The sequence below is a fragment of the Eucyclogobius newberryi genome, unplaced genomic scaffold (assembly GCF_026437365.1).
Source record: "Eucyclogobius newberryi isolate DKJ021-1_F unplaced genomic scaffold, fEucNew1.0.hap1 SCAF_9, whole genome shotgun sequence".
In the NCBI taxonomy this organism is placed as follows: Eukaryota; Metazoa; Chordata; class Actinopteri; order Gobiiformes; family Gobiidae; genus Eucyclogobius; species Eucyclogobius newberryi.
Window position 1 is genome coordinate 20,331,044 of NW_027316532.1, and position 144,179 is coordinate 20,475,222.

A 144,179-nucleotide genomic window follows, 5' to 3' on the forward strand; every position below is an offset into this window, starting at 1 on the left:
GATCATTTCTGTACAGGTCTGACACAAAATGGCCACCGTGTGACGCCGTCATGTCACATTAAAGAAAGGACCGTGTGGTTTTGTTCTCCAACATTAAATGTTACACAGAACAAGATGGACATCACTGTCCAAGCATCGGTCGTCATAGCGACGACTTTAATTTACACAATCAACACAAAATAAAGTCTATTTTCATCAACAGCCACAGCTTGGTTTTTGCCATGAAGCGCTCCTTCAGAGGCTTCGTCCTTCAGAGGCTGCGTCCTGCCACACTCTAACTTTCATTCAATCACAGAAGAAGTTTCCGCGGTGACAGTGCGGCCTGTCGCAGACCTGACTCAGCCTCTGCAGTGCATTCAACAGCAAAATGTTCTTTATCTATAAACTATTCAAAGGACATGGAGGAAGGAACAGCCTCAGTTCTGTGTGCAGCCTTCAAACCAGAACAAAACCAAATATAAACTATCTTTTATTATTATTGTGACTCAAAAATATATTTCTAACCAATCAACAAACCAAGAGAATTTCACATTATTCACATTTGTGTCCACTTTGGTTCACATCATTGTTTAGTAAGTCAATTCTATTATAAATTTAATTATTATTTAAGCTTTGAATGTCTTTAGAAATCTATAGTTTTCATTATAAAATCTACTATTTAAGTAGATTTTAGTCATTGCACGTAATCATAACAAGGCAATTAGTCATATTAGTATTACATTCACATTTTTAGTCTTTTTAACAGTTAATGTTAAAAAGAATGATAATATCCTTTCCTAATTGCACGTAATCGTTTGCCAGATTGCTGACGTGATTGTTCCGTGCGCGAATGCCGTGTAAACAATGCATTCTTTGCGTACGTGCGATGCTAACTCGCCTCGCACGCGTCGCTCGTCCTTGCTCCTCCCTCGCGTCGTCGTCATGGCAGCAGCGCTCACATTTGGCACGAGCACAAACAGGTAAAGCCGCGACGTTCGGGCTCAGCGTTTGGTCACGACAGCAGCGTTTACCACAAGCAAAACACTTATTTCAATATATCACGTCACTTTTTTCACTTATTTTACTTTATTTTACGTTGAATGTGTATTGTATTTTCCGGACTATAAGTTGCACCTTTTTTCATAGTTTTGGCCGGGGTGCGACTTTTACTTATATTTATACTTATATACTCCTACTCCGGAGCGACTTATATGTGATATTATTTGTTATTTCCACACTTGCAAAAGCATTTCATACTCCAGTGTGAGTATGAAGTGTTTTTTTCTTCTCTATTATGCATTTTTTGGCTGGTGCGACTTATACTCCAGTACGACTTATAGTCCGGAAAATACGGTATACGTCTAAAAAGAGATCTTAATTATTTGCTTTGGATCAACGTAAAATAATTATGCAGTAAAAGACGACATTATATATATTTAAATACAGTTTTAATTAACGTAAACTGGGTAAAACCTCAGTTAAAATGACACAAATTCAGAATAATCACCTGTATTTGAGAGTAGTTTTGACTAGATTGACTCGTTAATGTGACGTCGAATTAATTTAGCTTGATTAATTTAAGAAAAAATGGTTGCCAGTTGAGTCATTTCCGTACGTAATTTGGATTCGAGTCGTTTTAACTTCCTCGATCTTGTGTCTTTGTGGAAAACGCTGCTTTACAGAGATTTGGCACGACGTCATGGCACGGGCTCAAGTACAGTACAGCTTTGTGTGTGCGACTGGTGCAATGCATGATGGGAGCTGGAGTCGGTGTCGCTATGGCACTGCGGGACGAGGCTCAGCTCAAAGCCGCGTTTCAAAACCAGTCTGTGAAAGTCGCTTTACGGAAACCGCCCGGAGCTGAAACATGAGCCGTATTTGAACTTTAGTTGTATTATTTAGTGATATTATAAGTATTACACTCAATTAAAAAAAAAAACATATTATCCAATGTGATTTTCAACACAAAATGCACTCGTTCTGGACTGTGCAAGGGTTAAAATGTGTCTTATTTGTGTAATTTACAGACTTTTGCCTCCAATTACACAAGGTTATTGAAGAAACTAATTGCTCTTTGTCTTTCTAACGTTTTATGCTAAATTGCTTTTTTTTTTTGCTTTTAACCTCGTCAAAAAAATCTGGACGTCCTCTTAACGCCCTGTTTTTAAAGGTGCCATAACATGCTTTTTTTCGCGTTTCGTAGTCTATCCTAAGTGTATAATTGATAATAATAAGGGTTGTACAACACCCTTAACATAATAGTTAAGAAATATCACCCAGACCTTGGACCCCCTCATCAACCCGGAAATGCAGACGGCTTGGTTTGATATTCGCCCCCACCCTTGCGAAGAGCGATCTGGCTCTCCCGCCCACCCGTGACGTAGTCTCAGAGCGCGTGTGTGCCCCGCCCACCCGTGACGTAGCCCCACAGCTGTCTGCGCCGCTCCGCCCCGCGCGAGTGAGTGAGAAACGATAGAACTTCAGATCAACACTACTTTGAGACTAAATAAATCTGGTGTTTATTCTACAGCGGGCGCAGAACACATATCTATAGATATATATATATATATATATATATATATATATATATATATATGTCTTATTTGTGCAATTTACAGACGTTTGCCTCCAATTACACGAGATTATTAAAGAAAAAAATCGCTCTTAGTCTTTCTAACGGACATATTTTATAATATTTTATTTAGCTTTTAACATCGTCAAAAAAGTACACAGAGTTGTTTTTCGCTTCGTTCGCGAGGTCATCTTACTCTGAGCCTCAGAAAAAACTTGGTTCAAAACGTTCAGCTTTGTGGCGTCAAAAGTAGAGACCTGGACGTCCTCTTTACGCCCTGTTTTTAAGCCGTAAATCATCGCCAGACTGAGCATTTTACGTTCGTTATAACAGCGTGCTTGCGTTTGCCTGTCGGGGCAAGCTAACTTTCGTGTAATTCCCTCCGCTGCCAGTTGACGGAGCGCTAAAAGGCATGTGTGAAACCTCTATAATTTCAGATTTTGAGATAAAAACCCTCCTGACGACGATGCCTTTCACAGACTGGGTGGGAAATGCAGTTTTGTGGGCCGTGTTTGTGGTAAAACCCTGTGTATTGCTTTAGCCTAAAATCAAACGCGGCATCGACACGAGAAAAATCTATACAGAAAGGGTGTGGCTCATGTCGTCCCTGTGCATTGTTCATAGGTGAAAAGGAATAAAACTTTTGAACGTTTAAAATCCCCGCTGTGGAGTCCCGGCCCGGCGCGTCTCTTTATACAGGATATGTACAAAAGTCCCAGCGGCGAGGACGGTAACAGGGGAGGATTGTGGGTAAAAAGGCCGGACTCTACGGTAAACCAAACGCAGGAAGCGGAACCTGGAGTGTCCTCGGTCCAAACGCACAGAATGCAGCGGGACTTTGGGGTTTGGCGCAGCGGCCGTGGAAGTGGATTCTGTGCGTCAAACGTGTCGAATCAGGAACGTGAAATGTGCCGTAACGACATACGGAAAATGAAGATGATCATGTTTGCTCTCGACTTTAAAATTGACACATTTTTACCAATTTTGGACCAATTTGGAGTTTGAATGTCTTCTTTTTTTTTTTTTTCTCATGTTTTTCTCTCATGTTTTTCTCTCATCTATCATTATTTCTTTCTTTATAAAATGTTTTTACATTTAAAGATAAATAAATAATAATAATTTAAATAATAAAAAAATTGAAAAAAAGAAAAACTTATCAAATTAATTGTGCCATACAAGGGAGTATATATAGTATTGTGTCTGCACGTTGTGAAAAGCACTTTGAGGTGAGTAATTGGGATACATTTAGCAAAAAGTTTCCCAATCTATTTATGTTCAATGGCAAAAAAAAACATGAGAATTTAACTTCCAGAACTTAAAGTACCCGTGACAGGTTTTTACGATTTTTAAATTTGGACTTTATCTGGTGTATTTGTACCTGCTGTACGTATAAAGTATAGTTTTACACCAATCGAGCAGGTATTTGTGGAGAAAAAGCTAAAAAATCTGTAGAAAATGACAGGAAGTGACTCACTCCAGTCAAGGTTTATGCATAAATTACACAAAGAAATAACTTTTTTGACTCTGCAAACATTAAAGAAAATGAAATTCGCTCTCATGTATTTTTATTTGTCAAATAAAAAAAAAATTGTGACATTAGATGAGTTTTCGCCCAGTGTGATGTCACTTCCTGTCATTTTCCCACACATTTTTCAACATTTTCTCTACGAATACCTGCTCGATTGGTGTAAAACTATAATGTATACGTACAACAGGAACAAATACACCAAATAAAGACAAAATGAGAAAATCATAAAAACATGTCATGGGCCCTTTAATGAGGGAGAACATGCAAACTCCTTGACTTGAATCCACTCCGACACAGCTGCTGCGACAAGCCCGAGCGTCCGAAAGTAACCACGAGAAACAACCAAAGTGAAAGCGCTCAGAGAAGACCCCGTAAAACCTGCCTGAAGACCCCGGTGTCAAAAATGATATGTGTTTCCGTTTTTTTTGGCACTACAGCGTCGCCTTTGATCCAGCAGAAGGCAAACGCAGCGGTAGAAAAGCGCGCGTCGGTTTTTGTATTTCCCCGGGGGGTGGTGGTGGTGGTGGCGGCGGCGGTGGGGGAAGCGTCGGGGCGTTGGCGACGAGCAGCGGAGAAGAACGAGCCTCGAGCGGAGTGGAATATAAAAGTGATCCTAGTGTGAGCCGCCGCTGCTGCTGCCGCCGCCGCCGCTGCTGTCCCGCTGGAGCACCAGGTCCACCGTCCTCCGGAAACTCTTCAGCAGCGAAACGGCCACGTCGTGCTCCATGTTTACAAAACTATGTCCGTTGGCCTGTAACGAAAGCACAGCGGGCGGTCAGAGCGACGAAGGAGAGGGTGGAGATGTTGTTCACCGCACCATTTTGAGGACCTCTGAACAGTCAATTGATATACAGTATTTTCCGGAGTAAAAGTTGCCAAAAAAATGCATAATAGAGAAGAAAAAACATATATAAGTCGCACTGAAGTATAAGTCGCATTTTTGGGGGAAATGTATTTGCTAAAATCCAAGACCAAGAACAGACATTTGATCTTGAAATGCAGTTTAAAAATAATAACAGATTAGAGAACATGGTGAATAGGTGTACGTATGCTAACGCTAACACCTTCAGCTACATGACGCACAGACAGAACTGTGGTAAGTGTCTGGTATGTTAACGTTACATATTAACAGTTATTCAGATAACTATAGCATAAAGAACATGCTAACAAGTTTACCAAAGCATCAGTATTACCCCAAATCACTAAATCCACTGAATTCTTCTTCCTCTGTGTCACTTCTAAACAACTCCACAAACTCCAGAGGTAGAGGAAGTGCAGATTCTTCTTCTGCGTCGCTTAGAGCCTAGAGCGCCATCTTGTGGTTGTCAGTGTGAAAATAACAAATAATATCACATATAAGTCGCAACCCAGCCAAAACTATGAAAAAAGTTGTGACTTATAGTCCAGAAAATACGGTAATTGAAAAAGGGGTGGGCGTAACAAAAAAAAAAAAAAAAGAAAATAGAATGTCTGAAGATAATTCTGTTGGAAAAGTGTGACACCTTTTTTCATGTCAAAGTGCCCATTATTCACAGGGAGATTCTAACTGTTGGAGAAACTGTGGTTGGAGGGAAGCAGACCTTCTCCTGGTGTTTTGGGACCGTCCAGTTACTCAGTTGATCAACAAAGATCTGTTGACTGTATTTGACATGTTGCATTTGATTTCAGACTTATGTATTCGGGCTTTAGGGCTCCTGCCACAGACACAGCCGATGGATACATTTGGAGCTAACATTTGGTGACAGGAAAAAAAATGGTGTGTGCCTTTATTTTGTTTTCTGTTTATGTCCCGTGCTACTTATGTTTTTTTAAATGTATTTATTTTTATATTGCTCTCTAGTCGTGTTCTTGTGTGTTTTATACATTATTTTTAAAAATGTTGGAAAAAATAAATAAAAAGAAGAAAAAGGCTTGCGTGATATTTGAAGATGCATATCTATTCAGTCGATATTTTAATAATAGCAAGGCATCAAAACGTGAATGAACCGTGAAATCAACCGCAAAAGTGCAGAAACATCACTTTCTACCTTGTTTTGGGAGTTTATACAAGACATTTCACTCATTTTTAAGGTAATTTCTCTATCATTTTCAATCTAAACGGCGTTCAACCTTCTAATTTCCTCCAAAAACACAATTGCTGATGTTTCGCACGTGTCGCGACATCTCTCTCGTGTAATTGCGTGTAATCCCGAGGCCGTTACCTGCAGTATTTTGTCTCCCGGTTGCAGGACGGAGGCAGCGGGCCCGTCATGCTGTACCCTAGTAACAAAGATACCCTATAAGTCAAAATGATACACCGTTAGGACAACACAGGGACACGATGGTTTAGAATCTTTGCCTTTCTTCCAAAAACCTTCTCGTTTTAGTGGCATGCCGCGGTTCGATCCGACCCACGTTTTATATACGGGAATTTATATTTACAGAGGAAATGTGGCGATTCCAATTGGAAGAGTCGGACCGGGAAGCAGCGCGTCGGCAGTGGAAAGGAGCAGAGGGAGTTAAAAGCCTCTAGTGACATTTTAAAATCATTTTCCAGTATTATTTTGATTGAAAAAAAGCCCCGTCAGACATATTTATGGAGCATATTTACAGGAAAATTATGTTTCTCATCAAAAACACGAAATCCTCACGTTTCCTTGGAGTAATTATTTGCTTTGTCTGAGTAATAAACCTCTTCTCTCCACACGAGGCGCACGTTTTGAAGCCTCGTACAGAGCGGATTGAATATTTGATGACTAAACTAGTTAAAGTAGTTAGTAATTTAGTAGTTTCAACTAATGCATGAAGTTGTTTCAGCCGTAAATTGGTTTGACGTCATATAAATTACAAATAAAACTGCATCTCGCTTTAACAGAGTCGTCTGGCAGCCTCTAGTGGCAGAACAGCAGAATGCAAACGAGAAGACTGCTTACAAACCGAGATGTAATTATTCTAATTTCAAATACAATACAAAACGATGTATTTGTTTAAAGTTGTTTCTTTCATTTTTCCCTATGGTCTGACACTAATTTGCTTTTTAAGTTATCTAAACTTATCCAGGAAAAGTCTAATTTAGTCTTATTTTGTAGATTGAGAATTGACGCTTCAACTGAGGCTCTAGTTTCCGTAGTAAATTTAGCATAAATAAGTGTAATCTGTGTAGGATTTTCCCTCTACATATGATTACTGTGAATATAATGTACTTATATGTATGGAATGTATGTAATGTACAGCTCACCAGTTTGTCGTTATCGCAGAGCAGAGGTGTCAAAACTATGTGGCCCTCAGCCTCAGTTTTGTCGTCAATCATGTTTCTTCTGAATATAAATTGGCCCAAATAAAGCAGTACTTTATATGACAGGTTTTTAAGATGTAAACTTTAATTAAACAAAACAAAGTCGCTCTCATATATTTTGATTTGTCAGATAAAAAAATATGGTGACATTAGATGAGTGTTGTCCCAGTGTTTGCTGGATAATTTCCTTGTGTGATGTCATCAATTGGCATTTAAAAAAATATATATTATTATTGTTATTATTCATCTAAAAATGGCAAAATTATAAATATATTCATCTTAACTGCATTTTAGTTCAATGAGTGGTCCGACCTGTAGGGGGCACTTTAAACACAAGTAAGTACCACTATGCTTGGTGGCTCTTGGTGAAAAGGAGGAATAACTAGCACAAGTAACAGCAGTAGTAGTACTTGTAGTAGTAGTAGTAGTAGTACTAGTAGAGACAGCACCTCCCTTTACAAACTACTTTAGCCGCAGTAAAGAAGGCGTGGCGCTTAATCGCCGCTCCACTCCGTTTCACTGCCAGCGCTACGAGAGATAAGGCGTGGTCTGAACACTCCTCCCGCTTTAACCCAAGGCAGAGATTGTAAAGTCACCGACATCTTTTCACTCGGAGCTGAAAGATGTTTGTTTTTGGGACACATAGAAAATCGTGACGGAGACGATTCGAACACAAAAACGGGATAGAGACAAAAATAACAGCGGTCGGTCGGAGGTTGACAGGTAAAAAACATAAAACACAGATAGAAAAAGCCGGTTGGTCAGCGGTGGCGGCGTGGCACGGTGAGCGCCGTAAACGAACGGTTATTCAGGTTTGAATCGTTCTTTTATGGCGCTCAGTGATTGGCCAAAGCACAGGGTTAGCGGCTGAAACGTTAGCGAAGCGTTAGTGACGACAAGCGACGTTTTACAGATACCGAACGCGGAGATCTGTGATGGAAGTAAAGACGTGATCATAAAAACAACAGAAGCGTCAAAGCATTTGACGTAAGATGGACAGTATTTTGTCGAGCGGGTCGTTGAGAAGTGCACTCGCCGTCTGTTACGAGCTCTCCGACCCACTGTCAAATTACTGAGCAATCCCTCAAAGGTGCAGTACGTAACTTGTCCAGTTGGGGGGTCTATCTTCCACCGTCCGTAGACATTCGTAAATGTATAATACAGTTTTCAAAAATATATTTATGGCCTTGACATTAACTTGACATGTGAAAGAGGATGTTTAGTGCCACTAGCTTCTTCCCAGAAGCAGAAATCTAAACTAACGTCAGTTAGCCTTTAGCTTACATGCAAGATTCTTTTGCACGCTAAAATAAAACACCAAAAGGTTTAAGCGCTCAACAATAACTTTGCATTCACATACATTGTTTGATGTGTTGGTTCCAGCTCACATTCTCTAATTTAGCTTATTCATAGTTTACAATAGTTGACGGCTAATGCTACGCTAACGGCTACAGGAGAAAACTTGCGTGATTTGTTTTTTTTCTAATGCCGTTGACCAGGTTATGAGCTGACTCCGAAGTCGTTGCTAAGCGATATATACTGCACGTCACGAGCATGGAACGCCGCGTCTACTGACAGTGTCTACGGCGCCACCAGGCCGAGTTACAAGTCACATCTGGGACGAGGCAAGTCAGTTTTTTTTTTTTTAGCAATAAAAGTGAATAAATGCAAGATTTGAGTGCGTTAAAGTGAGTTGAATGCTATACTGTGGAACATTCCAGGCAAAGCAATAACCCAGTGAATAGTTATATAGTGCACCTTTGATGAGATTACGAGAAAATATTTATAATATCAAAACGTGAGCTAAAAACAACACCAACAACAATAACAACAACAACATCTCTCTAGATCGTCCAACAGCTTTATAAAGTTTACCATCTGCAAAATTCACATTTTAGCGCTGGTTTATTTGCATTTCACTCCTGAACTGTCGCGACAAATTAACTATTTGAATAATGAACCTGCGACTACGCCTGTTTATAGCGTGCCGACCAATAGAGGGCGCATGACGGGACATTTCCTCTTCAACTGTAGCTCGTATAGTTCAAAAGGTTTTCAAAAAATAAGTGTGTTTTGAGTTTTTTTCCATCCATTCTAAGGCGACTCGCACCGCTCGATTATGGGAAAACAAAAATTACAATCAGGAATATTTGGGTCATAATTCAACTGTATGTAGTGTCATGCAATTAATGGTTATATCATAAGTAATATATTTAATACATGTTTTAGAAGAAGGGCTGCAACTACGATTGTTTTAGGCGTCGACTAGTCAGCAATACTTTATTTCTATAATTATTATGGTGATTGAAGGCTTCTAGATAGAGAATAATCACCAAATAACGTGCATTATTGGTGAATAACAGATTTTTTCTGGGGCATTTTGACGCAATAATGCCGCTACCGTTGTTATAAAACGTTCTGCACAGTCCAGATAACGATTACGACAATCAAAACACAACAGCATTTTTTTTTTTTAATCGCGGACCAGTCTCGATAAGCTGTTTAGTTGTTGCAGCCCTTTTTAAACTCAACGCAGATTTGATGTATATAATGAGATATATTTACGAATTGAGAGTCAGACTGATGCAGCTATTTCAATCAAAACACAATTTAATGAATGAATAATTGTTGTTTTTCCATGAAGCCGTTTTCGTAGCCAATCGCCGCCGCCCTAGAGGTGCCGCCGGGCAGTGCGCGTGCCGCTCGGAGGCCGGGTCGGAGGCCAGGTCGGAGGCCGGGTCGGAGGCCGGGTCGGGAGGGGTTACGGCGAATGGGCTCGAATGGAACTTGCCTGGATGGGTTTTGCGCATGCCGCCCGCACGTTTTTGGGCCGTTTCATACCTGATTGATATCATTCCTTTGGCTATAATTTGTAGTCTTCTGTCGGAACTGGTGGAAGGACGAAAAATGTGCTCAAATTAACGAGTCAGAAAGCACCACATCGTCCCAAATGAAAGACCCGGAAAAGCACTGCCGTTTCTGGGACGGAAAACACGTGCAGCGGCCGCACTTTCGGGGGGAATCTAGCAAACAGGAAGACTAAACTGACTCTGACTAACTGCAGCGAGGCACGTTCTCGATCGTGACACTTTAAAATATGCCGTGAAACCATGTTAAAGGGGCACCGTGTAACTTTTCTGGCGGGGAGACGGCCTTCTGCTCGTCTCTATGGAGATGAGGTCGCTTTGTCCGGACAGTTGTACAAAAGGGCATCAAATGGTCAGGGTAACGGTGTTTCTCGAGGTTCTTTTTGAGGAATAAAACAATGCTGTGACATAGATAGGTTTAAAACAGAAAAGGTTTTGCACTGACATAATTTTCAACCGCGACGTCGCTCAACGTTCAAATTGAGCGGCAGGATTATGGGCTTTTTGGAGGTTTTGTTTTGCTCAAAATGAACTGTATACAGCAAAATTAAAGCTCTCCGATTGCAGAGCTTAGCTAGCTTGTTTGATAACTGCGGGGGCGATAAAGGACACTACAATTCGCCCACAACACTTAATTAAGCTAATTTCTTTAACAAACGGATGCGAGTGTAGCTGCAGTGTTCCTGTTGTTTGTCTAGTTTCCCACAACTTTTACTTGTTTTTTTATTCTCAGATGTCAGGTGCAAACTCAATATTTGTGACGAGTTGTAAACGTTTATATGTTGGACTGTTCTATATAAGACTGTAGCAGCTTTTTACAAATTCTAGTTGCGTTTTTAGCTCTTACAGGAGGAAATTTTGTTGCTCACCACTGACTCTCTAAATTCTGCCACTCGCTGCTAAAATTGTAACTGCACCGATGTCATCTGCATAAGCGCTATACCGCGGGACATTCCAGGCAATGTGATCTCCGCGGAGACGAGCAGACGGAGTGGAACGTTCAGCAGAAAAGTCGCACGGCGCATCCTTTCGGCCTTACGCTTTCTGCAACTGCAAAACCTCACTTAGCAAATACCATACACAGTTCCGGGGGACATAGTGAGAAAGATGCAACACTGCAGCAACCGGCCGCAGTTTCCATGGCAACCCTTTAGCAGAGCTGCGCCGGCCGCCACTGGCTGCCGCGGTCCGGGGCGGGTCGTACCATATCAGAGGGTTTGAAGGGGTTCCCCTGACCACTGATGCCTCCAGAGATACTGAAGCCCAGGCCGGGGTTTTTCTCTATCCGCACACACAGCTGCTGGAGAGAGGACAGTTATGGGTCAGACATCAGTCAAAAGTTTGTGTTCTATGTCCGTAAAGCGGTGTGAGTGTGTGAAGTACGAGCTGTTATAATCCTGTGTCATAAATCTAATACAACATGAAGTGATGAGTAAACTGACCAAGCTAAAACGAAGATAAGGAATGACCACTGCAAGATCACTTTAAACAATGCAATATGTGGAATGGAATATGTCTTCAAGTATCTTTTTAAGGGTTTGTACCATGTGACCGCAGCTTTGGCCTTTCATTGGACAAACAGCAGCTGAAATATGGACTTTGTTAGATGAATTGAAGACATATCAGGCCACGGAGACATAACATAATATATCAGTGGGTTTGTCTATTTTTTTAATCAATTTTGGGCCTTGATATTAAAGGTAATACCGCATTTTCCATACTATAAAGCGCACTGTCAATGAATGGTCTATTTTCCAACCATTTTTCATATATAAGGCGCACTGGATTATAAGGCGCATCAAGCGAAACAAAACGTGTACCACACAAAATCACTTCGAGGTCAGTGAGCACATTGTAACTTCAAAAAGGCTGTTTCTTGAGAATGTACTTTTCCCACACATGGACCAAAAATGTGACTTTCACACACCTTCACACACCAAACTTTAGACGGATCGTTCTAGACCTGGTTTATTAAAGTCTGTGTATTAATAATCAACTATGAGGTCAAAGTTTGACCGTAAACGACTCTATGAGTGAAATAGCGCTGCTGAAAGTGGCACCTGCTCCTGGAAGCCGTCCGTGCTCTTCTGGCCCTTGGTCTGCAGGAGGCAGCGAGCGCTCTGGGGCCGCGGGTTGGTGTGGGTCGACGTCACCACCTGGTTGCTGTGCATGACCACCTGGTTGCCGTGCATGACGTTCTGGTTGGCGTGGCTCATACCCTGGTTGGCGTGGTACTGGGGGTTGGTGGCGGGCAGTGCGGGCTGGTGGGAGGGGAACTGGGGCTGGTTCCCCGAAGGCGACAAGGCCATGGACATGCCCGAGCCAGAGTAAGTCTGTCCCGGCGCTGGGGGGGCTGTAATGGGCACATGGGCACAAGTTAAACCGGCTTTGACCTACGCTGGCTGTAACGGGACACAGGCACAAGTTAAACCGGCTTTGTCCTATGCTGGCTGTAACGGGACATGGGGCACAAATTATACCGGTTTTGTCCTTCGCTGGCTGTAACGGGACATAGGCACAAGTTAAAACGGCTTTGTCTTACTCTGGCTGTAACGGGACATGGGCACAAGTTAAACCGGCTTTGACCTACGCTGGCTGTAACGGGACATGGGGCACAAGTTAAACCGGCTTTGACCTACGCTGGCTGTAACGGGACATGGGGCACAAGTTAAACCGGCTTTGTCCTACGCTGGCTGTAACGGGACACGGGCACAAGTTTATCCGGCTTTGACCTACGCTGCTGCAAACTACTGCGTCAGAAGCACAAAGAATCAAACTAATCCCTAAGAACCTGACCCGGGACGAGGACGTAACGCTTTCACAAAGGTCACATCACAAACCTTTAAACAGATTAAGAATATTCACTTCTTCTTTGGTAGAATAGTTTTGCTGTTTCTTCTATGGGAGTGTCTACAGAGCCGTGCAGCACATTTCTGTAGCGATAGAGACTGGCAATATACTGGGAATCACGTGTGAACGAGGCGACGCGTTCACGTTAGTCCTGGGACGTTACCAGGGAAACGCCTGGATCGGGCACTTCAGTTCTGGCTTGAATCGGGGTCTAGACTTGCTCACATCCCGCGGTATCTCAGCACAAACCAAATCAAACACGAGGCACTTTACGTAGCTAGAAGTTAGATATTGACTGTTGCAACAAACATAAACAAGAACAGTTTGTCTGTGCGGCCGACAAACGCCAACGTGTTTTCATTCCGCTGCCTTATTAAAATGAATGGTGTGTTTACATTAGTACCAGACACTTCTTGCCTGACCAGCCGAGACCACACGCTTTGAAAATACTTTACAAAGACGATTTGGTCTGGAATCCAACCAAGTCGCTCCAATTTCCAAAGGGAGTGATTGACAGGGCGGGTTAACCAATCGGACAAACGCATTGTCCGTTCGTGTCTGAACAAACATGGCGGCCTACGAGGGGAAAATTAAAATAACACAGACTGAGAAACGTTGCCGACTTCTGAAGAATCAATGAGCGACACACTAATCTCTGTCCGAAAGCCCATCGTTTGTGATGATTCTGTTAGCACTTAGTCTAGATTAGCTAACATAGCACTTAGCCTAGATTAGCTAACATAACATTTAGCCTTGATTAGTTTACATAGCATTTAGCCTACATGAGCTAACATAGCACTTAGCCTAGATTATTTTAAATAGCATTTAGCCTAGATTATTTTACATAGCACTTAGCCCTGATTGGCTAACATAGCACTTAGCCAATATTATCTTACATAGCATTTAGCCTAGATTAGCTAACATAGCACTTAGCCTAGATTAGCTAACATAGCATTTAGCCTAGATTAACTAACATAGCACTGAGAAACGTTGCCGACTTTTGCCAAGTCAACGAGCAACTCACTAAACTCTGAGGTAAATGAAGTTAAATATTTTCCCGAAAATATTTGAGAGACGTCTTGCGCATTTGAGAGACACGTGACATAAATTAGCGGCGGTGGTTGGACCGGTTCAGGCTTGGAGAGTTTTTTGACACATCCCATCGGTCCGATTCCAGACTATTCTGCATTTGAACAGAAAGTAGGAGGGACTGGCTGGTCAGGCAAAGACACTTCCAGGAGTGACACTGGTTCAAAGAGACGAGAGATTACGCCTAGCGATGATTGACAGTTGAAAACGTCCCCACACCGTCGCTGTCTCCGCCCTGTAACTGCGGGGGTGCGGGTTTACCTTGCTGCATGGAGCTCTGGTACTGCCCCGCCGGCACCACAGACAGCGGCATCCCAGGCTGGTACTGCCCCGCCTTGTTCATCATGTTGTCGTAGCCCTGCTGCCCGCCCCCGCGATGCGAGATGGTGGAGGAGGAGGTGGTGACGATCATGGCGTTGTGCGTTTGGTGGGAGGGGTTATGGGCGTGGCCACCCTGTTGGGACAGAAATGCTCTGGTTGAAGCGGCAAATCGAACGCTTAACTCATGAACTCAGCCGTTTACCATCGGGTACACATTAAAGATGGGCAAATTATCCAAAAATGTGTAGACAATTGTGTATATCTTTTACAATAAAATTCCTGCAAAAAAGCGGATTAAGCAGATGTTTAAATTCTAAATAAGGGCATAAAGTTTCTACACATTTGTGGTTAATTTTACAGTCGTTTCACATTCAAGCGATACTTAAACCTTGACTAATACATTAAAGACACATTTCTGTTGGATTGACCTCGGGAACTCGGGAAAAGTTTGAAAAATGCACACGAAGAACACGCAAACACCCAACTTCCACACTTGTCGCCCCCTGCTGGACCAAAATCTGCTTATTTGTGATTTAATCTTCAACATTTTGATTAAACGTTACCGTCAGTTGACCATATCAGAGACGACAGATCTGAGCAAGAACGACCCAACACTGCTGTTAATTAACGTTTCGCTTTTGAGAAGGCCAAAAACAACAAATATTACTGGTTAGTTCTATTAAATGACCATTAAGCGACGTCAAAACTCTGACTTTCTGAGATAAAAGCGTGTAACGTAACCCGAGCGGCCGAGGACCACCACATGACCTCTCACCTTGTTCATGAGGTTGTCCGGTGGCACGTCCCGCCGTCCCAGCGAGTACGGCACCCACTGGTTTCCCGCCGGCCCGCCTTCCTGGTCGTTATCCAATATGGCCGACTGCTGCGAGGGCGTCTGAGGGCGACACAGACGGGAACGCGGCACGTGAGACGGCGGTAACGCGCTCAACCTTCACAACGACAGTAACACGCTCGACCTTCACAACGACAGTAACACGCTCGACCTTCACGACAGTAACACGCTCGACCTTCACATCAGGCCGACAGCTTTTACACGTCAATGAATGAGAAAGTTATTCAGCTGTGATTGTGTCGGTTTAGTTGTGAGAGGTGGAAATAGCACCTCCTCTGGCCTGTGTCGGTACTGCGCTCGGGCTGTCCACAAGAGCCGTACATTTATATATCGTCTTTAGGTTTAAATCTAAAAGTATGTGCATCTTAGAATTATAAGGTTCTGAGATATGTATTCATTAGTGTTGTAAAAAGTATTGAAAATAATGTACTAATTGATACAAAAACTAGAGTCAGTATCGATCCTAAAGAAATCACATAAACCACATTGACTCTTCTAAGAGGAAACATATTTGCTTTTTGGGTTTTTATCTTCATATACTATTGTATTTTATTCTCTTAAAGATCAAAATTAAGGCAAATGTATCTAACAAGGCTTTTTCAACTGGATGCAACCAAAGACCTGCAGAATGTAGAAAACACGTTTGTCAAAAGTATCAAAAAACAGATATCAATCGATACTAAAACTGGTGTAAAAACTAGAAAAACAAATCACGTCAACAGGACAAATGTGAACAGTTTTAGAATGCTTGAGCTTGATTAGAGCAAGTCTAAGACCACGTGGTGTAAGAAAGAAGCGCTTTTATTTTGTGTTGAAAATGCATTTATCGTTTCCTTTAGTATGCAAAGTGAGCTTTAGCATCGTAACAGCACATGTAGAATAATGAAACGCGGTTGGTAATGTCGCCTTGTACAACCGTTGCCATGCCTGTTTTGCAGCTGTACATTTTTGTAAAAACACTGTAGTACGCTAACCCGGTCTGAAACGCAGTCACTTGAACAGACGCAGAACAATGCAGCGCAGTATGAGTGCGAGTAACAGTGATAAGTGGGAGGAACATGGCGGATACTCACAGCGTTGGCGTTCGGAGGCGGAGGCAGTGGCAGCCAGCGGCCAGCAGGGGGCTCATGCTTATTGTTATTGTAAAGGTTAAAGTGCCCCCCGCCCTGACAGAGCATGCCCAGCGTGAGCGTGTTGTGCTTTAGGACACCACTCTGATTGGAGGAGACAACATCACATGACATGGGTGAATGGGAGGGGCTGCAGCGTGGTGACGTCACACTGTGAGCTCCACAAACAACAACAATAAAACACTTATAAACAACAACAACAAGAGCAACAAGAGCAGTGCAGAGGAGCTGAAAGCACAGAGAGCGTTAGCCGTGGCTCGTCACAGAACGTGTCCGGAAGCCTGTCGTTTGTGTTGAACTGTTAGCACTTAGCTTTTGATTAGCTAACATAGCATTTAGCCTAGATTAGCTAACATAGCATTTAGCCTAGATTACCTAACATTTAGCCTAGATTATTTTAAATAGCATTTAGCCTAGATTAGCTAACATAGCACTTAGCCTAGATGAGCTAACATAACACTTAGCCTAGATTAGCTTACATAGCATTTAGCCTTGATTAGCTAACATAGCATTTAGCCTTGATTAGCTAACATAGCACTTAGCCTAGATTAGCTAACATAGCACGTATCTTTGGATGAGCTAACATAGCACTTAGCCTAGATTAGCTAACATAGCACGTATCTTTAGATGAGCTAACATAGCACTTAGCGTAGATTAGCTAACATTTATCAGTCATTCATGTCTGTGCCGATCAGTCAAGTCGATTCTGATGGTTTAGAATTCAGAGAAAGGGATAAACTTTTTGGGCCGATTTGTAGAGTTGTTTATGACTATTTTCCCCAAATATATAACAACAAACCCATCCACAGCCCTGTTTTATGGCACTAAACTGGATAAGAGATTAGAGTAGTTTGTGCACAAGTGTATTCTTTGTGTGTTCTTTAGGCAGTTGGTCGGACCAGATTAAAAACCGGCCTCTACTGGACATTTACTAATTACAATTACAATTAAATGCCGGCAGTATGGTTTTTCTGCTTTCACAACATACTCTAAGGGGCTAAACCATTAAAAATAACAATAATTCTCATATATAGGAATAAAAGTCAGCTTTAAGTCAGTGGTGACATTTGCAAATACTGATATTAGTTTAAGCTGTAGTCGACAGTAATCTTTGGGTCTTGATGGAGCTACTGTTGCATTGTGGGTGTGTTTGGGGCGCGGCCGACGGCAACAGTGAAGAGGACATGCATCTGGACAAAACTCAGACGAAAACACACAGTCAGGGCAGTGAGATGCATGGAACGACTCTACAACGTCTAATTATTAGGTGATATTTTGTGATTTCTTATCGGAATTCAAGGTTTTGTGTCGATAACGTTTAACGCGTCTGAAAGTTAAGGAGATGCTAATATTTTTTGGAAACATCTAGCGTGCTTTGCGATGACTTGAATTCAAAATTTAAGTCAGTTTTATTTGCACATTTGTCCTCCTTTGGGTACGTTCTCGGTTAGAATGAAGAAAGCGCAATATTGGAAATGCTTGCAATATTATTCTTAAGTACTGCAATATTTATATTATTGTGGTGTATACAATTTTTTGACACAAATAACAAGACAGTTATTTTACCGTATTTTCCGGACTATAAATCATAGTCATTTTTCATAGTTTTAGCCGGGGTGCGACTTATATGTGATATTATTCGTTATTTTCACACTGACAACCACAAGAGGGCGCTCTAGGCTCTAAGCGACGCAGAAGAAGAATCTGCACTTCCTCTACCTCTGGAGTTTGTGGAGTTGTTTAGAAGTGACACAGAGGAAGAAGAATTCAGTGGATTTAGTGATTTGGGGTAATACTGATGCTTTGGTAAACTTGTTAGCATGTTCTTTATGCTATAGTTATCTGAATAACTGTTAATATGTTACGTTAACATACCAGACACTTACCACAGTTCTGTCTGTGCGTCATGTAGCTGAAGGTGTTAGCGTTAGCATACGTGCACCTATTCACCATGTTCTCTCATCTGTTATTATTTTAAACTGCATTTCAGGATAAAATGTCATTTCTTGGTCTTGGATTTTAGCAAATACATTTCCTCCAAAAATGCGACTCATACTCCAGTGCGACTCGTATGAGTTTTTTATTCCCTATTATGCATTCTTTGGCATAATAGTCCAGAAACTACGGTAATTTCAACATTGGAAATTCAAAAAAGTTGCATTATGTTTGTTCAAAATTCCCCAAAAAATGATTAGCAATTTTTATTTCATGTCAGTTAATGATCGAGAATGAATTATGGCGTTTCACTTTGGCCCCCGATGCATAATTTGGAACATTCCGACAGCACGTTAAAGGGTCACTAAATGAAGTGCAAAGGCGTGTCCCGCGGCGATGGCTCCTGGCCCTCACCCTGTCCAGTCGCTTGGCCTCGATGTGCCGGAGCAGCTGCTGTCTCCAGTCGGGGGGCATCTTGGACGTGATGTCTTCGGGCTTCTGGGGGACGACCGGGCGCACTTTGATGGTGTCCTCCGACGCCTTCTCGGGACACGTGGCCAGGGTGTAGTCGGGGGGCATCTTCTCCAAAAGGGCAGCCATGGTCGGGCGGGCGGAGACGGGGCGCGCCTGTGGGCAAAACGAGCGCACGGCGTGTTGTGCAATGAATGTAAACGTGATAAAAGCGCTCGGACGAACAGCGACATGCAGCCAAAACCAGGCAAAAGGAGGAGGGGCTTGTATATTGTCTTCAAGATCATTTGTACACTGAGGTGTACACTGAGGTGTACATATCATGCATGTTTTTGACATTTGTGTGGCTGTTTTGAAGGCTGTGTGCGTGTTTTGATGTTTGTGTGCATGTTTTTGAATTTTGTGTGCATGTTTTTGAATTTATGTGTGTTTTTTAATTTGTGTGCATGTTTTTGAAGTTTGTGTGCATGTTTTTGACATTTGTGTGCATGTTTTTGAAGTTTGTGTGCATGTTTTGAAGTTTGTGTGTGACTTGACCTTCAGGGCCACTGTACAAGATTCCAAAGTCAAATTGTCTAGAGAAATGTCATTGCATTTTATAGAAAACTTACTCAGACTAATGTAGCACTTGTATTACTTTGTATTGAATCAAAACACATTGCACTAGTACTTCCCATCACTAGCAAAAATACACAGCTTAAAACAAACTTTAAACTATGGTAATACTTCTACAGTTTTTGGCTTATTTTTACAGTTGCACTTTTTGATTTAAAATGTGTAGCAAAATGTGTGCCTTGAATTTTCTGAAAGACAGAAAAATCCCATGACTTTCTGCTTTGTTGAAAGTAAATATTAAAAACAATTTCAGCATGATGTATCACAAATAAAATCACAATTATATATTTTTTCTTTATATTGACCAACTCTAATACATCCTAAATAATCTTCTTATTGCAATACTCTATCTAGTAAAATGTGTCTTTTTTTTTTACACTTTTTGAGTTACAATGTGGAGCAAAATGTTTGTCTTGAATTTTCTTAAAGACAAAAAAATGTCATGGCTTTCTGCCTTATTAAAGGAAAACAATTGTACAAAACAATTTCAGAATAAACTGTGATTTTTTTTTCTCTAAATTGAGCTGCTCTAATTAATCCTAAATAATCTTAATTGTTGTCACTACAGTAGTCCATCTTATTGCATTACTCCATCTAGTAAAATTTGTTTATTTTTTACACTTTTTGAGTTAAAATATAGCGCAAAATTTGTGTCTTGAATTTTCTTTAACTGAAGAATTTTTTTTAATTTGTTTTTTAACAATTTCAGCATACATTAAATAAAAATGCAATTGAATTGTTTGCCCTAAATAATCTTCATTGTTGTCACTACAGTAGTCTGGCTTATTGCATTACTCTATCCACTAAAATCTACCCATAACAAGCTTCTTGAATGCCTGTTCGTTAAAACGGTTCAGACAAACTCGCTTTAGAAAGAACAGACTGTGATGCTGACACTTATGCTCTAAAAATAACCAGGTGCATCTTATAATCCCGGAGATAGAGCTTCGAGGGTCTATTTTTAGAAAACCTGTCTCGGCCGACAGAAAGATGGATTATAGGCCAGGGAAGACTCGGAGTGAGGACAGAGGACGTGGAGAGGACGCTCGACTGAATCCTCTGCGCTTTCCTCCTCCTGCGACACAATTTAACCGGCCCAAGAAGAAGAAGAGCTCATTAAAACAGCTGGGAAACACCCGCTCCTACACGCTAACGCACGCTAAAACACGCTAACGCACGTTAACGCACGCTAATGCACACTAACGCACTCTAACTCACGCTAATACACGCTAACGCATGGGAATGCACGGTAACGCACGCTAATACACGCTAAAGCACACTAACGCACGCTAATACACGCTAACACATGTAGCAATACCCATAGTACAAACGTTTTGGAATAGTTTTACGCAGGTTTTGTGTCATGTTACTAACATTTGAAAGTGGATTTTAACACAGAGGAAAAAGCTTGATATTTATTTCACTATTACAAAGTTCAAATGAAGCCAATATTTTGTTTATTGACTGATACGGTGATATAGTAATTATTGTTGCAAGACTGGGCTTTCAGTAACTTCGTGGAACTTACAGAAGTGACTTATTTTTATTGTGTCTTAAATTTCTGTGAAGCTAAAAAACAAAACAACAAAAAACTCTAGATTTGCTGAATGCTAATGCTAAATGTGTAATAGGCAAGCTAACAGACATGTTTACACTGGAGAGTCCACAATGTTGCTTTTTGTTTGTTAGAAATGAAAGAAAAAAAAAATATTATATTTGGATTTGATGCCAATTAAACTATGAAAGTCACGTTTGCTTCACGATTGCGTAAGTTGGAACATTCCGATGATGCAGTCAAATAATTTTGAAGTTTGGGCAAATAAATAAAAAAAACTAATGACATTTGTGAATTAACAGTAATAGTTTCATAGAGTTTAGAGTAATAGAGACCAAGGAAAATACTCACTACTTAATATTTGTCAGTATTAATACCTGTTTAAACGAGTATCTAGTTACGATATTGTTCTTCTATTATTTATTAAATGTTGAGTTTGATACAGTAATTATTGTGACGGGAGAGAACAGGTTTTCAGTAACTTCAAGGAACATTTGGTCATTTATCTGCTCTTTTACAAACCTTAATGAGGACGATAAGTGCGGTGACTCTATTTAATCCAAGGTTTTCCATCAGTTAAATGGTGTGGTTTTAGCCTACATGCAGATCCACAGAGAAACCCACAGTGACACAGGTAGAACATGCAACAACAGCTACAAGACAACTTCACAATAGTGGAAAAGTGAAAATATTGCAGTAAAAATCAATTGTATTATCTTTACGATGGGTTAAAATATATACAAATCGATACTTTCTCACTATTAGGGCTGGGACAATATGCATTTTATACTTTTATTTATAATTGTATTCATTTATTTTAAGTATTGCTGTGTTTTGAGTAGTTTTGAGTTCGTAGTCAGTTGCAGAGTACTTTCCTTCTGGCATTTAAACACATGTTGTAACGTATTCAGTCGCATGGGCCAATCAGAGCACTGTTTTCTGAATACTTGGAATACTTTCATTTCGAGTTGCATTAAATCGCACCGTAAAAAACGGATTAAACCCGTTGGTAAGAGGTGGTGGTGGTTTTATCTTTCTTTCTGATAAACATGCAGTATCAATCCTAAAACGTAAAATAAAGTACTGCGACATATTCCAGGAAAGTAACTGTATTCCTACACGTTCTTGTATTGAGTAACTTCCAGCACTGTTTATACTGTAAGTGCACTGCTGCTTTCTACTGTCCATGCAGATTCCCTGACCTCATTTCTGACCCATTTGTGGCTCTGAAAGACGAGCGGGACCGCAGTCTGAGTCCGGTCAGGAGCGAGAGGATAAAAAGACAGGTCCGATACGCGGTAGAGACTATTTTCCCAGACCTAATGCAGTAATTTGAAGTCTGAAATGGATTCACCTTTCCACCGTTTATCGTTCCCGTTCCTGCGAAAACCTGTCGCAAAAAGAGGCCGAGACTGGTCCAGGGACCAAACACCCAACATCCAAGTCAAAACCAACACCAGAGAGACCACCAAACACAGAAACACGGACCCGGGAGTGTCTCAAATGTGCACGGTAACCACGGCAACAGGACCGGCAAACACAGCACGACCCCGACTGGTTCTGCACCGGAACACACCGCCTCGTTCACCCACTTACACTTTTCTCTGCCTGTAACACTTGTGAGGAATATGAGCCGCTCATATTCGACCCAGCGTTTAGACCGCTCCAATCCCGACTTTGCATCTAAAAAATCAGATCACAATCATTTTATTATTCATGTATTTAAAGGGCACATATTATGCATTACTTATGTTGTCGGCTTTTAAACGTCTTTAGTTTGGCATCTCATGTTTTAGAACTTACAATAATGGATCTACTGAAAGCGTATCCATGAAGCGTTCCCTCATCAGAATGTGTGTTAGCCGTGCTGGCCAGCAGAGAAAATTACCATGGGAAAGTAAAGAGAAGCTAGCTTGCCCCGGCATGCTAATACAAGCACGTGGTAGAAATGAACATAGTTAGTGTTAATGGCAGAAATGCTCAGAACGAGTCTGGTGATGATGTATGGACCTAAAAACAGCACACGTCTGAAACTGACATTTTGAAACTGAGTATTTTCTGAGGCTCAAAGGCAGAGGATTTACGACACAAAATTCATCAAACAAGTGTGAATAAAGCTAAACAACGCCAGGCATGTTTCTGATGAGGGAACAATGCTTGAAAAAAGTCAATTTTGCATAATATTTGTCCTTTAACAGATGCTAAATACATGAATAAATAATCAACTGTGAAAAAAAGAATATGCGTTTTCCCGTTGTCTCCTTTTTTTTGTTTTTTACCTGTGAGGCGCCGTACGTCTCGGTGCTGTAACTCCGGGCAGACAGGGGGCGCCGCTGCGTCAGGCTCTTGGTGGGGTAACCGATCATGGGCTTCTTCTGGTCCTGGTACGCGCTGTAGTCGTCGTCGTAGCGCCCGTTCCGCTTGCTGTGCAGCATCTGGGTCTGGGCGTCGGCCATGTTGGAGAGGGCGGACTGGTCCATGATGGTGGAGTAGGCCAGAGCTCGCCCGTAAAGAGGAGGCTCCATCTGCTGGTTCGCAACAGCTAACGTCATTCACAGTATTTACGTTTGACGGTGTACGTAAAATGAGTGACGTAATGGCGTGAGTGGCTGTTTCTCAGGGTGATGAGGGTGATGGAAGTATATTAAAGGTCCAATAATATGCATTAGTCAGGCAATTAAAACAGATATGAAAGTATTTCTTTGTGTATTGTGTATTGTGATATAAGTACCCTGTGTTGTTGCCATGTCTTATTGGATTTAAAGGGACAGTATGTACGATGTTCAAAGCTGAAATCCAGTGTGTTTGAAGCTCTCTCTGATCCTAATGGTCACTACCTGAAGACCAGTGGAGAAGGAGCTGAACGAGGAGCCCTGAGAAGGAGACAACCCAGGCGGCAGGTTTGATTGAGGAATGGTTTAAAATGTGCCGGCTACACACTGTTCCTTTAAATACTGTAATTAATGAACCGTATTTTCCGGATTATAAGTCGTAGCTTTTTACATAGTAGTTTTGGCCGGGGTGCGGGTGATATTCGTTATTTTCACATTGGTAACCGCATTTCATGTGTTGATTATTTTCACCCTGGCAACCACAAGATGGCGCTCTAGGCTCTAAGCGACACAGAAGAAGAATCTGCACTTCCTCTACCTCTGGAGTTTGTGGAGTTGTTTAGAAGTGACACAGAGGAAGAAGAATTCAATGGATTTAGTGATTTGGGGTAAAACTGATGCTTTGGTAAACTTGTTAGCATGTTCTTTATGCTATAGTTATCTGAATAACTGTTCATATGCATAACAGTTATTCAGATAACATGTGCAATTACTGTCGTGATCACATGCAATGGTATTTATGTATTTATTTATTTGTCTATGGGAGTTTTTATTTTATTTATTTATAGGAGATCTTCTACTGAAAGTGTTTTTCAGACTTCCTATAAGTGATCTGTTCTTCTGTATCTACCTCTGTATCTACCTGCGTTGCACCAATGAAATTTCCCCATGTGGGACAATAAAGGATTATCTTATCTTATCTTATCTAATCTTATCTTATCTTAATATGTTACGTTAACATACCAGACACTTACCACAGTTCTGTCTGTGCGTCATGTAGCTGAAGGTGTTAGCGTTAGCATACGTACACCTGTTCACCATGTTCTCTAATCTGTTATTATTTTAAACTGCATCTCAAGATGAAATGTCTGTTCTTGGTCTTGGATTTTATCAAATGTCCCCAAAAAATGTGACTTATACTCCAGTGTGACTTATATATGTTTTTTTTTTCTCTATTTTGCATTTTTTGGCTGGAGCGACTTATACTTCGGAAAATACGGTATGTGTGGAATCTTGCCTCCGTCTAACCAGATCCTTTAGCTCTAATTTATCCCAAGAGAAGCTCCGGAATGCATACAAGGTAAACCCCCCTCACTTATGAAATGTCAGCGTAACGTCAGCAGAGGGCGCAAGAAGTCCATAGTTGTTGGTCGTCTGCTGTTGAGTGAAGGACCTGGAGCTAAGATAAAAAAAAAAAAATGCAGCGGCGGAACACGAGCGGCGCGAGCACTACATGATCAGAATGAGTCATGGGACATAGAAAAAACACATAAAAGTTGGTGAATTACCACAAGCTGACGTAAACCAGTGGGGGACAGGCGTTTTGAGAGCTGAGGAGGGAGACGGACGAGGATTACTCAAAACGTGGGTGAAGGGGAACAACAAAACACAGGTCCAGGTACGTTTGGGATGGAACGTCTTAACACCGTTTGAGCGCAGCACGGGACCTTTAAGTCACGGCTCACTTTGGCGTCAACCAGAGCTGCAACTAACGGCTACTTTTAGTCATCAAGTCGTGAGAGATTTGTATTTTTTGATGAGTCAACTAGTCAAACGATCATTTCTTGCACTCTGAAACTTTCAAAAATGATTATTGTCTGAATAAATGTTACTTTTTGACATTTTAATGGTTTGTTTTTGTGGTAAAAGATCTTTTCCCGTGTGTTTTAGAGTCTGTAGAATCCAATCACAATCAATTACTCGTTGCAGCTCTAATATCTTCCATTGTTTCCCATTCATAAAAAATATGAAAGAAAGTCATATTTTGTCGCTTATTGCTTTATCCATAACAAGTAAAGTTAAAATTATACTATGTGATCAAAAGGATTGTATAGAGACCAAATAAAAGACAATATGTAACATGTATAACTACAAAGCTAACAACAATCTTTCATAGATGTTTGTATTTTTTTGTGAGAAGACAAGACAGAAGTGACCCTGACATGTTTCTATTAAACCTACGGCGAAACAAACTATGAAAGTTATTCGAATTTTACTCAAGAAAATACAAATACATCACAGGAAGACATTATCAAATTTGTCTTTCATCCTTGTTTTTGAATAACAACGCTCTATTTTAAAGTATTCTGTTTAGTATTATTTCGTGTAGTTTTACATACAGACACAAGCCATACCTGCTGCCTGTACTGCTCCTGCAGCGCCTCCTGCTGGGCTTCCTGGACTCTGCGGAAAAGCGCCAGTTCCGTGGAGCTGACCAACGAGTCGGCCCGCCTGAGGAAGCCCGGTCTGGATCTCTGCGAGGGAAGGGGCTGTTGCGTCTGGGGCCCGTCCTGCGTCTGCGGCGGCTGGGGGAAGGAGAACATCTCGATGGGCGGGTAGTCTCGGTACCGCGGGCTCACCAGGTCCTTGGTCAGGGTCTTGGTGGGCTGGTTCAGGTACTCGATGGCCTTGGATGAGTGGTTCACGTAGTCGGGTGTGTTGGGGAATGGGGGAGGCACGCGCCGGTCGAGGGTTATCTGGAGAAAGACGTCAAATTGAATATTAAAATCAGATGTTTAGAAGTAAGATGGTGCAATGACTTTGATTTGAATCAAGTCAACAATCAGCTTGTGGCTTTTTAACCGTCCGTAAAGCCTGTGGTTTGGACTAATTGAAAGTCTTTCTTGTTTATATCTGTGAAATGAAGATATTTAATAGGAAAAAAATCGAATCAAGCTGAGCTCATGTTCAACCATCATAATGGTGATCTGGACTATAATACAGACTCTGAAAAAATCTAAATTGTCTTATTTTCATCAATTATACACACACAAAGCCTGCAGTTACCATAGTCATTCACCCTTGATATTGTCTTTAAAAAATCTGTACAACAGAAATAAGTTTGACTTGTCGACTAATCATAAATACATATAACAAATAATTGTTAGTTGCAGCCCTAATGATCAATATGAGGCCGGACTCTTTCCACAGAAGTCTTGTATTTTAACAGTGAATATATAATATAATCTGATGATAGATCTAAAATAGGATATGGCCTGATACAAACCTGTTTACATGATAATATTGACCAAAATAATTTTATATTTATTATTATATTAAAAATGTATATTTTTGTAATAAAATCAATACAACTATCATGTTAAATAATATTATGCATTATTTGTATTGTTATCAGCCTTTCAACATGCTCTTGAGAACATTTAATTTAGCAGCTCATGGTTAACAACAAACAATGCAAATTTGGATATCTGCTGTTTCCCTGAGCCTACTGGCTGCAGAGGGAATTACACACAGTATACAGGCTGCGAAATAGACGGGGGCCCGGGGCCCGTGGCCCCTCAAATCGCCGGCGGGCACGGGGTTTAAATTTGGAGGGGGGGCCCCTGTAACCCTGTATCGAAATTCCTCGAAAAAAAAACAAGATTTAACTAGTAATTTGGTCATATTTGGGGTATTTTCATCATTTACATTTCATTTTGACAGACATGCCACTTCGCAGTATTCTCGCTTCTCATTGGCCGATCGGTGGCTGTGATCTAATTTCGATGAAAGCGGGCATCTGATTGGCCGCTGTGTTCGGGTCGCGTTCGGGTCGCGTTCGAATCGTGTTCGGGTGTACTCGGCAGTGTTGTGCCTGAACGCGTTCATTGAACAAAAGTTCATGAACGCGTTCATTCTGGTGTCTGTGAACGGCACGTTCATTCTTTTTAATTTCGTTCAATAAGGTGTCAGATTTCTAGAGACTTCCAGGCGAAAAACACACCGTTATGTTGCCCAATGTTGCCTATGGCTGGTTGTAGAGGCCGATAGCGCAGACAGAGAGAGAAGTGTCGCACCGCACTGCGCATGCGCATCAAAACAAAAAGCAGCATGGACGCGACAGCAACAGAACAGCAAGGAGTTGCCCTACGACCAGTTACGTGAGTTTTATGATAAGGTCGGTGAGGATGGGAACAATCTGCATTTCTGTGCTCAGTGTGAATGTAAATCCTGGGTAAGGATTCAAAATTGGATATGAAGATGAAATCTCACCCATAGTTTCAGCATTAAACTAATACAATAATTGCTGCCTGTGGTTGTATTTGGGCTTTGGAAATAATTTAGAAACATTATAGCATAATATTGAAAAAAATAACTGAACCAGTTAATTTTTTGGAGCTGTGAACTTAGTTAAAAAAATTGAATTATGAACTATGAACTGAACTAGTTCATGTAGAAAGTGAACTTTCCCAACACTGGTACTCGGAAATGCCTGGTCTAATTTTGCGCCAAAAGTGAAATCTAGGTTGGCGGGCGACAATCCACTCAGTCCACAACTATTCAGTCTTTTTAAAGTTTTTTGTAGTTTTGCACATTAGGGATGTCAATATGGAAGTATCTGGAAGGGGGAAAACCCCCACCACCAAAAAACCCAAAAAGTGACTGAGGAACAGAAAAAAGAAAAAAAAAATGATGATGAGAAGAATGATGGCACAGGCAGTATATGGAGGGGTGGGACAGGCCTTTCCCCTGCATCAGTCTGACAGGAGCAGGATTATTGTACTGCACCGTGTGTTTGGCCTTTCCTCAAAACTGATACAAGGCACAGGTATTTATTTGACAAGCTTTGGTATTTAACAGAACTCTTACAAGCTACTATTTTAACAATACTGATACTTGATTTGTTCCCTGACAAGAAGATTATGATTCAGAATATTTATTATAAAAAATATAAGATCTCCTTGCTGTGTCTGTACTCAGGTTATTTTGTAGGCTGTGATTGTATTTATTCCTGCTGCAGAACATATAAGATCTCCTTGTGTCAAATGTTGTATACAGTATTTATTTTGTATCTTAGAAACATTATTATATTAAATTAAACAGTATTGAAAGATCATGATCTCTGGTTTATAGGAATTCAGTATTTGTGCTCTTCCTTCATATCAAATAAAAGATAAAAGTACTTTAAATTGTTTTACATGCAAATAACGAGGGGGGCCACTAACTTTTTTAGACAGGGGGCCCCCTGGCCCCTAACTTTGAAAATATATTTCTCAGCCTGGTATAGAATAATTTTTTAAAATACATTTCAAGCTGGCCTCTCACTTCCTGGTCTCAGCACACAGTTGTACTGATCTTGACAAGTCTGGGGATAATTTATGAACTTTAAAAACAGAATAGAAGTTTCTCAGAGCTGCGTCACAGATCGAGAATGTGTCAGTTATCGAGAAGATTCAGAACGGAGTGTTTTTGATGCTCGGAAGACTTTCTAACCAGGATTCATCAAACTAGTGTGAATGAAGCTAAACGCTACTCCAGATATGTTTTTGATGAGAGAACAATGTTAGAACAAGGTTAAAAGCGCATAGAAGTACATTTTGCATAAGGTTTGAAAACTCAACTCACTCGTCACCCGTGACGGGTGAGTGTCTGACCTGTGGGTTGTAGTTCTGGTCGAAGTGATAAGCCTTATGTGGAATGGCAGGCTTCTGGTTCTGCCCTGACTGGTTTTGGTTCATCCCATGTCCCGGGAAAACCAGGTCGTCGTCCAACATGGGTGCGGACTGGGAGCGTGACATACTGGTCTGCTCCATAGACCCAGGCAGCTCGGACCTGTCCAAACTGGTCTGCTGCTCGATGGACGTGCTGTAGCTGTCCACTGGAATACTGAAGGGAAACACATTTGGAAAGGGTTCAATTTACAAACAACAACAGTGAGAACAGATCAAACAATGTTCATAGGGAAGAAGCAGTGTCCCAGCATCCCCTGTTCTTAGACAAATGTCCCAGCATCCCCTGTTCTTAGACAAATGTCCCAGCATCCCCTGTTCTTAGACAAATGTCCCAGCATCCCGTGTCCTTAGACCAGGCATGTCCAAACTACGGCCCGGGGGCCCTTAGACACATTTTTGTTGGCCCTCCAGCTTCCTGCTAAGTTGATCCAAACAACAAGAAGCTGTAGGTTTTACTGTAAAATTGGAAAGATTAAGCATTTTGATGTTATACCAACCTAATATTAATGTTCCAAGTCTTATTAAAGGTGTGGAGGCTCATCCAAACTATGTCAAATGCAACATTTTGAGTGAATCACTTTGTCATTCAACATATTCGATATTGTCGGGTTGTTTGTGGCCCTTTGCCCCGTTTAAGTTTCAAAATGCGGCCCTCAGTGAAAAAAGTTTGGACACCTCTGCCTTAGACAAATGTCCCAGCATCCTCTGTCCTTAGACAAATGTCCCAGCATCCCCTGTTCTTAGACAAATGTCCCAGCATCCCCTGTTCTTAGACAAATGTCCCAGCATCCTCTGTCCTTAGACAAATGTCCCAGCATCCTCTGTCCTTAGACAAATGTCCCAGTATCCCCTGTTCTTAGACAAATGTCCCAGCATCCCGTGTCCTTAGACAAATGTCCCAGCATCCCGTGTCCTTAGACAAATGTCCCAGCATCCCCTGTTCTTAGACAAATGTCCCAGCATCCCATGTCCTTAGACAACTGTCACAGCATCCTGTGTCCTTAGACAAATGTCCCAGCATCCTCTGTCCTTAGACAAATGTCCCAGCATCCTCTGTCCTTAGACAAATGTCCCAGCATCCCCTGTTCTTAGACAAATGTCCCAGCATCCCGTGTCCTTAGACAAATGTCCCAGCATCCCGTGTCCTTAGACTAATGTCCCAGCATCCCCTGTTCTTAGACAAATGTCCCAGCATCCCGTGTCCTTAGACAACTGTCACAGCATCCTGTGTCCTTAGACAAATGTCCCAGCATCCCCTGTTCTTAGACAAATGTCCCAGCATCCCGTGTCCTTAAACAAATGTCTCAGCATCCCTTGTCCTCATACAAATGTCCCAAGGTCCCCCATCTTTAGACCCTGCTTCTTGGCAATGAAAAACTCCTATACTAACATATTGTGTCATTACTGTTCGGCTTCACACTCGCTCTCACCTGTAGACTTTGTAGGAGCCAATATCAATCTCATCGATGCTTTGTGACTTCTTGAACTTTGACCTGGTTTCTCTCATCATGGGCGACAGACGGTCGGAGCTTTTGCTCATCACAACAGTGACCTTGTTGCCCCCGGAGACAGTGAGCTGGTCTTTCCTGGTCTGCTCATGTTGATTATAAGACCAGCTGCCGGGCAGGGGGCCTCCACTCTGGTCCGAGCGCCTTTGGGTGACAAACAGTGGTGTTATAATTATAAAATACTTACATCTGGACCATGCACAACTGTGGGGACTCACCGCGGGTCCAGGTCCTTGCGGTCGGGCTGTGGGCTGGAGCTGGGCGTCATGTCCAGTTTGGAGGGGAAGGCGGTGCGGTCTTCCAGTGGACTGGGGGTCCTGGTCCAATTTTGCCAAGGGTTCTGAGGGCCAGACTGGTCCTGGTCGGGGTTGGGCCTCTGGCTGCTGTGATACGGCAGCGTCTGGGCGTCCAGCTCCAGAGGGACCCCCACGATGCGCTCCTGCCTCAGCAGGGGTCTGCGGCCGTGAGCAGACTGGCTGCGGGGCTTGGAGCCCAGCGGAGGGTTTCCCTGACTGGAGGAGGACGGATCCAGAGCCGACTCTTCTGCGTCGAAGCCAGTGTTGTCGTAGTGAGGAGCGTCAGCCCAGTCAAATGGCTCGCTCAGCGGGCGTCGGTCCCCTCGCTGCTGCAGTGTCCCAGATGGTGGGGTTTCCCTCTGGGACAGCAGGGGCTTTGAGTCGATGGGTTTTGGGAAGGACTGTGCTAGTCTGCAGCAAGGAAATGTTCTATTAGACTTTTCACTGAAAGCATGAAGAAAACACAAGTGACCATCACTGATGCTGATGTGTCTGCTCTGCTCCTGCCTGGGCTAAAAACAGCCTTTTTTCAGGTACTGAGTCAGTGCTGTGAGCAACACTTCAGGCACCAAAATAACTTTATGTAAAACACAGAGGGTTCTTATCCTCCAGCAATGTTCCACATGAGGCGCATAAACCTGAATAATCATTTCTAACACTGCTGCAAACAGCAGTGGAAAATTCATTTAAGGAGAATCTTAGTGTCAAAAAATCTTAGAGCCAAAAATGTGCCATTATGCACCATATGTTTGTAAGTGGAGTGTCGGTCCTCTACAGAGTGTGAATGTAAAGAGGAAACTCTTTGATGGAGAGAGGATTGACTAAACCCCCGTGTGCAGCATCCTAATGAGCCTCTGACCTTCAGAGAAAAGCAGCAGGACAAGAATGAACTGATGTGTGAGCAGAGGACAGCAAACAAGACGGTGGAGCTGCCAGAGAGCTGACTTTAAACAGGCACCAGAAAACATTCAATTATACTTTTTTTTTGCTTTTGGTTTTGGCCAGTGATCTCTGGTTTGTCACAGTTTACAGAACTATGTGACCAACTATAAGAGTCGGCTAATCTACCACGCAAGAGCACTTCAAACACAACAGGGGTTATTAACCACCGGGCTCATTCTCCAAAGGGAAATGTGCGAGTTTATATTTGTCTTAGTACCACAATGTCCCTGTGAACTCAGTAAACATGAGTAATAAAACTATTTCTTTGGTTGTATGCATTTAGGCCGCGGTTATTTTATCACTTGGTTTACGGATCCGCCGCACTTAGATTATTGATTTCTAATTTATAAATAAAATAATGTATTATAATTGTTTTAATAAAGTACCGCCGACAACACAAAATAGCCTTAAATAAAATATAAATAGCAAGTCAAAAGATAAGAGCGCGTGAGGCAATTTTTCGCCAAAATCCTGCAGGAGTCATTTATTTTGGAAAGCATTGTACTGACGCTATGCATATTGCATGTTGGGTATTTAAAATGGCGACACCACAGTGACCAGCGCTCAGCGTGTGGTTTCGCATAACCGTACTTTCTGGAGGCCAGAAAAAATATGCAAGTGGAGATCGGGATGATACAGTTGGAGATATACTAAACAAACACCTGCCCGACAAAATATGTGACTGCGATGTCATGGAAATCACCTGCAGCAGCACCGATGGCAGCAAGCCTGTTTTATGAAGAAAAAATCTACTGAAATTGAAATTATATTTATATTTCGTCCGCCTGTTCAATTTATTTCATTTAAAAATCCGTAAACAAAGTAATAAAATAACTGCAGCCTTAGCGCTGTTGTTACCGCCACAGTTTACGGTTTAGATGTTTGTTTGTTCTTATGACAAGATATGTTAGTGATCACTGGACATTGTAAAGAGACAATATTATAATTTAAAATATATATATATATATATATATATATATATATATATATATATAATTATAATAATAAAATAAAAATCACACACACTGGCTACATTGTGTGCAGAAGGGTTCGTGGTCAGTCACCTGTTGGTCCAGTGGGTCTGTGGGGCCTGCTCTTTGGTGGGGGGCACCATGGTGGGCGGGTGTTGGTGCGCGTGGGGCAGGTTGTGTGCGTTGGGGGGGTTGGAGGAGCCGGAGGAGCCCTGAGAAGGAGAATAGTCTGAATATGTGGCCGAGGAGCCGCTGTGGTTCAGACAGTGCATTTTATCCACCTCGTCGTCTGTCGACTCTGTGGGAGAAACACACGTGACAGGTTTAGGAAACACTCAATGAACGCACCTGAGCAAATGTTGCATCAGGCGACAGAAGCGATTGCATCAGACCGGCTTTCTCTCTGAAAGAAACAAGTCACTTTTCTTATTTTGCCGGGAGAATGAGAGCCATTTAACTACAAAAGTACAGAATGAAAACTGAAAATCCCACAATGCCTTTTTTGTACAGCATATTTGGACATAATTTGACACGAACTGTGGCTTTTACTGTATGTGGCGTTACTGTGACAATCTTCAAATATGACATAATATCTGTGATGAGCTAAAACAGGCTATTTTCACAAAATGACATACAGCCATAATCTGTGTTTAAATCTAAGCTAAATACTGTATTGTTTAGCCGCGCCTATGACTGAAATACTTTTACATGGGTTTTAATATTTTAAATCCCACATTAATTTATTTTTATTATTCGTTATTTACTTTGACATACACTGTTTTATGTTCTTATAAACTACATTGTGTTTTTGTTTTACTTTTTAAACTGTGTCTTAACATTGTAAAGCACTTTGAATTGCGCTTTGTACGAATTGTGCTCTATAAATAAATTTGATTGATTGATTGATAATCTATGGACCCTTGGAATGATAAAAAATACCAAATAGTAAAAAAAAAAATCATTATATTTTATATTGTATTGTGCTACAAACAACGCTGCAGCCACCACCAGGGGGCCCCTCTACTGGAGCAGCCCTTAGTTTATCAGTCTTTCATTTATTAGATTAATACAGTTATTAAAGGTGATAAGATTAAGATAATATATTTATTCACCACTACATTTCTAATCTGCTTGCAGTAGAGACCTGCCACGCGGCGGGATCAGGTGGGTTTGACCAGGAGCCTGTAGATGAAGGGTCCTCTGGGTGAAGCTCTGCAGCCAGATGCCTCTCAAGTGTCCATTCATCATACAACTAAAGCAATATTCATTTTGTCCCTTGTAGTTTTACACATGGTAGTAGAAGTCACATTGTACACTGTTGAAGAGGACTTATTTGTAATTGTGATTTGCTGGTCGTCACTTGCAATACAGCGTCTTTGTAAAGCTCTGGTATCTTCAGCCAGAGAGCGAGAGCACTTCATATCTCACGCGGGGGTGATTAATGCAGGATAATGTACATAGCTCTGGGCTGATTGTAATAGTGTCCATGAATTAGTCACAGAGAAGGATTAATCTGAGCCGAGTCCATTTAAAACTGGACCCTGGTCTCCGTCTGCGCTTACACCTGAAGGCCAAGGAACATAATGAAGCCCCGGAGCGAGCGATTCCGCGCTTGTTCGAGTCGCTCTGACGGTGCACTGTGGGTTCCAAACACCCCGAGCTTCAGAACTGTAGCTCACGATGCGTTTTTACAGATGAGGTGAATTAGAACTAAAATACTGAGGGCCGAGAAGCTAAAGTATGTGCATTTATACAGTATTTTAAACCAGCAGGAGCATCAATGTTTGGGGTTATAGTCATTTCTTGGAGCCTGATCTTAACCTAAGCTCTTAATCCCTATTTCGTTAATCAAATCAGAACTTTATACTATGTTGTTGAGCTAATATTTACCTCATGGGGACCTGCGTTTGGCCCCCGCAATGAAAGCATGTTCCCACAAAGTGACTGTGTGCAAATGTTGTTCAGTCCCGACAATGTTACAGTCCAAGTAACCTCTTAAAACCAGCAAAAAGCAACAACATTTTGAAATTTTTTACCACCACGGGTCATAAAAAGCAGGTTAAACGGCTCATTTAAACCCCCAGAATGCTCTGATCAGAGAGAGGGATTGAAAAATGGCAAAAACAGATCCAGAGGCATCGTCTTTACTCTTTCCGATGTAATATTTTGAAACGCCAAATGCATTTTACTGCAATTAAAATATAATTCCATCCCTATTTGATTAAATCCACACAACATTATTCCCATTGATCATAACCGCAGAAGATGGGAACGAAAATAAAAATACGCTTTGCCTTTTTCCCCCCTCATTTTCCTCCATTTGTTTTTTAACTCTAACCAAATTCATAGCAAACGTGACTTCATTTTCTAAATCGAACGTCGCGTCTTGAGCCAGTAAACGCACCTTTCTTGTCCTTTCCGAGCAGTACCACCTTTGGCTTGTACATGGGAGGCTCCACCAGAGTGGGCCTCATGTCCGAGATGCGGATGTCGTTTGGTGAGCCCCCCATCGAGTCCTGGGGAGAATAATACACCTGCAAATCAAAACAACACAAAAAGGGGGTTACGTGAGTCAATTATAACCGTAACAAAAGACAGATACGAGACTTGTTTCTAGAGCGTAAATCTTATCGGTCTCGAATAAGGTACGTGGCGTTACCTCGGAGCTCTCTGTCAGGTCCTCCTTGTCTTTGCGCTTGGGGATGTCGATGCCCGAGTTGTGCATCGGCCCCTGGTCCATGAGCTGACTTTGAGAAAACTCCTGCATCTCTCGATCCGTCACCTGAGAGCGCCGGACACAGAAATAACAGACGGACAGTAAGTTAGTCAGTTTATGGCGTGTTTATGATCATGTTTCTGTCTGACTCGTTTGCAAATGAGGTTCCAAATCACGATGAAACAAACACAAATATTGCTAGGTTACTATTAGGGGAGGTCTTACGATTTACTCTTAGTCTAACACCGTTTGAGATCTATTTTAGTGCAAATCCCAACTCAACTCTACTGATATTAATATGTGTAGAAGAAGGAAAAAAGCAAATATAGTGTATTTGTTTTGCCAATTAAAACACTTTAGATATATTGTTATTAATGGACAATTTAGATATCTATGAGAATCCATCACAAATGGGCTGAAATGTGCCTGTACATGTCATGTTGAGGTTTTTAGCAGCATCAAAAGGCAGAAATATCAATCAACTTTTTTATCTATTTAACGTTTCTAATCTACCGTTTTGCAGCCCTTATATATTCGTTATATTAGATGATACGCTCAATGTTCTAAATGTGCATATCTCCAAAACAACAGTTAAACATATTGTGGTTCTTTTTGGTTTAAAGATAATAACTGGTGGAGCTGAAAACAGAATCTTTTATTTTCACAAGAACGACACGTGTGCAGCACTTACGTAAACTCTATCTTTATAAAATATGTTAAGATTTGGATAACTTTCCATTCTTTTCATCTCACCTCAGTTTAAAGGACACATATTAAGTATTATTTATATCATTTTTGGACTTTAAATGAGCTCTTGAGTAACTTCATGCTTTAGAACATAATATAACGTACACATCGAAAAATGCTTTCTACCAGTAAAGCGTTCCCTCATCATGATTAGTGTTAGCACTCCATCTACTGGCAGCAGAGAGAATTACAAAGGGGAAAAAACAGCAGCTAGTTTGACATGCAAATGGAGGCACGGTAGCTGCGGTAATGAACGCGTTTTACGGACAAAAACAGCTCAGGCGACCTCCAGATCTCCACCTACGACGTCTCTAGTACGGGAAGTGTTTTTCGTGGCTCGGATGGGAGACAACTTACTAAACAACGAGTCACCAAATGAGCGTAAACGAAGCTAAATGCTGCACAACAGCGTTTCTGACGAGGGAGCGGCGCGCTTTTAAGTCCGGCAGAAACGAAAGTGTGGCTGACCTCTTTGGGCGGCAGCGGCCAGGGCGGCTCGTACGGCTCTTTGCTCATGTGCGAGTGCTCCATGTTGGTTCCCGAGGTGACGCTGACGCCGCTCAGCTGGTGTTGGTGGTGCTGTTGGTGCTGTTGGTGCTGTTGATGCTGTTGATGCTGTTGATGCTGTTGATGCTGTTGGTGCTGTTGGTGCTGTTGATGTTGTTGATGTTGCGGGTGCTGTTGGTGTTGCGGGTGCTGTTGGTGCTGCGGGTGCTGTTGGTGGTGCTGATGCTGGAGCTGGTGCATGTGACCCGCGTGCACGCTCTTACCCACGAGGCTTTGCACCGACTTCACCATGTTCTTCAGGTCTTCGGGGTACGGAGTGGGGTAACGCTTCAGGTTTATCTCCACCTGAACGCAGAAAAAGTGCATCTTTAGTAAGGAACGACCCAGGCTTTATTACAAAACACACTTAGAATGAAAACAGGGATGACAATCTTTGTGTATTTGATGAACATGAATCATTCTGGCTTTAGTGGATTTGAATGGAGTTACAATACTTTGTCCCTGAATCGAGAACCTTTCTTTCAGATCAGAGAAGGAATAAGTTGGTTTTATGTCGGACTTGTTGGACCCTAACGGATTTTTCAGCCCGTGGACATTATAAGACAGGACAGCTGAGCGTGAAATGGGGATGAGCGAGCGGGGCAGGAAATGCAGTGAATTGTCAGAGCCTGGCATATGTGCATCCGCCTTAACCACCCCACCACCGGCAGCACGGACCCCGTACTTTTCAAATCATCCAAACATTAAAAACTCATGTATTTCTCACATCCTTCGATAGAATTTTGATCATTGCCATTGAAGACAAAGAAAGTCCTGTTTATTCGTTCAAAGTCAAATCCTTTTGCTGACAGAGGAGGCGCTGTGGAGCTCTCGTTCAATCACGGACAATGTCAAACCATTGTCTCGAAATTAGAATAATTGCACAGCCTTAGCTTGCTATTAGAACATGGAACAAGAACCGTTATACGATGAACTTTACCGATCTATATAATCCTGAAATTGCCTGTTATTTTAGTCATTTATAAAATCACAAGAATTTATGTGGAGCTCATTTTATCGCCTGAAGTTTATATAAAGGTTTCTTCTCTATAAAACTATTCTCTGCTTGTATTTTTTTATTTGACTGAAGCTTAATATTTCACTATAGTTTCACTGTATTCATCTGTTAAAGTAAAAATAGAAGACAGAAATAGATTAATACAACGATAGGATTGTATTGGGCTGCTCTGGGAGGCGAGTATGCGTATAAATATATATATACACACACACACACACACACACACACACAGTTATACAGTATGCAGACAGAGACACTGAACAGAGGTATAAATCTAACCTTGACCTTCCCAGAGTTGTCTTCGTCGTCCTTCTTGTCTTCAAAGTCGAACGCCACCGTCATCCTCTGCTGCCGCTGCTCCTCCCAGAGCGTCGGGTTGAAGCTGTCGCTGTCCGACTGATAATCTGCAAAAAAACACACACCTTCAGTTCAAAGCGGCGACAAAAACCCAGTAAACGACGGGCGCGAGAGGCGAGCAAGGGTGCTGTCCCGTGGCTGCGGGGGGCGCTGTACCTTCGTCGTGCCGGGGCTGCTGGGGGAACATGTAGTTGGTCAGGACCTTCTGTTTGGTTTCGGGATGGGCCTCGGTCTGCAGCGGGATGAGAGCCTTGGACTGCGGAGAGACATTCACATAATCCAGTCAAATTCCCGCAAAAAGCACAGACGCACACGAGGATATCTGGGGATATTTGGGGTCAAAGTTTGCCCCCGCTTTGTCATCGTTTTTACTCCACAATCGCGTCATTTTGAACCGTCGGTATTTTGAACGGTACAAGACTATGGGTAGAGTCAAATACATTTAAAGCAGACGTCTCCATGGAGATGGGAACGTTTAATTAAGGATGTTTTATCGGTTTGCAGTTATCAGAAGATATTGGTTCTGCTCGTGTGGTCGTATTTGTCTTTTTAAACAAAGCAATGAGTAAAAATGCTTGTATTATCGGTTATCGGCCACAGCAACAACTCACATATTCAATATCGGCCACAGCAACAGGTCAAATATTGGTTATCGGCCACAGCAACAAGCCAATTATCGGTTATCCGCTGGAAAAATCTATATCGTACCATTCGAAATCCCACACTGTAAAACATCCCAATAACATCTAACATGGAGACAAGTATCTAATCCTCCACTTCACCCTAAATGCAGTCCGTTCATTGGCTGAAAAGCTACGTGAAGGGGCTTTAATAGTCCTGGCACACGCTGATCACCTGATTGTCGGAGAGCCACAGAGCCGCGAGGTCTTTGAGCTTCGTGAAGGTGAACGGCAGATTCTTCAACCTGAAAGAAAAAGAGAGAGGGGTAAACACTATTAAAACGCACACACGCTTCCCCCGTCACGGTCACGTCCGCGGTAACACACAGTCCGCGCCGTCTCCGTGGTAACACAGCAGTTCCCATCTTCTCCCATGGCAACGCGGCCTCCATCTGCTCTTCGGTTATCAGAGACTTGGCGGCGAAGGGAAACGTCCCATTGACAAAGTGAGCGTGAGTCACTGCTATGGTCATGTGACTCCGGTTACTATCAGGCTTTCCCCCAAGGTTTAGTTGGCACTAAGTGGTTTATAGTAAAAAGGCTCAATTCAGACTGTAAACAACTGTAAAAAGGCTCAATTTAAAGTTAAACTGTAAAAAACAGTAAGAAAAATATATATACATATATATATTCAACTGTAAACACATTTAATTTAAACTGTGGCCTATGACAAGTTTCTATAATTCTCTCATTTTGACTTTATTTGGTGTATTTATACCTATTGTACATATGAATTATAGTTTTATACCAATTGAGTAGGTATTAGTGGAGAAAACATTGAAAAATCTGTGACAGGAAGTGACATCACACAAGGGACACTCGTTGCAGTCAAAGTTGCATGATGCATAATTTACACTAATTAAACACAATTTTTGACTCTCATTAATTCAACAAAATACAGGCGCTCTCATTCATTTTTATTTGTGAATTACAAATATTGTGAAAAAATATTTATAATTTATTCCCAGTGTTTATTGGGTAATTTCCTCGTGTGATGTCATCAATTCCAAACAGGAAGTGAACTCATAAACCTAAACAAATTTATGAGAACTATTATTTTTAGCAAAATTCAAAATAAATTGATCTCAACTGCATTTTAGTTCAAGGAGTCATGCGACCTGTAGGGGGCGCTTTAAGATATGTAGTTCAAAATAATAAAATCTGTTAATCCTTGTCAGAGTTTGGTGGTCAGCCTTTGCACACATGATGGAGTTTGGTACGCAGCGGTCAGCCTTTGCACACATGATGGAGTTTGGTACGCAGTGGTCAGCCTTTGCACACATGATGGAGTTTGGTACGCAGTGGTCAGTCGTTGCACACATGATGGAGTTTGGTACGCAGCGGTCAGCCTTTGCACACATGATGATGGAGTTTGGTACGCAGTGGTCAGCGTTTGCACACATGATGGAGTTTGGTACACAGCGGTCAGCCTTTGCACACATGATGGAGTTTGGTACGCAGCGGTCAGCCTTTGTACACATGATGGAGTTTGGTACGCAGCGGTCAGCGTTTGCACACATGATGGAGTTTGGTACACAGCGGTCAGCCTTTGCACACATGATGATGGAGTTTGGTACGCAGCGGTCAGCCTTTGCACACATGATGATGGAGTTTGGTACGCAGCGGTCAGCCTTTGCACACATGATGATGGAGTTTGGTACGCAGTGGTCAGCGTTTGCACACATGATGGAGTTTGGTACGCAGTGGTCAGCGTTTGCACACATGATGGAGTTTGGTACGCAGCGGTCAGCCTTTGCACACATGATGGAGTTTGGTACGCAGTGGTCAGCCTTTGTACACATGATGGAGTTTGGTACGCAGCGGTCAGCCTTTGCACACATGATGATGGAGTTTGGTACGCAGCGGTCAGCCTTTGCAGACATGATGGAGTTTGGTACACAGCGGTCAGCCTTTGCACACATGATGATGGAGTTTGGTACACAGTGGTCAGTCGTTGCACACATGATGGAGTTTGGTACGCAGCGGTCAGCCTTTGCACACATGATGGAGTTTGGTACGCAGCGGTCAGCCTTTGCACACATGATGGAGTTTGGTACGCAGCGGTCAGCCTTTGCACACATGATGGAGTTTGGTACGCAGCGGTCAGCCTTTGCACACATGATGGAGTTTGGTACGCAGCGGTCAGCCTTTGCACACATGATGGAGTTTGGTACGCAGTGGTCAGCCTTTGCACACATGATGGAGTTTGGTACGCAGTGGTCAGCCTTTGCAGACATGATAGAGTTTGGTACGCAGCGGTCAGCCTTTGTACACATGATGGAGTTTGGTACGCAGCGGTCAGCCTTTGCACACATGATGGAGTTTAGTACGCAGCGGTCAGCCTTTGCACACATGATGGAGTTTAGTACGCAGCGGTCAGCCTTTGCACACATGATGGAGTTTAGTACGCAGTGGTCAGTCTTTGTACGGGCGTGTATGGGTCGGTGGTGTGCGTGTTTGCGGTTTGCGCGTCGTCCACTGCACCTGTTGTCGCTGAGGTTGAGCACTCGGAGTTTGGTCATCTGCCCGATCTCGTCCGGAAGGAACTCAAGTTTGTTGGATCTCAACGACATCACCGTCACGTTCCGACAGTTGCCGATCTGAAAACGCACAAGCGCAGACACAACCGTTAAAGTCCATGGTAGTTCCTCCACTCTCTCCACGTTGTTGTCTGATCCTATAGTTCTAGTACATCTATTATGACTACCTTTTGTATCTAGTAAAAGTATCGTTGTCTACTGTACATCACTGATAGATTTAAACACCTACTTCCTCCTTTCAGGGGTTGAACATCAGGTACTTTAACTCTAACCTCTAATGTTATGGCTTTCATGAGCTTTTTATCTCGGAAAAAGTCTGGATTTTGATGTCACCAACAATATAACCGTCGAGTTCACACTTTATTTGCATTTAATAGAGGTAAAAAGTAAGATATGTTGTCATAAGCCGTCTCAAACGCGAGACGTTATTATATCCTACCATTTTTACAAGCTAACTTTACATCACTAATTGGTTAAACAGTGTTGCGGACAGTAAAGCCCTAAATGTTGCCGAACAGGCGTGGCAACAGGTGTGGAAGTCGGAAAGCGGCGAGTTCTTAAATTGTTTTTGTCCACGTGCACCTTTCAACGGCCACACGAGGGCAGGAGAACGCGTGCGAGCGATACCTCTCGTGGCAGCTCCGACAGGAAGTTCTCGTCGGCAGCGAACGTCCGCAGATTGTGCAGGTAGCCAATGGTGGGGGGCAAAGACTCCAGCTCATTACAACTACAGTCCAACTCCTCCATCAGAGACAGACTGAGGCAGAGATCAGAGGCAGAACACGGGGTCAAGCGCAAAGGTCAGACAAGAGACAGAGAACAAAAAACACATACGGAATTAATGTCGGTCGAGCTATATCTAGCTTTTTTATACCAGACCTGATGAACACGATCACAAATAATAGTCAGTGGTTCCCAAACGTTGCAGGCCGGGACCCCGAAAATAACCATGCAACCAACCATGATGATAATAAATAAAAATAATACACACAATAAAAAATACGAATTATAATAATAATGATGTAAATAAAAAAATAAAAATAAAATGTATAAATAAAATAAATAAAATAAATAAAATAAATAAAATAAATAAAATAAATAAAATAAATAAAATAAATAAAATAAATAATAATAACAATCGTGGAAACATGATCAATCAGGTTGAAATTGTTGTATTTGGATCGTTTATTGTGTTCTTGGACCAAATTAAATTAAAATATACTGTTTTCAATGTGTTTTTCAGTGTTCAATTAAAGAATAGATTAATTACGCTAACGTTTGTTTAAAAATTAAAAGTTGAACTCATCGTGTCCCGACCTTCGCCTTGGGATCCACTGGTCTAAGCTAATACTGTAAAACAGAACTGCTCAACCTTAACTAAAAACAATTAAAGAAAATAAAACACACACACATGGTCTAAACATGAAAATGACCACTTCCAGAATATCAGACTGTTTTCCACAACAGCACAGGCCTGTCACAATAACAACGCGTGATATATATATATATGTATTACTACAGAAAATATCACGATAAACGACAATATTTGAACTACAAACATACAAAACAATATATAGCAAAATGAAAAATAGTTAATAATCGTCATGAAAGTTACTTATTTGTGTCTTTTCAGCTCAAATCTGATCGTAACACAAAAAATTAACAAACATTTCCCTACTAGTGCAAAACAATAATAGATGCAATAAATATTAAGCCCGTAAATATTGTTAAATCCCTCATATATAAAGTGGATATAGTAGTTATCGTGACAGGCCCAAACAGCACACACGCACACAAGCACTGGAAAAAAATGACATTTAGTAAAACAACACTTATTAAACTATTATGTTAAATCAATTACAACAGTACAAAATAGTCACACCTTTTATGCCGTAATACCCAGAATAACTAATCTGGGTTTTAATTCTACAGTAATTTTCTCAAGGCGTTAGTTTGTTCACTCCAGGTTTTCTCCTCGTTGAGGCGGGCCTGACCCCCAGCACGCTAACAGCAGGCTAATGCTAATGACCCGGCGCCTTCGCAGTAATGTAATGTCACAGCAAACATTGCATTAGTCTGCTGCTATTACTCCCAGCGGACTGGACCATCTGGGCCACCATCCGCTCTAGCAGAAGGAGCAAGAGGTGAGCGGGCGGCAGGAAGTGGACGCGACACTGATTCAATGTTTGAGCAAATGTCCTTTCGGAAGATGAGACTCAGTCAAGTCTCAAAGAATGAGAATCAAATGCCCGAGGCCCATTAGGAGCGGCTTGTATTTACAGTTTGATAGTGGAGGACTTTAATACTGCAGAGTCGGGTAATGGAGCTGAGCAAGTGTTTCTCCCATTCATTTTCCCATCAAATTTTCCAAAAAGAAGAAGAAAAATAAGTTGGTCATCTCTTTAAAGGGGACTTCACTAGCAAGGACCACGCCACAACAATGGAATATGAAAGAATGTTTATTGATAATGACAACGATGGATCGACAATGGATCGACGATGGAGCGACGGTGGAGCGACGATGGAGCGACGATGGAGCGACGATGGAGCGACGATGGAGCGACGATGGAGCGACGATGGAGAGACGATGGAGCGACGATGGAGAGACGATGGAGCGACGGTGCAGCGACGGTGGAGCGACGATGGAGCGACGATGGAGCGACGATGGAGAGACGATGGAGCGACGATGGAGAGACGATGGAGCGACGGTGCAGCGACGATGGAGCGACGATGGAGCGACGATGGAGCGACGATGGAGAGACGATGGAGCAACGATGGAGAGACGATGGAGCGACGGTGCAGCGACGGTGGAGCGACGGTGGAGCGACGATCGAGCGACGATCGAGCGACGATCGAACGACGATCGAGCGACGATAGAGCGACGATAGAGCGACGACAGTTGGCTGGGTAGAGACTCAGGATGGGGGCTCTGTCCCGGGTATTCAGCCCTGGCGATTCAGAACCCCCCCTCCATAGACGTTGATGTGTTAAGGTGGAGATGATAGAGACATGGGGTGAGAGGGCGGGGTTGAGAGAGCAGAGACGACAAGAGATGCTGTGAATAGGCCTTATAAATAGGGCTTCTGGGTAATTAGAGGTGTGGTTAAAGAGTGGGGCATGTTTACTGGAGGAGTAGAGGTTGAGGCGTGGTCCTGCTCCTATACTACACATATAATAGGCTAAATCAGTTTGAGTATCCTCCCTCTCACCCCCTCCATCACTCAAACAATAATCGCAGTCCTTGTAGTTTCCATTTTCATAGTTGTAAATCCCACAGTTTGAACATGTAATAGTATCGAGAGCCTTTTGCCATCTCAATGTCATAACACTTGGCCAAAGTGCGAAATCCCTATTTTCACAAAACAACACACGAGAAACACTCCCGGCCCTCGTTTTCAAGTTCGTGCTAATGTGTCGCTCCATTTACACGAGACAACAGGGGCCCACGCTAGACAACAGGGGCCCACGCTAAGACTCGCGCACGGAATATGAAAAGTAACACGTTCATTTCAAGAGAAGGGCTGTGTACGTTTATCCTTTGCATTTATTTGATGCGTTTTCGTGCTAAAAGAGTCGCCTGCCACGTTCGAGTCTGTGCAAAAGTCACTCCACTGACCCAGGACGCTGTAATAAGGTGGTTTTCTGACACTGCGATGTATGATGTCTCAGCAGTAGAAGAGTGTTTAAAGTGCACATTCTAAACACATCCAGGAGCTCCAGCTTTTCAGCATTCTGAGTTTGTAGAGGGCTAAACTATACAACACAATAAGACTAGTTAGCAGATGAAAATAAGACTAGTTAACAGATGAAAATAAGACTAGTTAACAGATGAAAATAAGACTAGTTAGCAGATGAAAATAAGACTAGTTAACAGATGAAAATAAGACTAGTTAGCAGATGAAAATAAGACTAGTTGGCAGATGAAAATAAGACTAGTTAGCAGATGAAAATAAGACTAGTTAACAGATGAAAATAAGACTAGTTAACAGATGAAAATAAGACTAGTTAGCAGATGAAAATAAGACTAGTTAACAGATGAAAATAAGACTAGTTAGCAGATGAAAATAAGACTAGTTGGCAGATGAAAATAAGACTAGTTAGCAGATGAAAATAAGACTAGTTAACAGATGAAAATAAGAGTAGTTAGCAGATGAAAATAAGACTAGTTAACAGATGAAAATAAGACTAGTTAGCAGATGAAAATAAGACTAGTTGGCAGATGAAAATAAGACTAGTTAGCAGATGAAAATAAGACTAGTTAACAGATGAAAATAAGAGTAGTTAGCAGATGAAAATAAGACTAGTTAACAGATGAAAATAAGACGAGTTATTAGATGAAAATAAGACTAGTTAACAGATAAAAATAAGACTAGTTAGCAGATGAAAATAAGACTAGTTAACAGATGAAAATAAGACTAGTTGGCAGATGAAAATAAGACTAGTTAGCAGATGAAAATAAGACTAGTTAACAGATGAAAATAAGAGTAGTTAGCAGATGAAAATAAGACTAGTTAACAGATGAAAATAAGACTAGTTAGCAGATGAAAATAAGACGAGTTAGCAGATGAAAATAAGACTAGTGAACAGATAAAAATAAGACTAGTTAGCAGATGAAAATAAGACTAGTTAACAGATGAAAATAAGGCTAGTTAGCAGATGAAAATAAGACTAGTTAGCAGATGAAAATAAGACTAGTTAACAGATGAAAATAAGACTAGTTAGCAGATGAAAATAAGACTAGTTAGCAGATGAAAATAAGACTAGTTAACAGATGAAAATAAGACTAGTTAGCAGATGAAAATAAGACTAGTTAACAGATGAAAATAAGACTAGTTAGCAGATGAAAATAAGACGAGTTAGCAGATGAAAATAAGACTAGTGAACAGATGAAAATAAGACTAGTTAGCAGATGAAAATAAGACTAGTTAGCAGATGAAAATAAGACTAGTTCGCAGATGAAAATAAGACTAGTTAGCAGATGAAAATAAGACTAGTTGACAGATGAAAATAAGATGAAAAAAAGACGAGTTAGCAGATGAAAATAAGACGAGTTAGCAGATGAAAATAAGACTAGTTAGCAGATGAAAAAAAGACGAGTTAGCAGATGAAAAAAAGACTAGTTAGCAGATGAAAAAAAGACGAGTTAGCAGATGAAAATAAGACTAGTTAACAGATGAAAATAAGACTAGTTAGCAGATGAAAATAAGACTAGTTAGCAGATGAAAATAAGACTAGTTGACAGATGAAAATAAGATGAAAAAAAGACGAGTTAGCAGATGAAAATAAGACGAGTTAGCAGATGAAAATAAGACTAGTTAGCAGATGAAAATAAGACTAGTTAGCAGATGAAAATAAGACTAGTTAGCAGATGAAAGTACATTACTTAAAGAGCCTCTATTATTGTTTTCGAGTAATTGCGCCAAATCTCTTTAGCTTCAGAACTGATGTTGTAAGGGTCAAAGTGAGACCGTTGAGTGCCGTCTGCATCTAATTATGGAGCGTTTTATTCTCCAAATAAACCAAGTGTGCTGCTAGCATGCTACACATCCTTAACTGTCAACATAAGTCAAGCTAAATGTTTTTTATTTGTAATCTCTTTGAACAAATGTGGTAATTTTAGGAAATCCTCTGATGCATTTCAAACGGTGACATTTGATTGTGAATTTTACTGAGCTGCTAGACACGCCCGGTTTCAGCCATGGGCTAATTTGCATCCGTTGTCTCACATTCAGTCTCGCAGACACTCTCTCATTCCCCAGCGTACGTGGACACTGGAGGCAACGTGGGCGAAGTGTCTTGCCCAAGGACACAACGACAGTATGCACTACCGCCCCCCATCAAATCTTTTAAGACAATTTGCTTTGTGCGACTCTTGGAAATTAGTTTAAACTGCGATAACTCTTGTAACCTTATAATACGGTCCATTCAGAAGTATTCCTGAAATAAGCTCCTTGTCGGGAACACGACACACGGGGTAAGAAAGGGTAAGTTTGCATCGTAAGGATCAAGGCCGGAAATATTCACGCCGAGAGGGTTTATTCATTAACTTATCAAACTAAAGCCCGGGATATGTTCAAGGACTTCAAATTATTTTAAAAACAACACCTGTTTTTGAAAAGCCAAATACATTACAGGACGTTAAAATGTTCGTAGCAGAGTTAAAAACGCGGGAGCATTTCCAGATTAGCGCGTCACTGTAACCGTATCGATTGCGTCCGTCCTTGAACGCACCCCGGGGGAGACTTGACACTACGGTTACTCACCCTTGCTTGGGCTTTGGGCTAATGCCGTGGCAGCAAACACAACACAAAGACAACTCAGAGGCCGGCCCAAAATGTCAAATCAAAGTAGGATTGAGAGTGAGTCGGGCGCGGACATTACCTCCCGATGGAGTTGGGCAGTGAGGTCAGCTGGTTGTCGTCCACCTTCAGCGTCGTCAGCTTCTTCAGCATCCCTGAAAACGGCAACAGGGAAAGCGTGGAAGAGCCGAAGTCGCTCGAAAGGAAAGTGGCATTTAGAATCACAAAGGTAAAGAGTGTTTTTCAAAAGCTTCAGCACCGTAACTGTCCCAGATCCACATCCCGGAATCATATTTGCTCATACTAACCTTCTCGTACGCATCAATATCACTTTATTTACCCCTAGAGGTGCAATTTAAGCACATAGAGCATTACATTAAAATACAAGAATAATACAAGATAATAATAAAATGAATAAAATGAATAAAATGAATAAAATGAATAAAATGAATAAAATGAATAACATGAATAAAATGAATAAAATGAATAAATAACAATAGTGGAAACATGTTTAATCGTGTTGAATGTGTTGTATTTGGATCGTTTATTGTGTTCTTGGACAAAATTCAATTAAAATATACTGTTTTCAATGTCTTTTTCAGTGTTCAATTAAAGAAAAGATTAATTACACATCTGTTTAAAAATTCAATGTTGAATTAATAAATGGTATAACAAAAACAAAGGTCGGCAGAGGTTAGTTTGATGAGAGTAAACGCCCCCAGGACAAAAGTGTCTGACTGGGGGTGGCATAATACACTGGCTGAACAAAAAACAAAGTGGCCACTTGGATTCAACTATACAAATACAGCATGTTCTCTCCTCCTGCTGGAGAACTGCTGCAGGTGATGATCTTTTAGCTGCAACACGGTGTTCGAACCCAACTGATGCTTCTAATTTCCACCCACGTGGAAAGACGAATCCCATGGTCGTGGTCATGGATGTCAGCGCGTTTGTGAAGGGTTAAATTGTCATTATCGAGCAGAGGAAACATCGGAAGAGAGGCGGGATCTAATCTACTGCAGCTCTGATCCCCGGTGAGACAGCAGTCACAGTCTCGCCGTCATCAATACAAAATCAATCGGCGAAAAAACTAACCTTCTCGTGAGTGGCGGCGTTCTTACCTATGGTCTCGGGGAGCTGTTGGAGCATGTTGGACGAGAGCAGCAGATCTTCTAACGCCTCGCACCCGGAAATGTCCGAATCCAACGCCTCGATCCGGTTCTTTGCTAAATCCAAGTACCGCATCTGCCGCAGCTTCCCTATCGACTGCGCAGAGGGGAGCGGGAAGACGTTTAAAAGCTCGCGCCGAAGAGTTTGCGATAAACTGAGGATGTAGAAAGGTGTGTTTTTTACCCCAGGCACGTTCTGTAGAGAGTTGTTATCCATCCACAGCTCCTTTAGATTGTGAATCTGTTCTAATACTTCAGGCTGAAACAGAGACACTAAATGTGTAAGGATGTTTCAAGACAAGTGAGACAGGGAGGGGGATACGAACATGCTTAAATTGCTGCTTTGGAAAAAACAAAAAATAAAATTATCTTGGAAAAAATAATAAATAAATAAATAAACTGGTAAAATATTTAATACAATGGAAAAGCTTGTAGTAATGTAAACAAAAGTAATAAGCTTTTAATGTTTTTCAATATGTAATGTCAATATTGGCCCAATAATTTATATTTTAAAAGACAAAATGCATCGCAATAACACCATCGTCCATCATCTGACAGAAATGTACCGTTATTATTAAAAGTTTGTTTTCATATGAAAATGAATAAATTGATTTTGGAACGTATTTTGTTTATTTTGTTGTTTAGTTGGTTTTGTCAGTGTTAAGCTTCTGTTTTGAGCTATTTCACATATCACAATATTTTCTGATATTGTGCAACTTTAGTTTGGTTGCTGTACATTTACATCCTTAATAATGTGTCTGTTTTTGGCATTAATATCGGTAAAACAAGATAAAGGAATAGTTATATGGGTTACACGGTCATGACATAAGCAATTCCACACATGTATACGATTCTTACCATGTCTGAGAACTCGTTGCTGCCTAAATCTAATCTCTCCAACTGTGTGAGTCTGTGAATCGACCTGTGAACAGAAGAACACAAACTAAACGTGTGTAGGTTGTAGAACATGCTAACTTGTAACTGAAGATGAATAAGGTCATTGTTACAAAATATGATTGGAAATTCTCTTTGAAGTATCTCTCGGTCTCTCTATCTCTCACTTTTTTTCTTTCTTCTTTACGGTATAGCGTAAAACACATGCTTTGAAGACGTAAAACTACAGAAGACGTACAACTGCAGAAGACGTACAACTACAGAAGACGTACAACTGCAGAAGATGTAAAACTACAGAAGACGTACAACTGCAGAAGACGTACAACTACAGAAGACGTACAACTGCAGAAGACGTACAACTGCAGAAGACGTAAAACTACAGAAGACGTACAACTACAGAAGACGTACAACTGCAGAAGACGTACAACTACAGAAGACGTACAACTACAGAAGACGTACAACTACATAAGACGTACAACTGCAGAAGATGTAAAACTGCAGAAGACGTACAACTGCAGAAGACGTAAAACTACAGAAGACGTACAACTACATAAGACGTACAACTGCAGAAGATGTAAAACTGCAGAAGACGTACAACTACAGAAGACGTACAACTACAGAAGACGTACAACTACATAAGACGTACAACTGCAGAAGATGTAAAACTGCAGAAGACGTACAACTGCAGAAGACGTAAAACTACAGAAGACGTACAACTGCAGAAGACGTAAAACTACAGAAGACGTACAACTACAGAAGACGTAAAACTACAAAAGACGTACAACTGCAGAAGACGTAAAACTACAGAAGACGTACAACTACAGAAGACGTACAACTGCAGAAGACGTACAACTACAGAAGACGTACAACTACAGAAGACGTACAACTACATAAGACGTACAACTGCAGAAGATGTAAAACTGCAGAAGACGTACAACTGCAGAAGACGTAAAACTACAGAAGACGTACAACTGCAGAAGACGTACAACTGCAGAAGACGTAAAACTACAGAAGACGTACAACTGCAGAAGACGTAAAACTACAGAAGACGTACAACTACAGAAAACGTACAACTACAGAAGACGTAAAACTACAAAAGACGTACAACTACAGAAGACGTACAATTGCAGACGACGTACAACTACAGAAGACGTACAACTACAGAAGACGTACAACTACATAAGACGTACAACTGCAGAAGATGTAAAACTGCAGAAGACGTACAACTACAGAAGACGTGCAACTACAGAAGACGTACAACTACAGTGGCTGCCAACCGCCATTAGCCATTAAAAGCAACATAACATGAAGAAGAAGAAGAAGAAGAAGAAGAAGAAGAAGAAGAAGAAGAAGAAGAAGAAGAAGAAGAAGAAGAAGAAGAAGAAGAAGAAGAAGAAGAAGAAGAAGAAGAAGAAGAAGAAGAAGAAGAAGAAGAAGAAGAAGAAGAAGAAGAAGAAGAAGAAGAAGAAGAAGAAGAAGAAGAAGAAGAAGAAGTCACGAACGCATACAAACTTTACTTTGGCAATGTTTTCAGGTGATTCTCCCTCAGCTCCAGGATTCGTAGTTTGGAGAGTCTGACAAAGCAAGAGGACACAAAGGACAAGAGCTGGAGTTTAAAGGCACAGGACCATAAAGGGCGGCTACAAACGGTGTGCGGGATATGGATGTGTTCATGTGCTGCTGGAAACGTAGAACTGTCAGTGTTATCGTCAAGTATTACATTAAAACGCGAACATTGAACTTGTGGCAATGGGTGTACAGTGATAAGCTTCGGGCCCTTTTGGACGTTGTGCTACTGCACCTGGAAACGGGGACAACCCTGTGTTGGTGCCGCGCCTCGTAATCAGCCACGATTCCTCTGCTTTACGATCTGCAGGGTAAAAAGCCGCGTCTGTTTCCCAGTGCACATGAGAATGAGGATCGTAGTGTCCACCTGTGTGTCCTTAAGTCATTGAAACCGTTTAATAAAGTCGTTACAATGTCAAACTTCTAGCTATTATGTGAAAACGTTCCAATTTCAGCGCAAAACTTTCTTGTATTCATGAAAAAGCCACACTGACAGTTCTACGATTTGGTATCATCCAATGTTATAATTCTACAAAAGAAACGGTTTCTGGCTTGACCCAATGTTGACACCAACGTAAGGTTCAGGCAGCGGTGGGTCACATTTAATTGAGTAACTTTTTCATAAAAGTGTGAGGTTAATCTTACTGCTCACAAAGAAGAGCAGTAGTTTCCCCAAATACTTTGTTTACTCTTACTTGAATAAGCTCCTGAACCGCTTTGTTCTTAAGTTATATTATTTTGAAGCTACTCTACTCACCTTTGGGTCCATGGACTTTCCTGTAGTACATTTTACATTGAGGTCATACTAATTAAAACAAAGATTTAGGCCGTGATACCTGCTCTGCTCAAATGAATATCTACCGTATTTTCCGCACTATAAGGCGCACTTAAAAGACTTTAATTTTCTCCAAAAACGACTTTATAATCCAGTGCGACTTATATATGGATTAATTCTGGTTGTGCTAACTGACCTCAAAGCGATTTTGTGTGGTACAGTTTTGTTTCGCTCAACGCGCCTTATAGTCCGGTGCGCCTTATAGTGTGGAAAATACGGTAGTTTAAAGGTCAGTACTTTGTGTGTAAACCGTGTTCAAACCCGAGTGCTCTTGGTGGGATGGTTTACCTGCCAAAGTTTGCCGGTAGATACTCGAGGAAGGCGTCGTTTAGGAAAAGCTGCGTGAGATTGAGGAGCTGCGTGAAACCTTCTGGGAGTCTGCGAGAGGAGACAGGAAAACCTTAAAAAGACACTGATTCAGAGCCGCGAGGGTGGCCTTGAACAGCCCTCGCGTCGCCTTGACAACGGAAACATGAGCGCGCGGTTAGCTCCGTTAGCCACGGATGAGTCATGGTCAGAGATAATGTGGCAATTACCCAGTGAAGGACAGTCGAATTACAATGGACAAGCAATTTTACGTATTAGGAATCAATTTAGCTGGATTTTTGTAGTTTTTTTTTTTTTCAATCTTTTGTGGTTGGTAGCAATTTGGTAACAAGTGAAGAAATTCTTAAAACTGCACTGTTAAAAGTTTAGTTTGGATTTAGACTTGGTTTGGTCCTGTTCTAGTCATGGTTTAGTCCTGTTCTAATCCTGGTTTAGTCCTGTTCTAGTCCTGGTTTAGTCCTGTTCTATTCATGGTTTAGTCCTGTTCTAGTCCTGGTTTAGTCCTGTTCTATTCATGGTTTAGTCCTGTTCTAGTCCTGGTTTAGTCCTGTTCTAGTCCTGGTTTAGTCCTGTTCTATTCATGGTTTAGTCCTGTTCTAGTCCTGGTTTAGTCCTGTTCTATTCATGGTTTAGTCCTGTTCTAGTCCTGGTTTAGTCCTGTTCTAGTCCTGGTTTAGTCCTGTTCTAGTCCTGGTTTAGTCCTGTTCTATTCATGGTTTAGTCCTGTTCTAGTCCTGGTTTAGTCCTGTTCTAGTCCTGGTTTAGTCCTGTTCTAATCCTGGTTTAGTCCTGTTCTAGTCCTGGTTTAGTCCTGTTCTATTCATGGTGTAGTCCTGTTCTAGTCCTGGTTTAGTCCTGTTCTAGTCATGGTTTAGTCCTGTTCTAGTCCTGGTTTAATCCTGTTCTAGTCCTGGTTTAATCCTGTTCTAGTCATGGTTTAGTCCTGTTCTAGTCCTGGTTTAGTCCTGTTCTAGTCCTGGTTTAGTCCTGTTCTAGCCATGGTTTAGTCCTGTTCTAGTCCTGGTTTAATCCTGTTCTAGTCGTAGTTTAGTCATGTTCTAGTCATGGTTTAGTCCTGTTCTAGTCATGGTTTAGTCCTGTTCTAGTCCTGGTTTAGTCCTTTTCTAGTCATGGTTTAGTCCTGTTCCAGTCATGGTTTAGTCCTGTTCTAGTTGCAGTTTAGTCCTGTTCTAGTCTTGGTTTAGTCCTGTCCTAGTCCTGGTTTAATCCTGTTCTAGTCGTAGTTTAGTCCTGTTTTAGTCCTGGTTTAGTCCTGTTCTAGTCCTTGTTTAGTCCTGTTCTAGTCATGGTTTAGTCCTGTTCTACTCATGGTTTAGTCCTGTTCTACTCATGGTTTAGTCCTGTTCTACTCATGGTTTAGTCCTGTTCTACTCATGGTTTAGTCCTGTTCTACTCATGGTTTAGTCCTGTTCTACTCATGGTTTAGTCCTGTTCTACTCATGGTTTAGTCCTGTTCTACTCATGGTTTAGTCCTGTTCTACTCATGGTTTAGTCCTGTTCTACTTATGGTTTAGTCCTGTTCTACTCATGGTTTAGTCCTGTTCTACTCATGGTTTAGTCCTGTTCTAGTCCTGGTTTAGTCCTGTTCTACTTATGGTTTAGTCCTGTTCTACTTATGGTTTAGTCCTGTTCTACTTATGGTTTAGTACTGTTCTACTCATGGTTTAGTCCTGTTCTACTTATGGTTTAGTCCTGTTCTACTCATGGTTTAGTCCTGTTCTACTTATGGTTTAGTCCTGTTCTACTCATGGTTTAGTCCTGTTCTAGTCCTGGTTTAGTCCTGTTCTACTTATGGTTTAGTCCTGTTCTACTTATGGTTTAGTCCTGTTCTACTTATGGTTTAGTCCTGTTCCAGTCCTGGTTTAGTCCAGGTTTATGTTCTCTTCCAGTTCTCCTCGGAGTTCATATTTTTCAAGTCGTCTCAAATGTTCCTTGTGTAACACCTGCTCAAATATTAAAATATCAATATATTTTGATCCTACAGTATTATCACTGTGGGCTGCTGTATATTAGTATATTTATTTGGTATACTAAGATATTTTGTGACAGCACTAAAATGTTGTTACTTATTTAGCAAAAAGAAACTTGACATTTGACTTAATCACTGTTTTGATGAAGAAAATCCACCATGACAACAATACTTGGTTTCCTGTGAACTTGCTCAGTCAACAAAAGGCTAAATTCACTCTCTAGTATTGTTTCAAAACTTTTCAATGTAACAACCAACTCCAGATTAGTAAATCCACTTAGCTGGGTCCACCCTTTTTCTGTAAATTCAATTAACCACTTGTTTTTATGACTTGTCCGTGTCTTTTCCGCAGGCTACATGACCGAAACCGTAACTCCGCGGTCCGAACTCCGAGGACAACTGGTCAGACCCCGCTCCGGCTCGAGTCTCAGTTCATGTGCGAGTGTGAACACAGCCGTCATCACTTTTCCAGACCCCGGAGCCCCCGATTCACGGCGTTACAACATCACAGTCCATGAGCGGATGGCGGTGTAAGTAGCGGTTAGACTCTTACTTGGTGATGGGGTTAACACTGGCCTCTACCACAGACAGGCCTTTACAGCACTTGATGTTATCTGGAAACTCCTGGATCCCTGTTTTTTACCAACACACAGAGGATTAGTCCTGGGGTTAGTCGCGGTCAAATGCAAACACGTCTTTCTCTGTCTGAAATAAGATAATGTGCATGTTCCTTCCAAAGCGTGGGATCTGCAGTGTACCGATGTCCCACGGCTCTGTGTTCCTCCCTTCTTCAGAAAATGGGCTCTATGTTCTCACATTTTTCAGAAAATGGGCTCTATGTTCCCATGTTTTTCATAGAATGGGTTCTATGATCCCAAAGCCATATTTCCTCACATTTTAAATCTATTTTTGGAAGGTAAATCCACACCCTCACCCTCAATTTGGCTCTAAATTGAACTATAATTGATCAAATATAAATAATCAAAACCAGGCCGTGGTCTAGTCTTCTAACAAAACTCTAAGCTTAATCCTACAATAAAACCATTATTGAACAAAAATGCCCTAAACTTAACCAAAAGCTTTATAAACCCAACAACAAACCTATAAAAATCGGTTAAATGTGTGAGCTTTGGGAACATAGCATTAACCTTTAAATGCATCGGTTAATGCTGCCATGACTGAATATAAACTAGTGTGTGAAATATGTAAATATAAGGAGCATAAACTTGAGTATTTGACAGGAAGAGTTATTAAGAGTGGAAAACAAAGCAAAGTGAGCGGGTTAGGTGACGTTTTAGTAGAGATGTTAGTCCCACAATAACACCGTGGCACACTTATTTGTTTAAATGTGTCGTTTTAATGCAGCAACAACGAAAGAAACAGAGGGAACGACACAGACCATGATTCTTAGCTTTTTTCTGAAGTCTTAGGACTACGACGTTCATGATTTGCACTAAAGGCTTGTCGAGGCATTTGAAAAGGAAATTAATGTACGATTCTGCCTCTCTATGTCTTTATCTTGATCAGCTGAATGGTTTTGACTCTTGAGCGTCCGGTTACCGTTTTTACTGATGTCGAGCTCCTTGAGGTTGACGAGGCTGGCGATGGTGGTGGGCAGGTTGGACAGGTCGTTGTCGGGCATGCTCAGCTTCTTCAAGGCCTGGCAGTTGAACAGTTGCTGAAAAAAAACGCAGGGGAGATTAAGTTAAGAGCCAGAAATGGAGATAGGTAAAGCTCTGGACGTTTGTTTTACATCAAAGAAAGAAAATATTAGATACAGAAGTTGGTAGTCCTTCCTTTTTTGCAGCGGTCTAATAAGAAGACACACACATCCTCAAAGTCTGAACAGTACAACTCCAAAACATACTACTTACTACTCCAAATTTGCTGTTAGGTTAAAGATTACGTGCTGTATTTTGCCTCAACTTGGGCGTTGAGGAGGTAATTTCCTGACATCTTGCGTCGGCGCTATTGCTAAGAGCGAAGGGTGTGGAATTCTAAAATGGATGTGTGATCATGACAAATATGAGGTGGAGTGAAGCAGCTTGAGGGCGTGGTCTGGTGCATTCTGTGAATGGCCCGAATCGTAACTAATAAACTTCAAAACAAGTGCGCTGGAGTCGCGTTACTGCCCCAGTAAGGACGAGATATTCAGAATAAAACAAAACACAATTATACATTATAATGAAAACAGTCCAATTGTCCGTGTTTACATTTTTCTCCCACTCACATAAACAGTGCGTTACACACTCTTAAAGCTCTTTGCTGGACACCTACACCTCCGGCGTTGGACACTTACTGTGTCCACTTACTGTGCGGTCAACTTGGTTTTGTCTTGGTTTAGTCTTGGTTTAGTCTTGGTTTTGTCTTGGTTTAGTCTTGGTTTAGTCTTGGTTTTGTCTTGGTTTAGTCTTGGTTTTGTCTTGGTTTTGTCTTGGTTTAGTCTTGGTTTAGTCTTGGTTTTGTCTTGGTTTAGTCTTGGTTTTGTCTTGGTTTAGTCTTGGTTTAGTCTTGGTTTAGTCTTGGTTTAGTCTTGGTTTTGTCTTGGTTTAGTCTTGGTTTAGTCTTGGTTTAGTCTTGGTTTAGTCTTGGTTTTGTCTTGGTTTAGTCTTGGTTTAGTCTTGGTTTAGTCTTGGTTTAGTCTTGGTTTTGTCTTGGTTTAGTCTTGGTTTTGTCTTGGTTTTGTCTTGGTTTAGTCTTGGTTTAGTCTTGGTTTAGTCTTGGTTTAGTCTTGGTTTTGTCTTGGTTTAGTCTTGGTTTAGTCTTGGTTTTGTCTTGGTTTAGTCTTGGTTTAGTCTTGGTTTAGTCTTGGTTTTGTCTTGGTTTAGTCTTGGTTTAGTCTTGGTTTAGTCTTGGTTTTGTCTTGGTTTAGTCTTGGTTTAGTCTTGGTTTAGTCTTGGTTTTGTCTTGGTTTTGTCTTGGTTTTGTCTTGGTTTAGTCAGGGGAACAGCCCTCATATGGGGGCCCCCGGGGTGAAAGCAAGCTCTCTGCGGTGCGCAAAACAAATAAAGGTGGATTAAATAAAGATATCAAATCATTTTATTTATTTATATTTAATTTTGGGAACAACTTGAAAAATTGAAAACCCTTTTATTGCTCGCTCATCTTTATGACAGTGAGTTAACAGAAAATACAGCCCTAAAGATGCAAATGTGCAGTGAAGAGCCCTGATGGTCTTACGCTCGAGTCACTTTACCCATGATCACCCATTTAAAGATATTCTGTAACAGCTTTGGATCATTTGTTGTGCTTTCTGTTTTGGCCTGTTTAAAATAAAGAGGGGAGAGTAAAGCAGCCTTAGAGCGAGCAAGTTTCATTTGTCAACACAAGGGGAGGAGTTAAGAGTTAAGATACACACTACTTTATATATAATACAACATGTTTATCTGAGTGTCAGCCGCCAAACAGACCAAGCATGTTCAAATCCAACACTTCAGTTAAAAAAAGAGAGTGAATAATGTCCGTGCCACTGTCTGCTTCTTTAAATGTGGGCAATGGTGATCGTTTTGGCTTTCTTTTTCTGGTGCAGACGTTTGTTCATAATAAATGACTCACTCAAATCCATGTGTGAATCTGTGAACTCAGATGTGTCGAGGGGCACATGGCAGAACCTCAGGAGTGTCTGCGGGGGCGACTGCCGTGCATATTTCAGGTTCATCGAGGGAACATCTGGAGGCAAACCGCCACCGACGTCGGAGATATGCAAACTCCTTAAAGGCCACACACACAGAACCCTCTCGCTGTGAGCAGTATGACACAGTGCGGCCTAATCGAATATTATAATGACTTCTTTTACCCAAAAAATCCCTGAGCGTACAGACTTAGTAGACAGGAAGTGTAGGCTAATCAAGTGAAGGTGCAACCACAAGAAATGGTCCAAGAAATGAGTCAAGTGAGTGTAAGTGGCTGTTTTTTAAATGTTTTTCAGATTTTTGGTTCACTTTGCAGATAAATTGTGACAGTTTTCTTGTGTGAAATGTCACATCATGAGACAGATTATAAAAAGTTAGTCAGCCTGTCTTCCCATTTTTATCCTTCTCTTTTGTTTTTAACAGGCAAACGTTGATATTTTGTCTTTTTCATACTTTACAAAGCCATTTCGGTGTAAAATGTCAGGTTTTTTTCGCTTCGCGGCTGTTGTCTGGCGGCGTTTGAAAGATTTGTCCGTTTGATTCCTGCCTTTTCCGACTGAACAAATGTGTTACGTGTTGTTTTTCAGCGCAGCAGAAGTCAGACCTGTGTCCAGACTGAAGTCACTTTGCAAAAGGTCAGAGTAGAATCAGGTTTAGTGATACGTATGAAAGTGTCGCACAAACCACTATCATGTGTTCTGGGATTGTCCTGTTCGACTCAGATCAACAAAGCCTTAGAGACAGTTTATGACATCACCATCCACTGGACTTAAGGACTCTGTATTCGGGCCTCTGAACTCCTGCCGTGGACACAACCATCAACATCTCTTGCGCCTCCTCCTGGCAGCAGCGGAAAAATTATCACAAAAAAATGGATGATACAAAACGCACCAACGATCAAGGACTGGACTGACATTAGAATGGACATACCGTATTTTTCGGACTATAAGTTGCACCTTTTTTCATAGTTTTGGCCGGGGTGCGAATTATATGTGATATTATTCGGTTTTTTTCACACTGACAACCACAAGAGGGCGCTCTAGGCTCTAAGCGATGCAGAAGAAGAATCTGCACTTCCTCTACCTCTGGAGTTTGTGGAGTTGTTTAGAAGTGACACAGAGGAAGAAGAATTCAGTGGATTTAGTGATTTGGGGTAAAACTGATGCTTTGGTAAACTTGTTAGCATGTTCTTTATGCTATAGTTATCTGAATAACTGTTAATATGTTACGTTAACATACCAGACACTTACCACAGTTCTGTCTGTGCGTCATGTAGCTGAAGGTGTTAGCGTTAGCATAAGTACACCTATTCACCATGTTCTCTCATCTGTTATTATTATTATTATCTTTGAAAAAAAAAAGAAAATCTTAATAAAAAAAGAAAATGTGTCCTGGGTTGCATTTGAAACAAAACTCTGATCTGTGCCGTTCACGCCAGATCTAAGTCACATGAGCGTGGTTTATAATCACACCAAAATCTGATCATTATCTGATTTCTAGAGTTATCAGAATATTGAAATGCCACGTCAAAAGCTTCATCTAATGTGAGATCTATATCTGATTGTTCACATATGGTTTTGATGAAGAAAAAAAACAAGAAAAAAGAGGGAAAACCAGTGTGGAAAGCACTAAATGAAAGAGAAAATGTACGTTAACCAAGACAAAAATCAGATCTAATCATTGGGCAATCTAATATTCTACTTATCTGATCTTTACAGGCCACGTAAATATGTAAATGTGCCCATGGTCTGATTTACAGTTCGATGTAAATCTAATTAGACTGGTATTTCAAAAGAATATAAAAACCATGTGACGGAGCGATCCACGAAACACAAATGATTTAATATCCTCGACGTGAAGCGTAAAACTCTAGAGCAACCAAAACTTGGATTCAGGTTTAAAGAGAAGTTCAGTCTTAGTTAATTAGGAGTAAAGTTATGGTGTAAAAAGAGTGTTATACCTCAAAAAACAGGATCAAGATTTATTTCCTCCCATTGAACGATCACATTTTCAATTCAATTTTGTGTCGTTAAAAATAGCTTTAATTACGAATTTACAGAAAAAAAAACATAATTAGACTCTTTTTAAGACAAAACAACATGCTTTTATTGGCAGATAATTGACTGTAGACCTCTTCACTTAAAAAATAACAACAAGCTGATGATTAGAAATGATTAAAATTGCCCCTTTGGCACAAAACTACGAGATTGTAAATTGTTAATCAAGATCAAAGGCACAGCAAGTCACTCCAAACAAAACTCAAATGCAAAAAAATACATTTGTGCAAAGGGAGATATCGAGTCCTGCCACCAAACTTTTACCAGTGCAATAAAAAGTACGACGGGAGCTGGAGGCGCGTCTCTAATGCGGTGGAAAAGCTGCTGTTGTCTGAATAATGCAGACTCCGTGCTCTCCGTGTACAGCGTGGCCCCGGGGCCCAACACGGCGCATCGAGAACACAGACCCCAGATAAAATGGGATTTACATGAAGAAGAAGAAGAAGAAACGGATGCAGCGGCAGCGAGCGGCACAGTTCAGCTAAAAATACCTTGGCGGTAGAGAATAAACGCCCCGCGCAGAAGACGACGGCTAAATCGCTGCTTGTTATTACGGCGGAACAAAGACAAGAGGCTGGAACAAAGCTCGCTGTGGATGAGGTTTGTGTGAAGCGTCGGGGCAGTTGTGCTCGAGACACGGGTTTAGTTCTAATCTTGGTTCAGTCCTGATTTAGTCTCGGTAAAAGCTTCTATGAACAGTTGTTTTTACCATTATAATGTCATTGAAATACGCAATAATGTCACATTCATGTGCATATAACTGCTGTAAATAAGAGGGTTTACTTTACCACTATGATTAGTATTATTTTGTCTTATGTTAGCTTATTTATTTTTATTTTTTAATTTTTTTCTCTATTCCCTATTAAGAATATGAGCAGTCCTGTCCATAGGAGTTTTGTTTGTAAGAGTTTATTCTGTTAATGGTGTTATCTATTCTTTACTTCTGTATTTACTTGTGTTGCAACACCGGAATTTCCCCATTGTGCAGACAAATAAAGGCATATCTTATCTTATCTTATAACATGTTTGAGTATTTGATCACGCTTTCGCTCTTAAACCTTATCTCCTTGACTTTGTCTTAAAGAAATCTACAAAGTATTTCATTTCATTTCAGTGCTAAAAATGTCCACTTATGTTTATGTTGCGTACAAACAAAATACAGTATGTGTCGTTTCTGGGCGTGTCACACATGATTTACTATTAAAACGGGCACATTATTATTTCTGCTGCTTCTCAAACGTGCTGCATGTTTCACCTCTCGCAGTCGTGATAATGTAAGTAAGTAAGTAAATGTTATTTGTATAGCACCTTTCACAGACAGAAGTCACAAAGTGCTTCATAAAACAATAAAAACACAAAAAACTTACAGTGAGCAATACATATACAACAATATACAGTCAAATCAGTCCCTAAAGCAAATGTAATTAAAAGGCTCGACTAAATAAAAAGGTAATGATCTCCGTCTCAAATGTTGCGCAATGAGGTACAATCGCCCAGTTTTGTATTTTCCACAGGTGAATCCCACCTCTGGCCACACCCACATGTGCCATAAATCCAGCCCACAGTGTGTAATTTTAATAACACTTTTTACCAGACAAACATATGTAATGATCAGATGATGCACATGAGCAAACGCTTGATGAATCAGGTGGAGTCCTTGTGCCCTCTGCTTGCAATATTAGAGAATACATGGCTAAAGCGCCTAAAGCTGTTGTAGAGGTTGATTTAGTACCACTTTTATAATAACTAGGGCCGTCTTTTATTTTATGGTTCTATTCGCTAAGGATGTGTTTTAGTTTACCATATTTTCCGCACTATAAGGCGCACTGTAAATGAATGGTCTATTTTTTTATCATGTTTCATATATGAAGCGCACCGGACTATAAGGCGCATTAAGTGAAACAAAACAGTCAGAAAAGTCATTCAGTTGAACTTTATTAATGCATCAAGATATCCATTGATCCATAAATAAGGTGCACTGGATTATAAGGCGCACTGTCGTTTTTTGAGACGATTGAAGGCTTTTTAGTGCGCCTTATAGTCCAAAAAATACGGTAGTTTGTTTCCCAGGGCTCATGTACAGGAGCTTTCATCTAAACCAGGACTGGAACAGGACCAAACCCAGTCTATGTCAGGACTTATCTGGGCTCAAACCAGGACCTAAGACTGGACCAAGGACCAGGACCAAGACAAGGGTCAAGAAATGCTAAAGCAGGTGGTTTAAAAAGCCTAAATAACGCACAATATGACATAAATCTGAAACCGTAAACCCGATGCTGCCGTCTGTGTCTGTGTCCTTACTTTGGGCAGCTCCTCGATCTGGTTGGCGTCGAGGTAGAGCTCCTCCAGAGTGCGCTCAAAGCTGAAGATCTCCTTGGGGACCTGCTGCAGGCTGCAGTGGGAGTAGTCCAGCACCGAGATGACCTCCTCCTCGCCACGGAAACAGCGACATGGCACCAGCCGACCAATCAGCTTCCGCTTCGTGGTCATCTCCAGACACTGCACTGGGGACAGACAGGAGACAACGGCGCGTGTTCAACTTAAGGTCAAGTTCAGGACAAAGATTCCTGAACGTGAGAAACACAAAACACTTTCTAACGCAATCTGAACTTCCTGATTATTTACACGAAGAAGCACTTTTCACAACTTTTCCAAGCCAGAGCGGAGTTTTACCATCAATGCTAACAACAACTAGCATGCTAAGGGCACACTTCCTGGTTCACAGAGGATAAAACGCTCTATAATTAGAAACAGACAGCACAAACTGGTCTGGTTTTGACCCAAAGAGCTGCTTTTACAATGTATACATTTGTACTGGAGCAAAACAGATTTAATTTGATGAAGCAAACTGGGTACATCCCCTTTAAGCTCGGAAAAATACAAACAAACTGTACACACAAGACCACACGATCAAATGAGTCCATGCATTAAGAAATATGCAGAAAATGTGTATTATATAAAACAAATTGGTCAGTATAAATCCCTATGAAACATAATCCCATACAATTTTATTAAGTCAGGAATAATAAAAACTTTGGTCGACTAAAACCAGATTTTTGCTGTCTATGATGACAAATGTCTGACCATGTTGACTATATGTCGAAAACGATTACCGTAAGTCGCACCTTTTTTCATAGTTTTGGCCGGGGTGCGACTTATACTTATATTTATACTTATATACTTATACTTACACTCCAGAGCGACTTGTTATTTTCACACTTGCAACTTTATTTCATACTCCAGTGCGATATATGTTTTTTTCTTCTCTATTATGCATTTTTGGCTGGCTTATAGTCCGGGAAATACGGTAAACGCACAACGAACAAAAACGAGCTACAACTGCTATCAAGCATGTCTGATATTAACATGATATTTTGGAAACGCAGCGTGAGCCTTCCTCTCGTACCACTTCCTATTCCTTTACACCACTAGCCTTAGCTAACCGGTAGACGCCGCAATCAATAGTTCACATTTTTAATCCCTAAAAATAATAAAACAATGTATTTATCTGGATTTGTTGCATGAGTTTGTAAATGAAAGTCCATCATTTTAGCCTAATTGCTAATTCAAAGTAAATTTTTACTTATTAGTCTGTTTAAAAAGACACATCTAAGAACACATTGAACTCATAGACTGAAAATAAAAAGTTTAACATGCTTTGTATGAGTAAGATGAAGATGAAAAAATATATAAAAAGATAATTTAACCTGTAAACAAAGAAACAAAACTAAAAAGCACTGTTTGATTTAAATATAGGATACGAAATAAGATATTCTACAATACAAACAACCAATTGCACTGAATATGACATAAAAATCACCAAAACAGTTTAAATTACAATATAGAAAACAACAAGTACAGTGTTTGTACTAAACGTTGGCACAGAAACACGCTCGACCGTCCCGTAAAGTTGACTGTGGGTGAACCGAGGTCGAACACGATCGCGACGAGCTCAAGCCAGACGTTCTACAACATTCAAGCGCCGCAAAGTGTAATCCGAGACTTAAAATATGACAAAAGTATGTGAAGGAATATGCGAGTACGCGGCTTCCTCCTCCTCGTTTAGTCGCTGGGACGCTGCGGTCTCGTTTGAGCAGACTCCGAGTGGCACAAGTGGGTTAACAGCCTCATTAAAAGCTTCCAGTGGAGATTTATCGCTGCACACAATTACCGCTCGTCCCTGTTCTCGGGTGAAGTCGATGTGGAGACAAACGCCGTCGCCGGAATATGAAGACGGAGCTGACGATCGAAAGTGTTGCATTCAGGTGAGCGAAAGGTCCACAGAAAACAGAGTATCCAGTCGAAATCTGAACAAATCTCGGCAGATGAGAAGAAATACAAAACAGAAGAAGCTGTTTTAGTTTTCTTCTACGGGACAATAACGTTAAGAAAGATCGGTGTCCTTTACATTTGACCCGTTCTTCAGTTCTTTGTGTCAGGAACAGAGTTCGAACACAATCTGAACCAGGTTTGGGCATGTTTTCCAAAAGACATGATCAAAATTGTTGTGTGCCTGATTAAAACATGGAATATATTAGTTTATACTGTCAAAACATGCCAAAATAAGTTCTATTATCTCAGCTTCAAAGATAAGCTCAGTGGAATTAGAAACTTGCAGTCAAAACTCAAGATGAATATTAATGAAATCAAGATAAATAACGATTCAAAACTGTACTTGACGCTAATATGACGCGGTTCATGTCGAGCTCAAAGGTGAAATATCAAACAAAATATGACCGGAAACTGAAGAATCCAAAAAACAGCCGTAATCTAAGTTGATCCCAAGTAACAACATAATTCCACAAATAAAGGCCTCAATTGAACTGAACGCTGTGGCTTTTATGTTGTCGTAAACGAGTCAGTTTTGTGTTTCACTGGATCGATGTGGACGTGAGCGCCCTAAGCAGCGCTGGGATTGACAGAGCTTTTGCGATCCAGTTTCACATGGCCACCTGAGAAAGGCTTGTGAGAACCATGAACCAGTTCTTAGGGCTTAGGACCGCGGTCGATACAGACACGGCTTGTGCACTGACTCATCGGTTACAATCTGCGAAGTTTGGAGCTGATAAAAACGTTCAAAAATGATTGAAGTCTCTACAATCGAACCTAATATCTGACCAAAACCGCACTGAAAACTAAATATACTGATTTAATCAACCTCTCACTGCATTGTTCACTTTCTGCTACTACATCTGTAACTGTAACTGTACATTTTGAGAACATAGTAAGCCTATTTTTATCTTATAGTAAATGTAAATTGCTTTTCCTCAATGCATACCCTATTTGATTCAATATATCTGTTGTTCCTGTGTTCGTGAATTTTGTTCATTGATAACAGCAATAAACCTTTTTCTGATTCTAAGCTAGGTATTCACATATTAGATTGATATATTACAGTACATTTAAATAAAAGGCAGAATAAACTCACATTTCACCCCCAAAATCCTTATAATAACAAATAATAAAATCTATCATCGTGACAGGATATTGACTAATGACCAGAAGACTGAATAGTACTTCCTAATGTCGGGTAGTCCAGCTTTAACTCCGAAAACGTTGTCTTTTGAATGATTGGCAGAGGGACAGGGTGAGGACGTCGGTGAGAACGAGGTGAGGACGAGGTGAGAATGAGGTGAGAACGGGATGAGAATGAGGTGAGGACGGGATGAGGACGGGGCTTGGACGGGGTGAGGTCGAGGTGAGGACGAGGTGAGGACGAGGTGAGGTTGAGGTGAGCATGAGGTGAGGACGGGTTGAGGACGGAGTGAGGACGAGGTGAGGTCGAGGTGAGCATGAGGTGAGGACGGGGTGAGGACGAGGTAAGGACGAGGTGAGGTCGAGGTGAGCACAAGGTTAGGACTGGGTGAGGACTGGGCGAGGACGGGGTGAGGACGAGGTGAGGTTGAGGTGAGGACAGGGTGAGGACGGGGTGTGCACAAGGTGAGGACGGGATGAGGACTGGGCGAGGACGGGGTGAGGACGAGGTGAGGTTGAGGTGAGGACGGGGTGTGGACGGGGTGAGGACGGGGTGAGGACGAGGTGAGGACGGGGTGAGGACGAGGTGAGGACGGGGTGAGGTTGAGTTGAGCATGAGGTGAGGACGGGGTGAGGACGGGGTGTGGACGGGGTGAGGACAGGGTGAGGACGAGGTGAGGACGGGGTGTGGACGGGGTGAGGACGGGGTGAGGACGAGGTGAGGACGGGGTGAGGACGAGTTGAGGACGGGGTGAGGTTGAGTTGAGCATGAGGTGAGGACGGGGTGAGGACGGGGTGAGGACGGGGTGTGGACGGGGTGAGGACAGGGTGAGGACGAGGTGAGGACGGGCAGGTCTCTCTCTCGGACCACGCAGCTCTATCTCCGCCGCTCAGCTCTAACTGGATCAAACCCCACACGAGCTCGCGGACCCAGCGGACTGTTTACCCGAGGAGGCCGGACCGTTAACCGCCTTATCAGAGATGCTCCAGATACTGTAACGAGACCGGAGGGAGCGCCGCTTTTTGCCCTCCGTCGCTACAGGTAACGCCGGGGACGCTCTTGATCCGATAGAGGCAGGAGACACGGTCGGATCGCTCTTGTCCCGGTCTGAAGCGGGTGCAAACGTGGGCTGAGGGGCATTCAGGGTCGTTCAGGGTCATTCAGGGGCGTCCAGGGGCGTTCCGAGGCGTTCTGGGGCGTTTAGGGGCGTACAGGGGCATTCGGGGGCGTACAGAGGCATTCAGAGGGCGTTCAGGGGCGTTCAGGGATGTACAAGGGCATTCAGGGGCGTTCAGAGGCGTTCAGTGGCGTTCAGTGGCGTTCAGAGGCGTTCAGAGGCATTCAGAGGCGTTCAGAGGTGTTCACGGGCGTGGTTGTAAGTGCAGGAATAAAAATGGCCGTCTTACAACCGCGCTTGTGGCGACATGAGTGAAAAACAAGGGACAGCTCATATAATAAAAGCTATTATTCACGGTCAAGGTGTTTAGAGAAGACAGAAATTGTACTCAAGTAGGAGCAACGTTACTTCAAAATAAAATGACTGAAATAAAACAAAGTGGAAGTACTGGTCCTAGAAATAACTCATGTAAAAGTAATAACGTATCAGGAGAAACTACTACTCAAGAATAAGAGAGCAACCGTCGATCTTTATTTAGGGACAAAACGTGAAATTATTGAGATATTTTCAAAGGATAGACGTGAGGAAAACGAGAGAAACTAAAGAATCTGAAAGCTTATTCAGACTTATTCACAATGAAGAGGAACTGAAACGGCTGCTCAAAAGATGTCCAAAAACAGCAACTGAACCATCATAAAACTTATCCACAACCATTCTGACGTTTAAGCAATTAGCAATGTGAAAAATACAAAATACATGTACCGAAGGAGCATATTCATAATACTAAATTTGACTAACTCCGACAGTTTTACTCTTTCAGGATTCAGAATACAATTACTTTTCAAAAGAACACATTGCAGTGATTATGCAATTCAAGCTTCAAACAAGAATTGAAAAAAAATAAAATAAAATGTCATCATTATTATTATTATTATTTAATTACTATTAGAATTAGTATTAGTAGTAGTATTTAATTATTACGATTTTTTAAATTATTATTATTGTATATTTTTCTTTACATAGGTCAGTTGGTTTTATGTACATTTTTGTTGCTGTGTGTTTCAAAAATAATTAAGATACATAAATAAATGTTCTCAATTCAGTGATAAATAAATCCATAACAAAGAGTCGTTTTCACACTATTATAAAATGCAACGACACAAGATCATTTACAATGGACAGATTGTGTGATTCACTTCAGTTTGTTTAATTTGATATGTATTTTTAAAGTATATGTTCTTTTCTGAAACAACAGCTTTTCAAGAAACGTGACTCAGAAAAGCGTCACATCCCCAATTCAGAACATTCAGAATACAGTACGTCACAAAATCGATTTGAATTCAGCGTTCTGTAACTAAATGTGTTTTTCCTTGCCGGTATCTCGTTCCATGGCGGTTGTTTCTGCGCTCGCACGTCTAAATCATCTGTATTCAGCCGTTATCTGCCGCTGTCAGGTTGTTGCTGATGCTGCACTCTGCTCTATAGAAGCCCGGACTAAAAATAGCTCCTTTTTATCAAGACGAGAGCGTGGAGAGGCGATGTACAGCGTCACAGCGGGGGCGCACTTCAGCGTGGAGCAGACCGGAGGGGCCACCACAACCTCATGCATGTCTTTATTACAAGAGAAAACACACGCCGTCGAAAGCACAGTGTTTGGAATAAACTGTAGGCTGCGTTCACGTTCTAAAATGTTTTAATGTTATTGTTTCAGAGGGAGAGAACAGGGCAGATTCACTGTTTTTCACAATCACGAGGTGGAGGAATCTGTTTTTACATTAACAAAGCCTGGACTTCAGTGTCAGTGATCTCCAAACACTGCACTCCTGATCTGGAACATCTTATAATTAACTGCAAACCGTTCTAGTCTCCACGTGAGTTCGCCTCATTCATTCTGGCCGCTGTTTACATGAACATGCAGGAGGCGCAGGTTCTGAGTGTGGAGCGGACCTTCCCGGACTCCTTGTGTATAAACCTGGGCGATTTCATCAAGGGGAATCTCAGCCACGAACTACCAAAGTACAGACAGTTTATTAAAGTCCCGACCAGAGAGCAGAACACGCTGGATCACTGCTACACAAGAGTTAGCAACGCCTGATCCCCACCTACAGACAGAGGCTGAAGCTCTCCAAACCTGTAGTGAGGACTTCTGAAAGGTGGACCAATGAGAGAGTGGAGGAGGAGCTACGTGCCTGTTTGGACATTACAGACTGGGAGGAGCTACGTGCGTGTTTGGACATTACAGACTGGGAGGAGCTACGTGCCTGTTTGGACATTACAGACTGGGAGGAGCTACGTGCCTGTTTGGACATTACAGACTGGGAGGTTTTCAGAGCTGCCACAGATAGTTTGGATGAAAACACAGACACTGTGACGTCATACATTTGAGTCTGTGAGGACAGCATGGCAGGCAGTTAAGGCGGCAGAAGGAGGCAGCGCACAGGGCCGGTGATAGAGAGCGCTACAAAGATGAGAAGTATGGAATTAGCAGCAGTTCTCCAACAACAACCCCACCTCTGTGTGGAGTGGGCTCCGGCTTCTCACCAACTACAAGCCCAAAGCCCCCCCTTCTGTAGGTGACAGAAAACTGACCTTTCAACTCTGCTCCTTCTATTCTAGATTTGACGGTAACAACCTGGAGTTCAACACCCAGGAGACAGTGGAGATGATCGTGAACTTCACAAAAGTCACAGCCCCCCCTCACTATCACAGACTCCCCCATCACCACCTCAGATTCCTTCCGCTTCCTCTGCACCACCATCACCCGGGACCTCAAGTGGGGGCCCACCATCAGCTCCCTCATCAAGAAGGCCCAGCAGAGGATGTACTTCCTGTGGCAGCTGAGAAAAGACAAGCTGCCAGCGCAGATGATGGTGCAGTTCTACACGGCCATCATTGAGTCCATCCTCATCTCCTCCATCACCGTGTGGTATGATGGAGCCACAGCCAGGGACAAACAGAGACTACAGCGCCCTCTGCTGAGAAGGTGATTGGCTGCAGACTTCCATCTCTGCAGGACCTGTACGTCTCCAAGGCTCTGGGACGAGCAGGTCGGATCACCCGGACCCTTCTCACCCTGGACTTGAGCCATTCCCCTCAGGCAGGAGGCCACTCCCCTCAGGCAGGAGGCCACTCCCCTCAGGCAGGAGGCTACGGTCCATCCGGACCAGAACCTCCCGCCATAAGAACAGTTTCTTTCCCTCTGCCGTTGGACTCATGACCACTTCTTAAACTCTGTCACTTTAAACATAGTTTACTCTCTCACTGCACTGTTCACTTTATGCACTACATCTGTAAATTCAACTGTACATTTTGTGCACATTGTAATCCTATTTTTATACCATAGTAAATTTAAATTGTTTTTCTTTAATGCATGCCATTTTTTATTTTATATATATAGGTTGTTTTATTATTGCTCATCGTTGTATGTTGCACCAAATCATCAAAGCAAGTTTCTGTGTGAATTTTGGACATTGGCAATAAACCTTTTCTGATTCTGAAGTTTGATTAACTGTTTGGATGTAACATTCGACCATAATATAATAAAATAATCTGCAGCGCTTGGTATTTTCAAAGTATAAACTAATTCGAATTTAAAAATAAATACTTATATCTGGCATGTACTGAAGTTAGAGTATCGTTACTTCAAACTATTATTATTACAGGACAATTAAGAAACATAAAACTACAGTTAGAAGTTCATTTTCTTGCTTCCACTTGCTTTACTCTGGTGTGTTGAGTCTGAACGTCTCCGTCTGTGGGACTGAGCCTGGTTCTGTCTGGGTCCTGTCTGAACACAAAGTGCAGCAGCAGAACTGAGAGCCCAGAGTCAGAGCAGCCGGACCAATCTGAATCAAGCAGGAAGTGAGTCGTGATTGGCTGAGGCTCTGGCTGCTGCTATGGAAACTGAATGAGTGAGCAGACTGACTCTGCGGAGATGCACAAAGAAAGAAGAAGCTCAGAGGGATTATTTAAGGTTTATCTCATTTATGTGATAGTTTGGAAGGTTATGGTGCACTTTATTTTGAAATTGGTCGTCTGCATTTGACCCATTCTTCAGTGCAGCTGGAGCAGCCTGTCAGGAGCTGCCTGTCAGGAGCAGCCTGTCAGGAGCAGCCTGTCAGGAGCTGCCTGTCAGGAGCAGCCTGTCAGGAGCAGCCTGTCAGGAGCTGCCTGTCAGGAGCAGCCTGTCAGGAGCAGCCTGTCAGGAGCAGCCTGTCAGGAGCAGCGCCCGGGGAACAAGCTCCAGATCTACTGCTAAGCTTGGTTAGGACCTAAGCTGGAGGATTTAAGAAAACTCCTCACTGAGAGGCCCGGGAGTCGAACGTGGAACCTTCTTACTGTGAGGCGAGAGTGCAAGATCACTCACTACAATGATGTCATTATTCATTCCCTCCATACACACTACAGTCACACAGTCACTCATATTCACACAGTCACACAGTCAAACATTTATACAGTCACTCAGTCACACATATTCACACATTTACACAGTCACTCATATTCACAGTCACACATTTACACAGTCACTCAGTCACTCATATTCACACAGTCACTCATATTCACACAGTCACTCATATTCACACAGTCACTCATATTCACAGTCACTCATATTCACACAGTCACACAGTCACTCATATTCACAGTCACGCATTTACACAGTCACTCATAGTCACACAGTCACTCATATTCACACATTCACAAAGTCACTCATATTCACACAGTCACACATTTACACAGTCACTCATTCACACAGTCACTCATATTCACACAGTCACACATTTACACAGTCACTCATATTCACACAGTCACACATTTACACAGTCACTCATATTCACACAGTCACACATTTACACAGTCACTCAGTCACTCATATTCACACAGTCACACATTTACACAGTCACTCATATTCACACAGTCACACAGTCAAACATTTATACAGTCACTCAGTCACACATATTCACACATTTACACAGTCACTCATATTCACAGTCACACATTTACACAGTCACTCAGTCACTCATATTCACACAGTCACTCATATTCACACAGTCACTCATATTCACACAGTCACTCATATTCACAGTCACTCATATTCACACAGTCACACAGTCACTCATATTCACAGTCACGCATTTACACAGTCACTCATAGTCACACAGTCACTCATATTCACACATTCACAAAGTCACTCATATTCACACAGTCACACATTTACACAGTCACTCATTCACACAGTCACTCATATTCACACAGTCACACATTTACACAGTCACTCATATTCACACAGTCACACATTTACACAGTCACTCATATTCACACAGTCACACATTTACACAGTCACTCAGTCACTCATATTCACACAGTCACACATTTACACAGTCACTCATATTCACACAGTCACACATTTACACAGTCACTCATATTCACACAGTCACACATTTACACAGTCACTCAGTCACTCATATTCACACAGTCACACATTTACACAGTCACTCAGTCACTCATATTCACACAGTCACAGAGTCACTCATATTCACACAGTCACATATTTACACAGTCACTCAGTCACTCATATTCACACAGTCACTCATATTCACACAGTCACACATTTACACAGTCACTCATTCACACAGTCACACAGTCACTCATATTCACAAAGGCAAACAGTCACTCAGTCACACAGTCACTCACATTTTACACATTTACACAGTCACACATTTACACAGTCGCACATTTACACATTTACACAGTCACACATTTACACAGTCGCACATTTACACAGTCACACATTTACACAGTCGCACATTTACACAGTCACACATTTACACATTTACACAGTCGCACATTCACACATGTGTGAAGTGTATTGCACAATGACACGCCTAAACCAGCTTCAGATGGAAACAGGTCGTGAGGAGCAGGTGAGACTCTTGAACTAGACATATCGTTCTAATCTTTTAAATAAAATAAAATTATATTTCAGCATTTTTGTGGTTGATTTTCAGTCCATTAACATCTTGTGCAACATTTGAACCTAAATCCAGACTTTCACTTGCACGTTTAGCACATTGGACTGCACACATTCTAATGTAGTTACTGTGAAAATGACAACAAATATTTTAGATTAATTTATGTCAATAACGACCATCTCAAATAATATCTTAGTAATAATGTATTCAAGTTCCTTTGTAATGTTATTCCTTCAGCCCATACTCTGAGCACAGAGTCCAGGAGGTGCTTAAGCACCAGCTCCTTTGCCTCAAGGGCCCTCATAGTCATTTGTATTCAGAGGAACACAGCAGAGATGTCAAATGGATTATAAGATGTTTTTTTTGACAATCCGGCTTTTATTCACAATTTTATGAGCAAAACAGCAAATTCAACAGCACGAATTACCATAGCGATGAGCAGCGAATTCCTCATAAAAGAAACATAACACATGAACTGGTCCCTCCATCTCCAGTCACACGCTCGGGCTGTGCAGTATATCACAAAAGTATTGATCCAAAGCAATAATCGAGATCACAACAAACTAAATACATAAAACCAGGATCCTCCGTCTGACAGACATGTGCTGTTTATGAAGTGAAACTTTCTTTTTTTATTTAGTCTAAATTAGCCTTTATTTAGTCTCGGTTTTGCCGCTAGTAAGTTTTTATTTTGACAGAGTTTGACTAATACAGTATTATTTTAATATACCTAAAAGTTTATTAAAATATCAGAGTCATAATGATCAGCTCGCCATGTCACACACTGCAGTCATTTGCAACATGGCTCCGCCCTAACACAGACATGGCTCCGCCCTAACACAGACATGGCTCCGCCCTAACACAGACATGGCTCCGCCCTAACACATCAATTCATAGACAGAACACGACACAGACGTAAATGTCCCAGATTCAAACCACCAACATTTATACTACAGAAAATATCAAAGGTTAAAGTGTACAAAGTTTTAGAACATTTAAGATTTAATGAAACAGAAGCTTTGAACAAATCACTAACAATAAAGAGGTACAAAGTGAAATTAGACAAAAATTGAGCAAATAACTCAAAATACTGCCCCTCATTAAGCTCTATTATCATGGTTTTAGTTTAGTTCAAAAAATATAATTGTCTGATCTCAGTCCAAAGTGACACTGGTTTAGAGTCTTAGTCCTGATCTGAGTCCAAAGTGACATTGGTTTAGAGTCTTAGTCCTGATCTCAGACCAAAGTGACACTGGTTTAGAGTCTTAGTCCTGATCTCAGACCAAAGTGACACTGGTTTAGAGTCTTAGTCCTGATCTCAGTCCAAAGTGACACTGGTTTAGAGTCTTAGTCCTGATCTCAGACCAAAGTGACACTGGTTTAGAGTCTTAGTTCTGATCTGAGTCCAAAGTGACACTGGTTTAGAGTCTTAGTCCTGATCTGAGTCCAAAGTGACACTGGTTTAGAGTCTTAGTCCTGATCTCAGTCCAAAGTGACATTGGTTTAGAGTCTTAGTCCTGATCTCAGTCCAAAGTGACACTGGTTTAGAGTCTTAGTCCTGATCTCAGACCAAAGTGACACTGGTTTAGAGTCTTAGTCCTGATCTCAGACCAAAGTGACACTGGTTTAGAGTCTTAGTCCTGATCTCAGACCAAAGTGACACTGGTTTAGAGTCTTAGTCCTGATCTCAGTCCAAAGTGACACTGGTTTAGAGTCTTAGTCCTGATCTGAGTCCAAAGTGACATTGGTTTAGAGTCTTAGTCCTGATCTCAGACCAAAGTGACACTGGTTTAGAGTCTTAGTCCTGATCTGAGTCCAAAGTGACATTGGTTTAGAGTCTTCGTCCTGATCTCAGACCAAAGTGACACTGGTTTAGAGTCTTAGTCCTGATCTGAGTCCAAAGTGACACTGGTTTAGAGTCTTAGTCCTGATCTCAGTCCAAAGTGACATTGGTTTAGAGTCTTAGTCCTGATCTCAGACCAAAGTGACACTGGTTTAGAGTCTTTGTCCTGATCTCAGACCAAAGTGACACTGGTTTAGAGTCTTAGTTCTGATCTGAGTCCAAAGTGACACTGGTTTAGAGTCTTAGTCCTGATCTGAGTACAAAGTGACACTGGTTTAGAGTCTTAGTCCTGATCTCAGTCCAAAGTGACATTGGTTTAGAGTCTTAGTCCTGATCTCAGTCCAAAGTGACACTGGTTTAGAGTCTTTGTCCTGATCTCAGTCCAAAGTGACACTGGTTTAGAGTCTTAGTCCTGATCTCAGTCCAAAGTGACATTGATTTAGAGTCTTAGTCCTGATCTGAGTCCAAAGTGACACTGGTTTAGAGTCTTAGTCCTGATCTGAGTCCAAAGTGACACTGGTTTAGAGTCTTAGTCCTGATCTGAGTCCAAAGTGACATTGATTTAGAGTCTTAGTCCTGATCTCAGTCCAAAGTGACACTGGTTTAGAGTCTTATTCCTGATCTCAGACCAAAGTGACACTGGTTTAGAGTCTTAGTCCTGATCTGAGTCCAAAGTGACATTGGTTTAGAGTCTTAGTCCTGATCTCAGTCCAAAGTGACATTGGTTTAGAGTCTTAGTCCTGATCTGAGTCCAAAGTGACACTGGTTTAGAGTCTTAGTCCTGATCTCAGTCCAAAGTGACACTGGTTTAGAGTCTTAGTCCTGATCTGAGTCCAAAGTGACATTGATTTAGAGTCTTAGTCCTGATCTGAGTCCAAAGTGACAATGGTTTAGAGTCTTAGTCCTGATCTCAGACCAAAGTGACACTGGTTTAGAGTCTTAGTCCTGATCTCAGACCAAAGTGACACTGGTTTAGAGTCTTAGTCCTGATCTGAGTCCAAAGTGACACTGGTTTAGAGTCTTAGTCCTGATCTGAGTCCAAAGTGACACTGGTTTAGAGTCTTAGTCCTGATCTCAGTCCAAAGTGACACTGGTTTAGAGTCTTAGTCCTGATCTGAGTCCAAAGTGACACTGGTTTAGAGTCTTAGTCCTGATCTCAGTCCAAAGTGACACTGGTTTAGAGTCTTAGTCCTGATCTGAGTCCAAAGTGACACTGGTTTAGAGTCTTAGTCCTGATCTCAGACCAAAGTGACACTGGTTTAGAGTCTTAGTCCTGATCTCAGTCCAAAGTGACATTGATTTAGAGTCTTAGTCCTGATCTGAGTCCAAAGTGACACTTGTTTAGAGTCTTAGTCCTGATCTCAGACCAAAGTGACACTGGTTTAGAGTCTTAGTCCTGATCTGAGTCCAAAGTGACACTGGTTTAGAGTCTTAGTCCTGATCTGAGTCCAAAGTGACACTGGTTTAGAGTCTTAGTCCTGATCTGAGTCCAAAGTGACATTGATTTAGAGTCTTAGTCCTGATCTGAGTCCAAAGTGACATTGATTTAGAGTCTTAGTCCTGATCTGAGTCCAAAGTGACACTGGTTTAGAGTCTTATTCCTGATCTCAGACCAAAGTGACACTGGTTTAGAGTCTTATTCCTGATCTCAGACCAAAGTGACACTGGTTTAGAGTCTTAGTCCTGATCTCAGACCAAAGTGACACTGGTTTAGAGTCTTAGTCCTGATCTCAGACCAAAGTGACACTGGTTTAGAGTCTTAGTCCTGATCTCAGACCAAAGTGACACTGGTTTAGAGTCTTAGTCCTGATCTGAGTCCAAAGTGACACTGGTTTAGATTCTTAGTCCTGGTCTTTGTAAAGCCAATGGGAAAGTGAGTAACAAATCTCTTTCTAGTTCACTTCCTTCTTCTCTGACTGAGCATCACGTGTAGGATGAGCGGTCGCCACAGTAACAGCTGCCATGGCGACCGTCTCCCAGGAGCGCGGTGTATTTTTTGCTGCTGTGTGTGTGAGTGTGTGATAAAACAGAGCAGCCGGTCGTTCCACATTCAGCTCAAATATAACCCTCGTATTTATAGAGACAGACCTGAAAACCCCGGATCAGTGAAGGTTCTGAGGACTCTAGTTATCTCTAACTTGATCAAACTCTAAATAAACACACATTATGCATTATTTGTGTTGTTTTACTTAAAATATGCTATTAAATGCCTTTGTTTCAACATTTCACGCTTTAAAACTTAAAATAAAGCCACGGTATAGGTTAGATTACCATATTTTAAGTCGCACCACCAAAAAAATGCATAAGAAAGAAGAAAAAACATAAGTCGCACTGGAGTATAAGTCGCATTTTTAAGGGAAATGTGTTTGATAAAATCCAAGACCAAGAACAGACTTTTAATCTTGAAATGCAGTTTAAAATAATAACAGATTAGAGAACATGGTGAATAGGTGTACGTATGCTAACGCTAACGCTAACACAGCTACATGACGCACAGACAGAACTGTGGTAAGTGTCTGGTATGTTAACGTAACATATTAACAGTTATTCAGATAACTATAGCATAAAGAACATGCTAACAAGTTTACCAAAGCATCAGTATTACCCCAAATCACTAAATCCATTGAATTCTTCTTCCTCTGTGTCACTTCTAAACAACTCCACAAACTCCAGAGGTAGAGGAAGTGCAGATTCTTCTTCTGCGTCGCTTGGAGCCAAGAGCGCCCTCTTGTGGTTGTCATGTGAAAATAACAAATAATATCACATATAAGTTGCTTTGGAGTAGAAGGCCAAATCTATGAAAAAAGGTGCAATTTATAATCCGTAAAATACAATAGTCTTTTACTGCCCTTTGCATTTGACCCATTCTTAAAAGCTACTGGGGCTAGTCAGGAGCCGTGGTCACGAGGACCCATCTCTAGACTGTAGCTGGAGGATTTTACCGTCAGTAAACTGCGTGTTTTGGGTCGAGGTGGTTAACTGGAAGAACCCGGAGCAAACCCACCCGGACGAGAGCAACATTATGTTCCATCAGACGGGCTCCACTGGGATTTGATGTTAGCGCAGCAAACGTTAGCGCAGCAGCGGGAATGAACCATACAAAAGCAACCAATACGAGCGGTTCGACATGCTAAAAGAAGCACTCGCATGCTCAGAACGAGTCTGGAGATGATTTATGAACTTAAAAACTGTCAAGGAAAATGAGGTTCAAGGCAAGAGGACCTCGTGAGCATCAAAAAGGTGGAGGTAAAACGCTGAGTCGTCCAGTCTGTTTTGACATTAACATGAGATTTAACTGAAACTTGTCGGAATAATACAGTGAATACAGCGAGCCAAGCACATTCTGACACTTGTGTTTATCTTCTCTTTGCTAATTGATGACATTTATCAGTTAGATTATTGTTAATGTGATGTGCTGCTGGACATGAGCCCGGACATTATTGAGAGGCCAGAAAAATGAACTTTGCTGTCGCGTATTTGGAGCCAAAGTCCGTTCACAAAAGCGTCCCAGATACAACATGTTCTTCTGTCACACGTCTAAACGCTGTGGAAGAACTCGTTGTTGTGGGAAACGAGCCAAACATCATAATTTTCCAGAGCCAAGATCACAATTTAACTTTTATGACAATTTATGCAGTTAATATTTTCTTTTTATGAATGTCAAGATGTATCACAGGCAAATTAAGTGCTGCTTCACAGAGAGACACACTGACTCATGATATCACCAAAGCAGCAGCTGATCACAGACCTGATCACAGACCTGATCACAGACCTGACCACAGACCTGATCACAGACCTGATCACAGACCTGACCACAGACCTGATCACAGACATCTTCACAGACCTGACCACAGACCTGATCACAGACATCTTCACAGACCTGACCACAGACCTGATCACAGACATCTTCACAGACCTGACCACAGACCTGATCACAGACATCTTCACAGACCTGACCACAGACCTGATCACAGACATCTTCACAGACATCTTCACAGACCTGACCACAGACCTGACCACAGACCTGACCACAGACCTGACCACAGACCTGATCACAGACATCTTCACAGACCAGACCACAGACCTGATCACAGACATCTTCACAGACATCTTCACAGACCTGACCACAGACCTGACCACAGACATCTTCACAGACTTGATCACAGACATCTTCACAGACATCTTCACAGACCAGACCACAGACCTGATCACAGACATCTTCACAGACATCTTCACAGACCTGACCACAGACCTGACCACAGACATCTTCACAGACTTGATCACAGACATCTTCACAGACATCTTCACAGACCAGACCACAGACCTGATCACAGACATCTTCACAGACATCTTCACAGACCTGACCACAGACCTGACCACAGACATCTTCACAGACCTGACCACAGACATGTTCACAGACCTGATCACAGACATAATCACAGACCTAATTACAGACCTGATTGTACTAATGCTGCAACTGACATTCTCTCTTCACATAGTCACATAGTGCACCGCCTCAACAGCCTTTGGTGGGAGGAAGAGCGCAGCCGGGAACAGCCGGGAACAGCACTTCCTGTTGCCGCGACGCCGTTTCAACACTCGCACCTTATTGGTCGACGACAACAGGAGATGTTTTGATGTACGCGAGGAAAGGTTACACAGTTTGAACACAAAGTAGTTAAAAGTGCTTTACAGGACAAAAGGGACGCGTTTAAATGACAATACAAACAAATGAGTCAATAAAAAGTACTAAAATCACCATGACGACGAGTGCAGATTTGAGCCTGGGTAATAAGAGCGTTGACAGAGCAGAGAACCATTAGAATGATACTGTTTAGTCACACGAGTTTGCATTTTTGGCGACAGTGGCTCCAGGTGAAAAACAGACAAACGTAATGAACCTGAAACTCCGAAAATAACCACCAAAGACCGGAGTAAATGGAGCGGAGTTGAGGCAGGAACGAGTCGTACGAAGCTGCGTCCAAACCACTGTAAACACGAGTAACTTTTTCACAAGTACATTTTTATAAAAACAGAAACCTTTTCCGACTTCCTGGTTGTACATGAGCAGCAGATGTGACACGCAAGGAGGTCATTCCATAACTGTTTTCCTCACAAAGAAAAATCTAATCTTAAAAAATAATTTGACAAATAAAGCATGAAAACACCTTTAATATTTGAAGTGTGAGAAATATGTGTTCCTCGTGCATGAACCATCACAGGATTTTGTGTTGAATGTATGTATTGACGACACAGACAGTGGGATTACTTTTCAAAACAAATTACCGTCATTTTAAATATGTTTAATGTCATACTGCGGAACATTTAAGATAAATAACTTCTATTCAGGCCACAATTTAATAGCAAGAACCAAAAATAATAATAGTCGTGACCATTTTAGAAGCAAAATCAAGTCTTTTTAGATCAATACATCGTCCAAAAAATAGGGCTAAATGTAAAGAACGTTTTTATTTGGCCGTTTTTGTCATATTTAACTTTATTTTAATATTATTACAGTGTATTTCTATAGGGTTTTCCACCTTCAAGGCGCTTTACGAGGCAACGGGGTAAAGTGTCTCACATAAGGACACATGAGGACACGACGGCATCTCCTCTAGCGCCCCCCTGTGGTGCCTGGTGTTCCAGCGGTCTCCTATCCAAGTACCAACCAGGCCCTGTCCTGACGTCAGACCCACGGCAACGAAAGAAAACGAAAAATTTCACGGTTGTTTTGGTCACAGTCTCAATAATTGTAAATAACCGTTATATTGTGACACCAAAATGTGATCCCGTGACATCCCTAATCACAAAAGGGACTGAATTGGGACAAAACATGGACTAAACTGAGACAAAACTGGGACAAAACTGGGACAAAACAAGGACTAACCTGGGACAAAACTGGGACTAAACTAGAACAAAACATGGACTAAACTGGGACTAAACTGGGACAAAACTGGGACAAAACTGGGACTAAACTGGGACAAAACAAGGACTAACCTGGGACAAAACTGGGACTAAACTGGGACTAAACTGGGACAAAACAAGGCCTGACCTGGGACTAAACTGGGACAGAACAAGGACAAAACTGGGACAAAACAAGGACTAACCTGGGACAAAACTGGGACTAAACTGGAACAAAACATGGACTAAACTGGGACAAAACTGGGACAAAACAGGGACAAAACAAGGACTAACCTGGGACAAAACTGGGACTAAACTGGAACAAAACATGGACTAAACTGGGACAAAACTGGGACAAAACAGGGACAAAACAAGGCCTAACCTGGGACAAAACAAGGACTAACCTGGGACAAAACTGGGACTAAACTGGGGCAAAACTGGGACAAAACAGGGACTAAACTGGGACAAAACAAGGACTAACCTGGGACAAAACTGGGACTAAACTGGGACAAAACTGGGACAAAACAGGGACAAAAAAAGGCCTAACCTGGGACTAAACTGGGACAGAACAAGGACAAAACTGGGACAAAACAAGGACTAACCTGGGACAAAACTGGGACAAAACTGGGACAAAACAAGGACTAACCTGGGACAAAACTGGGACTAAACTGGAACAAAACATGGACTAAACTGGGACTAAACTCGGACAAAACTGGGACAAAACTGGGACTAAACTGGGACAAAACAAGGACTAACCTGGGACAAAACTGGGACTAAACTGGGACTAAACTGGGACAAAACAAGGCCTGACCTGGGACTAAACTGGGACAGAACAAGGACAAAACTGGGACAAAACAAGGACTAACCTGGGACAAAACTGGGACTAAACTGGAACAAAACATGGACTAAACTGGGACAAAACTGGGACAAAACAGGGACAAAACAAGGACTAACCTGGGACAAAACTGGGACTAAACTGGAACAAAACATGGACTAAACTGGGACAAAACTGGGACAAAACAGGGACAAAACAAGGCCTAACCTGGGACAAAACAAGGACTAACCTGGGACAAAACTGGGACTAAACTGGGGCAAAACTGGGACAAAACAGGGACTAAACTGGGACAAAACAAGGACTAACCTAGGACAAAACTGGGACTAAACTGGGACAAAACTGGGACAAAACAGGGACAAAAAAAGGCCTAACCTGGGACTAAACTGGGACAGAACAAGGACAAAACTGGGACAAAACAAGGACTAACCTGGGACAAAACTGGGACAAAACAGGGACTAAACTGGGACAAAACAAGGACTAACCTGGGACAAAACTGGGACTAAACTGGGACAAAACAAGGACTAACCTGGGACAAAACTGGGACTAAACTGGGACAAAACTGGGACTAAACTGGGACAAAACTGGGACTAAACTGGGACTAAACTAGGACAAGAACAGGATCAAACCAAGACATAAATGGAATCAAACCAGATGCACTTTCAAAGGACACATGTTCAAAGGACACATGTTCAAAGGACACATGTAATGCCTTATTTGCGTTGTTATTGGCCTTTAAACGTGCTCTTGAGTACCTCTGCTTCGGCCTCTCTCATTCTAGAATTCAAAATAATGTCTCGTCTCATCGACCTTTGACGCGACAAGATCATCAAACGACCAGATCTGAACCGAAGCTGAACACAACTCCCCATGTGTCCTTCCAAAACGAGCTGAATCGTAGCATTATACGCTCAACTCCGTAACGCTGCACAGACACAGTATTTTCACATAAGTTTGAGGTGAGTCAGCGCAGAGACAGGAGGAGTCACGACAACAGGCTGCTTTAAGGAAACTCAGACACGACTTCACCCGCCTCACCTCTCCGCCCCCCACGACAAAACAGTTTGTTTCGAGGTGTGCGATGTATCGAGAAATGGATACCGTATTTTCCGGACTATAAGTCGTACCAGCCAAAAAAAAAAGTTGCACTGGAGTGTGAAATGCGGTTGCAAGTGTGAAAATAACAAATAATATCACATATAAGTCGCTCCGGAGTATAAGTATAAGTATATAAGAATAAATATAAGTATAAATTGCCCCCCGGCCAAAACTATGAAAAAAGGTGAGACTTATAGTCCAGAAAATACGGTAATATCGCAATTGTTGTTTTGTAGATGTGCAAACTTAAGAGTATCGCGTTTTATTGTCGCTAATTTAAACTGTTGAAACGACCGAAACGCATAATTTCCTATTTACATACAATGAAAAGTACAAGTTACTTTCTACCAGTCGGGTGTTCCCTCGTCACGATTGGTGTTAGCGCTCTATCTACAGGCAGCAGGGGGAGATACCACGGGGAAACACGATAGTTGTGAGGAAAAACACATCACGATTTAAGAATGATTCACGATGACTGAGATTGTGACTAAACAACAGTGAAATCTTTAATTTTCTTTCATTCCAAAAATACAAAATAAAAATACAAAATAAAGTTAAATGTGACAAAAACAGCCAGATAAAATAAAAGGTCTATTTTTGGGCTACATATTGAACAATAAATACTTTATAGTCACGGTTATTCTTTGATGGTTCTTACGATTATATTGTGACCTGGATAATCACGATTATCGATTAACCTTGACATCCCCATATTCCACAATAATATTCTTAGCAATAAACGGCCTGATTGAAAGAGCACTTAATTAAGATCAGCTACAGGATCATTAAACAGAAAATCCAGATCTCTAAATTTGACGCTGAAACGTTTGAAACCGAGTATTTTTGTGAGGCTCGGGGGAGGGGCAGAGAAGACACGCTTGTAAACACAACGAATGAAACAAATGTAAAATAAGCTAGATAGAACTCTGGGTATGTTTTTACGAGGGAATAATGTTATAACATGGTAATTGCACAGAAAAAGTCCCTTGAGACAAACAGATGCCTGCACCTTTAACCCCGCCCCTCGTGCTGACTGTGCGTGTAACTACTGTGTTTTTTACTTCAACTAAAAAAGGACATCACGCGTCAAACTGATGATTTATTTGCACTCTTTTCTGCCGGGGCATCCTTTTACACGGTGAAAACTAAAAGCGGTCACATGACAACACCAGCGGTCACATGACAACACCAACGGTCACATGACAACACCAACAGTCACATGACAACACCAGCGGTCACATGAAGACACCAGCGGTCACATGACGACACCAGCGGTCACATGACAACACCAGCGGTCACATGACAAAACCAGCGGTCACATGACAGTGGTCACATGACAACACCAGCGGTCACATGACAACATCAGCAGTCACATGACAACACCAGCGGTCACATGACAACATCAGCAGTCACATGACAACATCAGCAGTCACATGACAACATCAGCGGTCACATGACAACATCAGCAGTCACAAGACAACACCAGCGGTCACATGACAAAACCAGCTGTCACATGACAACATCAGCGGTCACATGACAACATCAGCAGTCACATGACAATATCAGCAGTCACATGACAACATCAGCGGTCACATGACAACATCAGCAGTCACAAGACAACACCAGCGGTCACATGACAAAACCAGCTGTCACATGACAAAACCAGCGGTCACATGACAACATCAGCGGTCACATGACAACACCAGCGGTCACATGACAACATCAGCAGTCACAAGACAACACCAGCGGTCACATGACAAAACCAGCTGTCACATGACAAAACCAGCGGTCACATGACAACATCAGCGGTCACATGACAACACCAGCGGTCACATGACAACATCAGCAGTCACATGACAACATCAGCAGTCACATGACAACACCAGCGCTCACAGGACAACACCAGCGGTCACATGACAACACCAGCGGTCACATGACAACATCAGCAGTCACATGACAACATCAGCGGTCACATGACAACACCAGCAGTCACATGACAACACCAGCGCTCACATGACAACACCAGCGGTCACATGACAACACCAGTGGTCACATGACAACATCAGCGGTCACATGACAACATCAGCGGTCACATGACAACACCAGCGGTCACATGTTAGCGGTCACATGACAACACCAGCGGTCACATGACAACGCCAGCGGTCACATGACAACGCCAGCGGTCACATGACAACGCCAGCGGTCACATGACAACGCCAGCGGTCACATGACAACACCAGCGGTCAAATGATAATACCAGCGGTCACATGATAATACCAGCGGTCACATGACAACACCAGCGGTCACATGACAACACCAGCGGTCAAATGATAATACCAGCGGTCACATGATAATACCAGCGGTCACATGACAACATCAGCGGTCACATGACAACATCAGCGGTCACATGACAACACCAGCGGTCACATATCAGCGGTCACATGACAACACCAGCGGTCACATGACAACTCCAGCGGTCACATGACAACGCCAGCGGTCACATGACAACGCCAGCGGTCACATGACAACACCAGCGGTCAAATGACAACACCAGCGGTCACATGATAATACCAGCGGTCACATGACAACACCAGCGGTCACATGACAACACGCACAGGTAAATATCTACTTAAATAAAATGCATAAATAATAAATTAATTACAATGGTGACAATTCGATGAGTAGCTCTAATGAATTTTCGTTACTATAGAAACATATACTGACGAATAAGAGTCAGCTACAGTGCATGTTCAACAGCCAGCCACATACACAGGCCTACATACACCATTACACACCACTACACACCACTACACACTACTACACACTAGTACACTTCACTACTACACACCACTACACACTACTACACACTACTACACTTCACTACACACTACTACACACCACTGCACACTACTACACACTACTACACACTACTACACACAACTACACACCACTACACACAGCTATACACTACTACACTCCACTACACACTACTACACACTACACTCTACTACACACTACTACACACCACTACACTCCACTACACACTACTACACACCACTACACTCCACTACACACTACTACACACTACTACACACCACTACACACCACTACACACCACTACACACCACTACACACTACTACACAATACTACACACCACTACACACCACTACACACTACTCCACACTACTACACACCACTACACACTACTACACACTACTACACTTCACTACTACACACTACTACACTTCACTACACACTACTACACACCACTACACACCACTACACACTACTACACTCCACTACACACTACTACACACTACTATACACTACTACACACAACTACACACCACTACACACCGCTATACACTACTACACACCACTACACACTACTACACACCACTACACTCCACTACACACTACTACACTCCACTACACACTACTACACACTACTATACACTACTACACACAACTACACACCACTACACACCGCTACACACTACTACACTCCACTACACACTACTACACACTACTACACTCCACTACACACTACTACACACTACTACACACTACTACACACTACTACACACCACTACACTCCACTACACACTACTACACACTACTACACACTACTACACACTACTACACACTACTACACACCACTACACACCACTCCACACTACTACACACCACTACACACCACTACACACCACTACACACTACTCCACACTACTACACACCACTACACACTACTACACAACATTACACACTACTACACACTACTGCTGTAGGCTGCAAACGCCACCAGGCAGAGGAGCTGTGACTGTCCAGGTAGTATTTGGATTTGGGACGGATCTTTGTTCAGTTCAAGCCGTATTTGGACTCGATTAGTTTTACCTTTGGACCTTTTGTGTTTTTCTAATCATGTGCGAATCGTCCACGTCCGTGAAAACGCCTGGACAAGTTCCCTGAAATCTGACTTACTACTTACAGGTTGTTTTACTCCCGCGATTTGGACTCTTTTTAGCGCGTGCATTGAAGCTAATATATATTCAGTATGTAAGTATGTCCATTTTACATTCAGAGTTGAACAAAATGTAAACTATTGCACTACAATCCAACAATTTTTTTCAAACCATGGTAAAGACCTGACCCTGATGTACATCCCCCATTGTCGTGGACCGAGGATCTGTGACGTGTGCAGAGGCAGATAGTGCGTTGATGTCTAGGGACGCTCAAACATGGGAAAGAATCAATCTAACTGCGATGTGCCCATCTTGGAGACGCCTGTCACCATGGCGACGTCAAATAAATATGGGAAAGAGTGTCTACCAGTGTGGGCCAGTGTGGTCCAGTAGATCTGGTTTTCCATCTGGCGGATCACTAAGACTAAATGTATAATTCATGTCAGCAAAACTGTTAAATTAAATCAAGTTTTTGTGATTTCTGTCATGTCTTTGTGATTTCCATGTGTGTGAAGCACTTTGAATTGCCTTGTGTACGAATTGTTCTCTACAAATCCACTCACCAGGACCGTTTGATTGCAATAATGTGGTAAAGAACAACGTCTGACGCTCCAGGTGCATAACGCTAAAACCTATTAAACGGAAGCTAGCCGCAGGATCAAATTAAAAGTTTCTTGTTTCACGTTTGAGTATACGTTTGCCATTTCAGCAATAAAGTCTGTAAAAAAAACAACAAGTGAACCGCTGACACAGAAGTCGTGGGGTAATTTCAATTTCATGGACGTCTTCAGGTCAAATTCAGTTCAGCGTTTGCGATAAAGAACGAGCGCTTCGACATGCGGAGGATACGGAAGAAAACAGACGGATCTCAAACCAGCTCAAAAAACCAAAACTTCATCGCTCAGACATTATTAAACAGGCACGGATGCAGCAGCGGATTCAAGCGGAGGGAAATCGCACGGCGCTTTCATTTTGTGGATTGAGGCTTTCGCTGCAGACTTAATTGTCTAAATAAAGCATTGTGTATCTGCTCCTGTGTCGGGCCGGATGTCATAACGATTCACGGGTGGCGTCGGGAGATTAGAAACGGGGCACAACGGCTCGACTATTGTGCGGCATCGTGAGCCTATTTGTATTCCTAAATCGCCTTCCCCCCTCCGTGCGGGTCTCGGGTTTGCAATTACGGAAAGTTGAATGGCATTCGGAAAAAAAACACGTACAAACTGTTTATTCTGACGGAATGAAAGCGAGCCGCATGTCCCGGTGGTCACACGGGGAGGAGCACGTGGGCCTGTCCCGAGCTGGAGCCTGTGGGGACGCGGTAAATCCCGTAACGTTGCCCCGCCGAGGCATCTGTGGGTTATGTTTACTCATTAATGTAATCTGTTAATCCATACTCTACTGTATTGCTTTACACGTTACACCATCACGACGAGGACACTGTCTCGTTGTGAACGTGGCAAGCGTTTGAAAGCTTCAGAATTTAGCCGCTTTCTTTAAGACGGGCAGCGCCTGTCGTTAGCATCGTTAGCGCGGAGGGATGGACTAGCACCGACTTGGACTCAGACGGAGAACTTTGCTGAGATTTTGCTGGTGAAGCTTGAGAACCAAACCGAAAAAATGAAGACGTAAACAGCTTTTATACAGTTTGCAAACCAGAGTTGTCCGAACTGTGGCCCAGGAAGCTAAATGTTGGGCCAGATTAGCATTAGCAGTACGTAATCATCCAAGACAATACTCTTCCATCAAGCGTTTCTATTTAATCTGCATAAAATGAGGGTTTGTGAAGCACCTTTTTTACACTCCTCTAGACCGGATTTCTCGCATCACAAACAAAATGACAGAAAAACAATAAAAGCCCAAACATGAAGGTCAAAAGTTTGCCGTAGGATCAAACGACGATACTCCAGACGGTTTTAAGTACAACACCATTCTTAAAGTTAAAACATTGTATCCACACAAAAAAGAGATGAGTGGGACGTTCTTACAAAGTTCATTTAGGCCGTGTGGTTCAGTCGATGTTCATGTCATTCATATAAATGCACTCTCTACACCCTCTTTTCTGCCATGTTAGCCACATGCCTCAACTCGATGACCCTCTTCATCTGCACCTTCACCACCACCATTGTCTTTAGGCCTCCTTTCCTCCACAATTCTACCCGTCTCGTGCTTCACTGCGTTTGTCCTTAACATTCTTATTCATTAGCGTCGCTCAATATCAGCAGAATCACACATTTAAATATCAAACTTATTTCTAACAATGTCCTTCACACACGTTTGGCCTCTGTGTCCTGTTGCTCTCCTGTGGTTTCCCTGCCCGAACGGCTCATCTGCCCGAGCGACTCATCTGCCCGAGCGACTCATCTGCCCGAGCGACTCATCTGCCTGAGCGACTCATCTGCCCGAGCGGCTCATCTGCCCGAGCGGCTCATCTGCCCGAGCGACTCATCTGCCTGAGCGACTCATCTGCCTGAGCGACTCATCTGCCTGAGCGACTCATCTGCCCGAGCGGCTCATCTGCCCGAGCGACTCATCTGCCCGAGCGACTCATCTGCCTGAGCGACTCATCTGCCTGAGCGACTCATCTGCCCGAGCGGCTCATCTGCCCGAGCGGCTCATCTGCCCGAGCGGCTCATCTCCACGAGCGGCTCATTTGCCCGAGCGACTCATCTGCCCGAGCGGCTCATCTGCCCGAGCGGCTCATCTGCCCGAGCGGCTCATCTCCACGAGCGGCTCATTTGCCCGAGCGACTCATCTGCCCGAGCGGCTCATCTGCCCGAGCGGCTCATCTGCCCGAGCGGCTCATCTCCACGAGCGGCTCATTTGCCCGAGCGACTCATCTGCCCGAGCGGCTCATCTGCCCGAGCGGCTCATCTGCCCGAGCGACTCATCTGCCCGAGCGACTCATCTGCCCGAGCGACTCATCTGCCTGAGCGACTCATCTGCCCGAGCGGCTCATCTGCCCGAGCGGCTCATCTGCCCGAGCGGCTCATCTCCACGAGCGGCTCATCTCCACGAGCGGCTCATTTGCCCGAGCGACTCATCTGCCCGAGCGGCTCATCTGCCCGAGCGGCTCATCTCCACGAGCGGCTCATTTGCCCGAGCGACTCATCTGCCCGAGCGGCTCATCTGCCCGAGAGCGGCTCATCTGCGCTCGAGCGCTCATCTCCACGAGCGGCTCATTTGCAGCGGCTCATTTGCCCGAGCGACTCATCTGCCCGAGCGGCTCATCTCCACGAGCGGCTCATTTGCCCGAGCGACTCATCTGCCCGAGCGGCTCATCTGCCCGAGCGGCTCATCTGCCCGAGCGGCTCATCTCCACGAGCGGCTCATTTGCCCGAGCGACTCATTTGCCCGAGCGGCTCATCTGCCCGAGCGGCTCATCTGCCCGAGCGGCTCATCTGCCCGAGCGGCTCATCTCCACGAGCGGCTCATTTGCCCGAGCGACTCATCTGCCCGAGCGGCTCATCTGCCCGAGCGGCTCATCTGCCCGAGCGGCTCATCTCCACGAGCGGCTCATCTGCCCGAGCGGCTCATCTCCACGAGCGGCTCATTTGCCGGAGCGGCTCATCTGCACGCGCGGCTCATCTCAACGAGCGGCTCATCTGCCCGAGCGGCTCATCTGCCCGAGCGGCTCATCTGCCCGAGCGGCTCATCTCCACGAGCGGCTCATCTGCCCGAGCGGCTCATCTCCACGAGCGGCTCATTTGCCGGAGCGGCTCATCTGCACGCGCGGCTCATCTCAACGAGCGGCTCATCTGCCCGAGCGGCTCATCTGCACGAGCGGCTCACCTGCCCTTGCGGCCCATCTGCCCGTGCGGCCCACTCGACCGTGCGGCCCATCTGCCCGCGTGACTCTGTGAATGGGCCGGTTCTCAGGCTGGTCCGGGGCAGAGTGGCTTTTAGAGACTGGCCCTGGGCTCTCTCTCTCTTCAGTCCTTTTCAAAGCTCCCTGTCCCATTTAAGAGGACGCTGTGTCGCCCCCGGCAACGCACAGGCCAATCAGGACGGCACAAAGACGTCGCCATAGAAACCACTTTCCATCCACAGACCAGAAATTACACATGGTTATTTAAAGGTCCTATATTTATGCATTATCCAGAAGAGAAACGAACACAACAGTTGTTTGGGACTAAAGTGCAGTAAGAATATAGCATGGAGTAAACCAGGATATACAAAGATTAGGTAATAAGTAATAATATGTAGTATTTTAGCTTTAGCGCCAACCCTTTGCAGCTTTAATTGCTAATAAAAACAGTGGCCATGTATAACCACACTTTTGGCAAACATAGATGACTCGCTGAAGCTCATTTTTACTTTCACTTACACTTTACTTTCACTAACGTAGCAGGTTTTATATTGAACCATTTTTGACAAAAGGAGAAGAGCCTTTGATAAAGAGTCTATTATAGAACCAGATTAGAACTGTGATGATGTTGCAAAGATGATAAATCAAGCTGTGAAAAGACCGTTCACAGAGAAACAAAACCCACCTCGTGCTACAGAGAAAAGACTGTTAAAGCCGAGACCGTCTTAGACCTTGAAAGTCCTTGTGAGGGAGTTTCTGAACGCTGAGATAATGATGAGTTTCTGTTACAGTTACAGGTTTGTCATGGAAACAGGTTCACTCCTCAGTTTGATTTCCATTTGGCCTTGTTAAAAGCAAAAGAGTGAAAGTAGAACAGGGATGGGCGATATCGCTGGGCTAAAGCATTTCATTAAAGACATGTATAGAAAGGTTTTTAAACACGCTAAAATGTGTAATAAATGTCTAGTCTTAAATTTACACATGACAATTATGCTTAGCAATATCAATACCACATTTTACAGAGTCAGTATTGATACTTGGATACAATACTCACACCTTTACAACAGAATACAGACAGATTCGATAAATGTTGGGTTCATTTGCAAAAACTGCATTATAAATAATATTTATAATGCAGTTTTTGCAAATGAACCCAACATTTATCGAATGTTATGTCAGGAGCAGTGCCCGGGGACCCAGACCCAGACCCAGAACACAAGACCAGGGCTCGATGTGAGTCTAGGTCCTAGACACAGGGAAAATATGCAAACTCCGCCCACTTATGGTCATTAAAAAATTAAAAATGATCTTTTTCAAAATAGTGTTCAGACATCAAGCGTTTTCGTAGAATCAAAATCGAGTTATGTTTTAGTTTTATGACACAAATAACTCTATATAACTCCAGACTTACACTAAAGCAGTGACAGCGGGCGAGCGCAGCAGGAACACTTTTAATAGTAACCAGCCGGACAATCTAAACCAGCGATGTCATACGCGGCGCGTCCAAAGGGCGTAATTACCCCGCTCGTCGCTCAAATTAGGCTGGAGTTCTAGTTTGTTAGTGTCAACGGATCATCTCAGGGAAACGGAGGAAAGAAGTGTGTGTCAAAGTGAACTGCAGATGCCCTTTCAAAAGACACGTCATGTCAACAAGGTGCATCACGTTCTGCATCAGGGAACCACTGAATCATGTCGAATAAAGGAATATAGCATGATTTAGACATTCATTCAATCACTTGTTTGTGCTCTTTTTTCAACGACCTGCTCTTAATCTGTGAGAAACATGGTAGAGTTTGGTGTTTAGAGGCAGATCCACAGACTCAGCTTTAACCTGTAAACACACGCTCTTTCCCTGCTCTCCAGACCCATCTCCTGGTGTAAACGCCACGATGTCAGACCGTCGTATCAAAGCCGTACGTGGACCTGTGTCTGGGCCGGACGCCATTGACCCCGACGTGAGGGCCATCTCGAGAGCGGGCACGAGCTCGGACCGGGGAGAGTGTGAAGTACAGTCTGCTCTTCACACTGGGTGACCACGGAGACGGGACAGAAGCGAGGAGGGAGGACAAACCCGGGGCAGGATGTAGCGTGTTAGCTCCGCGTTAGCCACCTGTCGTCCTGACGCTGAGCTGAGGACGGACTCGGGCGGGACGTAGCATGTTAGCGCCGCGTTAGCCAACCTGTCGTCCTGACGCTGAGCTGAGGATGGACTTGGGCGGGACGTAGCATGTTAGCTCCGCGTTAGCCAACCTGTCGTCCTGACGCTGAGCTGAGGACGGACTCGGGCGGGACGTAGCATGTTAGCTCCGCGTTAGCCAACCTGTCATCCTGGCGCTGAGCCGAGGACGGACGGGAGTCACCTTCAGCCGTCCAGCCCTGACCGCTGCGCTGAGGCTACACAAACACGCTCCGACGCCATGGCGACAGGTTTGTTGTCGAGGCAGAACCACAACAGCAGTGGCCTCGCAGGGCTTAACGCAAGTATGGATTACACAGAGAATCAATAAAAGAGTACGGAGATTAACCAAGATGCAGAGGAAATACACTTATTTACATATGTACGCACGCTTTATACACGAAACACCAGGAGTTTATCTTTTTGATTGTTTTCTGTTTATTTGTAGGGAACATGTCAATCAATTTACTTAAGTACGAGTTTTGAGTCCGTTTTTTGAGGATCTTAAGTCGTGTTTTAGTTTATTCTTTCTAACTCTGACTCCACACCATTTGAATGCTAAATAATAATACATTCTACTTCACTACATTTGTTTAAAAAAAGTACTTTTGTGTTGCAGTTGTCCACATCATTCATCCTAATTAAAGCTTTATGACGCTCAGTCCAGTGACTTAACGAGTTTTATATTGAACCATTTTGGTCAAAGCTTGTTTTAAGGGGTCTATTAGAAGAGGGTCTATTATAGAAGCAGATTAGAACTATGATGATGTCACTGTGTCACCTTTTTAGCGCCAAAAACCTGCAAAATCAAGCTGTGAAATAACAAAACCACCTCGTGCCACAGAGAAAAAACACTGTTGATGCTGAGACTCGTCTTAGACCTCAAAGGTGAGATCATTGTGAGTTTCTGTTAGAGTTTTGTCATGGAAACAGGTTCACTCCTTGGTTTGGTTTCCGTTTGGCCTTGGATTTGTGAAAAGCAAAAGAGATACCACACATTCCTGTATTTTAAGTACTTTTGGGAGTATTTTTTCGATACTGAGACTGGATTCTGGACTAACCTTCTGGGTGAAGACATTCCAATAATAATAATATGTGACCAGTGTGTTCCTGCGTTGTGTAGTTATGGGTGTGGTAACAGAAAAACACAATAAAAGAGAACATGTGTAACAGTAAAACACAATAAAAGAGAACATTTGTAACAGAAAAACACAATAAAAGAGAACATGTGTAACAGAAAAACACAATAAAAGAGAACATTTGTAACAGAAGAACACAATAAAAGAGAACATGTGTAACAGAAAAACACAATAAAAGAGAGCATTTGTAACAGAAAAACACAATAAAAGAGAACATGTGTAACAGAAAAAACACAAAAAAAGAGAGCATTTGTAACAGAAAAACACAATAAAAGAGAACATTTGTAACAGAAAAACACAATAAAAGAGAACATGTGTAACAGAAAAACACAATAAAAGAGACCATGTGTAACAGAAAAACACAATAAAAGAGAACATGTGTAACAGAAAAACACAATAAAAGAGAACATGTGCCACTAGGAAAATCCAGCCCAAACTAAAAAAGAACAATAACAACAATTAAATCAATATACAACACATAAAACATGAAGGACGACACGAGGGATGACCGACCTCTTCCCCGCACGGGGATATCAAAATCAATGTATACCAGTGCGCAAAGGGGAACACACGAAGAAGAAGTAGGGACTGGAGGACCAAGACAGCACAGTAAAACAAATACCAGGTATATTCAACACAATATTAAACAAAAATACTACAGATTTTGTTTGATTATACTACAGTAATATAAGGACTGGTTACAAATATAGAGTATGAAAAAGCGTTTTGCAATATGCCGCCAAACAGAAGCTGCCACAGATGGATCAGTCCAGTCGCTGTTTGATCAGTACTAAGTCAGTTTACTTACGTTCAAACTGAGGATCTTGTGTCACATTTCAGTTTATTGCTTATTACTTTAACTCCGGGTACTTTTGTGGTGCCGTTGTCCACATCTTTCATCTTAATTAAAGCCGTTTGTCTCAACCCAGAGCCACGGATTGATCACAGAAGAGAAGGTTTGAGTTAGTTTGACTCAGAACTCAAGAGTCTGGTCCTGGAACAAACAAGCTCGTTAGTCCATCATTTAGAACAAACTCAAACCCGTCAGATTAACTCTTATTATTAGAACACTTTTATCATTCTCTCATTGTGATGTTCGTTTCCTTTCTTTTCTTCTCATTATCAGCCACGTTCAGCCATCAGACCGTGTGTGTCCCTGATTGGCTAATCCACCTGTCAATCACACCCGTCTGAACTGGCAGAGATGAAAACAGTGACTTATATCTCCCTGTATTATAATATAAATAAAGAGATATCGCTCTGGATTTGGTTGCTATGGTGACATGGCTTTTATTCATCTTCATTTTAGAGGTTACGTTAGACAAAAGAGTTTCCTTATGAAGAAGTAAACATTGAAAATATATTCTTATTCACAGCGCTTATTTAAATGATATGTAATATTAAAAAAATACTTTCAATAGTTCTCTATGTGGCTTTCCTCTAATTACCGTATTTTCCGGACTATAGTCGCACCTTTTTTCATAGTTTTACTAACTATATATAAGACTTATACTTATATATATCCGGAGCGACTTATATGTGATATTATTTGTTATTTTCCTTTCATTTCATACTCCAGTGCAACATATATGTTTTTTTCTTCTCTATTATGCATTTTTTGGCTGGTGCGACTTATACTCCAGAGAATACGGTAGTTAACATCTATGTTCCTGTACGAGCCGTGTCGGACTCAAGTGACGTCGTACAGTGAGACACAAGGACAAAATGACAAGTCAAAGGTGTGATTTAGTAAGAAAACAACAGCGTTATTTAAAGCTGAAGTGCTGTGTGACCACTGAAGTGACCGCTGTGTGTGCCGCGCCTTGGCCTCCTCAGTGTCTGTGTCTCCGGTCACTGTGTCTCCGGTCACTGTGTCCCTCCGGTCACTGTGTCTCCGGTCACTATGTCCCTCCAGTCACTGTGTGTCTCCGGTCACTATGTGTCTCCGGTCACTGTGTGTCTCCGGTCACTGTGCCTCCGGTCATTCTGTCTCCGGTCACTGTGTCTCCGGTCACTGTGTCCCTCCGGTCACTGTGTCTCCGGTCACTGTGTGTCTCCGGTCACTGTGCCTCCGGTCATTCTGTCTCCGGTCACTGTGTCTCCGGTCACTGTGTCCCTCCGGTCACTGTGTCTCCGGTCACTGTGTCTCCGGTCACTGTGTCTCCGGTCACTGTGTCCCTCCGGTCACTGTGTCTCCGGTCACTGTGTCTCCGGTCACTGTGTCTCCGGTCACTGTGTCCCTCCGGTTACTGTGTCTCCGGTCACTGTGTCTCCGGTCACTCTGTCTCCGGTCACTCTGTCTCCGGTCACTGTGTCTCCGGTCATTCTGTCTCCGGTCATTCTGTCTCCGGTCACTGTGTCTCCGGTCACTGTGTCTCCGGTCACTGTGTCTCCGGTCACTGTGTCCCTCCGGTTACTGTGTCTCCAGTCATTCTGTCTCCGGTCACTCTGTCTCCGGTCACTCTGTCTCCGGTCACTGTGTCTCCGGTCACTCTGTCTCCGGTCACTGTGTCTCCGCTCACTGTGTCTCCGGTCACTGTGTCTCCGATCACTGTGTCTCCGATCACTCTGTCTCCGGTCACTGTGTCTCCGGTCACTGTGTCTCCGGTCACTCTGTCTCCGGTCACTGTGTCTCCGGTCACTCTGTCTCCGGTCACTCTGTCTCCGGTCACTGTGTCTCCGGTCACTCTGTCTCCGGTCACTCTGTCTCCGGTCACTCTGTCTCCGGTCAGTGTCTTGTGGCTGTCACTGTGGATCAGTCTTGTCCCTGACTCGGCCACTGCTCGTCTCCAGCTGTGTCGACGTGACCGCGGGTCATTTTATCGCCGCACAATCTGTGTCTGTAACGACGCGATAAAGCGGCGCAGTGACAGCTCTGTAAAGGCACAAAGAAGATAAAGCGTGCAGTGACGGCTCTGTAAAGGCACAAAGAAGATAAAGCGTGCAGTGACGGCTCTGTAAAGGCACAAAGAAGATAAAGCGTGCAGTGACGGCCCTGTAAAGGCACAAAGAAGATAAAGCGGTGCAGTGATGGTACTGTAAAGGCACAAAGAAGATAAAACGGCGCAGTGACGGCCCTGTAAAGGCACAAAGTAGAAAATGTTGAATCCAGAAAATGTTAAGATGGATTCTTTTAGAGATTGAGAACTCAAATGTGGGAAATTCATCAAGAAATGTAAATATTATATTATTATATTATGCCACAAAAGTTCAGTTTAAAGGTTGAAGATATTCAGCTCTAATGTTCAGCTCTAAGGTTCAGCTCTAATGTTCAGCTCTAATGTTCAGCTCTAAGGTTCATCTCTAAAGTTCAGCTCTGAGGTTCAGCTCTAAGGTTCAGCTCTAAGGTTCAGCTCTAAGGTTCATCTCTAAAGTTCAGCTCTGAGGTTCAGCTCTAAGGTTCAGCTCTGAGGTTCAGCTCTGAGGTTCAGCTTTAAGGTCCAGCTCTAAGGTTCAGCTCTAAGGTTCAGCTCTTAGGTTCAGCTCTAAAGTTCAGCTCTGAGGTTCAGCTCTAAGGTTCAGCTCTAAGGTTCAGCTCTAAGGTTCATCTCTAAAGTTCAGCTCTGAGGTTCAGCTCTAAGGTTCAGCTCTGAGGTTCAGCTCTGAGGTTCAGCTTTAAGGTCCAGCTCTAAGGTTCAGCTCTAAGGTTCAGCTCTTAGGTTCAGCTCTAAGGTTCAGCTCTAAGGTTCAGCTCTGAGGTTCAGCTCTAAGGTTCAGCTCTGAAGTTCAGCTCTAATGTTCAGCTCTAATGTTCATCTCTAAAGTTCAGCTCTGAGGTTCAGCTCTAAGGTTCAGCTCTGAGGTTCAGCTCTAATGTTCAGCTCTAAGGTTCAGCTTTGAGGTTCAGCTCTAAGGTTCAGCTCTGAGGTTCAGCTCTAAGGTTCAGCTCTAAGGTTCAGCTCTGAGGTTCAGCTCTAAGGTTCAGCTCTGAGGTTCAGCTCTAAGGTTCAGCTCTAAGGTTCAGCTCTAAGGTTCATCTCTAAAGTTCAGCTCTGAGGTTCAGCTCTAAGGTTCAGCTCTGAGGTTCAGCTCTGAGGTTCAGCTCTGAGGTTCAGCTCTAAGGTTCAGCTCTGAGGTTCAGCTCTAAGGTTCAGCTCTAAGGTTCAGCTCTGAGGTTCAGCTCTAAGGTTCAGCTCTAAGGTTCAGCTCTAAGGTTCATCTCTAAAGTTCAGCTCTGAGGTTCAGCTCTAAGGTTCAGCTCTGAGGTTCAGCTCTGAGGTTCAGCTTTAAGGTCCAGCTCTAAGGTTCAGCTCTAAGGTTCAGCTCTTAGGTTCAGCTCTAAGGTTCAGCTCTAAGGTTCAGCTCTGAGGTTCAGCTCTAAGGTTCAGCTCTGAAGTTCAGCTCTAAGGTTCATCTCTAAAGTTCAGCTCTGAGGTTCAGCTCTAAGGTTCAGCTCTAAGGTTCAGCTCTGAGGTTCAGCTCTAAGGTTCAGCTCTGAGGTTCAGCTCTAAGGTTCAGCTCTAAGGTTCAGCTCTAAGGTTCATCTCTAAAGTTCAGCTCTAAGGTTCAGCTCTAAGGTTCAGCTCTGAGGTTCAGCTCTGAGGTTCAGCTCTAATGTTCAGCTCTAAGGTTCATCTCTAAAGTTCAGCTCTGAGGTTCAGCTCTAAGGTTCAGCTCTGAGGTTCAGCTCTAAGGTTCATCTCTAAAGTTCAGCTCTGAGGTTCAGCTCTGAGGTTCAGCTCTGAGGTTCAGCTCTGAGGTTCAGCTCTAAGGTTCATCTCTAAAGTTCAGCTCTAAGGTTCATCTCTAAAGTTCAGCTCTAATGTTCAGCTCTAAGGTTCAGCTCTAAGGTTCAGCTCTAAGGTTCAGCTTTGAGGTTCAGCTCTGAGGTTCAGCTCTGAGGTTCAGCTCTGAGGTTCAGCTCTGAGGTTCAGCTCTTAGGTTCAGCTCTAAGGTTCAGCTCTAAGGTTCAGCTCTGAGTTTCAGCTCTAAGGTTCAGCTCTGAAGTTCAGCTCTAATGTTCAGCTCTAAGGTTCATCTCTAAAGTTCAGCTCTGAGGTTCAGCTCTAAGGTTCAGCTCTGAGGTTCAGCTCTAATGTTCAGCTCTAAGGTTCAGCTCTGAGGTTCAGCTCTAAGGTTCAGCTCTGAGGTTCAGCTCTAAGGTTCAGCTCTAAGGTTCAGCTCTGAGGTTCAGCTCTAAGGTTCAGCTCTGAGGTTCAGCTCTAAGGTTCAGCTCTAAGGTTCAGCTCTAAGGTTCAGCTCTAAGGTTCATCTCTAAAGTTCAGCTCTGAGGTTCAGCTCTAAGGTTCAGCTCTGAGGTTCAGCTCTGAGGTTCAGCTCTAAGGTTCAGCTCTGAGGTTCAGCTCTAAGGTTCATCTCTAAAGTTCAGATCTGAGGTTCAGCTCTGAGGTTCAGCTCTGAGGTTCAGCTCTGAGGTTCAGCTCTAAGGTTCATCTCTAAAGTTCAGCTCTAAGGTTCATCTCTAAAGTTCAGCTCTAAGGTTCATCTCTAAAGTTCAGCTCTGAGGTTCAGCTCTGAGGGTCAGCTCTGAGGTTCAGCTCTGAGGTTCAGCTCTGAGGTTCAGCTCTGAGGTTCAGCTCTTAGGTTCAGCTCTGAGGTTCATTACAGGAGAAGGACAGTATAAAGCAGGATGACACTTTGTTTGTTTATAAGACGCTCATTGGAATTTTGCCTGATAATGTGAGATCTCAGGACATGTTTATATCACAGTCGCACCGAGTCAACACAGAGTCTGTAAAAAATACGGTATTTTCCGGACTATAAGTCGCACCTTTTTTCACAGTTTTGGCCGGGGTGCGACTTATACTTATATTTATACTTATATTCCTATACGTATACTCCGGAGCGACTTATATGTGATATTATTTGTTATTTTCACAATTGCAACCGCATTTCATACTCCAGTGCGACTTATGCATTTTTTGGCTGGTGCGACTTATACTCCGGAATATACGGTACCTGCTTTGTATAATTTGATCCTATATTGTTTGTTTAAGTGTGTTTTTGTGTCGATGATGTGATTCATGTACAAGAATATCTTAGTCCAGTGGTTAGTGCAACTCTCTGCAGCTTCACTGTGATTGGTTAAATCCACCTGTCACTCAGTCGCAAGGCTGAAGAGCAACACAGAAAAGCACCGCCTCACATCTCACCACAGGTATTTGAACATGATCTGTGTGTAAAGACTTGCTGTGTCTGCGCTTTTCTCAGGACAACGTGAAAGACGGTTCAAAACTCATACGGAAAATGATGACGAAAAATCAATAAATCCAATTCCGCAGCGTGTAATAAACTCATCAAGAGCAATCGTACACAATGGCTTCATAATGTTGTCGTACCAAACGGCTGAACGATCCTACACCAGCTTCAGACCGTTGAAAACCTCATTAGATTGTTTTTCTATTCGCTCTGAGCAGTCGAGAGGTGACGTGAGGAGAGGACATCCATCAGAACGTGGACGAGCCGACATTCTAACGAGCCTCTGGTTAATAAGCCGACCTGCGCGGCGTCCGAAACGACGATTCTGTTTTATATGTTCAAAACCCTCATCATGTGGGGTGCAGAGCGGCAGAGTGGTTAGCGCTCTCGCCCCACAAGGAACGAAATGGGTGGGTTCGATTCCCGGGCCACGTGATCTCTTTGGGGTGGAGTCTGAGTGTCCTCCTCATGTTACCGTGGCTTCTCTCCGGCTCCTCCCACCGTCCAAAGACATGTGTTAGCAGGCTTTTAGATCGAGACCCGTCTTCACGTATTTTGAAATGTGGACGGGCATTTTCGAGTGCAGGGACGGACATTTTATTAATAAATCTTAGAAAAAAAAAGGGAATATTATCGTTAAATCGGGCCGGGAAGCATTTGACAATAGTCTGCCATTACATTACATATATTACATTTAGGTCTATTTTTTGGGCTGTATTAAAGAACAAAAAAACACTCAATTCTGCTGCTTACATTGTCTTTTTCTTCCGATTATAATGTGACCTGAGTCATCTTGACCTCCCTGATCACAGCACAACTTCACTGTGGCTTTGTTTCAATAAGCTTCTGCAGTGTCAAAAGAATTCTAGTTAGGGCTGGACAATATGAAGAAAAAAAAAGAAAGAAAGAAAAAAGTTTTTTTGCAATGACTTCATTCAAATTTGCATCCTGCGCTCTGATTGGTCGACAAAATGTGTGCGCTTGGCTCTGATTGGTTGCCGCGCAGTGGTCCGGAGAATGCCGAAGCTACTTGTTTTTTCGCCTTGTCGGCCCCCGGACTGTGTTTTCAAATCCTATCGAAAAGCCTGTGTGTTAGGCAAAACTCTAAATTGCCCCTAGTAAGGACTTTTATCTTCTTATTAGCTGCCAGTTGTGAGTTTACAGAAGTAGCTCAGGGCTGTCAGTAGTCGATGAAAGAAAGTCCTGGTTCCTGTGCTGTGGTGTGACGTGGCACCGGCAAAATCTCTTGAAATGATGAGTTCTGAAGTACTAAACGGCATCTTCATGAGTGAAAAGGAAGAATAAACTGTTCAATCGCGGCCAAAACTCCACCAAACTCACTCCACGCTTTCTCCTTTTCGCTGTTTGCCGCGGGAGTCCGAGCGTTTTTCACCGGGCGCCGCACGTGTCGAGACGTTTGAGGCGACGGTTTGTTCAGTGACTCGTTCCGATTGACGCGTTTGCCTGATAAATAAAGCTCAAACGTTGCCGTGTGATACGTAGATCCGTGCGCAGTCTTTAAGTATCACACACATTGTTTGTTTGTGAGATGAAAAGTACTGCCTGCGATCAGCGTCTTGCTCAGAGCGCTACAATCAAGCGTTTTTGATGCTGAAGTACTCTAAAAATACTCTATGTCCTTCAAACAGGCGGGAAAGCAAACAGAAGCAGCAGAAGGATATGAAATGGACATAATCTGAAGCTTTTTAGCATAAATAGCTCATTATTGGACAAGACTCGTACAAGATGTTATTGGACTCTTGTTTGAGCGGCCCCTGACGCAGCGGCGGTGTCCCCGCGTCGTCGCCCCCTGCGGCGAGGACACCGTGCGACCGGGTAACCATGGCGACGCCGTCTCCTCCGCAGCTGTGTCCTCGGATGCGACGCGCCGATGGTTTTTCGAGGGAGGGAAACGGACCTGAGATGAACGTGTTCGGGAGGTGAAGATGACAGAGCGACACCAAGAGAAACGGCAGAAGCTGAAGCGTGTGGAGCAGAAGAAACCCGGAAGTTTGCATGTTCTACCAGCGCATGTGACGGCAGTCGAGCTTTGATGATGTCACTTTTTCCCCCACATCATCGGGGGACCCACAGAAACACATGTGTGACCCCCACTGAGGACCCCTGTGCTAGGTAATGTTAAATAATCCACCTGTAGCGCCCCCTGTGGTAGAGTGGAGAGCACATGTGCCTGCAGCATCATGAGTTCAAATCAGGCTCTCGACGATCTACTGCATGTCCTTCCCCGCCCTCATCCCCATTCCACGCCAACTGTCCTGTCAAATAAAGCCTATGGGCCAAAATAAATAAAATAAATAAAATAAATAAAATAAATAAAATAAATAAAATAAATAAAATAAAATAAAATAAAATAAATAAAATAAATAAAATAAATAAAATAAATAAAATAAATAAAACACTTTTTCCTTTATTTTATTTTTTAAAGGATTTGGGCCTGTAGGCTTTATTAGACAGGACAGTGTGAAATGGGGGATGAGAGCGCGGGGAAGACATGCAGTAAACTGTCAGGGCCGGGATTTTAACCACTGCGGCACTTGCGTTATCGATTCTCTCCACATCTTCTGTAGCCACAACTGCCCCGGGGCCAGCTGACGAAAGCAATACAGCATATCTGTGCCATCGGCCCCTCTGGCACCAGCAACACTCACTCACCAGATCCATACTAGGTCATGTGGCTGTCATGCCTTAGGGTGTGTGTCAATCTTAGCGTGATCTCATTTCTTGGTGAACGTTTTTCCGAACCCGTGCGACAGGAACGATTTTGCCTCGCGTCCAAAAGAACCAGACCGCCGCGAGCTCATCACCACGGTCCTGTGCAGAGATATGTCCTCGCTTCTCTCAGCAGCTTCCCCTATACCCGTCGCTATAGCGATGGGACCCGGCTCCACGGCTACAGTCGCTAGGCAACGGGGGCGCCACTGCATCATCCGCAGGAGAATCAGCAGTGGTCCATCCGGTGAGCGCTGAGGAGTTTGAAACCATCGCTTCAGCTTTTCTCTCTCTGCAAACAGCGAGAACGCTCATATTTGAAAGAAAACAAGCTGTTGCTAAGAGGCTTCATTCTTGACGTGTTCACATTCTGTTGCCATATCGTCAGATGGAGATAAGGGTTTTATATATGGGATCATCTCTTAATATTAGTGCGGAAACTTGAAACTGTGCTGTGTTCATTTTGGTGTTTAAAGTCATCTTTACTTACATGTATTGACATTTATTTGTGACATATCCTTTTGTGTTGCTGCAAGATTTGGGAAACATATCTAATAGCGACGAGTATTGTATTATTGCGATTACATGTGCGATTTACGTTTCAACACATGTATTTCAGAACATATTTGTACAGATCTACACGAGAGGGCGAGCGAGCGGTTTCCATGCAAACTCATATTTTGCTGTTTGTTCAGTCAAATTGAGATATTATTTAGTTTGGGCTCACGATTGGGAAACTATATAACCGAGATTATACTTTAGATCACCAAATTTTTGTAGCATTATCGCCCGGAACATAAACCAAAGTCAAAACCTGTGCATTTTGACCGTTAAAAGGGAAATTCTAACTCTGACTTGTAAACCGTGAACTGTTTGGCTGGTTAACGCGGTTACGACGTCGCGGGCCTCAACCTTCTCAACCAGGAATGACTTTATTCTGTCCCGGCCCTTTGCCTCCTCCCTCCCGTCACTGTCAGCCAATCACAGCCAGCTCTGTTTACCCCTCAACCAATCACATCTCAAGTTTATTCGTATAAAACACTGACTCTGCCTCTCAGTTTCCGTCACAGTGATTTGTTTGTGTTTTTGCCAGGTCTTTGAGGACTTTGAGGACAAAATGGCAGTCGAACCTTGGGATAGCGAACCGAGCGCCTGCACAGGGCCCCTCGAGCCACTAGGGGGCCAAAAGAAGAAAAAAGATCTCCATAAATATGAGTTTTTATATTATTTTCTATGGGCCCACACCTCTTGACTAGGGCCCCCTTAAAAACTTGACCCGGCCCTGAATAAAATCGATCCAAACACATTTAAAACATATAAAACATTTTCAGTTCAAGTCACTGACAAACATGTGCACGTTTGTAACCCTGCCAACCAAAGAAAGCGTTAAAACCCCCGGCTTTATGAGTCTAAAATTAGTATCTTCTAAAACCTTAACACGCACAAACATCTGAGGACTCAAAACGCATCGCGCCGTTTGAAACGTCCATTTTCTCTAAATTTAGATGCAAGGAAAATGCGCTTTGACTAAAAATAAGGCCCCGGAGAAAGGAGCGACGGGGCAGCAGCTGATGCCAGACTGACGGCATGACCAACCGCTCGGTCGTCATGGAGCTCGTGTGTCAAAGGAAGACGTAGAAACATCTGGAAGGACGAGAGTTGTGCTGGGGGCCGAAAAGACCAAAGAGGAGGTTTATGCATGGAGAGAAGACGACTTTATAAAAATTGACACAATCTATAAACAATCGACAAAATGCAACTTAACCCTCTTTTCTTTGGATATCACCCCCTTATTTTCTGATTTTATTCTTTAACTTTTTTTGCGTTCTTTCTGGCTTTGTCCAGCTGGTTTATTTGTTTGTTTATTTATAATTTTTTCTACCATTTATTTATGTGTTTCATTATGTATTTATTTATTTCTTTATGTATCTATTTCTTCTTCTACTTTGGTGTTTTATTTCTTTATGTCTTTATGTATTTCATTATGTATTTCTTTCTTTCATTATGTATCTATTTATTTATTTCTTCTTCTTTGTTGGTATTTTATTTAAATATTTCTAATTATTCTTTGGTGTTTAATTTCTTTATTTCTTCTTCTTCTTCTTCTGGGTTTTATTCATTTATTTAGCGTGTTTGTTTTAGTTGAGAGAAAATGACAACTTTAAGTGCAAGAATGGAGCAGCGCCAGGATTTGTAAAAGTGATAAGAGGAGAAAAATAAAGAAATAATAAACTCAAATATCAGACTAAAGTATCGAACATTGATACTCATTATTATTGATTATTGTATTATAATATATAGTATTATTGATACTCATTATTATCATTATTATTATTATCACATTATTATTATTATCACATTATCACTCAGTATTGACAAATAGCAGTAATATTGATATTCCGAAATATGTAAAAACGCGTCTTTTAATGTTAGTTGTTGTTTAAGTATCAGACAAATGTGAAACGACACTAAAACGTACAGAAATGCCACGTTGTATCCTTAATTAGACACATTACTTGAGCACTTTATGTTGCGTCAATGGCGCGGCGTAAGAACATCGCTTATTCATTTCGATCGACAAAGGATGACTACGGGGAAAGCGGCGACTGCATTAAAATGTGCTGCGAAAAGGCGTTATAGGTTCTACTCACCTTCGCTATTATGCTCCCTCGTAAACGGACGCGTCTTGATGCGGAGACACCTACAGCGCGATGTTGGAAGTGCAGCGGTCTTGGATTGCGTACGTACACACTTTCGAAACCGCATCCGAACTGAAGGAACAGTTCTCAGTCACAAATACATCGAGACGATTTGTTTTGGGAGCTTTGGTCGTGCGGCGGCTCCACGTCGAGCTCCCGTTTCCTTCACTACGTTAAAGTGCCTTTGACGGGGTTGTACGATTTTCTAATTATGACTTTACTTGGTGTTATTTGTACCTGTTGTACATATTTTTTTAACCAATCGAGCAGGTATTTGTGGAGAAAACGTTGACAAATCTGTATAAAATGACAGGAAGTGACATCACACTCATTCCAGTAAAGGTTTATGGAGAGTTTACACAAAGAAACAACTTTTTCGACTCTCTAAACATCAATTCAACAAAATAAAGTCGCTCTCATATATTTGTATTTGCCAAATTAACAAAAAATAATTGTGACATTAGATGAATTATTGCCCAGTGTTTGCTGGGTAATTTCCTAGTGTGATGTCATCAATTACAGACAGGAAGTGAAATCAAAAACCTAAAAGATTTGCTATTCTGTGATGATATTATTATATTTTTTAAGCAAAATTTACTGCATTTCAGTTCAGCGAGTCGCCCGACCTGTAGGGGGCACTTTAACGCCGGTGTAAAGAGGCCGTAGTGGGACGTCCCAGTCCATATATGGTCACAGCATTTGAACTGATCACTGATAACGTGACTGATGTTCTATAATGTATAAGTTGTGTCATTTTTTGTGTCATAATGGTTGTTTTATAAGATAAGATAAGATATGCCTTCATTTGTCCACACATGGGGAAATTTCGGTGTTGCAACACAAGTAGATACAGAAGAAAAGAACAGATAACACTCTTAATAGAAAAAAACTCTTATAAACAAAACTCCTATGGACAGGACCTCTCATATTCTTAATAGGGAATAGAGACAAATAATTAAAATTAAAATGGAAAAATAAAATAATAAAAAGATAAATAAAATAAAAAGATAAAAATAAGCTAACATAAGACAAAATAATACTAACATAGTGGTAAAGTAAACACTCTTATTTACAGCAGTTCTATGCACATCAATGTGACATTATTGTGTAAAGTATGACAGTAATTGCACATGAATATTACAGTATTGCACATGATTAAGTCAATATTGCACATGGTTTTATGATGATGATCTCGTCCATACGGGGGATGTTACGCACGTTATGTTTTTGAGGGCACTATTTTGGAAGTTTATCACCACGGTTACCAGGATTCACCTCGCCCTCACTTTGCTTCACATAATCTGGCACGATCCCACCTCTTGTTTAGAGCTTAAATTAACTTGTGAACGCTACCGATGCGCTACGGTCGGACGTGACGGATGACACCACGACGCTTTACTGTTTCTCAGGCTGAAAATGCATATCTCTTAATGGAAATAAACTATTTTCAAGCAGCTCCACAGATTTGACAGATGGCCCACACGCCAAACATAAGCACGATGAAAACTGCAGCTTCACAATTTAATCCATTTAATGTTTATCTATTTGGTCGGCTGGCTCTTGCGGAAAAGAGATAATAACATTAATAACGCCAATACAATCATTCAATCGCCGTCCCAACATTTTTCCAGCAGAGTTTCCGTGGCGATGGTGCCGTTTTAAGCTGATAAATTGGCGTAAAATTCCAACCAAAGGAAGAAGCATTGGCCAAAACCCGCAACGTGCCCAACGCACATCACGACATGGCATAATAATCAAACTTTACAGTAAAGTACAATGCGCCGCAAAGTACAACTAGAGTACAACGCGCCGTAAAGTACAACGCGCCGTAAAGTACAACGCGCCGTAAAGTACAACGCGCCGTAAAGTACAACGCGCCGTGAAGTACAACACGCAGCTAATAACACCCTCTGCATGTCAAGCATTCTTCAGAGCAAAGTCTATTGTGGTGTTAAAATGCTCTTTCAGACGGACAGACTTTAGATTCTGTGGATTTACACGCTTTAAACCTCTACAAATAAGAATATATGACAGGTAATTGTACGACAATGTATCAATGGCACTGTTTTTTTCTTTGCAGCAGCAGCAGCAGCAGCAGCAGCAGCAGCAGCAGCAGCAGCAGCAGCAGCAGCAGCAGCAGAAAACAGAGCGCACTACATAGACCATGATCCTTTGCTCCAACATGAAGAAATAACTGCTACTACTAAGCACTTTTAGGTCTGAATTCTTTCCACATCGCAATAAATATCAAACTATGAAACGTACTGTGAAATTTGCACGTCGTTACGTCCCAGTTTATGTTACGAAACAGAACGAAAAGTGACCGTGGCAAATTGTATACAGTGTATCAGACATTCATGTTCAATCAGAAAAGCAGAATATACTAATGAACATGAGACGTTATTTTCCGTCTCTTCGATTAAAGGTGCACTGAATGTCCCGTAGTCTGGCATTAAACTCACAATTTTACAACAAATCAAAGCGAACATTGAGGATCTGTTAAAGCAAAACTGCAGCCGTGGATTCAATGCATTTGTGTTTTTGTTTGTTTAAATGAACTATCACATTACATGACATTAAACAGCCACATTTCAGTATCTAATCGTGCATTTATGTCGCTTACAAGAGTCTTAAGAACACAATTTAAACCGTTTCCTAGTCACCTGCAGACACATTTTCAGGCTTAATGTATGTATACCCCTTCAGTAAGATCCATCACAAGCTTATTAAGAAAAATTGCAAAGTTTGGTGTGTGAAGGAGCCACGATGATGACAATGTCCCTCAAAAATCTATAGAAGCAAGTGGATTTAACGAAATAATAAAACATCTTTATGTGCAGTTTGGTTGTTTCCGTGTAGATGTTTTTCCCCCTGCCTGTTTGTGATATGATTATGGCATGATTTAAGTTACAACAAGTGACATAGATCCAGGGGCAGCTTTACAAACACATAAAAAAATAAAAATAAAAACATGGCAGTGACTTAAAATAGACGTGAACAATCTGCACTTGTAGTTGAGAGGATGCGGCTGTCACACTAACCCGTGACACGAGCCCGTGACACGAGCCCGTCCACAGCATCACTGCAGCAGGTGATTTGCCCCACGACACGTCAGACAATAGATACAGAGCTGAAACAGACCCTCGTGCCACAGAAAACAGCAATTACCTCAGTTCTCTCTATTATTCCATATTCCGTTATCCATATTCCGCTACTGCAGCAGGTGTGCGTGTGCGTGCGTGTGCGTGCGTGAGCCTTACGTTGTAAAGCGGAATAGTTATCCATCTGGGAGCTGTCCGCGGTGCTAAGTCCCTAAAATACGTCCGGGGCCGTTGGGTTCCGCCTCGGTCTCACGCGGAGCAGAGCGCGGCCGGTTCACGCGCAGCCCGCATCCTTTTCCCCGCGCCGTTCTCGCCGCTCTCGCCGCTCTCACCGCGCACCCGAGCGCTCCATCGCGGCAAATCCGAGCGGCAAACAACGCCCTACGCCCATGAAGCGGCCGCGGAACGCAAACGGGGGTAAAAGAGAGGGTTTTGTGTGAAAATGGCAATGCGTAAAAGGCGGAGCGGCGTCTTTGGGTTTTTTTCTGCTGTGAAGGAAAAAAAAAAGAAGCAGCCCGTCCTGCTGAGAGGAGGGACGATGGAGAGGAACCAGGACGCACGGAGCGCGAGGGAGAGAGAGAGGGGGTAAGGGCGCGTGCGTGGAGAGAGCGCGTGCACGGCCAGGTCAGGTGTGCGCGAGACGCGGCGGAGTGCGTGACGGCGTGCGCTGGGAAGAACGGCCGCAGCCGTGTTCAGTCCAGTGTTCAGTCCAGTGTTCAGCCCAGTGTTCAGTCCAGTGTTCAGTCCAGTGTTCAGTCCAGTGTTCAGTCCAGTGTTCAATGTTCGGTCCTGTGTTCAGTCAAGTGTTCAGCCCAGTGTTCAGTCCAGTGTTCGGTCCAGTGTACGGCCCAGTGTTCAGTTCAGTGTACGGCCCAGTGTTCAGTCCAGTGTTCGGTCCAGTGTTCAGTCCAGTGTTCGGTCCAGTGTACGGCCCAGTGTTCAGTTCAGTCCAGTGTTCAGTCCAGTGTTCGGTCCAGTGTTCAATGTTCGGTCCAGTGTTCGGTCCAGTGTTCAGTCCACTGTACGGTCCAGTGTTCAGTCCAGTGTTCAATGTTCGGTCCAGTATTTGGTCCAGTGTTCAGTCCAGTGTTCGGTCCAGTATTCAGTCCAGTGTTCAGTCCAGTGTTCAATGTTCGGTCCAGTGTTCGGTCCAGTGGTCAGTTCAGTGTTCAGTCCAGTGTTCGGTCCAGTGTTCAGTCCAGTGTTCAGTTCAGTGTTCGGTCCAGTGTTCGGTCCAGTGTTCAGTCCAGTGTTCAGTTCAGTGTTCGGTCCAGTGTTCAATGTTTGGTCCAGTGTTCGGTCCAGTGTTCAGTTCAGTGTTCGGTCCAGTGTTCAGTTCAGTGTTCAGTCCAGTGTTCAGTCCAGTGTTCGGTCCAGTGTTCGGTCCAGTGTTCAATGTACGGTCCAGTGTTCGGTCCAGTGTTCAGTCCACTGTACGGTCCAGTGTTCAGTCCAGTGTTCAATGTACGGTCCAGTATTCGGTCCAGTGTTCAGTCCAGTGTTCGGTCCAGTATTCAGTCCAGTGTTCAGTCCAGTGTTCAGTCTAGTGTTCAATGTTCGGTCCACTGTTCGGTCAAGTGTTCAGTCCAGTGCTCAGTTCAGTGTTCGGTCCAGTGTTCAATGTTCGGTCCAGTGTTCAGTCCAGTGTTCAGTCCAGTGTTCGGTCCAGTGTTCAATGTTCGGTCCAGTGTTCGGTCCAGTGGTCAGTTCAGTGTTCAGTGCAGTGTTCAGTCCAGTGTTCGGTCCAGTATTCAGTCCAGTGTTCAGTCTAGTGTTCAATGTTCGGTCCAGTGTTCGGTCAAGTGTTCAGTCCAGTATTCAGTCCAGTGTTCAGTCCAGTGTTCAGTGTTCGGTCCAGTGTTCAATGTTCGGTCCAGTGTTCAGTCCAGTGTTCAGTCCAGTGTTCGGTCCAGTGTTCAATGTTCGGTCCAGTGTTCGGTCCAGTGGTCAGTTCAGTGTTCAGTCCAGTGTTCAGTCCAGTGTTCGGTCCAGTATTCAGTCCAGTGTTCAGTCCAGTGTTCAATATTCGGTCCAGTGTTCGGTCCAGTATTCAGTCCAGTGTTCAGTCTAGTATTCAATGTTCGGTCCAGTGTTCGGTCAAGTGTTCAGTCCAGTGTTCAGTCTAGTGTTCAATATTCGGTCCAGTGTTAGGTCCAGTATTCAGTCCAGTGTTCAGTCTAGTGTTCAATGTTCGGTCCAGTGTTCAGTCAAGTGTTCAGTCCAGTGCTCAGTTCAGTGTTCGGTCCAGTGTTCAATGTTCGGTCCAGTGTTCAGTCCAGTGTTCAGTCCAGTGTTCGGTCCAGTGTTCAATGTTCGGTCCAGTGTTCGGTCCAGTGTTCGGTCCAGTATTCAGTCCAGTGTTCAGTCCAGTGTTCAGTCCAGTGTTCAATATTCGGTCCAGTGTTCGGTCCAGTGTTCAGTCCAGTGTTCAGTCCAGTGTTCAGTCCGAGTTAACAAAGCGATCATGAGTTTAAGTTCAAGTCTGTCTCTGATGGTTTATTTCACATCAAACACATGTGAGTGATGAATTCTAATGTGAATCTTTAGAACAGGAAAAATACAAATAAAATTGCACATAATCATTCACACAAACAGTTTTCATTGGTCACATTAATGAAGGGTCATCTGTCCCACTTTCTTCAATGGCTGAAAACAGAGAAACAGACAATGTTTGTTGGACTAATTAAGAAGAACACATTATGTTGAAGGAGCCCAATTAAATCATTATTATTGGATTATACATTTATATGTGTATTTACATACATTTCTGCATCATATTAATGCATTTCTTAAGCCTTTATTTAGGCTTCTGTGCTTTTATATTATGCCGTCCTACAAATATCATTGAAATTCACATAACTTTATCTAAAACACTGAACACAAGCTGCATGGATCAAATAACTGTTATTCTAATTATGCCATGTTTTTGTTCCTTTTCAAAGGATTAGAAAAATGCCATTAAGGAAACGATCAAGGACTGAAACAACTGTGGACAATGAATATTAACATTAATATTAGCATTAAGGGACATTTGCCCTTTCACTTTGTGGCCAGGTTCTGTCCGTTTGTTTGTCTGTATTTATCATATCTTAAAAAAAGACAGAAATAGAATAAATAATAAATAATAAGTGTGAAGAGTGAGTTTACAGTGAAAGGGGCTGTGAGTAAGTTTGCTTCCATTTCAGACAATTTAACACGTGGAAAATGATCCAAATGTAAACGAATCCAAACATACTGTCAGAGCTCATCAGCCATTAATCACAATCGACATCAGAAATGAACAAATATAATTAACTATAACAACAACATTTCCATGAAGACATCGTTTCTGACCGTGAAGTGCACTCGCTCTGACACTTCTACTACACCCTGCAAAGCACTCTTTTTCTGATCGTTACCGAGTGCGTGTTTAACCTTTCCCTGCTTCATGCTCGTCTTTGTAATTAATATCATAATTATCGTGAAATCGAGCTCATTGTCCTGAAACTACATCCGACGCTCAGTCATACACGTGTCATAAACCGGTTATAATCTCCGTCCGCAGTGAAAAGACGAGTCGCTTCTGTTTGCGGCGTTCGAGTAAAAATGGAGGCTTATCAAATATGAAATATTCATGGAGCTCGTCCTCGTACACGGAGCTGCACTTGACAATCCACCATCAGGACAATGGCCAGCTAAAACTTCAGCCCATAAATGTTTAAATGTGTTTATGCCAGAGATTCTTCAGCTGTGGGCGGGGCCTCTCACAGAGCAGGTCTGTGAGAGGGCGTATCGGTGAGAGTTTGGAGATTTTACACTTTAAAGAAGACTGTTAATCATCATCTGTCTCCAAAAAATGCCTTTAGTTCCTCTTATTCATTCCCTCATCTTAAACGTGTGCGTTAATCATTATTTTACACTCCAGAAACAGTTAAAAAGGCTTTTTTCTTTTTTTTCAGTTTTAGCCTTAAAATTAATTCCTTATCAAACAAATTAAATATCAAGTCAGTTGTAATCTGTTTGCGCAGGTTTTTTGCAATTAAATGTTGCACTTTCACAAACGTTTGGCTCATATTTCATGCACATGCTTAATGTTCAGTAAAACAGTTGCCATATTTTCTGGACTATAAGTCGCACCTTTTTTCATAGTTTTGGCCGGGGTGCGATTTATACTCCAGAGCGTTATTTTCACACTGACAACCTCAAGAGGGCGCTCTAGGCTCTAAGCGACGCAGAAGAAGAATCTGCTCTTCCTCTACCTCTGGAGTTTGTGGAGTTGTTTAGAAGTGACACAGAGGAAGAAGAATTCAGTGGATTTAGTGATTTGGGGTAATACTGATGCTTTGGTAAACTTGTTAGCATGTTCTTTATGCTATAGTTATCTGAATAACTCTTAATATGTTACGTTAACATACCAGACACTTACCACAGTTCTGTCTGTGCGTCATGTAGCTGAAGGTGTTACGTTAGCATACGTACACCTATTCACCATGTTCTCTCATCTGTTATTATTTTAAACTGCACATTTTAAATGTCCCCCAAAAACGCGACTTATACTCCAGTGCGACTTAAATATGTTTTTTTCTTCTCTATGATGCATTGTTTGGCTGGTGCGACTTATAGTCTGAAAAATACGGTAGTTCTAACATATATAATGCAGCTGTTTACAGTAAGGAATATCTATTTAGTCTGTTCCACTGTTATGAAGAGTTTTAATTCAGCAATGCGCACTATTATAACACTTGTTAATGCTAATGTTAATGATGGGATGCACATGCACAATAGAACACACTGTTGCACAAAGTCGAGGCCGGGACTGTGAGTTCCTGTGGCCCGGGCGTAGCACAGGAAGTTAGCACACACCTCTCAGAGCGCTCCTGCTGACCCGTGGAAGAGCCCGTGGATACGCTGTCCACTTCGCCGCGCTACGTACTTAACTTTGCCTGATGTTAGACTCAATAAACTCTTCGGACTTTACGCTTTCAGATTCGTTTTCCTCTTTGATGATCACACTGTGAACTGTCTCCTCTAACGACTAAACTATTAACACACTCTAATTAGTACTGGTGCTTCCTTTGTGTTGGTTCAGGTCTGAGGATGGCGCTGTAAATGGGTGACAGATTGTACGTATTATAGAAACACAATCACGTTTGCCCTCGATCGGCCGTTTATTTCATCTGCTTTAGCCAATTTACTCTGCAGCGTTTTCTTCCTGTAGCTCCCTGATTTTATATCTGCAGTGAGAACTATTGTCAGAGGGAAAAAATATCTTGTGAATGGAGTAAAGACCTCAACATGTCAGGAAGAAGTCGTGTGATTGGACATGAACAGAAGGTTCTCACGTTCCTAAGCCTCAGAGGAACAGGACTGACTCCACAGTGTGAAGCATCTCTGCGTCCTGGACTGACCACAGCTCACCTCAGATCCCCCTGTTCTCTCTTCATATCGCCTTCTCCCTCTCCCTCCCTCCCCCTCCCTCTCCCTCCCTCCCCCTCCCTCCCTCCCCCTCCCTCTCCCTCTCCCTCCCTCCCTCCCTCCCCCTCCCTCTCCCTCTCCCTCCATCTCCCTCTCCCTCTCCCTCCCTCTCCCTCCCTCCCTCTCCCTCCCTCTCCCTCCCTCTCCCTCTCCCTCTCCCTCCCTCCCTCCCTCTCTCTCTCCCTCCCTCCCCCTCCCTCCCTCTCCCTCCCTCTCCCTCTCCCTCCATCTCTCTCTCCCTCCCTCACTTTCCCTGCTTTGACAGAGCGGGTGCTGCCATCTGGGCCTGCAGCTTCTGCTCCTCCTGCTGCCGTTGCTGCTACTCCTACCCCTTCTGCTCCTGCCTCTCCTTCTGCACCTGCCCCTCCTGCTCGTGCCCCTCCTGCCTCTCCTTCTGCACCTGCCCCTCCTGCTGCCCTTGCTCCTGCCCCTCCTGCTGCCCTTGCTGCTGCTCTTGCTGCTCATGTCCCTCCTGTTGATCTTGCTGCTCATGTCCCTCCTGTTGATCTTGCTGCTCCTGTCCCTCCTGCTGCCCCTCCTGCTGCTCCTGTCTCTCCTGCTGCCCCTCCTGCTGCTCCTGTCTCTCCTGCTGCCCCTCCTGCTGCTCTTGCTGCTCCTGCTGCTGCTCTTGTCCCTCCTACCCCTCCTCCTGCTGCTGTTCTTATTGCTGTTCCTACCCCTCCTGTTGCTCCTGCTCTTGCTGCTCCTGCCCCTCCTGTTGATCTTGCTGCTGCTCCTGCCCCTCCTGCTCCTACTGCTCTTGCTGTTGCTCCTGCCCCTCCTGCTCCTACTGCTCTTGCTGCTGCTCCTGCCCCTACTGCTGCTCCTGCTCTTGCTGTTGCTCCTGCCCCTCCTGCTCTTGCTGCTGCTCCTGCTCTTGCTGCTCTTGCTGTTGCTCCTGTCCCTCCTTCACACAAATGTCTGGGCGCAGATGGCTCACTCTCTGGGTTTGACAACAGTCTGTGAAAGAGACGGGCGTATGGCCAACCACAGAGAGCTGGACAGACAGGAAGTCATATACACGGACAGGAAGTTGTGTCAACAGGTCAGCCATGATTGTAGTCCAGGGCTGTCATATGGCACATTCAAAATACAGATTCCACTGTCCAAGGTGCTGGATATATTCAGTGCAACGACATGATACAAATAAAACAACAATAACAAATATTCATAAATGCGACTCAACTTATGTGAAAAGCAAGCCCGAAGAGATATGTTTTAGTAATGGCTTAAAACTCGGAATAGAGGGAGATCTCATTTCAGAGGAAGACTGTCGCCTCTGGTCTTCTGCCTCGATCTGGGACTCTAATACAACTGGTCACATGACCGCAAGGTTCTTACAGGAGTATAAAAAGACAGAAACTTTCTGATATGAACACTGGCGTGGCCATTTAAAGATTTAATTACAAGCAATACAATTTTAAATTGAATACTGAAAGAGATAGGGAGCCAATGAAGTGACCGCTGCAGTCTATTTGATGAAGAAGAATCAAGACCGTAGTACAGGGAGTTACAATAGTCCTACTTTTTTCACAAACTAGTTACATGTCAGATAGGGCTTAACCTGAGCAAGAACTCTGAGCTGAAAAAGCTAGTTTTTACCACTGCACTAATTTGAGAGAACTGACAATAATTACACCAAGGTTAATTTAAGTAACACAACATGTCACAGATTGACACATATACAGGGAAAACTATTTTGGTCCTAAAATTGAGCACTGCGGAAATCCACAAGTTAAAAGACAGCATCGGTTTCACTCAAAATGTAAATATAGCGACTCACACTCACAAGAACACTCTGGATCTTGTCCTAACGTATGGAACAGAGATTAGTGACCTCATTGTCCTCCCTCAAAACCCTATATTGTCAGATCATTTCCTAATTACCTTTCAGTTTATTCTTAAAGATCATCCAGTCCCACAGAATAAAGTTATAATGAAAAGGACAATATCTGAAAAATCTATCTCAAAATTCAAAGAAATAATAGAGCCAATATTCAGTGACATGTCATGTGATCCTGCTGAGAACAGTTTTAGTCCCAGTTTAAGTGATCAATGTGTCGACTTGACCATGAATTCTCTGAAGTCTGCTCTTGACGTTGTCGCGCCGTTAAAACAGAAGGTCATTAGGTCAAAGCGCGCCTCCCCATGGTACAACCAAGAACTGCGTTCACATAAACAAAGAGTTAGAAAGCTAGAAGGATTATTCCGTCGCTCTCACACCGAAAAGCATGGAAAAGTTGCCTGCTGTCCTATAAGCAGGCTCTGCGTAAGGCCCAAACCAGATATTATTCAAATCTAATAGAAGTCAACAAAAGTAACACTAAATTCCTTTTCAGCACTGTAGCTAGGCTAACAAACTGTCACAGTGCAGTAGAGCCCTCAATCCCAGCTACACTTAGCTCTGATGATTTCCTCCTATTTTTTAACAATAAAATAAAAACAATCAGAGATAAATTAGATGAAACTACCCCCGCTGTTAGCCCTGAACTAGCCCAAGCTGTAAATCTAACGTCCCATATAAATCCACTTGTAAACTTAGAAAGGTTCACAGCTGTTGATCAAGCAGAGATAACTTCAGCCATTATGTCCTCTAAAAGCTCAACTTGTGTCCTAGACCCCATTCCAAGCAGACTCCTCAAAGACATTCTCCCCCTAATTATAGACCCTATTCTTAATATAATAAATACTTCACTCCAAAGTGGCTATGTTCCACAGTCCTTCAAACATGCAGTCATTAAACCTCTTCTGAAAAAGCCTAATCTAGATCCCGACCTATTGGTAAACTACAGACCTATTTCAAATCTTCCCTTCGTCTCTAAAATCCTTGAAAAAGTTGTAGTAAAACAGCTTTGTCGCCACCTGCAGGACAATAACTTATTTGAAGTTTTCCAGTCAGGGTTCAGAGCCCACCACGGCACTGAAACTGCACTAGTTAAAGTCACAAATGATTTGTTATTAGCCGCTGACGATGGACTGGTCTCAATCCTGGTTCTGTTGGACCTCAGCGCAGCGTTTGACACCATTGACCACAACATTCTACTGCAGAGGTTAGAATGTGATGTAGGTGTTGGAGGAACAGCCCTCAGCTGGTTTAAATCCTATCTATCTGATAGGTTCCAATTTGTTAATGTAAACAAGAGCTCCTCACCAAGCTCTAAAGTAATTTACGGTGTGCCACAGGGTTCGGTACTCGGTCCAATTCTGTTTACTCTTTATATGCTGCCATTAGGCAACATTATCAGAAAGCATGGCATTAACTTCCACTGCTATGCAGACGACACTCAGCTGTATTTATCAATGAAACCTGATCAGAGCGATCAAGTAGACAGACTTAGTACTTGTGTGAAGGAGATAAAAACCTGGATGACACTAAACTACCTGCTTCTTAACTCTGAAAAAAACCGAGGTTATTGTACTTGGTCCTAAGCATCTACGAGACGGTCTATCTGAGCAGATAGCCACACTGGACAATGTTAGTGTAGCCTCCAGTTCTACTGTAAAAAACCTTGGAGTCTTATTTGACCAGGAGCTCTCATTTAAAGCTCATATAAATCAAGCTTGTAAAACAGCCTATTTCCATTTGCGCAACAAGAGCCAAAATCAGAAGAATCCTGCCTAAAAGTGATGCTGAAAAACTTATCCATGCATTTGTAACGACTAGATTAGACTACTGTAACTCCCTCCTTGCAGTTTGTCCTAAAAGCTCCATAAAAAGCTTTCAACTGGTTCAAAATGCAGCAGCAAGATTAATAACAGGAACAAAAAGAATAGAGCACATTACGCCAGTGCTGAAGTCTCTTCACTGGCTCCCCATCCAGTTTAGAATCAAATTTAAAATTCTACTCTTGACCTACAAAGCCATAAATGACATGGCCCCATCCTACCTCAAAGATGCTATAGAACCACATCATCCAAAACAGAGCTCTTCGCTCTCAGAATGCTGGCCTTCTGGTGGTGCCAAGAGTCTCTAAAAGTACTGTAGGAGGTAGAGCGTTTAGCTACCAAGCTCCTGTGTTATGGAATCAGCTCCCGACCCATGTTAAATATGCTGACACAGTCTCTTCATTTAAGTCCAGGCTTAAAACGTTCCTCTTCGAAATCGCTTATGGTCAGAGTAGTTAGGAACAGAAAGATAAACCCACAGCTTTAGCTACGCTGCCCTAGGAGTAACTATGCTGGGGGAAGTATGACAGCTTGAGCACTATCCTCTTCTTCTGACTACTTATGCTATCAAACAATATATTTTTTAATTCCACTTGCAAACTGTTCACCGCCTTCTTTTTCTTTCTCTCACTCCTGAGGACCTGTGGACCCAGATGCCCCTCCCCTGGTGAAGTGGTCCCTGCCCTGTGTGGACGGTCCCTCATCTGCCTGAGGAGTGGGTCCAGCTCCAGTCTCCCTCGTGTCCGTCTGTGAGAGTCGGATCTCTCCTTCACTGGAACTCCTCCAGGTTTCTACGCTTTTTTCCCAAAGAGGTTTTTTTTGTAGTTTTTCCTGGCCGAGAAGGAGAGTCTAAGGACAGAGGACCCTGGGACATCGTCCCTCGCCACCACAGACATTGTCTGACTCCATCGCCACCACAGACATTGTCTGACTTCATCGCCACCACAGACATTGTTGATTCATTTCTCCCTGTGGCCCTCAGAGGCGACTGTTGTTGTGATTTTGGGCCTTACAAAAATAAATAGATTTGATTTGATTTGAAAAGAGCTTTGTCAGACATGAAGGGGCCAAGACTCACAGAAACATGTCTCTCTGACAGACCAAAACCATCACAGGGCTGTGCCTTTAATCCCAACGCATGACTCCAGCCTGGAGAAGAAAATGTATCAAATACTGCAGTGAGATGCAAAAGTACTAGAATAACTGAATGACCAGAATCCATAGATAAAAATAAGTCATTAGCCTTTTAAAAGTGCTGTCTCACCATTTTCAACTAGGCCATTAAACATCAGATAAGACTTTAATTGAGAAAATACTACTTTTTCCAACACCTTAGATAAGAAGGGAACACAGCCAGAAGTCAAAGGCATGTTAATCAACTTTAAACAGAATCAAAGACCTTTTTCAAGCATTGACCAGCCTATTTAGGACATAAAATAATACATTGGGTCTGGGACTATTACCAGACACAAGATTACACATTCAGATTTAGCAGTTTTCACAGCTCTCTGATTCTCTGATAGGGATTTCCTTAACATCTCAGAGGAGACTTGTAGCTTATCTTTTTTTCCTCTTTCGCTCAATTTGACGGCATTTACGCCTTGGCGCACGGGTTTTGTCATTCAGCCCCGGCTCCCCGGCAGGCTCGGATCCTCTGGCTCTTCGAGGGGAGCAACTATGAAGAATCTCTGTAAAAAGTGACATAGAGTGGCCAAGTCGCCCATGTCTAAGAGTTCAGAGGGAGTAGAAACAGTAGAAACATGAGTCGCCGTTGAAGAACTTAAAATGACATTGTGTGCAAGAATGTTCCGTTTATGCAGAGAGCACGGCAGCGTTACAGAGAAGAAGTGATCGGAAATAGAAATATGACAGATTTCTTTGATAGAAACGTTCAATTCATGAGATATGGCCAAGTTTAAAGTGTGACCCTTCTCGAGCTTCTGGCCACAAGACTAAGTGAGTCTTTGGCAATTTGGTTATAGGCGCAGCAAACATGAAAGTCAAACTCGGCAATAATTAAAAAGTGGTCAGAGATAAGGGTCACTCCAGCCAAAAAGTACAAAAAGTCACTGATAAAGTTCTTATTTCGATTCGCCCGCGGCTTCTACAAGGCCCGATATTGAGCCTGTCCAAGTAAACCGGGGAAGTGACTATTTTTAAAGCACGATTTCACATTCACACGCAATACAATACTTATTATTGTAGTATAACAGTTAATCATATATCAAATTGTAAACACAGGGTCTAAATGTATTGTTTTATGTAGCTTAATAGTAAAATAAAACGCTGTAAACTATAAGGACCTTTGATGTTTTTAGTGCTGCACATTTGAGGTGGGAGAGCGATCGTTGTTATGGAGATGTGCAAAGATACAATATTGATTTCATTGTGTAATCTCGTTAAATGGCTGCGAAAAGAGCTGATTGAAAATACAAATAGTGGACAAACTTGTGTGAAAACCGACTTTTCAGAAGATTTCAACGATATTATAACTTATTGTGGATTTTAATGCACAATCCACTGCACTATTAGGTTCAAATCTTTCTCTGGCGCTAAATTGTATTACCGTATTTTCCGGAGTATAAGTCGCACCAGCCAAAAAATGCATAATAGAGAAGAAAAAAAAATATCTAAGTTGCACTGGAGTATGAAATGCGGTTGCAAGTGAGAAAATAACAAATAATATGACATATAAGTCACTCCGAAGTACAAGTATATAGGTATAAATCGCACCCCGGCCAAAACCCTAAAAAAAGGTGTCTTTAATCATTTTTGGCAACCATATTCATTCATTGACAGTAAAAAACAGCTTTGAAATAATAAAACAATGTCACTAATTATCATGAAACGCAATTATATAATCACTCTCTCTCCATTCAAAATCATAATGTGCCGTTTAGCCTCTGAACGTTCACGCTTTTTCACGCCTTTGCCAAAATTGAAGCAATAACCACAATTTCTCCACACACTCCGAGATAACTGGCTCCTTTAAATAGCCAATTTGCCCGCGGATCGCTTCGTGGATAAATATTTCGTCCATACCAGATAATCGATAGGATATAGCGTTTGGGCTCCGTATTTCCTGACGCTTCCACTGAGCCGGTGGGAATGAAGAGCACATCAGTGGATTATATTTCACGTTCATGGACGCGATGAGCCCCGAGAGGACGCGCTTCGCACACGTTCACGATCGATAACCCCGCTGCGCCTATAAGCTCGCTGTGCTACGGCTAAACGCGCGGCATCGACTCGCTCCAGCCTCATTACACGCACGTTATTTAGCTTCAGCGCCAAATCAGAGCCATTACGTTGAGTTGTGAATATGCTGTATATGTGCACATGGACATAAAACTGTGGTAACGTATGTAGCTGAACCTATGTATGTGTATATGTTATAGCTTTGGCCGGAATGTTCCACAGTATGGCATTAAACATATCTATACATCCATACAAATATACATCTACTTGACCACGAGCTTGTATGCAATAAGACCACGACGTTATGTTGGGTGTAACTATTACTGCGGTTTTTAAGCAGTTCCGGTTTTGTCCTGGGCAAATCCAAGTTTATTAGTCCCAGTTTAGTCCCAGTTTAGTCTCAATTTAGTAACAGTTGAGTCCCAGTTGAGTCCCAGTTAAGTCCCAGTTTAGTCCCAGTTTAATTCCAGTTTAGTCCCAGTTAGGTCCCAGTTTAGTCCCAGTTAGGTTTCAGTTGAGTCCCAGTTTTGGCCCAGTTTCGGCCCAGTTTAGTCACAGTTAGGTCCCAGTTTAGTCCCAGTTTTGGCCCGGTTTAGTCCCAGTTTCGTCCCAGTTTAGTCACAGTTTCGCCCCAGTTTAGTCACAGTTTTGATGTGTCCGTTCAAACGACAAATCTACATCAATCAATCAAAGTTTTATTCATTGAGCGCAATTCGTACAAAAGTGCAATTCAAAGTGCTTTACAACGTTAAAAACAATAGTCACGATACATAAATAAAGACATAAAAACACATGAACATGTTATTTACGCTGTACGCCGCCGTCATTGTCACTGTTGGAGCTTGGCCCATGTGTCGCTAAGTAGAGGTAGCGAGGTAGCGAGGTAGCTATATTAGCAACATTAGCAACATTAGCAACATTAGCAGCATTAGCAACATTAGCAGCATTAGCAACCTTAGCAACAATAGCAACATTAGCAACATTAGCAACATAAGCAAAAACCTCGCGGAGTCGACGTCACAGCAGAGATCTTTGAACTTTTTGAAACCGGGAAATCTCAGAGTGCAGACCTAGACTCGTGAAACGCTCGCTCCGTGTGGATAACAGACTAACAGGGCCTCAGTCCAAAGCACAGATCCACTTGTAAACATCATTTATGGTCCTAAACCCGCGTGTTCGGTCGCTCCGCTCCGCGTACACTTTTCTTCAGACTTTATTTGCCGGCGCTCGTCGAGAATCTCACGCTCTTGATTCAGCGCCACTCGACTCGCTCTGCTCGCAATTATGTCACCGCAGCCCCGTGGTGGAGAGCGCTTCCTGTTGGAGTTTGTGTTACCAGGCAACAGATGCGCTCTCAGCCAATCGGACGACGGGGCACGGTTCCGAGGGAGCTGTGGCACAAAACGCAGCTGAAAACACTGTATTTGTGTCTCAACTCAACAAACTTCTGCCCGCACAGGAAGCCATCGCTGGAGGCTGGCGAAGTGTCTTGCCCAAGGGCGCAGGGGCAATGTGGGTGAGAGCGGGAGAACGCGGCGCTAAATAACAGGACAGACTTAGGCATTATCATCTGGAGTAGTTACAGCATGGACTAGATCTTTAGCTGAAGACCACGATGATGAAACAGCCTTTATTGTGTTAAGTTTACATCTCGTTGCTGTCGCTGTGGTTTTACTTGACCTGTTTTAGAGGTTCATTTTTTTCCTCACCCTTATTTCCTCTGAGGTGGTGAGCCTGAAACCCTACAGACCTATTATTAATAAGCAATATTTTTTTCTTTTTTGCTGCGGTAAAACAAACTGAACTTTACGTAGCAATCAAAGAATCACTTTTCAACCTGAACTAAACTTTCAAACCAACTTTTGAATTATTATTTTTGTTTAGTATTGTCTCTTGTCTTTAAATAATAATAATGTCTTTTCTTTGTTGCAATCATCATTTAATCCTCTGTGTGTTTTCTCTCATTCACCACAAGCTCCTTTAACAAACCTGTTTTTTGTCTCGGTCACATGGAACTCATCGTAATAACTCTAATATTCTCATTTAACATTCTAGTATTGAACCTTTCCATAGCATCGGCATCGAGTTTGTCATTTTAGTTTTGTGGCACCAGCTCAGACCTGGTTTAGGTTCGACGAGAAAACACGTTTTTTAATCACATTATGATTCAAAAAGTTCCAAATATCCAGTTTAGTCTAATACAGCAGGAACTTAAAAGAGGAGAACATCACCCTTCATTTAACATCAGGCGCTTGACTTAACAATTCACACGACGAGACGAGACGAGAACATATTTAAAACACATTCACTTCACGGTTTACTATTTTGACAGGCCTCTCAAAAACCTACGCAAGAGTCATTATTATTACATGGCCTGTGCATCGATCAATAGACTAAAACGGCAAAAGATCTCGAAACGATTCGATATCTCAACATTCGCGCCCAAAATGCACCGAGAACACCAACACCTCACAGGAGTTCACACAGTAACATCAAGAGAAAACTGTAAAACGATGAAACTCACTTCACTCCAAAATCTCACCAACACATCCTTCTGAGGTCCATATACCTTTATAATTCCAACTAAATATTTACGCCAATCTGCGTCATCAACCCGTCTGACCGGCACCACTGACTCACTCGCACGCCACATTCAAACAGCAGCGACGTGTGGCAGTGTTGCACCCTTGAATGATACGCCGATACGTTCCGTTTTGCAACTTTTATTAAGTCCACGGTTCAGAATAACACATATGAGGCACGCAGGGTACAACACCCACAACACACCTGGGCCACACTCAACACAAATGAATAGGCGTGGCTGACTTACTTTTAACGCCACACGCTGTCCAGGTACAGCCCCTTTCATGAACGTTCACTCTAATTAAAGTGCTCCGTGCTAACATGTACAATCTAACACACAAAAGTAATAATAATTTAGCAGTGTATTGTACCATCACAATTAAATATCAGCATAATAAACTAGATGAGCAACAGCAGCGTCTTACCCACAGACACAACAGAAAGCACTGATTGGTGTGGGCTTCAACGCGCCCACCTCAAGAGAGGATGAGCGATCTGACACTTTGAGTCATTGTCGCTCCACAGAAGAATCATCGAGCAACAAAAGATGTGTTCAGATGGATTGGTGGGTTTGTTTTGACGTGAACGGACCGGGGACCACCCACCCGTCTGTGATTGGTTAAGTCGCCTGTCAATCACGTAGAGATCGTGGAAATATAGAGGAGTAAAAGCATCCCGGGCGACAACACGTTCGCAGTACTTTACAAACTCTAAACTCTGTCGTCACGTGTGATTTGTAAAGCCGTCCTGGACCGAGTACTTTGTGCTGTAAGTGAGCGCTTGGTCCAGGCTCTATAATTCATATGAGCATGAATAAATGAGAGCTGCTCATAATGTCATTCTGAGAGCCACAGTCGAGCCTCAGTCGAGCCCCAGTCGAGCCACAGTCGAGCCACAGTCGAGCCCCAGTCGAGCCACAGTCGAGCCCCAGTCGAGCCACAGTCGAGCCCCAGTCGAGCCACAGTCGAGCCCCAGTCGAGCCACAGTCGAGCCACAGTCGAGCCCCAGTCGAGCCCCAGTCGAGCCCCAGTCGAGCCACAGTCGAGCCACAGTCGAGCCACAGTCGAGCCACAGTCGAGCCACAGTCGAGCCCCAATCGAGCCACAGTCGAGCCACAGTCGAGCCCCAGTCGAGCCCCAGTCGAGCCACAGTCGAGCCACAGTCGAGCCCCAGTCGAGCCACAGTCGAGCCCCAGTCGAGCCACAGTCGAGCCACAGTCGAGCCACAGTCGAGCCCCAGTCGAGCCCCAGTCGAGCCACAGTCGAGCCACAGTCGAGCCCCAATCGAGCCACAGTCGAGCCACAGTCGAGCCCCAGTCGAGCCACAGTCGAGCCCCAGTCGAGCCCCAGTCGAGCCACAGTCGAGCCACAGTCGAGCCCCAGTCGAGCCACAGTCGAGCCCCAGTCGAGCCACAGTCGAGCCACAGTCGAGCCCCAGTCGAGCCACAGTCGAGCCACAGTCGAGCCACAGTCGAGCCCCAATCGAGCCACAGTCGATTCACAGTCGAGCCCCAGTCGAGCCCCAGTCGAGCCACAGTCGAGCCACAGTCGAGCCACAGTCGAGCCCCAGTCGAGCCACAGTCGAGCCACAGTCGAGCCACAGTCGAGCCCCAGTCGAGCCACAGTCGAGCCACAGTCGAGCCACAGTCGAGCCCCAGTCGAGCCCCAGTCGAGCCACAGTCGAGCCACAGTCGAGCCACAGTCGAGCCCCAGTCGAGCCACAGTCGAGCCACAGTCGAGTCCCAATCGAGCCACAGTCGAGCCACAGTCGAGCCCCAGTCGAGCCCCAGTTGAGCCACAGTCGAGCCCCAGTCGAGCCACAGTCGAGCCACAGTCGAGCCCCAGTCGAGCCCCAGTCGAGCCACAGTCGAGCCCCAGTCGAGCCACAGTCGAGCCACAGTCGAGCCACAGTCGAGCCACAGTCGAGCCCCAGTCGAGCCACAGTCGAGCCCCAGTCGAGCCACAGTCGAGCCACAGTCGAGCCACAGTCGAGCCCCAATCGAGCCACAGTCGAGCCCCAGTCGAGCCCCAGTCGAGCCACAGTCGAGCCACAGTCGAGCCCCAGTCGAGCCCCAGTCGAGCCACAGTCGAGCCCCAGTCGAGCCACAGTCGAGCCACAGTCGAGCCACAGTCGAGCCCCAATCGAGCCACAGTCGAGCCCCAGTCGAGCCCCAGTCGAGCCACAGTCGAGCCACAGTCGAGCCACAGTCGAGTCCCAGTCAAGCCAAAATCGAGCCAAAGTGGAGTCACAGTCGAGCCGCAGTCGAGCCCCAGAAGTGAGTCACTTTTGTAGCCACAGCTGCCCTGGGGCAGACAGAAGTGAGGCTGCCAAACTGCACCTTCGGCCCCTCCCACCAGCACCAGCCACACACACACTACTATACATGGGCAGGATGGGCACAATAACATGACTTCACCATCCAGAAAGTTTGATTTTATGGTGTCAATCATCGTGAATTATTGTAAAATCATAATGTTTAATATTGTGATGGCCCTATTATGAATCATGTTTCTGGAGAGGTGTCCCACAGGGAGACTGAAATCTGATAGGACAGATAGTCTCAGAGCTTAAACATGTTTTGTAAAACAGCATTAAAAACTAATAGAAGATGAAAAGAATGTGAACAATCCAGAAGTAAATGCAGAAGTTTAATTATGAAAAGAAAATCCATTAAAAAGTCATAACACTGTCAGATGTTTGTGTGGAACGTGTCAAACGTCTCTCTACGTGTCCTTCTGTAGCTCTGTAATAAATATGTACTTTTTCAGACACTTTTACTCCTGTATTTGACAGTATAACACTCCTCGTCCCTCAGCCTGAGGGTTTATACCATGGATCTATTATATTATCGGTCTATACCTGACAGAATCTTTATGTTGACATGACAGCTTTACATTATAACGTTTGGATTTCTCCAGATATCACCATGTTCTCCCTCGTTTTCAGACTTTATACTTTTGTCTCCTCCCGCACCACTCTGCTCGTTACTCCGCATCATCTCTACATGTTATATTAGCACCAGATCATTAAGCATCTAATTATATAAACTATAATCAATGAGTCGGTGTGCTCGTTTCACAAATCCTCGGAAGAGCGACTCGCGTGGAAACGTCCGGCGACTCCAGCCCGACACCCGGAGAACCACAGAGTTAAAGCAGAGCCGGCGTCGTTCACTCCCATCGATCGGCTCCGTCGCACGCTCTTTAGGGAATCGCTCGAGGTCGGTCGGTGTGTTTGGGCAAATATAAACGTTTACGGCGCGCGTTCGAGGCTCGCGGTTTAAAAGTCGGCGAATTATGTGTCGCTGGGGGATCTTTTGGCATTTCTGTACGACTCAAACCGTCTTTGGCCCAAATTGATCGAAATTTTGTTAAAAAAAAAACTAAAAACTTTACAATATGGCAACAAACATAGTATATTTTTTCAGCTACTCGTGTTTGTGTTGCAGAAAAACACCTCGGTAGAACGTCCTACTCCGCACGGCTCGGACCTGGAGGCGTTTATTTATCACAGAACTTTTATCACCAAATTAAAGAAGGAGGATGATGACATAGTCTGCAGTGCCCTGGAAACCACAGCCTCTCCAACATATAGACCCTCCCCTTGAAAAATGTGCACAAAAACAAGCCTGTAAAATGAAAAACAAAGAAAAAACGAGCCGCATTGTTCCAACAGAACTCCCTCCAAACCAATATATATATAAATACTTGAAGGGAAGATAAGATAAGATAAGACAGCCTTTTGTCCACACAATGGGGAAGTTTCGGTGTGTAAATACAGAAGTAAAAGAACAGATAACTTATAGGAAGCTTTAAAAAAACACTCTTGATAGAAAAAACTCTTATAAACAAAACACCTATAGACAAAACCTCTCATATTCTTAATAAGGAATAGAGAGAAAAAATTAAAATAAAATAACACGCTCAGGAGGAGAACCTACACATACAAACGACCAAACGAAAACTGTCATCTTAAGTCGGTTTCCTTCAAACGACATCGCGACATATTAGAATCTCAACGGTCTAAAAACTGAAAAAACAGAAAGTGGTGTCGTTATTCAACCCCAAAGACAGGATTCCAATACCACATAATGATAAAATTCAACATCATAAGAGTGGATATTTCTTGCCAAAACCGTACATTTCCCATCGTTATATATATGCTCCTGTACTCGTGTATCAAAGCCTGTTATAATGCAGTATTATTCCGTGTTGTGGTTATGTTTTATTGAGTAGCACATACAGTACACACACGCAGCATGAAAAGTCCTTCCTCGGTCCTCTCCGTTCACTGCATTATCCTGTACAGCACTTTATGAATGGGCGTTGCTAGGTAACTGGGGTGCAGTAAAGCGTGGCGCCAGGGCTCTCTTTGTTTAGCGTGATCAAGGATTAAGACGAGCATTTTTTAACGGCAAAGCGGATACCGAGGATGATGGGAGACGAGCAAGTTGTTACCGCACAGAAACGTGAAACAACAATGCGTCCGAGTTACCGCACGGGGTTTGGGGCCCGCGGCCGTCGTCACGCGATGCCACGGCGGCGTGTGACGTGGCGCAGAGTTTGCGGAGAAACTAACAAATGATTGAGGGCAGAAGAAAGTCAGAAGCTTTTGCCAAATTTACAAAGCTCCAGATTGACAGGAGACTACTAAACGGAGATGAACTTTACTCTTGTTAAGTTACAGTTAAATTAGTCTTTGTACATCAGTTTTATTTATTGATTTAAAGCGCCCCCTACAGGTCGGACGATTCATTGAACGAAAATGCAGTTAAGATAAATATACATACAAAAAAATATCACAACAGAGCAAATTGTTTAGGTTTTTAATTTCACTTCCTGTTTGTAATTGATGACATCACACATGGAAATTACCCAGCAAACACTGGGCAAAACTTCATGAAAATTATTTGAGCGCCTTTAATTTGTTGAATTAATGTTTAGAGAGTCAAAAAAGTTGTTTCTATGTGTAAATTTTGCATAAACTTTGACTGGCATGAGTGTCCCTGGTGTAATGTCACTTCCTGTCATTTTTTACTAATTGTTTAAGTTTTCTCCACAAATACACATTTGATTAGTGTAAAAGTATCATTTATACATACAACAGGTATAAATACACCAAATAAAGTCAAAATTATCATAAGCACTTTAACCGTCATCTCGTAACGATGCAAAATCTGTATAAATCAGACACAAAAATCACAAACAAGGAACTTGCTTCATCGATATGGTGCAAAATGAAACAATTATTAATATTAGTAAAATATAAACTATGATGAAAAAAAAGGCCTGCTACTACTAAAACTAAATAAAAATAGACTTTGACTAAACCGAGTGTTCTTAAGGTTGTGTATTGGCGATTGGTCTATTTGATTTGGCAAGAAAGAGAAGTTTGTAGAGAATCGCTTCTCAAAAACACAGTTTGCATCATTTCCTGCTCGTAAACGTCGACTGCAGAACAATAAAATCCCAAAAACCAAAGTTAAACCGACGATTTCAGAGTGTTTATTCAATCGATGTGAGTGAATTAGCCCCAGACACGTCCAGCGGCTTCACGTGAATAAGAACGTGATTTCAGGAGCTCTGCGTGGGCCGCGAGAGTTCATTAAAACATGTCGTGCCACAGAGAAGCCTCCGGGGGGAAACAAGGGGGAAACAACCAAAAGAACAAGCCAAACCATCAGCAGCGAGTCGGGACTACTGTGGCGCCCCCTTCTGTCAGCGACACGCAGCGATCCAAACGCGCTTGCATTCTGCCCCATTGTGGGTAACATTTTTCACGTTTTTTAAACCAGATTGACTCGAATCGCTACATAAAATCATAAGTTCTAAGATAAGATAAGATAAGATATTCCTTTATTGTCCCACATGGGGAAATTTCATTGGTGCAACGCAGGAAGATACAGAGGCAGACTATTCTTTTAAATGTGATGTTAAACACGTAAATACGCTTCAATTCCACGCATATTTCAGTCCTACAACGTCAACTAAACCCACGGCTTTTGTCTGTAATGCGTTGTCATTTTGAACAGTGTCACTTTTCACATTTATTTTAGCTGTGGAGGGTCATGCAGTGAGGCTTTACCCCTGAAATAAAAGAAGTTATAGATGTTATTCTGAATGTTTAGAGGATGTTTGTAAGCGGCAGTAATCGGCAACGGACGCATTCAAACTTAACATACGTACTACCGTATTTTCAGGAGTATAAGTCGCACAGGCCAAAAAATGCATAATAGGGAAGAAAAAAACATATGTAAGTCGCTTTTTTGGGGGAAATTTTATTAATAAAATCCAGGACCTAGAACAGACATTTAATCTTGAAATGCAGTTTAAAATAATAACAGATTAGAGAACATGGTGAATAGGTGTACGTATGCTAACACCTTCAGCTACATGACGCACAGACAGAACTGTGGTAAGTGTCTGGTATGTTAACGTAACATATTAACAGTTATTCAGATAACTATAGCATAAAGAACATGCTAACAAGTTTACCAAAGCATCAGTATTACCCCAAATCACTAAATCCATTGAATTCTTCTTCCTCTGTGTCACTTCTAAACAACTCCACAAACTCCAGAGGTAGAGGAAGTGCAGATTCTTCTTCTGCGTCGCTCAGAGCCTAGAGCGCCCTCTTGTGGTTGTCAGTGTGAAAATAACAAATAATATCACATAAGTCGCTCTGGAGTAAAAGTCACACCCCGGCCAAAACTATGAAAAATGGTGCGTTCTTATAGTCCGGAAGATACGGTAATATGGCTAAATACTGTGGCCTGTAAACACGTTTCTTCTTTCTAATGTGGTCAAATAAATGCAAAAACGTTAAACAGCGGCATTTATAGTGTGGAAAAGATCTCCACTTGTTTAGACGGGGCCCTTTGAAACGACAAAGCGCGCGTTAGCTGTTAGCTTTGCCGTCCGCGCGTCGACAGCGCTCGGCCCGTTACGAAGACTAAAATAAGATTACAGACACAAACAGACGCGCTTAAAAGCCATATCTCCATATGAAAAGGGGAAATTGGACAAGGCAAACGCAGATCCGAGCGCTATCGACGCGAGGAAGCGGCGATCTGAATGTTCTGAGGCGGTGATAGTGTCGTCCCGATGTTACGCAGACTCAGAGAACGGGTCAGATGAAGCAGTTTTCACCTAAAAAAACAAACAGTGAAATCTTTTTCTTTCATTCTCGTTGTCTGACATGTCACTGTTCTTCAAGTTTGTGAGCTGCTCAAAAATTCAACTTTCTGAAAGACGAAATAAAGTTAAAAGTGACAAAAACAGCCAGAAGAAAAACAATTAAAAAAACATCTTTGTCTATTTTTTGGATTATTTGGATAATTTTGCTTCTAAAATTGTCAGGATTGTTATTTTTTGGTTTTTACGATTATATTGATGAACCTAATAGTCTTGACATCCCTTGTTACAGGTCCGATCTGTGGAGAGGGGGCGCTTTTTTGAGCCAGAAAAAATACGTTTAATTGAATAGATTCCAAACGTATACATTTAAGCTCAAGACAAAGCCAAAAATTAAATAATATCTCTCAATTACTGAAGGAAGCCAATATATTGAGTGATTATTGTGACTAAAATGACATGCTGTTACACAAAGTACTAAAGTAATAAAGGGGCTGCAAGATTCAACACAATCAAATAGAAACCGCAGTTTGATGACAAAGGCAAAGTACTTCAAAAAATACTTCTACATCAACAAACTAAATGCTTTGTGAGTTAAATTGCAACACCGACAGCAACGTCTGCGGAGAGAGCGTCACTTTTCTCTGCAAACATAAAAATAAGCAGCTTTAGCCATGTGGTGTTGTGTTTAAACTCATTTGTTGTTCACCAAACGCACATATTTTATTCAATCCCCAAGTCATGTAAGTATCGTATTTTCCAGAGTATAAGTCGCACCGGCCAAAAAATGCATAATAGAGAAGAAAAAAACATATATAAGTCGCACTGGAGTATGAAATGCTGTTGCAATGTGAAAATAACAAATAATATCTAATATAAGTCGCTCCGGAGTCTAAGTATATAAGTATGAATATAAGTATAAGTCGCATTCCGGCCAAAACTATGAAAAAAGGTGCAACTTATAGTCCGGAAAATACGGTATGTCACTTTCTTGAGGCAGTAACTAACGTAATATGCACCAAAAGTAAAGTGTAAGTAACAACTAGAGGGGCGTGTCAGAGGGTCCGGTTGTAAAAAATCTTCAAAAATACTGGAAAAAAATCACAGCTGCTTTTTGAGAAACAGGGCAAATATATATGGTCTATAACGTTTATAAAAGACACTGGAACGACTTCATTTTCCTGAGGACCGGACTTTGGGCCAGAGCCGCACAACACGCCACGGTAACGGCATTTTGAGACGCACAAAATATACTCAACACTGTTTCCATACGTTGAGTTAATGCAATAAAATCACTCACATAGACAATGCTTCGCAAAATTGTCCATCCAGAACTGACCCAGAATTAAACTAGGACTAGACTAAAAAACAGCCAGATCTGACCCAGAATCAAACCAAAAACAAGCTACATATATTTTTTTAAATATTTGGATGTGTCGTGGCCCTGATTACGTTGCGTGGAGTGCCTGATTTTGCCCGCGGGCCTTATGTTGAACCGCACTGCATTGGACAGCAGTTTAACACTTTCTGTTTAAGTCTTATCTCAATGTTTCAAATTGTAATTAGAACACATTTCAACTTCACAGTATCTTTCTAAAACCGTTACGCACTTAAATCCTCTAAATCAGGGTCATATGACTTTATCCGTGCACATAGGAAGATGTTGTTTTGCACCGTTGAAAAGCACTTCCAATTTCACCTTCTGCAAAAAGACAAAGTGCAAATTTATAAACGCAAAAAAACAAGTTGAACAAAAACAAAAAGTTGAAAATGGCACAAACCCACTTTCTCTGGCTGAAAGTATAAGTATGCAGAAGTATATACCGGAGCAACATGGCGCCCGTTAGTGCCCGCACCTGCAGCGGGGCGGTGTGTTTGAAATGGAGGTCTCTGTAGCTTGCGTCAGCGCTTCTCCGCCGCTGATGAATGTATGAATGAGATTACCGCACTGCCACAGCCGCCATAAACATTTCATTATTTCAGTTTGGAGAGCGGGAAACGACACGGCTCGCACGGCTCTCGCACGGCTCTCGCACGGCTCACACGGCTCGCACAGCTCACCTTTCCACACAATACAGTCGGCGCCATCACTATTTAATGCTCCGTTATGGATAGGCTCTGAAATTTTGAATTTGTGACCGTTCCAAACACGACCCGCACGCTTTATTTAATGTATTACTGTTTATGGCCCAGTCTAAGTGGAGGATTTCAGGCTTACACATAGTTGTATTTATTGTATTTAGTTTTGGAGTAATTCATTTTTTATCAGCATATCAAGTAATAATAATAATAATAAAATGAATAATAGAATATAATAATACAAAAAATATAATGATAAAAAGAGTAATACAATAAAAATAATAATACAATAATAAAAATAGTAATAAAATCATAATAAAAAGAGTAATAATATAATAATAATATTAAAAAAGACAGTAATAATATAATAATAATATTTATAAAATAAAATAATAATAATAAAAAAAACTGTAATAATAACCTAACTATGGACAATAGTTTGGAGTCAGGATTAAAATAAGGGGCCTGACTGAGAGTGTTTAAATGTTTCTTTCGTTCACTTTGGTTAGCGTTTAGCTCGTGAAGCGCTACCGCAACACTGTGCACATTGTCTCTGTTCTCTCATTGGCTCCTGTAAAGTGATTACGGCTGTATATGTGTTTACCGGACCACGTTAACATGTAAATGAGTCGTGAAGAGAGGCGTTCATGGATGCCATTTACGCGTATTAATCACTGTGGCGTGCAAACATACTTTCAGTCTTCAGAAATCACTGTAACGAGGCAGAATAACAGTAAATGTCACCGTAATAAACCCAATTTAAAACTAATAGAGCCTGACACACTTTTAAACCATATTTGCAGCACACAAAGGTCCAATATGTCTGTGATATCAGCAGCTATGACCATGTTGTCGGGGGCTACAATAACCCCCAATTAAAACTGAAGCTGTTTCTGAAGCCTTTGGAGCAGAAACAAAAGCTCTGCACTTTTTGTACTTTCTGTACTTCTGAAGTCTTATTTACTCTAATTCTCTAAAATTAGAATAAACCCTCCACAGGGGAAGAAAAGGACACGTTTGGTTGAAGCGAGTGAAGCTGCTGCTGAGGTTTTGATCATTCACATTTCAAAGTCAATGTCACTGAAATAAAATAAGATGTAGGGACTTCTAGTAAAGTTTAAAAAAGAAGAGAAAAAGCCAAATATTAGGCTTTCTTAGTACTTCAAAAATGATTCTTCAACACTTGTATTTCAGTAAAAGTATCTAGTTTTATGTCATTATTATTAGATTGTCTTATTTTTTGTGGCTTTTGCGAACAAACAGATTCATCCCAGAACGGCTGATTCAGCTGAAAATTATTGTGTTATAGCTTTCCCTTGATATTTGTCGTATTTTTGTGTCCTTTTATCAGATGAAAACAGATAAATGAAGATAAACGCCGGCAGAATTTTAAGGGGTTTAATCCGTCACAACTTGAGCTCTTCTCGATTCAGTTTTTTTTTTTTTTTTTAAACCAATTTGAAATGCAAACAGCGGCCCAACTTCCTCTCTTCCTCCTTCCCTCCCGTCTTTACCTCTGCTCGGGTTTCGTGGGCTCCCTGTTGCCATAGCGATGGTATCCGTCGCCGCGGAGGATGGAGAGATACCTGAGGATGAGTGCGGGGATAATGAAGACGCATGGAGGCCGGGGCGAGGTAATGTTTACGCCAGACAAATCATGACAAATGCGACCGGAGCGGCGGAATTACCGGGCGAGAAGACGGGACTTTCACTTTAAACATGTTCTGTGGATCTGTGTCCAAATATCTACTTCAGTAAATGTGTAAAGTATGCACGATGAATACTACACAAAGTACTTTTCTTTACACAAGTTACAGTCATTGTAGCGGCGATGACGGAGGAAAGAGTTTGCATTAACGCCGTGTTGGTGCGGAGCCTGACGCTTCCGGCTGCTCTGATTGGCTACTCGCAACTCGGGCCACGCCTTGCTTCAGAACACGCATTGCACTGTGGGTAAAATACCTCCGGCCCAAGTGCAAGAGCGGCATTGGAGGATGGGTCAAATGCAGAGGAGGAGTTTAACAACGTGGAGAGACAAATCAGACTTAGTTTAGACTTAGTGCCCCCTACTGGTCGGCCGACTCATTGAACCAAAATACAGTTGTATTTTGAATATTGCGACAAATCATATTAAAAAAATATCACAGAAAAGCAATTTTTTCTTGTGTAATAATTTTCTTGTGTGACAAACAGGAAGTAACATTATAAACCTAAAAAATGTATAACGTCACTTCCTGTTTGTCACACAAGAAAATTATTTTATATTTGTATTTGATTAATAAACATATATGAGAGCGACTTTATTTGGTTGAATTAATGTTTAGCGAGTCAAAGTGGTTTCTTTGTTATATGCATAAACTTTGACTGGAATGAGTGTCCCTGGTGTGATGTCACTTTTGGTAATTTTCTACAGATTTTTCAACGTTTTCTCCACAAATACCTGCTCGATTGGTGTAAAACTATAATTTATATGTACAACAGGTATAAATACACCAAATAAAGTCAAAATTAGTTATAAACACTTTAAAGGGAAGGTCAGAATTTTCGAGAGACAAAAAAAATCTGCAGTGATTAAACAAGCATTTTATCACAATTAAACAAATAACAATCAACTTTCAACACTAAATAAAATAAAATGAATTCAAATAAATAGAATAAAGTTTATTTCATTAATTCATTCATACAAGCGGTAGAAAATGAATTAATGAATGAAAAAAACTTGAATAAAATACATTTACATAAATCAACAGCTAAAAACACAACCTTCTCATTAGTGGGTGATATATTTACTACTTCCAAACGTACAACCTTGTTTTTTTTTTCTCTCTCTCTCAAATTCTTAAACCACCATTAATCACTTTCCAATGTGTCAAAATAATGGCTTTTTTTTTTTTAAAAAAAAGGTTGTTCTTATTTTACAGGCGTACATTGTAAAGCCACATGTGTCCTGGGACAGATAAGCGCCTGGTCCTGTGGCTTCACCGTGGCTGCGCTCAGCTCCAGGACTTTACTATTACACTCTGAACGGCGGTGGAATGAGGGAGGATTTTTTTTTTTGCGGCGGATTTCCCCTGCAGTGACTCATCCAGCGCTGCGCCTGGTTTAAGTCCCATTCACAACGCGGCACTCTGTTAATGTCAGCCAATTAGTGCGCACTTCCTGCTTCCTTTGAGCGCCCGCCTCCGCAAAAAACAAAGTCAAGACGAAATGATTCAAAACAGAACCACGGCAGTTATTCAAAGGACACACATTATGCATTATTTGTATTTGTATTGACCTTTATTTGGCATTTCATGTTTTAGATCTTAAAATAACATTACTTTATATCTCAGAGGCGATTCCTCATCAGCAAATGTGTCAGCGATCCATCTACTGACAGCAGAGGGAATTACCATGTGGAAACTAAACAAAAGCTAATTCGCCTTTAGCGACATTAGGTTTCATTAGGATGCCTCTACATGCTGATGTTTGCACGCAGGTGTAATGTACGATAACGTACGATTTGATGACAAAATGCTCAGAACGATGATGATTTCTGGACTTAAAACGAGCACAGGGGACCTCAGGACTTCAGAAAACTCAGAAATTTGTTGAGTGTTTTCTGAAGCTCAAATGGAGAGGACTTACTCAAGAAAATCCCTTAAACACCTGTGAATGAAGCTAAATACAAAGCCAGGTCATGCGCTATCCATGGATTTCACAGTCATCAAAACTTGTTGTGATAGCAATTAACGATTTAAACCTGATTATTATATCTTTTGAAAGGGAAAAAGTACAAGAAACTGAAAGCCAAACACCAACAATTTAATAAATGCAAGTGAGAGAAATGTAATGACTTATAACTATTTAAAGAACCTACAAATGCCATACTGTGGAGCATACCAATCCAACAATAATATCTCCATGTAAACAAGCAGGTGGCGAACCCTCCCCACCAAAAGGAAACCCTTAATTTACATCAAAAACCCTCCATACACCATTGTAAAGACGTAGCCCAATTTCATCTTACGTCATACCATTTATTCACGTTTCATTCATATTTTTCTTTTCAAATGGTTCTGAAATGTTGACAATCCATACACGCCTTTACATCTGAACAGCGCCCTCTCGGCCCAGACTTGGCGAACTGCAGAGCTGTTTCCATGGCGACAGCACACAGAGATAGAGACAGAGAAAATAATGAAGCGCTCGACACTACGGCTCCCACACAGTCTCCCACACGGAGGAGGCCCACCTGCGCCACTACACAAAGCATAGACCCGCATTCCTTCACTGCCACGGCACCGCTAACGCGCTTGGCCTCATTTAAAACGCCCAGAAACACCAGCGAATGGACGACAGAAACCATGAAGCCAAGGCCGACGCACCGTCTTCTATTGCACTGGATTCAGATTGTCCAAAAGCGCTGACAAAGTTGATTACGGTATTAGGTCGAAGTGGGAGAAATATACTGAACAATTGATGTATAGCATTTGATGTCATGGAGATGTGGAAAATTAGAATATCGAGTGTATTGGCTATGATTTAAACTATTAAAAACTTCTTCAAAAAGAGACACAGGCAGATTTCCTTTCATTTGAGTCGAAATCCACCGTTTAAGGAAATAAAATAGCTAAACAAAGTTAATAAACATCAGTGGGCGTGACACGGGGGGGGCGTGTAAACATCAGTGGGCGTGACCCGGGGGGGCGTGTAAACATCAGTGGGCGTGACACGGGGGGGCGTGTAAACATCAGTGGGCGTGACACAGGGGGGCGTGTAAACATCAGTGGGCGTGACCCGGGGGGGCGTGTAAACATCAGTGGGCGTGACCCGGGGGGGCGTGTAAACATCAGTGGGCGTGACCCGGGGGGCGGCGAACACATCAGTCTCCGTGAAGAGTTAAAAAACTTGACCAAATCAAAACCATTTTCAGAACAACTGGCAAGGAACTGAACCAGCGCGAGAGGAAGAGGCGTGTGAAGGGGCGTGTCTTACCTGTTCTGTTGACCAATAGGATTACTGCTGACGCTTGGGGAGGCGTGTCCGGCTAAGTGTCACCCTGGATATCAGTGGTGGGAGGAGCCTATATCCCCGGGTGACGGCCTGTGATTGGTCAGGTTCATCTCCGCCTCAGTGCGACTCCGCCCACTGGGCCCTGCAAGGCCTTATGGGAAGCAGACTCTGGTGCACATCGTTCGGTTTGAAATCGGACGCCGAGTTTAGTGTTTGAGAGAAGTTTGTCTTCATAAAGTTCATCTGTAGAGGAAGAAATATCGATGTCAAAAAAAGCAGCTTGTTTGTTTTAGTATGAGACCAAGTTCATGACCAAAACATGACACAACCATTCTGGAGATGAACTTTGACCTTTAGGTATAGGTTAATATGAAGGACAAGACCAGGACAAGACCAGGACTAGACCAGGACTAGACCAGGACTAGACCAGGACTAGACCAGGACTAGACCAGGACTAGGACTAGACCAGGACTAGACCAGGACTAGGACTAGACCAGGACTAGACCAGGACTAAACCAGGAATAGGCCAGGACTAGACAAGGACTAGACAAGGACTAGACCAGGACTAAACCAGGAATAGGCCAGGACTAGACAAGGACTAGACAAGGACTAGACAAGGACTAGACCAGGACTAGACCAGGACTAAACCAGGAATAGGCCAGGATTAGACCAGGACTAGACCAGGACTAGACCAGGACTAGACCAGGACTAGACAAGGACTAGACCAAGACTAGACGAGGACTAGACGAGGACTAGACCAGGACTAGACAAGGACTAGACCAGGACTAGACCAGGACTAGACCAGGACTAGACCAGGACTAAACCAGGAATAGGCCAGGATTAGACTAGGACTAGACCAGGACTAGACCAGAACTAGACCAAGACTAGACCAAGACTAGACCAGGACTAGACCAAGACTAGAACTGAAAAAATAAAACAAAAAATAACTCTAAATTAAAGTGGTCTAAAATGGAACAAACAGCAGTTAAATTAGTTTAAAACGTGACAAAACCAGACTAAAATCCAGGACTACAACAGCAGTAAAATAGTACTAAAACTGGACAAAACCAGTGCAAAAACGTGTCTAAAAAAGACTCCTCAAACATCCCTTGATCACGTTACAAAGTGATTTATAAAGTTGAATAAGTCCTTCTTGATTCTCGCACATTGGACTTTTACAACCTTCTGCTATGATCAACCTTCACCAAAATCCCTCATTAAATTTGCCCATCTGAGAAATTACAAGATAGATGGATATTAGTCGTGCTTCCATCTCGTTTCTCTCTCAGTTTGTGCTCCTCCTGAGCTCTGTATCTGATTAGCTCTGTATTAGCCCGATGCTAAAAGAGCCAAAAAATGTCTGTATACTTTAAACTGTGCAACACGCTCAGAAAAAAAGAGTAACATCGTTGGCGAAACCTAACAACCTTTGCTCAAGAGATTGTTTCAGCGAAGATGACACTCAAACTCAGGTTTACAATCAGCTGTGCATCATCATCTACAATAAAAAAAGCCACAAATCTGCTTCATATTAGGCTCTGTGTGTAAATTGTCTCCCAAAACAACACAACAACAGTTTGTTCATCCAAGTATCAACCGAGCTCTGCCCTTTTTTAGGTTGGGATCAGGCGTTGTCGGGGGTTACGCCACATACCACGAGTCTTATCGTCGCTTTTTTTAGACAAAGCGCATTCACATTTCTCTTGCTCGGTCATATGTTTGAAAATAAGTAACCATCTTATTGCCGCGGCATCAAACTCTGATCCTCCAGACTTCAATATCCCCAAACCAAACTCCTCGTGTCTTGAGCTGAGCCGACTGTTTGCTGTCTGTCTCGCCTCGTCCTTTCCCCTCGCTCTCTCTCGCTCTCTCGCTCTTCTGCTTTCCGATCCGGAGCAAACGGGCAGAGCGAGGGTAAATTAATAAAAGGAGGAGAGAGAAAGTGGAGCAAGAGTCCCCAAGGTCTGCCGTTTCTGGGACGTGGCTCGTCACACAGCGCTGCCACGGGGAGAGAGAGACGAGTCCAGATTAAGAACAAGAAGTGCCATCTCAGGGCCGAGCGACGAGAACTCTCGAATCACGATTTGGCTTCTTTTCGGTTAGATTCGAGACGTCTTATTGCTCGTCTTCTGTTCGGAGAGCGTGTTTTAATCATGTTTCGGGAGCGTCCACGTGAGAGGGAAGAACGAATGATTCCATGTCTGTCGAGGTCTTTCGGTTGTTTTGAAATGATGTTGTCGTTTGCGGTTTCAACCCGATTGTGAGTCATCTTTCGCCCGACCGACCGAACAGATGCGCCACTCGAAAAACCCGAAGATCGCTTGGAACGGCACGGTGAAAGGATGCCGATATCGATGGATTTAAGTATGAGCCGATACGCGCCTTTATGAACCGTTATTGGTGTGAATTTTTCCATCAAAACACAGCTACGTTATCACAAAACGGATCCAATTGTTTTGTGTTGCCGTTTCTTATCCTGCAAGAGCTTTCTATGACTAAAAGCTCAGACATTGTGAGACGTTCTGGCCAACATCAGCCTGCAAATACCGTATTTTTCGAACTATAATTCGCACTTTTTTTCATAGTTTTGGCCGGGGTGCGACTCATACTCCAGAGCGACTTATATGTGATATTATTCGTTATTTTCACACTGACAACTGCATTTCACATGTTAATTATTTTCACACTGACAACCACAAGAGGGCGCTCTAGGCTCTAAGCGACGCAGAAGAAGAATCTGCTCTTCCTCTACCTCTGGAGTTTGTGGAGTTGTTTAGAAGTGACACAGAGGAAGAAGAATTCAGTGGATTTAGTGATTTGGGGTAAAACTGATTCTTTGGTAAACTTGTTAGCATGTTCTTTATGCTATAGTTATCTGAATAACTGTTAATATGTTACGTTAACATACCAGACACTTACCACAGTTCTGTCTGTGCGTCATGTAGCTGAAGGTGTTAGCGTTAGCATACGTACACCTATTCACCATGTTCTCTAATCTGTTATTATTTTAAACTGCAGTTCAAGACTAAGTGACTAAGTGTGAAATTATCCCAAAAAGTGCGATTTATATATGTTTTTTCTATATTATGAATTTTTTGGGCTGGTGCGACTTATACTCCGGAAAATACAGTAGTCTTATTATTACATCTAATTAAGTGCCAGACCAGGACACCGACTGAATTTACATGGAACCGGAGCGTTCATCTGTTTTACTCGCGTCGCCGACAAAACGTTTGGATTCCTAATGTAGTTTGAGATCATAAAAGTCGTAAGAAAGTGACACGTTTGCTTTTCTGAAGTGGAGACTATCGGGAAATCGCTTCGGCACAAACGCAAACACACGCTCTCCCTTTGAAGCGGCGTCGTTTCCGATGTCGACGGCCATCAAACTGCGCCGTGATCGGTGATTTTCAAGAGGCAATCTGCGCATTTATGGAGCGGTTTCCTTGGCTCTCCGTCCCAGATTTACTCACCGCCATCAACATAAAACGTGCTCAAGAGGCCGATCCTCCCGCGAGGTGGAGGAGGCGATAAAGGCCTTACTTAGCTTATTTTATATGAACCTAACTCAAGATCTGAGGCTGAATCCCTTGACGACGCCACTGCTCCGGACGAGTTTCTCCAACGGCGATGAAGGATGTGTAGAATACAAAAGACACAATGAAGTACATTAAAAGTAGAGCCGGGCAGTTAATTAGAAGATCGAAGGATTGAGATCGAGTCACGTGAAATCCGCAATTATTTGGTCAGGTGTTTTTATTTATTTATTGAGGGGTCCAATGTCGATCCTGTCAGTGAAACATGTTGATTTGAGCAGAGTTTAGAGGAAGAAATCTTGAATATGACTTGTGTTAAATGTTCATAAAGCCGTTTTTACTTTGTTTTCTGAAAGACCAAATAAAACCGATCCATATGAGGAAAGAAAATCTAGATTATTATGATTTTCTATAGCGTCCCGCCCAAATACAAGTGGGAAAATGACAGTAGTTACTTCGTTCTGCTGAGTACAACTGTCCCTGGGCTTCTCCCTTCTCTCCCTTCTCTCCCTTCTCTTCCTTCTCTTCCTTCTCCTCCTTCTCTTCCTTCTCCTCCTTCTCTTCCTTCTCCTCCTTCTCTTCCTTCTCTTCCTTCTCCTCCTTCTCTTCCTTCTCTTCCTTCTCCTCCTTCTCTTCCTTCTCCTCCTTCTCTTCCTTCTCCTCCTTCTCTTCCTTCTCTTCCTTCTCCTCCTTCTCTTCCTTTACTTCCTTCTCCTCCTTCTCTTCATTCTCTTCCTTCTCCTCCTTCTATTCCTTCTCCTCCTTCTCTTCCTTCTCTTCCTTCTCCTCCTTCTCTTCCTTTACTTCCTTCTCCTCCTTCTCTTCATTCTCTTCCTTCTCCTCCTTCTATTCCTTTTCTTCGAAGCTTCAAATCAAATCAATTTATTTTTGTAAGGCCCAAAATCACAACAACAGTTGCCTCTGAGGGCCAAGCTTCTCTTCCTTCTCCTCCTTCTCCCCCTTCTCCTCCTTCTCTCCCTTCTCTTCCTTCTCCTCCTTCTCCCCCTTCTCCTCCTTCTCTCCCTTCTCTTCCTTCTCCTCCTTCTCTTCCTTTTCTTCGGAGCTTCTCCTCCTTCTCTTCCTTCTCCTCCTGCTCTTTCTTCTCCTCATTCTCTTCCTTCCCTTCCTTCTCTTTCTTCTCCTCCTTCTCTTCCTTCTCCTCATTCTCCCCCTTCTCTTCCTTCTCTCACTTCCCTTCCTTCTCTTTCCTCTCCTCCTTCTCTTCCTTCTCTCCCTTCCTTCTCTTTCTTCTCCTCCTTCTCTCCCTTCTCTTCCTTCTCCTCCTTCGCTCCCCTCTCCTCCTTCTCTTCCTTTTCCTCCTTCTCATCCTTCTGTTCCTGCTCTTCCTTCTCCTCCTTCTCTTCCTTCTCCTCCTTCTCTTCCTTCTCCTCCTTCGCTTCTTTCTCCTCCTTCTCTCCCTTCTCTTCCTTCTCCTCCTTCGCTCCCTTCTCCTCCTTCGCTCCCTTCTCCTCCTTCTCTTCCTTCTCTCCCTTCTCCTCCTTCTATTCCTTCTCTTCCTTCTCATCCTTCTCTCCCTTCTCTCCCTTCCCGTCCTTCTCTTCCTTCTCTTCCTTCTCTCCTTCTTTCCCTTCTCTTCCTTCTCTTCCTGCTCCTCCTTCTCTTCCTTCTCTTCCTTCTCTTTTTCTCTTCCTTCTCTTCCTTTACTTCCTTCTCCTCCTTCTCCTCCTTTTCTTCCTTCTCATCCTTCTCTCCCTTCGCTTCGGTCTCCTCCTTCGCTCCCTTCTCCTCCTTCGCTCCATTCTCTTCCTTCTCCTCCTTCTCTTCCTTCTCCTCCTTTTCCTCCTTCTCTTCCTTCTCTTCCTTCTCATCCTTCTCTCCCTTCCCGTCCTTCTCTTCCTTCTCTTCCTTCTCTCCTTCTTTCCCTTCTCTTCCTTCTCTTCATGCTCCTCCTTCTCTTCCTTCTCTTATTTCTCTTCCTTCTCTTCCTTCACTTCCTTCTCCTCCTTCTCCTCCTTTTCTTCCTTCTCCTCCTGCTCTTCCTTCTCTTCATTCTCTTCCTTCTCCTCCTGCTCCTCCTTCTCTTCCTTCTCTTCCTTCTCTCCCTTCTTTCCCTTCCCTTCCTTCTCGTCCTTCTCCTCCTTCTCTTCTTTCCCTTCCTTCTCCTCCTTCTCTTCCTTCTCTCCCTTCTCTTCCTTCTCCTCCTTCTCTTCCTTCCCTTCCTTCTCCTCCTTCTCTTCCTTCTCTCCCTTCTCTTCCTTCTCCTCCTTCTCTTCCTTCTCTTCTTTCTCTTCCTTCTCTTCCTTTACTTCCTTCTCCTCCTTTTCTTCCTGCTCCTCCTTCTCTTCCTTCTCTTCCTTCTCTCCCTTCTTTCCCTTCCCTTCCTTCTCTTCCTTCTCCTCCTTCTCTTCCTTCCCTTCCTTCTCCTCCTGCTCTTCCTTCTCTTCATTCTCTTCCTTCTCCTCCTTCTCTTCCTTCTCTCCCTTCTTTCCCTTCCCTTCCTTCTCTTCCTTCTCCTCCTTCCTTCCCTTCCTTCTCCTCCTTCCCTTACTTCTCTTCCTTCTCCTCCTTCTCATCCTTCTCTTCCTTCCCTTCCTTCTCCTCCTTCTCTTCCTTCTCTCCCTTCTCTTCCTTCTCCTCCTTCGCTCCCCTCTCCTCCTTCTCTTCATTCTCTTCCTTCTCCTCCTTCTCTTCCTTCTCCTCCTTCGCTCCCCTCTCCTCCTTCTCTTCATTCTCTTCCTTCTCCTCCTTCTCTTCCTTCTCATCCTTCTCTCCCTTCTCCTCCTTCTCTTCCTTCTCTCCCTTCTCTTCCTTCTCTTCCTTCTCTCCATTCTCTTCCTTCTCTTCCTCCTCCTCCTTCTCTTCCTTCTCCTTCTTCTCTTCCTTCTCTCCCTTCTCTTCCTTCTCTCCCTTCTCTTCCTTCTCCTCCCTCTCCTCCTTCTCCTCCTTCTCTTCCTTCTCCCCCTTCTCTTCCTTCTCCTCCTTCTCTCCCTTCCTTCTCTTTCTTCTCCTCCTTCTCTCCCTTCTCTTCCTTCTCCTCCTTCGCTCCCCTCTCCTCCTTCTCTTCTTTCTCCTCCATCTCATCCTTCTCTTCCTGCTCTTCCTTCTCCTCCTTCTCTTCATTCTCCTCCTTCTCTTCCTTCTCCCCCTTCT

At 42.8% G+C, this 144,179-nt stretch overlaps 1 protein-coding gene across 6 annotated transcripts; it reads right to left on the reverse strand.

Annotated features, from left to right (window-relative positions):
- Positions 1-4,683: 4,683 nt before the first annotated feature.
- lrrc7 (leucine rich repeat containing 7) lies at positions 4,684-108,670 on the reverse strand. Of its 6 annotated transcripts, XM_072438586.1 has the most exons (36): positions 108,584-108,670; positions 62,715-62,917; positions 56,285-56,402; positions 55,278-55,356; positions 52,696-52,785; positions 51,524-51,580; positions 49,971-50,034; positions 49,297-49,371; positions 49,065-49,209; positions 48,026-48,098; positions 47,908-47,925; positions 42,272-42,401; positions 41,589-41,704; positions 39,280-39,349; positions 38,581-38,680; positions 38,347-38,471; positions 36,972-37,355; positions 35,700-35,822; positions 35,445-35,574; positions 33,134-33,338; positions 31,050-31,538; positions 30,754-30,975; positions 29,246-29,477; positions 26,006-26,347; positions 25,160-25,201; positions 23,319-23,567; positions 22,636-22,722; positions 18,813-19,025; positions 16,407-16,547; positions 15,256-15,375; positions 14,421-14,613; positions 12,281-12,573; positions 11,425-11,520; positions 10,195-10,242; positions 6,281-6,355; positions 4,684-4,830 (listed from the first exon to the last, which is right to left on the reverse strand). In XM_072438586.1, the coding sequence occupies exons 1-36, from the start codon at positions 108,606-108,608 to the stop codon at positions 4,693-4,695; spliced, it is 5,310 nt and encodes a 1,769-aa protein (XP_072294687.1). In that variant the 5' UTR covers positions 108,609-108,670; the 3' UTR covers positions 4,684-4,692. The 6 variants fall into 6 exon arrangements, with proteins under 6 accessions (XP_072294687.1, XP_072294689.1, XP_072294688.1 ...); XM_072438588.1 differs by lacking the exon at positions 47,908-47,925 and having other exon boundaries at positions 38,353-38,471; XM_072438587.1 differs by lacking the exon at positions 47,908-47,925.
- Between the last annotated feature and the right edge of the window lie 35,509 nt (positions 108,671-144,179).

Coding starts and splice junctions, on each gene's coding strand:
- lrrc7 (XM_072438586.1), bottom strand. CDS start 108,608: ATGGATAACTATTCCGCTTTACAAC. Junction 55,357..56,284: donor GCTCGACATCAGTAAAAACG/GTAACCGGACGC, acceptor GGTAAAAAACAG/GGATCCAGGAGTTTCCAGAT. Junction 35,823..36,971: donor GGCCGCTGCCGCCCAAAGAG/GTCAGCCACACT, acceptor CGGCGCTCTCAG/GTGACGGATCGAGAGATGCA.